General features: G+C 35.2%; 1 protein-coding gene across 1 annotated transcript; it reads left to right on the top strand.

The window, feature by feature from the left end:
- Positions 1-34,838: 34,838 nt before the first annotated feature.
- LOC145675749 (dolichyl-diphosphooligosaccharide--protein glycosyltransferase subunit KCP2) lies at positions 34,839-86,721 on the top strand. Its single transcript, XM_081746398.1, has 5 exons — positions 34,839-34,997; positions 45,251-45,405; positions 71,555-71,618; positions 73,608-73,674; positions 85,904-86,721. Exons 1-5 carry the CDS (start codon positions 34,994-34,996, stop codon positions 86,007-86,009), a joined length of 396 nt encoding a protein of 131 aa, XP_081602524.1. The 5' UTR covers positions 34,839-34,993; the 3' UTR covers positions 86,010-86,721.
- Positions 86,722-144,179: the final 57,458 nt, after the last annotated feature.

Raw genomic sequence — 144,179 nt, 5'->3', positions numbered from 1 at the left:
ATATGAACAAATACTTCTACAAGCAACGCCATCTATTAGCAAAGTGATAAACTAAGTGATATGTAACGCCATCTATTGAGTAGGTGAGTAACTGGTTGAATATGTTCACCTGCCCGGCAAATTTAAAACGAAAAATAAGAAAATTGTGGATATCTTGGTTCCTATAAGAGATAGAGGGTTGATATTTAATTTTTGGCAATTAGTGTTTGGCTGACCCATAAGTGTTGCCAACCTATAAAATTAAAAAATCACTAAGTCTAGTAACAAATTTGGTCCTAAGTTTGCAACACTGCAAAAAATAAAAATTCAGATATTTGAAAATAAAAAATACTAGCATAATCTACACAAAATTCTAAGACTTTTTTAAAAGAATAACATTTTCCCGAAAACTCAAAAATAAACCCGTAAAAAATTCCCGAAATTTTGAATTGGCTATAACATCGTCAAATATTAACCGATTTTCAAAATTCAAACGTCAATCAATAGAGAAATAAATTTAAATTTTTTGAATGTATTGTAGGTTGCATAACTTTAAGGACATTATTTAAAAGCTCAAATAAATCTCTTATTTATGTATGGATATTTAAAATTCGAATGACATTCAAAAGTACTGCTTCTCCTTATGCATTGTGTATGTTAAAGATCTCAGTTTTATGGCTTTATAACCATAAAACACTTAGAATATACTTAAAATTACAAGTTCGGATACTGATAATAGAATCTTCTGCTAACCTCGTTCTCAATAGGAAACAATGACTTCTTAAACTCTGTCCACTGATCGTAATTCAAGCTGAATAGACAACCGTTAATATCAAAAACTACTTGAACTTCGGTTTGCACATTTTTCACAAATACATTAAAATTGTTAGTAAGTATAAACTTCTTTTGGGGATCCATTTCTAACCACTCCATTTTTTACTTCTGACGACATATTTTTGTTCATTTTTGTTCATTTTTTTGGATTTACATACAGAACTCAACAGTTGGATAGTTATCTTTTAGACCAGTGTATTTGATTTTTATTCCATCTTTAACGATCTCATCAATCATTTTATCTGTTAAGTGTTTTGTAAATCTAGGTGAAAGAAAAACCTTGAACTCCTCACACTCAACTAGTATGCTCTTTCCATACTTAGTTTTAATCTTTTCCATTTTCACAATCTTATATTCTGTATTTAATTCTAATTCTCTTAATGCAATAACCTGTTTTTGTTCAAGACTTCCAAGCTTGTTTAAAAAATCAACGTGTTTTGCCATCGTATTTATTATATAGAAAATCAATGAACACTCTTCAATTTTTATCTTCAACAAAAAATATTTAATCATTTTTTATCAATTTCGTTTTATGAAAAAATTTCCATAAAACAATCGTTAATGAAAACAGTTTGAGGATGCAAGGGTATCTTTTCGATACCCTTTAAAGTCGAATACTGTTTTTTGATATTTTTCTCTTACATGGTCGCTTATGGCTAACTGATAAAGGGCCAGTGATACTGGCCCTTAGATCCTTGAATTGTTTTTGATATTTTGTTAACTATCTAAAACTCTTCTACTACTTTCTCATTCTTGGGATCATATGTAAAGTTCTTTTGTCCAATTAAAATCGCATAACATATAGTATTAGCAGCCACAGCTTCTGCAAAGTCTACAACAATCTTTATGTTTGTTCTCTCATTTACCGATACCTTCTTCCTCTTACTACAATTAATCACATACATTGGTCTGTTATCTATAAACTCTTTAGGGTCATAGTACATTTCGGTGTTACCACATGTTATTCTCTTAAATGCAGTATAGTCTTCGTACATCTTAAAATAATCCTTGTTAGCAATATCTAAGTTTCTTGATTCTTTTGGAAATACTTCGTTCCTCCCATTCTTAAGATAGATATTCTTTACCTTACAATGATCAAACCTACTTGCATCTGCTGTTTGTTTGCCACCTCTATCAGTTTGGAACATTACAACTACAAAATCAGGCATATCAAATTGTCTAGAATTAAATTGAGTAGTAACATCAAACTCCAAGAAAGAACCTACAACAGTCTTTTGAACACATTGATAAGTATGGAATGAAAACATGATTTTGGGTTCTTTAAGAATATTCAACTTTAACTTGTTTTCATGATTAGATTCGTATTCAAAAATAGGCATTCTTATCTCCATACTTTTTATTGTTATTTTTCCATCATGAGGAGCTGCTCCTGATCCAGTCCATTTGTACAAGACATCGTTATTGTTGTTAGCTTTTGTAAATGTTATTCTCAATCCACCTTTCCACATAACCTCTTTATAATCACTTAAGAAGCCTGGAATTAATCTTAATGGGTACAAAACACTAAAGTCCTTTCTCAGACCAAGTTTATCATCCGTTTCAAGTCCTGCTTGTTTTAGATATTCAACTTCTGGCTTGGAAATCTTTAATGTTCCGACAGCTGTAGATGTTATTCCTGGTAGTTCAATCTTATCTATAACAACTCCATGCTTTCTAACCTCAATTTGAGAAAAGAAGAATGGTAAGAAGTTATCTACAAGTTTTATAGTATCATTTGCGCCAAATGTTCCTCCAACCGATGCACCAACAACTTCAAAAGTCATATGATAATCTGCTCTGTGTGGATGTATAAAGCCATCGCCAACATCGAAATCAAACTCAATATCTTTGTTAGCTTCATTCAAATTATTAAATGTTCTTGTGTTAGCTTTAAAACTCTGTAACTCGTAACACTCAACACTATCCATTTATTATAAAGAAAATCTTGAAACATCGTTGGTAAAAACTGTTTGAGGATGAACGTTCTGTAAGGGGGGTTAAAACTCCCCCTTGGCGCTTTTATGGGATATACCCATAAAAGATCATACATAATAACAATTAAAAACTTATAACCCCCATCCTAACTTAACCTTAGCATTCATAGCAGTACCAACCCCAAAAGCAACTAATCGTTCACCAGTTGACGCATCACTACTAAATGCTCTTTTCCATGCTTTAGTTTCTAGTTCCTTATCTGCAATATGTCTTGACTCTGTATCTTTATTGTCTCTGTAGTTTATATCGTGTTCTTTACAAGCCTCATCTAATGGGTTAATACCTTCATCACCTCTCTCTAACCTTTCTTGAAGCTTAGTCCCAGGCCCGCAAAATCTAAAACCTGGAATATGTAATTCAACTGGAAGTTTATTAATCAAATCATTTACTAATCCTTTTCCAAGCTTCTCATCATTCCAGAATCGTGGTGGTAATGTATTTAAGATCTTAATCAAATAACCTATACCTTTTGGATCAGTAGGAATAAATTGTGAAAGCTTGTTATTAATCATATTCACTATACCTACTTTCTCATTCTAAAAGTTATTATTACCAGCCTTTTCTTCTCCATCTATAACAATTAGCCTATCTCACTTCTCACAAGCTTTCTCACGTCATCCATCCATACATATTCTTTAGGTATCTCGGTATATTGTTTAATTCCTTCCCCAGATTTTGGTGTTTTCTTTCTTGGTGGTGTTGGAGGTAAAGATGGTTTAATATAATTATCCCAAATAGGCTTGATAATATTAATGTACTTAGAACCTCTACTAGATGCCACTTTTTATCTCGATTATATTTTTGGAAGGCAGCATCTGATTCTATTATTATTTCCTTGTACTGTTCAAAATCATCATCATCATAATCTTCAATGGTTTTATTAGTATTCGCCGTTAACAATTTCCATAGGCCTTCTGTTCCTTTATAAGTTTTACCATTAATTATCAAATCATCACCATTCACTTTAACTTCAGAATTTCCTACCTTATTTATTATTTTTCCATCTTCTTCTACAGTTCTTATTCCAAATACGCTATCATTTCTTTTACTATAATATTTCGTGGCAATCTTACCAAATGACTGTGCTGTTGTTAAAGGTTCTACTCCTTCCACTTTGTCTTTAATTTGTTTTCTCATCTGCTTTATTTCTCCGGTTATAGGCGTATCACTACTACTTGGAGAACTATCATAAGTTATCTTTTTAGGAGTTTCTAGTAGGCTAGGATCAATTGAAGCCGACTTATGTGCAACTGGAACAAGTTCAGTTATTAGATTTTTATTTTGTTCTGCTACTTCTTTGATCTCACTTCCTAAGTTTTGAATAGCATCAATTACAGGTTGCTCTTGTGTTTTAAATTTATCGTATATACCTGCTCTTTCTTTCTTCCAAAATTTGAAGCCCTTTATCAAGAACTCTTTCAACTTAATATTCTTATCAATTTCTTTCTCATCCATTTATTGTATAGAAAACGAACAAACGTCAATAAACGTCAATAAACGTGAAAAAACGTCAATAAACGTCAAACGTTAAAACGTAAAACGTGAAAAACATCAAACGTTGAAGAAGTGTTTTATATTGTTCCTATTCTTACCATTGTTTACCTTCCTTGTCATATCAATTACTATAAAACCATAATCTTCTTGCCAACATTTTGAACATATCTCTTTAAATTTATCATAAGACATATCTCCTCCAACAAACTCATTATACACATGTTTAAGATTAGTGTCATCTTGTCTGAATATGCATAGGAAGTTAACGTTATCTCTTATAAGCTGTTTAGGTACTTTCGAATATGTTTGTGCAAGATAGAAACAATCTAAATGTTTATGCCTACCTCTTGTAAAGTAATTTCTAACAGTATCTTGATTCTCTAAAATGTAATCATCAAACACAACGACAGAGTATTTTTCACATTCATCAATAGGTACAATAGAATCATTACCGCTTAAGAACGTTGCTATATGCTTATTGAACTTTAGTTCTGCCTTCTCAAATCGATCTTTTAACTGCTCATACTTTGGCTGATTCATGCTTTTAGAATATATGTAGAAGTAATTATTGTTTAGCCAACCTGGCTGTAATAAGAGGTTAAATAATAGAAATGTTTTAACACACCCAGATGGGCCCACAATAAGGCATCGAACATCATCAGGTATAAGCTCACCATTTCTTTTCTTAGCTGTTGTTTCTTTTATCATCTCTTTCACATCCCAATTAATAGTTTTCTTACTCATTTATTACAGATAAAATCATCACCTTTTATGATCTTATTTGTCTTAGAGTATTCACAACCCAGAAACGCCATCCAAGATCATGTAGACGAAGAAGATAAGAAATTTTTTTTCAGAAGTTAGGGGGCATTGAATCAATGCCCCACGTTGGGGGCCACCAGCACTGGCCCCCCTTCAAACAGTTTGAGGATGAACTGTAAGGCGAGCGTTTTGCTCACCTTTAAAATCTCTATATGCCTGTTGATGAAGGTTGTGTGACGTTGTTCATTTGGAAGGGTGTCCGGATTACGGACGCCATTTGTAGTTTCCAGGTCTTTAACGTGTATATTTTTGGTAGCACCGATCGGAGCTCCCAAGCTTGTTTGTGCCTTTTGATTTGTTAAAGAACTCTAATCCTTGACCATTCACATGTGAAGGGCCTGAAAGTCTTGTAAACGTTTCAACCCAATCAGATACCTATCCAATCTTGAAACCGCTCAGCCTCTTTCTTTTTTGACTTCATGATTAGAGAGTACAGACCCGGTTCGTTGATGAAGGTTGTGTGAGGGTGTACGGTCGATAATGATGTGTCCGCGTTTTGGACACTTGTAGTTTCCAGGTCTTCAAATCTACTCTTTATGATCTTATATCTTTAAGCTGTTCTCTGATTTTAAGCAACGTACCTTTTATATATTCACTATCCATTTCGCCATTTAATGTTATTATCATCTCTAACTGTTCTTTAAATGAGTTAATACAAGTGACAATGGCTTTATATTCATCCTTTCTTTTGCTTATGTTCAACTTAGAAGACAAACCTGTTATTATAGCACTTCCAGTTGCAAGAGACGTTGTTAATATTGAGTAAATTGTTACAGGTATAAAAATATTAATAAACCCAGTTGTTGCAGAAAGTATAACTGATAACGTGATCAAAGTGTAGTATGCATATTTAACAATTCGTAGTTTTCTCTTTTTCTTCTTTAAACTGTATTCTAACTTTTGAATGACATCTTCTATTAACTTGATTACTTTCTCTCTTGGAATATCTCTAGGTAAATCAAACTCATTCATTTATTATATAATAAATGGCTAAGGTATTTAAGCTAACGAGTGATACTTCTGTTTTAAAGAAGAAACTCCATTACGAATTAGACAACAGGAGCAACTATTTAAGTATAGGACTAGTTGGGTTTTACAGAAAACAGTTTCTCATATGGTGATAGACAAGTTTTTATACCAGAAGGGCAATACAGCTTAAAGAGTCTTAATGAATATTTAAAATCTCAATCCATCAACATAACATTATCAGAAGATCATTTAAGAAATAGAGTTAAAATTGAAACTGATAGTAATGATGTTACAATTGGGAGTATAGGCACTGTCTTCGGGTTTAATGTTTTTGAAGTTTTAGAAAAGAACAAAACACATATTGGAAGTTGCCAAAGTTTCATCCGTTTGATACTATAAATGTTCGCTGTAATATAGCAGATGGCATGTTTGTTAAAGATACAGAATACACACATAGAGAAACAGGGATCATAGCATCATTTAAAACAGATGCCGAGTTTAAACATAGCACCATTTACGAACCTACTTATCCATTATTTTTCCCTATATCCAAAGACAAGGTTGACAATTTTGAGATAAGGATAACAGATGAGAATGATTCCTTAATTGATTTTGGTGGAGCTACAACAACTGTACTTTTACAAACTAAGATTTTCTCTTAAATAAATAGGAAGATGTGTTCTATTAAAGGTTGTATGTTTAGTGTTCCTTACAGTGAACTAAAGGATCTAAATATTGATCATGTATTAACAAAGAAGCAACTTAGTGATAAATCTAAGAAAATTAAAGAAGGTAAAGGAATGAATTTAACTTTAACTACTGCACAAATGAAAAAGATTAAGAAAGAGCATATTGGCGGTTTTATCTTTACAATTCCAGCCATTTTAGCAGCTTTAGGAGCAGTTGGCTCATTAGCAGGTGGTGCAGCAGCGATTACTAAAACTGTACTGGATACTAAGAAGAATAAACAAGAACTTGAAGAACAAAAAGACACAATATGGCTATGGAAGAAAGGCAGGGAGCAGGTAAACCAAAGAAGTCAAAAAACTAAAACCATTGACCAACTTCGATATAGAGAGGTTGGCTAAAGAATTAAAGATAAAACGATTTAGAGGTGTATTTATGAGTGATGAACTTCCACAAAAACCTTATGTAAATGAGTGTGGTATAGTTAACCTTGATAAATCAGAAAACATTGGTACTCATTGGATATGCTATTGGAAAGATAACAACATAAAGTACGTGTTTGATTCTTATGGTGGTGTTCCTCCTAAACAACTGACACAATATCTTGGTACTGAAAACTTATTTTACAATGACGAACGAATACAAGACTTTAATTCAGTTATATGCGGTCATCTTTGTGTTAAGGTTTTAAATCTTCTAAATCAAGGGTATTCTTTTAGTGATGTTATGTATATGATTAAAAATGATTAAGTTTAAGTGCTTTTATGGTTTGTATCCATAAAAGTTTTGTCGTTATCATGATTAAGAGCGACGACTACCGCATATAAGCTGAAAATGAAGCACAGAAACATCCTGAAAGATGTCGATATTTAAGCTTGACGATCAAGAGTTATTAACATTATTAGACGTAGAAGGCAATGTATGGTTCAAAGGTAAAGACGTTGCTACAATTTTAGAGTATACAGATACAAAACAAGCACTGACTAAACACAGACGAAGATGATAAAACACAACTGTCACATATAAAGGGGGTTGTACAGGAAACGCTACCTGTTAATTCACAGCCTCATACAATCTTCAACAATGAGTCTGGTCTGTACTCTTTAGTGTTATCATCAAAGAAGCCCAAAATACACGCGTTTAACGGAGAAGCACAAACAAACTCCCGAACGGAAGATTTTCCGGTTGCAAAATACACCATCATGACACAAAACAAAACAACGGAAGACAAATTTATCTCAGGCACATACTACCAGCTTGACGATCAAGAGTTATTAACATTATTAGACGTAGAAGGCAATGTATGGTTCAAAGGTAAAGACGTCGCCACAATTTTAGAGTATTCACGACCAAGAGATGCTATTCAAGATCATGTAGACGAAGAAGATAAGAAAAAAATTTCAGAAGTTAAGGGCGGCAATTCACCGCCCTTACCAAAAACACATCCTCATACAATCTTCATCAATGAGTGGTCTGTACTCTTTAGTGTTGGAAGCTATAATTAAACTTCAACACACTAACGAAAATGAACCACTTGAGCCTAAACAACCATACGACAACCAGTTATCATATGAGTGTGTTTAAATTTCAAGACCAAGAGCTTCTAACTGTGATCGATGTTAGCGGAGCAATATGGTTCAAAGGTAAGGACGTTGGGGAAATTCTTGGATATCAAAACCCACAAGAAGCAATCAGAGATCACGTAAAAACAAAATATCAACGGGTATATAGAGATTTTAAGGGTGAGCAAAACGCTCACCCCCTTTCAAACAAACAACCTCATACAATTTTCATTAACGAGCCCGGTCTCTACTCATTCTTAACAAGCTCCAAAAAGCCTAAAGCAGAACCGTTTCAAGATTGGGTGTTCGACGAAGTGTTACCAAAGATTAGACAAACCGGCCAATACAAACTAACACAGCCCAACGACATGCTTCAGCTAGTGTTATGTATATGATTAAAAATTATTAGGAGGTTACAGCGTAGCCCCCGGTAGGTTTAAGTGCTTTTATGGTTTGTATCCATAAAAGTTTTGTTTAAGATAAATATGGAAGCTATACACAATAGATTTTTAGATTATTTTGAGAAGCATGAGGATGAACTAGATGCACTGGATAGATATAATTTTTATCAGTATTTTCAGGATGTTAGCGAGATAGACTTAAAAGATAGAAACAACGTATATAATGTTATTGATTTATGGAAAATGCTAATACCAAAATTTTTGTACACAGAAGAAGAGTTGGAAAAGTTACGTCCAATAATTACCTTAAAGGAGTTGTTGACAAATTATAGTTCTAGACCATTACAATGCAGTTATTGTGGTAGTAAGTCATTAACAAAAGGTATAAGTAGATACATTTGTGACGATTGTTCTGTAGAGAGTGGTTGGGTTTACAGTACTTGTGAAGAAACGAAAGCTGCTTGCGTACGAAAACCATGGTATGATACTATAAAAAGATTTAAGTTACAGCTATCTCGTTTGCAAGCTTTACAGGATAGAATTATTCCCGAAGAGGTGCTCAAGGTGTTAAATGATGAGCTTAGAGATATACCAAGAGATTTAATATCAACAAAAGATGTTCTAGAAGTACTAAAGAAAAACAAATACACAAAATATTATGATGATGTTTATTTAATACACTATCACCTTCCCGATCAAAAACCATTAAAATTACAACATATGGAGGAAACACTTATAAATTAGTTCGAAAACTTACACGAGGTCTTTAGGGAGCTGTATCCGGAAAGAGCATTGTTTATTAACTTGAAATGTGTACTGTACTATCTGTTGAGAAAGCATGATGTTCATGTTGATATTGATTTTAAACACTCACCTAGACAAATAGAGATGTTAAAGAAATGTTTTGAAAAACTAGGATGGGCATTTTCTGTATAATAAATGAGTATGGATATATTTGGTAATGTTAAAGATAGAAAAGGTGATGTTGATATTAGTGAAGAAAAATTAAAATTGTTGGAGAATTTAAACGATGTTGTTAGCGTAAGTCAACTTAGGTCAATAGAAGCTCAATTAGAGAACGATAGAAAACGATTTCAAGATGCATTAGAAACGTTACAAGACACATACATAAAGAAAGATTTTCAAAAGGTTAGGATGGATACTACTAAATTGGTTATGCAGAAAGAAACCATGCCTCTACTATATCGATTAAGAGCTAAAAATGTTAAGGAGCCAATCTTTAGAATATTTAATCTTTCTAATGGTTACAAATTTCTCTATAATGGAAAAATAATGCACATGGACTTAAGTTTGGATAAATACTTTCTAGATATATATTTGGGTGATACTTTGATTAAAGAGATACCTTTTGACTTTAAGAAGAACGATATAATTACGATTAAACCAAATAAAAATTCTGCTATGGAAGGACAATTATTGTTTGTTGTAATGTACATAGAAAGAGAGCTTTCCTAAAGACGTTTGCTATATAATAAATATGGATATCTTTGGTAATGTTAAAATGACATCAGGGTTAGATAATGTTGTGAGAAAAGATATTGCTATGTTAAAAGAAGAGCTTAACTTCATCAAACAGAGTTATGTTATAGAGCTTCCAAGTCGATTGATATCGGAAAATGTTGAAAATCCGTTCTTTTTAATACATAATCTATCTACTGCATACAAATTTCTTTATAAAGGTAGGATAATGCATATAGAATCATAATACGTATTATATAGATATATATTTAAATGGTTCTCTAGTTGAAACTTTTCCATTACACTTTAATATAAATGATAAATTAACAGTTAGACCATCTAAAGATTCTGATCTGAAACATAGTAAATTATTATTGCTTAATATGCATGTAGAAAGAGAAGACGAAGATAGTGATGATGATGGTGAGAATGTTGATAGCATAATATTAAACAGCGATAGTTATTGATTTTCTATATAATAAACAGGATGTATTGTGTTAAGTGTAAGAAATCGACAGATACGAAGAAAGATACCATTAGAATTGAACAAACAAAGAATGGAAGATATCTAAAGAAAGGTATTTGTTCTGTATGTGGTGTTACTAAAACTCAATTCGTTAAAAAGCCTGATTGACTAGAAGAAAGTAAAGGTGTTAGAGAAGACATTATAGAAGAAATTCACAAACCATCTAGAAAAAACTTTGACAGATTAAGTGTAGTTATAAAAGGTATCGATGATCTTTGGCAAGCTGATCTTGTTGAAATGGATAGTGGAGTATTAAAAGGTGTTTCCAAATTCAATAAAGGTTATAAGTATTTGCTAACGATTATAGATGTGTTCTCGAAATATGCGTTTGCTGTTCCTGTTAAAGATAAGAGTGGTAAGAATGTTACAAAAGCATTCGAATCCATATTAAGAATGAGAAAACCTAGTAACTTACAAACTGATCAAGGTAAAGAGTTTTACAATAAAGAGTTTAAGAAGTTAATGGAGGAAAATCAGATTAATCATTCCTCAACCTATAGTGGTAAGAAGGCTTCTGTTGTTGAGAGATTTAATCGAACACTTAAGCAGAACATGTGGAAAAGGTTCACAACACAAGGAAATTATAAATGGATAGAGATATTACCAACACTAGTTAAAGAGTATAATCATCAAATTCATAGAACAATTGGTTTAAAGCCTATAGAAGTTAATAAGAAGAATGAGCGATCAATATTGGAGAAAGTGTATCAAAAAGAATATAAGCGTGTTAAGCCCAAATACAAGTTAGGCGATCATCTTCGTATAAGTAAGTCGAAAGGGTTATTTGAGAAAGGATATACACCTAATTGGTCAACAGAAGTATTTGTTATTAGTGAAGTTATTCCATCTAATCCGCCTACATATAGAATTAAAGATTTAGAAGAAGAGGATGTGCAAGGTAGATTTTACGAACCAGAACTATTAAAGACGAGGCATAAAGATGAATACTTGGTAGAAAAGGTGTTGAGAAAGAAAGGTGATAGAGTATATGTTAATGGCTAGGGTTTGATGATTCGCATAATAGTTGGGTAGATAAAAGTAATGTTGTAGTGTACATATAAATGTTTGTCTTTTATGGAATAATAGCCATAAAAGGTTGGTTTAAATGAGATAAGGGGGTAACGAAACGATACCCCCATAACATATATTTCCAGGGTCGGTATTCCGGCTATGGAAATTATCAAAAAATAACCGACCCCCAGAATTCTGGGAGTCGCTCCAAAACAAAGTTACATACAAACAAATCAAGGTCCCGGAAACGGGGACCCGCGTTAATCCACAACAACATACAATCTTCATTAACGAGATAAGCGGTCTAGATATAGACCACTTCAAAGAAGCGGCGTATGCATGTTTGAAAGGAGTCCAGTGCTGGTGGACCTCACGAAAATGAAGTTAAAAATAAAGATTTACTATATAATAAATATGAGTACTATGGATAGTCCTCTTAGTTTAAATGATATTTGCTATGAACAGATCAAAGATAACTATTGGTATGGTATCTTCGGTGATTTTAAATTGATTATAGATAAGAGTACAGGATACTTCAATGCTACTAAGCTGTGTCAGAGTGGTGGTAGAAGATTTAAAAAATGGCTAGAAAATAAAGATTCAAACGAACTATTAGAATATTACAATAACAAACTAAGTGGACCGAATTCGGGCCACTTCAAAAACTCATCTTACACAGTAAAACTAACTGGTAACGAAATATACAATCTAATCTCAGGAACATATGTGTACAAAAGAATTTTCCTAGCTATTGCTTTTTGGACATCACATGACTTTTACGAAAAATGTTCTGTAATCATCGAAGACTATTTCGTTTCTAATTTTAAACAGATTCAAGAAGACCAAGAAGAGTTACAATCAAGAGTAGAAGAGATAGAACAACAAATGGTGCAATTACGATTGTACAATCAAGAACTAGAAAGCAAAGTTGATTATCTTAAAACAGTTGCAGCACCATATACAGAAGATCCAGGAAAGATACATAGGCTATTCATTATCAAGAAAAACCTTACTAAAGAACAACTTGAAAATATACTCTTTTACTATGACGAAGAAGAACGAGATCAAAAAGAAAGAATAGAACGATATAAGTATTGGGTTGGAAGAGTACAAACATGCAATTACGAAAGTAGGATTAAACAACTCAAACTTAAGTATCCAAGTATGAGTATTCTGCTTAACGTCGACGATCCAAACTCTATCAACTTATACAACAGAGCTAAAGAACGCTATGATGTTAAGATAACTTGGCACGGTTCGCATACGAACACAGATTTAAGTGATATAGATCTTGTTAACAAGTTTATTCAGTTAAGAGACATTTAAGTACGAGAAACTAAATATGCTATTGCTTTTATGGTTTAATCCATCAAAGTACAATTTCAAGCGTTAAACAAACCATCTGTTGTAACATCGAATGCTAAATTCAATATACCACCTAAATCAGGATTATTATGATATTTTCTTATTATGGCTCTCCAATCTACGTAATGTCTAAATATATATATAAAATCTACAGAGAGGTCTTGATAAATTGAAATGTTATGCCAATGATCTCTGTCTTTGAACTCTGCAATAAATTCTTCTGTTAAATTTTGAGACATTGAAATCATTTCCCAATCTACTTTGTCAGCGTAATCTCTTATAAGGTTTTCTGATAATTGTTGATTTCCAGATAAGCACCACCAATGAACTCTATCTGCATGTTTTCGTATAAATTCTTCAGAGTTTGTTTTTATAAGATATAGCATGAAAATCAACTTTATCTATAAACTCATTAATAAATTCTTCAGATAGCTTTTGATTATACGATACTTCTTCCCAATAAACTCTATCTGCAAATTCTCTTATAAAGTCTTCTGATAAGTCTTGGCTTCCTGAAATAATCCCCCAATCAACTTTATCAGCTAATTCTCTTATAAACTCTTCTGATAACTTTTTCCATAAACATATTTCACTCAAATTAACTTTCTCCTGATATTTGCGTATGAAGTCTTCTGTAATGTGATCATAGTTATATTCCTCCTCATAATCATCATAACCTATAGATAACCATTGCTCATTAGTTAGTGAATCTAATATCTCATCGGATAAGTCCATAACGTTTGCATAGAGAATGTTTTGTATGAGAAATGAGTTCTTTTCTTTAGTGGCTTTCTTGAACAGATGATCTAACATACCTATTGAGATGCTAAAGTTTATTTTGTCTTCATCATTATAACCACCAATATCTAAATATTTACATACACAATCAAATATAGGTTTGTAAGATAATATTTCCTTAGCACTAGTCATGTTTGTTTTTATTCTTAGATTTTTAAAATTTATTTCATTTTTGTTGGTTTTGTATATAATAAACATGGAGAAAGAATTTGATTTATTACATGATGAACTTAAACTAATTCATGAAGATCTTAAACTTTTAGCAGCACTACTAGAGAAGCAAATACTGTTAAAGGAAAAAGAATTATTAATAACACAGCAAAAAACATCTGATTTGAGTAGTGATGATGAATATAAATATGGTAGTGATGATTATGATGATGATGATGATGATGATGAGTAAGTTTACAAAAATGATTTAATTTTAATATGTGTATATGTGACTTTGATGGGTTATTCCCATGAAAGCCGTGTTCTAATACAACGCGTAATATGTAGACAATGGCAGGAGTGTACAATGTTATGTGTTGTATTAGGATATATGGAAGTAAAAATAGTATGAAAATGAACTGAAATAATCCGGTGAAGATAAAAATTGAAGAGTAATAAAGATTTTCTATATAATAAATAAGATGGGTAATTATAGTAAATTTACTGTAGTAGAGTTAAGACGCCAATGTAAAGAGAGGGGAATCAGAAGATATTCCCGATTAAGAAAAGCAGAACTGATAGACCTTCTTAAACAATATGACGATGAACAAAGCAGAAGGCAGATTAGAGATATATTCCCATTTAAACAAGAAGTAATTGAAGAACCAAGAATCAAAGTTGAATCAGTACCAATCGATGTAAAACTTAAAAGCACAACATTCAAATCAAGACTAGAAACATGGAGATTTATAACAACTTATAAAGAACACGATCCTCTAGAACAATATATCACCTCAACATCGAAAGCTTTAATAAATAGAATAAACATCAGCTTAGAGAAACATAATTCATTGAAAGTTAATCATTTGATAAACTGTGAATATAAGAAAGGAAAAGAAATACAGACCTTCTATTTCAACACCAATAATAGAGAAGTGCACCAATCAACCAACTTAAAAGAATTTACAACTACTGCAAAACAAATATTAAGAACAAGAATGGATGAGTTCCAAGCTAGAGGTTCTGGTTGGGCTCTTATCAATATTAACTTTTTAGAATTAGCACTTAATAAATACACACCATATAAAGGATCATCATACATAGAACTACCAGATACAATTAAAACGAAAAAAGCTGTTATCAATGTAAAGAACATGGATGAAAAATGTTTCTTATATGCGATTTCTTCTGCATTACATCCTGTTGAGAAAGACCCCCAAAGACCATCAAAATATAAGCACGTGTTCATAGATTTAGAATCTAAACTAAAAGATATTCATTTCCCAGTAAAACTAAGTGATATTCCAAAAATTGAAAGAATACTTGATATATCCATTAACGTTTATACCTACAACGAGCAATACATGGTCTACATTTTATATCACACTCAAAACAAAAAAGAAACACATGTTAATTTATTATATGTAAAAGAAGAAAATAAAACACACTACTGTTGGATAAAAGACTTGAGTAGGTTAGTTAGCAGTCAAATGACTAAGTGGAGAGCCCGAAAATATTTATGTGATAGATGTTCGTTATATTTCTACTCACAAGGTGCATTAGATAGACATGAGAAAGATTGTTCTAGTCATGAAGCTGTTAAAATAGAAATGCCACCAAAAAAATACATACGTTGAATTTAAGAACTACCAATATACGATGAAGATGCCATTTGTGATTTATGCTGACTTTGAGTCAGCAAGGTTATGGGTTGTAATGAATGCTATCTACAAAATAAATCATATACTAAGAAATATCAAGAACATAAACCATCTGGATTCTGTTACTATATTGTAAAGAGCGATGGAACTAAAACAAATCCTGTTGTGTATAGAGGTAAAGATGCAGCTAAGAAGTTCATAAGTATGTTAAAGAAAGAAGCGAAAAAGATATCGAATATATATAAACAGAATAACGAAGTACCTTTAACAAGTAAGGAGAGAAAAGAATTCAATAAGTCTACACACTGTTCTTACTGTAAAGTAATGTATACTACAAATAATCATAAAGTTAAACATCACGATCACATAACTGGAAAGTTTGTAGCTGCATTATGTAATAATTGTAATCTAAAAGTGAAAGTACCTAAGTTTGTACCAGTGATTATACATAATCTAACAGGATATGATTCCCATTTGTTTATTAAAGAGCTAGGATGTAATAAAGAGAAAATAGATTTAATTCCTAATAACGAAGAACGATATATATCATTCAGTAAAAATGTTGGAACCATCAAATTAAAATTCATAGACTCATTTAGATTTATGGCTTGCAGTTTAGATAAACTATCGTCAAACCTAACAAGAGAACAAATGATTCATACACAACACTTCTACACTAGCGAAGAACAATTCAGACTTGTAATAAGAAAAGGTGTTTACCCGTATGATTATGTTAGTGACTGGAATAAGTTTAGACAGAGAAAGTTACCATCAAAGGAAGCATTCTTCAACAAGTTAACTAACACACATATTAGTGATGAGGATTATGAGCATGCAAAGAAAGTATGGGAGACATTTAAAATTAATAACCTCGGACAATACCATGATCTATATCTAAAAACTGATGTCCTGTTATTAGCAGATGTGTTTGAAAACTTTAGAGAGACATGTCTTAAGGCTTATGGTCTTGATCCAGCATGGTATATGACAGCACCAGGTTTAGCTTGGGATGCAATGTTAAAGATGACAAATATAAAACTAGAGTTACTAACTGATTATGATATGGTATTGATGATAGAGAAAGGTATAAGAGGTGGTATTAGTCAATGTTCCAAAAGATATGTAAAAGCAAATAATAAATACATGGAAGAATATAATGAGAACAAAAATGATTCTTACCTAATGTACTTAGACGCAAACAATCTATATGGATGGGCTATGAATCAGTATCTACCGTATAAGGAATTTAGATGGTTGAGTGAAGAAGAGATAAATGAAACCGATTTCGCAAGCATACCTGATAATTGTAATACTGGTTACATATTAGAAGTTGATCTTGAATATTCAAAAGAGTTACATGACTATCACAAAGATTATCCGTTAGCTCCTCAAAATATATGTCCACCTGGTTCAAAACAATCAAAGCTATTAACAACTCTATATGATAAAGAGAAATATGTGATTCACTATCGAAAGTTAAAACAGTGTCTATCACTTGGATTAAAACTTAAGAAGATACATCGAGTAATAGAGTTTGAGCAATCAGATTGGTTAAAGAACTATATAGATTTAAACACAGAAATGAGAACAAAAGCAACAAATGACTTTGAGAAAGACTTCTATAAGCTAATGAACAACAGTGTATTCGGGAAGACAATGGAAAATATTAGAAAGAGATGTAAGCCTATAAAAGTAGAATGTGATCCAGCTAGAGTAGAAAAACTAATTGCTCAACCAAACTTTAAAAGTAGAACTATTTACACAGAGAACTTATGTGCGATAGTATTAAATAAAACCAAACTAACCTTTAACAAACCGATATATGTTGGAATGAGTATATTAGATCTTTCAAAGTATTTAATGTATGACTTTCATTATAATGTGATGAAGCCAAAGTATCAAGACAAGATAGAAATATGTTACACAGACACAGATAGTTACATTTACCACATTCAAACAAAAGATGTGTACAAAGATATGAAAGATTATATTGATTATTTCGATACAAGTGATTACCCTCAAAACAATAGATACAACATACCACAGATCAATAAGAAAATACTTGGTAAGATGAAGGATGAGATTAAAGGTACAATCATAGAAGAGTTTGTAGGTTTAAGAAGTAAGATGTATAGTATAAAAGCACCTCAAATAGATTTAACAGATAAAGACTTTAAAGGTAAGTTCGATAAAGAAAAGTGTTGTAAGAAAGCTAAAGGCGTTAAAAAGAGTGTCATGTATAAAGAACTTACCTTTAACGAATATAAGGACTGCTTGATCAGTCAAACGGAGTATTATAAGAAGATGAATTTAATTAGAAGTTATAAACATGATTTGTACAGTATAGAAGTAAATAAGTTAGCTTTAAGTTGTGCAGACGATAAAAGATGTGTTCTAAAAGACGGGATCAATACCCTACCATGGGGTCATTATAAGATAGAAGAGTTGTAGATTTAGATGTAAGTTTTTAGATTGTAAGTTTTTAGATGTAAGTTTTTATGATTTTAAATGTCATAAAAGCATATTCAATCTCACTTTAACATTGTAGTTATGGGGACACTTTGTGCTATCCTTCTGTGTTAAAGTGTAATGGTTAGTGGCGGCTTCATAATTTTTTGGTAGTTAGGGGGTGGAGGGGGAAATGCGCCAGAAGTTAGGTATACATACTACTATTGTCTACTATGAGCTGCTCCCCTATGGTCAAACCATTAACTCGGAACTGTACTGTCAACAATTGGACCGTCTGAAGGCAGCAATCGCCTAGAAGCGGCCAGCTTTGGCCAATAGGAGAGGCATCGTGTTCCACCAGGACAAAACCAGGCCACACACATCGATAGTGACTTGCCAGAAGCTCTGGGAGGTTCTTATGCATCCACCTTATAGTCCGGACCTGGCACCGAGTGATTACCATCTGTTCCTGTCCATGGCGAACACGTTTGCTGGTGAAAAAGTCGCTTCAAGAGAGGCTTGTGAAAATCGACAGTCTCAATATTTTTCCACAAGGGACAAGAGCTTCTATCAGAGAGGCATCATGGTATTACCTTACAAATGGCAACACGTTATCGAACAAAACGACGCATATGTGACCTAAATCGGATCATTCTAACTATGGTAAGTCAAGCCTTCAATGTCATGCCAAAATAATGGATTACTTTTTATTACACCAGATATTTTGACGTATAATATTCTATTCAACTTCCACAAACACAACTATTTTAACATTAGATTTAAGGGCCCACAGCAGCAAAAATGCAAAATAAAAACAAGTTTCATAAAAAGAATGTGAACATTTGTAAGAATCTTTAGTACGTAATCCAACAGGTCTAGTTCAACTTGTTAAAAGAAAAAAAAAGTCCAATGCTTGCTTGTGTTCTCATCAAAATTTAAAAGTTCCGCAAGCTATTTACAAAGATAAAAACGTACTATAAATGAGGTTCTGTCTCTACAAGGAAAAATAGAAGTAAATAATCGAACGGCTACGAACAGTTTACAAAATTTTGAAATATTTCATACCTCAACTACTAACTAGAAAAGATGTTATACTTTTGGTTCGAACGTACCCCTTGTCTCCAAAGGAGGAGGAGCTTTGCTATGATAAAGGTAACCAAGAAAGTTCTATCGCTTTTTCACCCACAACCTTCGAACATTGATATGGCACCTACGACGTACCTGGAAGATCAAAAATAGTCCCATCAGCATCGACAACCTTCTTCCAACGTTCTGGAAGGCCATGGATTCAATCGCGGTAGAATAGGTGATAATCGGATGGTGCAATGTGCGGGGAGTATGGCGGATGCAGTAGTGTTTCCCATCCAAGGCGTAGAATGGTGTACCTGGCCATCATAACCACCCCTAATAGCATGTTGGTTTGCAGCAAGTTTTTCACTATATTTGATTTTAACTTGCTAGACTTTCCGTGCACTGTACACCTGCTGCAGGCGTTTTGAAAGAGTTATCCGTAAATGTCGTAATTTGATTTTCACCTGCTAGATTTTTATTTGCCTCGGAGGCTTGCTGCAACTTTGTAGCAAGTGTGTCAGTTCTAGTTTTTACCAATAGGTGGCACAAAAGTGTAATCTTAGAAATCTCACCGCCAGGTCGCCATTTGTAGTAGGTGCGAAGTGTGTGAAGCATTAAAACAAGTGGATAAGATAATTACGTAAGTATCCAGTATGTAGAGACAATTTATATTTTAAATGTGTATTGTTTGACAAAGTTGTTGAGCAAAATATACTGTGTGATTGTTAGTATACAGTAAATGTTCAGTTTGTAAAAGGCATGCAATGCAATGCAAGTATATACCTGCAGAAGACTTACTACACTCACTTGCTGAAGACCTGCTATAGACTTGCAATGCAAGTATATACCTGCAGAAGACTTACTACAAATTTGCTATAGACTTGCAGTGCAAGTGGTATCCTTGCAGAGACTTGCGTCAAACCTGCATTAACTTGCTGTGCACTTGCAGTAGGCTTGCTGCGCAAGTAAACCCCTTGCAGAAACTTGCTTTGCAAACTTACCATACACTTGCACTGCAAGCATGCTGCAAGTTCGAAGAGCGTCAACTAGGAAGTTTGCATTAAACTTGCATCAAACTTGCAGACTTGCAACACAAGTCTGCTGCAAGTTTTCCAGACTTGAATTGCAAATCTGCTGCAAGTTTGTTGCAACTCATTTTTGCTAACTGGGACGTGGGGTTTTGCGTTGTCCTGTAACAGGAGGACCGGTTTGCGATTCAGATTTGCTGGCTCCAGAGTTTTGAGTTGTTCTTGAACACTGCTCAACTACTGACAGTACACAGTTGCATTAATGCTCTGACAAGCTGGTAGCAGTTCCCGATGCACGATGCCACAAGCATTCCACCAAATACACAGGAGGACCTTCTTTTGGTGCAATGCTGGTTTCGGCTGTTTTGAAACCGGATCATGGGATGCTAACCAATGATGACCGCGCCGTGGAGCTTCGTACAGGACCAGCTTTTCATCATATGGCAACACTCTGTCGAGAAATAACTCCTTCCTCAGACAAGACATCAAAGAAACAGGTATCTGTTGGCGTTGCCTTTTGACCCGGATACAATCATGTGGAACCCATCAACCCAACTTGCAGTGTTTCCCAAGTTGATGGAGGTGTTGCCGAACGGTTCTTTCACTCACACTGAATTGTAGTCTCAGTACCTTACATGCCTGGCCACTGTTCGCCTTAATTGCTGCCTGAAGATCTTCAATTTGTACATGTGTTGATCTTCCAACACGTGGTGCGTCTTCCAATCTTTCGTTACCGTCTTTAAAATTGTTAAACCGCCGCTGCACTGTCTGCGTAGTCACGACACCTCACTAAAGGCCTAGCATATCTTCTCCCTTACTAGAGCGTTGCGTTGTTTGACCCCAATTTGAACTTGTACACCATATCGCCCTTAGGGCTCTCTGTGGAGGTCCCATTTTTACTCTGTCATTACGCAAGTTCACTGTGTAATTGAACTGCCACAATCAGGTAGTATGTTGGTATATCCACACCAACAACTGACCTTCGTCTTATCTCCATTCACATTCAACTCACTGGGTGAGGGCCAATTGAACACAGACCTCCACAAAAAGCAACAGAACTTTCTTGGATACCTTTATAATATTAAAGTTTCAAGAACTTCGCCTAATAACTTTCAAATAGGTTACTGAAATTCGAGCGGAAGACCCGGGTTCGATTCCTGGCGGGAGCTCAAGTGGTTCGGAGTGCACGTTAATCAGTAGATCCACGTTTCATATAGCCTCGCTGCTGAACGGGATGTTAAACTCAAAATCAACTCAACTGAAATTCAAATAAATATGACGCTTACTATACACTGGCTTTTAGCGTTCATGTACAAATATATATTTGAGGTTGATTTTGTTAGACATGTGCCTATCAAAATCACTTGCATGTTATGACCTGGGGGGAAGAATCTTCACATTTTTGCTATCATGCTCCTAAATGGTTAAATAATATTCCATTCGAAAGTGTTTTATATCGGCTATACCTATAGTTCCGGAAAGTCGGAAGTATAATAATAGGAAAGTTTTCCATATTATTTTGGTTAATTTATTTTTATGCTTTGATTATGGAATCTAGCGATCACACAAGAGATAGCCTATATTATTAGTAACTTTTCTACTTGATGTTAATCACAATGAAAACTGTGATACATGGAGAATGCGTAAAGAGTAGTCTACCCTTATAATTACAAATGGAAGGGGTAGATTGGTGCAGAGCAGTGGGGAGAGGGGGTCCGTACCAATCTACCCCACATGCATGTGTACTAATGTGCCCCAACCGAACTTCAGGATCATTAAATCCTATAACTGAAAAATTATTCCATACAGGACAATTGAACATAAATGAAATTATTTGTAAAGAATTACACTTTCATGCAACATACATAAGTTTTCAAAAATCCAGCGCTTATTACAAATATCAGCTTACAAAGACATAAGTGAAAACTTACTTTTGCTCTAAGAAATCAAGTTTTTTTCTGTTCAGAGAAAAGAACACTGTGCCTCACGATGTTCGTTTGTCACCAATGTTGTCAACACCGAACTGTTGTCCATTTACCTTTTCACAGCGGAAAAATATCTACCTTGTACCTATGTGCCCCGTGTACCAAAGTCCCCCTCACCCCTACATAAAATAACGGATTTTTTACCAGGATTGCTTTTACCAGTTTGAATTAGGAACAAAAAGCGATTAATAATTTTCACCATAGTCGTTCTTTATTTATTTACTAAGTTCCTTTAAATATATTTTCTTTATTTTTCTGAGTATAGTATGAACTACCTAAAATAAATAAGAAAAGCTATTTAATAAATTAATCATCGCTTATGTACAATGGATGATTGTGGTTGGTAAATTCCCTCTCTTTTCCTCTCGGATAAATATATGTAATCCTCAAGATGAGAGCGTTTTTTGATACCCATTTGTAAGCAAAGAGAAAAATAAGCTTAGACAAAACGCACCTGTTGTCTGCCATGTTGCCTTTTTGTGACGTCACCTATCCTATGTTACCCAAACTGTTACCACGATTCCAACGATACTTCATTTATTGAAATCGATTGAGGTATTTGCAGGGGCGGATCCAGGACAGACTTCTAGGGGGCGGTGGGTTGTCATACTGCTACTTTTAAGGCTCCAAACTTTTAAAGGGGTTTATATATATATATATATATATATATATATATATATATATATATATATATATATATATATAAAATAAGAGAGTTTCTTCTGGGGGCGATCGCCCCCCGCTGGATCCGTCCCTGGGTATTTGGAATCTACAATGGAACTAATGAACATGAATATATGCATACCCACATACGAACATACGAAACATAATACTCTCCTTTTGACTTCACCGTAGTCGGATAAAAGTGTCAATAGATACAGAATAGTCAACCGTCAAATCGTGTAGGGTAGACCTAAGTTTGGGACGAAAAAATATCACAGGGGTTTCAGCAGTTTCCATCCCCACTTCACATGGAATTTCAAGTACGTTTTGGCACTTTTTCGTGGATATACGGTTGGCGGTATCCTGTATCCCGCTTAGGATACCAATAGAGGCACGCATGATTCACATTCTATCAATAGATCTATGCCTTGTTGCTGAAAATCAATGGTCGAATGAAATCTCATTTGCTTTAGAATCTATCGAATCTAATGTAAATCTTAATTTCAATGTATCATGAAAATATTATCATATTTTACAAGTTAGTAAATATTATAAATATACGGATAAATGAAGTTAGTTAACTTTCAATCATTATTTAGTGTTTGCAGTGGCGGCTCCAGTTCTACAAGAGGGAAGCCACACTATTAATACCGGTAAAAACGGTTTTCAAATATTTTCCCCATAAAATCAACTCCGGCTTTGAAACCGCCAATGATTTTTTTACTTTGAAGACATTCTTTAAATCCTGATGTGAGCAGAGATGTACGCGAGGGGAGAGGACTTTATGGTTTAACCTCTTCTTGAGCAAGATATATAACTCTATTGGCATCTGGAACCCGAAGGATCAATGCCGCATTCACAAAAAGAACTCCATATTGACTTCTGTCCTAAGCATACTGAATCCAGTTTCTACTTTGTATTCCTATTTCTGGGAGATCTATCTCAGTATTGTCCTTGTCTTCCTAATGGCCTTTTTCCAATTGGATTTCAAGTTAAAAGTTTGAAAGCATTTTCCATTTTCTTTAATTCTGACAACATAGCCTGCCCACCTGAACCTCCTTGTAATGTCCATTGCTATATATTACAGTGTTGTAATTTAGAATAAAGTTTGTATCCAAACTTTTTCGTAACTATCAACTACTGTCGTGCTTATATGCAGATAGACGTCTTTAGATGTTACATTGGATCCAATCTCCTTTGCAATACAATGACACCTAAATAGCTGACAGGTTCTAGGTCTTTAGTTATGAGCACAGTTCTGCGATGAGACATCTAAAATTTCCTCACGAGAACTAAGCCAAAGTTTGGCCCGTCACGACGGTTGGGATTTCTTCATCATGTTTCCTACTGTGGACTTCCTTTAGTTTCTCTTTTACAGACTTCCTTTTCATTTCTTCTACGTTTTCTCCCAATTGATAATCTCTTTCTTTATTAATCTCCAAGCTTTTCTTCTCTCTTCTTTTCTATTTGTCCTCAAAATCTCACCTTTTTATTTTTTCTTATCTTCTTCCTTTTTCCCATCTGTTTCATATTTCTTCTCTCTTCTTCTTTCCACTTTTCCACCACTGCTTTCTTCCTTTTCTCAACTTCAATATCAGAATTCGTTTTCTTCCTTTTAGCTACTATATTACTACCTTCTTTCTTCTCACTCTTCTTCTTTTCACCCTCAATATAGCTTTCCGACTTCTTTCTCTTTTTTCTTCTTCAATTTTATCTTCCTGATTGGGTGTTGTTTTCTTACTATTAGTTTCTATACTGCTATTTTCTTTCTTCTCTCACTTATGCTTTCTTTCATCTTCAGTATCACGTTTCGACATCTCTCTTTCTTTTTCTCTTTCTTAGTATCGCTTCTTTTCTTGTTTTCTCTTTTCATCTCTTCTTGAGTATCGCTTTTCTTCCTTCTCTTTTTGTCTTCTCTTCTTCAGTATCGCTTCTTGTTTTCTTACTTTCTCTTCTCGAAATCCCTTTTAGGTTTTTGTTTCGAGTCGTCACGTGAATGTCTTTTCTTTCTTGTCTTAGTATTTTCTTTTTCAGGAATAATTCGAACTTCTTCTTATCTCTTACTTTTCTTCTCACTATTACTCTTGTCAATTTTTCTTGTCTCTCTCTTCCATTTTGTGGAATCATTTCTGATAATTGTCGTTACTTTCTTCTCTTTTCTTTGTCTATGCTTCCACTTTTCATTCTCCTTTGATTCACTCTCACGGTTATCTTTACGTTTTCTTTTAACTGTTTTTATTTCTTCTTTGTCGTAACGTTTGTTTTCTCTTCTTCTTATCTTCTATATCACTCTCACTTTTATTTGATTTATTCTTTTCCTTTACATCTTCTCTTTTACCTTTTATTATGTTCTTCTCTTTTCCCTTTACATCTTTATTACTATCTTTCACCATCTTCTTCCTTTTTCCTCCATATCTTTTGTATTATCTTTTATTCTTTTTCTTTCCTTTATCTTCTCTTCACTTTCATTAACATCTTTTATTTTTCTTCTTTCTTCTTCCATATATATTTTATTATTCTTTAGTTATAGTTCGGAAGAGTCTTATCATCTTCCCTCTTGGCATCTACCACGTTTTTTTTTTTTACATATAGTTTGATGATACTACTTAATTCTCCAAATAACTTCTAGAATTTTTCCAATTATTTATCAATTTTACGCAAACATGAACATATACAAACTATATTCAAGTTTTCCCATGCTACTTTCATGTATTATTACAATCAGTACATTTTCTACCACATTAAAATCCTGACTGGGTCGCCATTTTACTCTAATGCCTTTTGCTCTACTATATTAGTGTTGTAATTTAGAATAAACTTTGTATGCAATTTTTCTCGCAACTATTAACTGCTGTCGTGCTTATATGCAGATAGACGTCTTTAGATGTTACATTATATCCAATCTCCTTTGCAATACAATGACACCTAGACAGCTGACATGTTTTTCCAGGTGGATTGTTTCTTCAGTTATGTGCAAGTCCTGCCATAAGGCATCTAAAATTTCCTCACGAGAACTGAGCCAAAGTTTGGTCCGTGGCAACGGTCGCCACCCTTGCGCATAATGGCTTGGGAAAATGTATATCAGAAGGAAACGAGATTCTTCGTTAGAGAAGAGGTAGCATAAAGAGAGCATATAAAAATTAGCTTAAGGTGAGAATCAAGTAGGAATCGAATTTAGTTTGAACACCAGTATAGGTCAGTGTATCAAATGCTAAAAATAAAATTTGGAATGTACTTATAGTTGAGCATAATATTATTTTGTAATCAACAACAAAATGCTTTGATACAATTTACATAAATTGCTACAGCAATCGATAAGAACAGTAGATTACAATTGATTAACTTTTAATTATTTCTTATTTTTCTATTATTTAAATGCTTTAATATTATTTTGCTCGACATGGAATATAGTAGAAATATAGTAGCATTATCTATCAGGTAGCATTTTAATAGCTCGACATAACTTTGCATAGCCATTATTTGTTGTATGATAGACAAGGTAAACACGTAGAAATAAAAGCTCACACTAATACTCGATAATAGACAAAAAAAAAAACAAAAAAAACTGAACTATACATATATAATCAGAATTACCCAACTAGGTGGGTAATACTGCGCGCGTAATATGGGATAATTCTCTGCGAAGTAAATGTATATGTTTAAATCAAGGAAACATTTTCACAACAAAGAACATACTTAGAAAAATGAAATAAAATCTTTGAGTTTTACGTCCCACGATTATGACGGTTAGGCTAAAGGAGACGGTGATGAATAATGAATGAAATGGTGGAATGAAGAAAGTGGGAGGAAACGGGAGAACCCCGAGAATACCCACGCACACGGTGTTTGTCCATCACAAAGTTCACTTGGCGGGGGCAACATACTTAGATATACATAGAGTGGGCTCAGAAAATGAATGACAAGGTAGGCTACAAGTTTTACTATATACCTTATTCTCTACTTGTTTTATAATTGAAGAAAATGCTTTCCATAAACCAATCCTCTCAATAAGAACATTTCAGGTACTAAAATACATAAAGCAAACATTATTCATAATTTCAGAGATTCCGGCTATGTAATAACAAATTAGGTTAGGTTGTGTTAGGATATGTTATGTTAGAAATCTATCCTACCCTAACCTAATATAACCGAATCTAACCTAACCTAATTTGATTAGGTTAGGTTAAGTTAGGTCAGGTTAGAAATCTAACTTAACCCGTTGTATTTAGTGTGTATTAACCAAATTGTCAGAAATCGTGACTGCAATTTCCTTTACGTTACTAATATTTGTTTATTACTCAATATAACACATTTTACATTATGTATTACAAGTTATAAGTTGCACAGATATCTATAGTGGTATACATACATAAAAGAACCACTTTCACAGGGGAAAATCTGCAGTTACTCGTCCTACACTGCCCTTCGATTTATCGGAATTTAGTTTTTGTGGCTTAGCCTCCTCTATCGGCCAGCCCTTCAATTATAAGAATATGGTAAGAGTGCACTTTGATCAGAACAAATAATTTTCATCAGAACGAATTACTTTGATCAGAACGATGTGACATTCGAGAAGGAATAAAATCAATGGGCCTTATGCAGAATCGTTTTGATGCGTGATTAGTGGCATACTAAAGAGTTCGACTAACATATGTTCCCTGCAGTAGTCAGACTTTTAGTATGACGCTAATCATAACGTCAAAACGACTCCGCATAAGGCGGAATGTGATTTGTACGTAACAGGTACGGTTCGGTTAAACAAGATTAGATTAGGTTAGGTTCGGTTTGTAATAGGTTCCCATGAATGTTCTGCTCCAAGTGCACTTTGAACACTTTGCTAGAATAATGTTTCAGATACTTAACAAAACTTACGGATATCATTTAAACTAAAGAATATATGAGAGTATACATTTATGTTCTTGTTGGTACCCCCTTCCACTTCGCTTTACGTACATCAACTCCTTAAGCTTCAGGCCCTCAGAAACAAACGTCATAAAAGTAAAATTAATTATTGTTGTTACTCACCTGTTTTTCAACTTGACTAGTGTCTAGTTCATTTTTCCCCATACCAGTTTGGTATCAGTAATGAAGGGACAGCGTCAGATCTTAAATACTACTTTTGCAGAAAACTTAGAAGCTCGTTTATATATATATATATATATATATATATATATATATATATATATATATATATATACTCCTCTGGTGAAAAGTGAGCAGAACATATTCGTGTGTTATCCACGTTAAAAGTGTTCTTTCACTACAGTGTTCTTTCAGGAAATCAATCTTCTTCGAAGTTCATCATTTTTAGGGAATCGATGGAACACAATTTAATTTGTATTGCTTCCTATGTTATTAGAATGAGCTACTGCACAAGTAAGATAACTTTTCCCCATCTTGAAACAGTAGTGTTATTGTTCCATTCCATTCCATTCGGCATCTGTAAAATGCCGTGTAGTTTGGCCCAAACATAGATTCAAATGGCCTGTTCTTTATAATTGTCCAAAATAAAATGGTATTAATAGAACTGTATCACATTTGAATGCTAGAGGAAAAAACTGGGAGTTTTAAACGTTGAGTTTTTTTTCTTTCGTTTTGTTGAATTGCGCAAATTAGTTCTTCAATTTTTCATGATCATGCTGTTACAAGTGAATTATAGTGGCAATAGTTATTTCCCAGACTTTCCAAGTATTTAACCTCTTCGGTCCCAGGAATTTTTTTAAAAAAATTAACTCATTTAGTCCCAATGTCTTCTCGAGGCGACATGAGATTTTGAAGTCCTTCAGTCCCAAGGAAAAAAAAGTTTTCAAAAAACTACTTCCTGCATTAAAATTTACATAACTACATTTGTCTTAGTAAGAAAATGGATCTTTTTACTTTTTAGGTCACGTGGTTTGCGGAGAACTTAATGTATCCTGGAGGAGACATTGGGACTCTAAAGTACGAAAGTACACTTAAAATCAATACTAAAGTATTTTTCGATTTTTCACATAGAACTAATGCTGTTTCCTTGTACAACATTTTATTGGTGTCAAAATCAATTTGCTTTTAGTATAAACATGTTACAGTATATGTTATGCACCATTTGTGCTAGAATTTTGCAGTCTGTGTTTAGTGCACTAAGTAAACTCACAATTTTTTACCCTTGTTTAGAGGAAATGATAGAGTTGGAAACAATTTCTTGATTCCTGCAAACAAAGAAATACTTTACACGTAGAACATCTTATTCTAGCTGAGTTTGAAGAGCAACCTGGTAAGCGACATCGGTTCTTTTTAACTAAAGGAGGAAATTCAGGAAGATGAAGAACGCTTTTCCTTCGTACCTCGTCAGATGGATGCGGTACGATGGCTCGTGGATGTCTTGATTCTGAATGAGGAGGAACGTACTCGGGATCAGTAGTATCTTCCTGTCCATCATCTTGAAGAAGCCATTCTTCTATCTTCTGCCTGAAATCTAGGTAATCTAAAATATCTTTCATCGGAGTTTGTAATGCTATTTGGTCTCGCCTATATTCAATCCAGGAAGCTGCGATGGAGAAATCAAGAAAGTGCATCAATACTCGAACCGTCCATTTTTAGTACGTGCAGATATTCTGTACATGTCAATTATTCTATCAAGAAGATCCACACCTCCCATACTTCTGTTATATGATTTAATAACTGCAGGTCGCTGAATTTCTTCATATCGTTTCTCTTTCTTTGACCATCGTTTACACATATCGATTGGATTTGAAGCCTCTTTTGATGATACGAGAGTCACTGGTCTATTATCGTACCATTTTACGACAGCAATTTGACCATCATTTCTCACAACTTGATCGATCGACCCTCTATTTTTCTTCATAACTTGATCTGGTTTCAAAGAACAATTGGTCGGTATTCTTCCTTTCTGAATGGTGCCTGTACCTTGGCATTCCGCATGGGAGTGCAACACGTCAAGAAGTGGAACTGAAGAAAAAAAACGGTCCATGTAAATGGTGACACCTTTAGGTAGAGTTTCACAGAGCTTGATTACCGATTTTCCACCGATATCTAAATAACTGAATTTGTCATCATCAAGAATTTTGTCACCTTTGCCCTGGTATAAGAAAAAGTCCAAAGGAAGGCCATCTGGTGCTGTTGCAACAAAGTTTTTTTATACCACAAGGATTTGGTTTACCTTTCACATATTGGCGAGTAGATATATGCCCCCAAAATGGTATCATTTGTTCATCTATTGATATGTCTCTTGATCTTGGATTTAACCTACAACCTGTTTGCACTGATTGAATTATAGGTTGAACCTTCCAAAACTTATTTGCACATTTTTCCTCCTGTAACACTGAAGAATCGTCTCTGATTTTCAAATTACGCCTCAACTGAAAATATCGGTTTTTTGTAATTTTACTAGCTATAGCTTCTACTCTAGTTTTTCCAGACCAATACATTTTTATTCTGGGATGTTTTAGATAAGACATGATAATGGTTACGCCAATAAATGTTTTCATTTCTTCAACCGTGCATTTTAGTTCCTTACCTGTTTCACTCAAATATCGCTGGTTAGTGTAGGTGCACATATCAATAAAAATTTGCTCAGGTATGTATTTACTGAAATAGTCATAAGGAGAAATATTTACCGGGTTTTGTTCATCTTCAATATGCTCGGGTGCTGGTGGCAGTGGATTGAAGTCCTCAGTTCTCTTCCAAAAATTTCTCCGTTTTGAATCAGGAACACTGAAATATGTTTCACTTTCACTTCCATCTTGATCTTTGCCATCTTCTTCTTCAGAAGCACTTCTACTCTCTATTTCACTATGTGGCTCGACGTAAGTTGGATCATTATATTTATCATCAGTAAGATCATAGTCTGATATATCACCATCAAGCTCATCCATTACCCAGTCAACGAATTTCTTAGAATCTGGAAAGAAATAAAAAGTAATTAATACCATGTAGAGATGTAAAGGCAGTTTATCAAATTTAAAAACAAAACAATAATGATTACAGAGATATATATAGAGAGTGATCACAAACTAACTTTACAGATTGGGCCCTAAATGTAATGCCATATTTGTAATAATGCGAGGACTCAGGTTCGATTTTCGTTTCGGCCATCCCGATCGAGAGTTTTTCTGTTTAAATTCTGTCACACCATTTAAATACTGGGATCATACCTTCAATAAGGCAAGGCTTGATTTCTTCAGATAGACCTACATTTCCTATCCACTATCCCAACCTGTATTTTAAAATATTAAAGACCTTTAATAAAAGTTCAAAATTCCAAAATTAAATAGATGGTGAATTTAAGAGTTCATAAAGAAAAGCGGAATAATACTAGTTCATGATTGAAGTCGTAAACTCCAAAACAATGTTCCGAACATTATTAGTAGTGAATGTAGATAAAATAAATAAGAAAAATGAATTTATTGTTGCCTGAAGTTCCCTAAATGCAAGTGCAAGAATTGAAAGTATAATGTCCTCTTCATTTCGGTGTTTCAAGCTTGGGTCCCAATGTCGCCTATAGAAGACACGAAAACTTGCAACATGATTCTGGATATTTTAGTAATATTTTTGATCTTTTGATTCTTTGTAAATATACTATGAACATTTAACTACAATGTCGTGAGAAAATCATGCAATTGCAGAATTAGTTAAATCTCGAAATAATAGCTTACCCATGTCTGCTTGAGGCAAAACTTCTGTCTTCACCAGGAGTCAACTTCTCACTATGTTTTCTGAGGTAAAAACAAATGCGACGTTGCCAAATCTTTTTTTCTAAATAATTCCAACCATGATCTAAAAATAGAAACAGCCAACAACAATAAGTTTCGTTACAAATTTATAAACTAATTGTTGGAAAATGTAGGGTTTCATGTCGTCGTGAGGAGACGCTGGGACTAAAGGCTTCTTTTTTTTTTATTATTCCTGGGACTGAAGGACTACTAAATTTCATGTCGCCTTGAGGCGACGCAGGGACCGAGGAGGTTAAGTAATTTAGATATATCTATGTAACACCTTATACGTCATGTCATTTTATTTATTTATATTTATAGATTTAAGTTATTATCCTGTATAAACTGTAAGAGTCTTTTTATAAGTATCCAATTTCGTGAGGTGATTATCATTTCAACTGTAATTGGGAACGTGTAGAAGATATTCAATAAATGTATTATAAACTCTTTTCTTTTGTTTTGTAATAGTTCACAGTAGAATATTAAATGATTTAGATTACCAATTTCTTTTCCGCACCAACAAATATTTGTATCTTTTTTCCTTATACAGAACAGTTTTTTTTGGAGTTAAAGCTGTGTTGAATATTATACAGTAAAATAGCACAATTTTCGATCTGGACCACATACTTAATACTTTCCAATTGTTAAATTCCAAATTATTCGCTAAACTCCAGTAGTACTTGCCAGGACCTTCTCTATTTTTCTTTTTCCAGTGTTATTGTTTATGCAGAATTTCACTTATTTTGGTACCATCATTGAATCTAGGACTTGTCAAATTCCTGAGGAATTCCAACATTATTTATATTAATTAATATATTAATTTCTAACAATTATCAGGAAACTTTTTTCATTTTATGGGTTAATTAACTGTAGTTAATTCATAAACGCCCTAATTGGCAGTTTAAAAAGCATAAATCCTAGTAGTTGGCTTCCCTCTAGCATAAAGATATGCCGCCTTATGCAGAGTCGTTTTGTAGAATGATTAGTGTCTTACTAAAGATCTGACTACTGCAGGAAACTTATGTTAGTCGAAGTCTTTAGTATGGCACTAATCATGCGTTATAACGACTCTGCATAATGGGGCGTTTACACTTAGTCGATTTGCGTTCGATTCAGTAGAATTGACGTCACTTTCAACTTAATCGACTGTGTAAACGCGACTTCAACTTAATCGCTTGTTGATCGAAGGCGACTAATCGACTGGCAACTGAATTAAAAGACGTTCTCTTTTCTGTGATTGAAATAATTGAACACATCCATCAATCTGATTCGGCCTAGTTGCTTCGATTTAGTGGCAAATGCAGCGAGTCGATTTAGTCGTGCGACTAAATCGACTAAGTGTAAACGCCCCATAAGGCCCATGATCTGCATAATTTGTATATTCTATTAGGAAAAACAATCTACCACAAATAATTATGCTATGCACTAGAAACACGTTTGTGTATTTCAATAGTCATTACCGCACTTCTATGCCATTACAGCAACAAAAATATATGTCGTGGTAATGACAGAATTATAATAAATCCCTATTGTCATTGTTCATTGATAAATGGAGGCCATGAGGCAAGTTGGACCAATATAATGAATTACGGCACAATGTAACTTCGTAAAAAGGTTTATGATTACAAAAATCCTTTAAACAAAACATACGTTGTGGTAATGACGTTGAATAAAAATACTCACCCAAACATACGTAGAAGTTTGAAGCACAATAAATCTTCACTAATATACATTACATTTGAACTGTCACACATAACTAGGACGACCCGCTCGGGAGAGTAATACTCCCGGAAGTACGTTTTTCCGCGCGCTATTCTAGACAGCTGTTTTACTCGCTATCCTAGCCAGTTGTTTTAAGCTGGTCACAAAATTTATATCATGAAGTACAAGGGGAACAAAACGACCCTATATCATGGAGTACAAGGGCATAAGTACTGCAACTACTTATATGCATAAAAATAAATAAATCACTTTTTTAAGTATTATTTTCATATTATTTTAATTGAATAAGTGTTATAAAAATGTAAAAAAAAACTTCCCTCGGGCGGGGTTTGAACTCGTGCCAAAAGAGGATTTTATTACTAGTATATAGCGATAGTCCACTCGGCCACTGTGGCCGACAACGGTAAGTGTTTGTTGTCTGCTATTTGAATGCAACGTGGCAAGAAGTGTATAACGCCAACCAATCAGAAATGTGTTTCTCGTTTCTACTTCCGGGAGCATTACTCTCCCGAGCTAGTCCTTAACTAGGTTGTCAAATCGTTCTTCAATTGTTATTTCTTCAATGTTGCCACTTCGAAATTCCTAATTCATTCAATTATCAACTTTCTGCGGTAATGACATACTAATCTGGAGACTGTTTTACAAACAATAAAATAAATAGAATTAAAGGTGGAATATTTTATCCAACGGAGTAATGAGGACCAATGTATATTCTCTTGAGTGTGTCGATTATTTAAAAAATAAAATATTGGAAAGTGACAAAAGTTATGTACCTAGGTATATCGACATCTTGTTAGTGAGGACATGTTGCGGTAATGACATTTGCGTAAAAACTTAATTAAAAAATACAAACAAAAGATCCTAATGCAAAAATAATATTGTTACACTCGTAAAAGTTCATCAGGAAGACAAATATAACATGTATTTGTTCAAAGTACAATGAAAGCTCAATTGGACACGTTTTTACCCCTAATCAAATATTCACCCTACACAACATACATCAATAATAAACATGGTTTAATCTTTGTTATATCACACCCTTCATCGATCTCTGTGACGTAGAATAATTATGATAACATCTCGGTGGAATTAAGGAGAACATAAGGCCATATATCTTCTGTATAAATTTAAGAATCGATACAAGAAGCATTTTGAGATGAAACGAGAAAACATTTCTGATAATCGAGACAAGACTAAAATTCAACAAAAATTTGAAACAGAAACCCAATTTTGCGAAAACTGATAGAATGATAGCTTGGAAAAAGAGTAGGATAATCTAAATTGAAAGAGAACCTTATGAGGAGTCGTTTTGACGTATTATTAGGGTCATACTAAAAGCCTGACTACTCAGAAATCATATGTTAGACGAACTCTTTAGTATAACTCTAATCACGCTTCAGAACGTCTCTACATAAGGCCCAGAGTGAGGGATTCGATATTTTACTCTCACTGATGAGAAGAAAGATATAAAGAGCAGAGGCCGTTTGAGACGGTGAGTGATGGTGTATAAAGGAGCAACGTTGGAACACGGGAACTGTAGATTTACGTGGCAGGTTTTGCTAAAACATTTGAGGAAAACTTCCGAAGAAATAGATAAGTACGGTATACCCAAAAGTACATTTTGCCATCAGTATGGGTAAGAATTAAATTTTCCAGAGATTATTTGTTGTCTGTTTCATTTACCTCATAGCACACATATAGAATATACAGTAGCCGGTGTAGTATGTCTGCAAATTGAACGTGCTTAATGTTAATGATAATTTACATAAAACAATAGCGCACAAATGTGAGATGTTTTGAGTTGTCTTCCGTATATTTATCTTTTCACGCCCTGAAGTGAAAGGGCATTGCCCAGTAGTGAAAGAGTATTTTTTTTTTTTTTTTTTTAGAGGGGCGTTGAAGGTAGGTAAAATTTTAAAATTAAATGAAATCTTTGTTTTACGTCCCACGTTTATGCTGGCTAGGCTAAAGGAGAATGTGGTATGATAAATGAATTAAATGATGAATGACCACGCACACGGTGTTTGTCCACCACAGTTAACTTGGCGCGGGCTGGCATCAAACCAAAGACCTTAGGCACCAGAGGTGAACATTTTACCACAGCCATCGTGGCCCTGTTCAGGTAACATTAAAGCGGAAAGCAGTTGAATGAGAAGTATAAAGTTACTGGCAGGATATAAACGTGCAGGTTTACTTCTGGCACACCACTCGAAGTACTTGATGAAAAATCATAACGTTTTGACTAGAGTAATTTAATTCTTACTGTCTCCTAAATGATTTGCACTTGGCGCAATGAAAATATCTCACGTGGCATAGATCAATTCAAAATGATCATCAAAAGTATCTGTCAAAAAATTGTAATTCATTTACGATTTGCATGTAAATACTACGTCCGGACGTATGGCATTAAACTACAGTGCAGACAGCACAAACCAGCTTGCGCTATGAGACTGCGAAAAAACACGAATGGTATATAACCGAGTTAGGACAGGGCGAAGCTGGGTACTCAACCGGAATGTGGACGGAATCGTTGGAAAGGAGCGGACTCGTCAGGGACGGTGGATATACACGTAAGCGAAGGTAGAGAAAAAAGTGGGTTTTGGGAATGATACGTGTTTCAATAGCATTTGCCATGGTTTCATTCTAGTAGCTCTCCACTTGAAGAAATAAAATAGAGCTCCTGTACACTGGACAGAAATACACCGCCGGTGGAAAATAGTATCTAATACAGTCATATTTTATATGCACTCTCTTATCGCCTTACCACACGAAAATCGAAAAAAGTGAAATATCTAATTTTTCTGCAAATGTACTAGGGTGGGGTCTTGGCACGCGTGGGAATGATTATTGTTCGTAATATAGTGTAGACGTATAGCATAAAAACTAGTGCATTAAACAGGAACCGACTTGTATCGAGCCGAGTTAGAACAGGAGCGAGGCCTAAGCAGCAGTAGGGGATGCGTCCGTAGGGAACAGGCGCGTCAGCGGCGGTGGGTATTTGCATAAATGGGTTAGTGAAAAGCATTTTATGTTATAAAATGTATGGCTTTTATGTTTCACAGCTTTGAGGGAGATGCTAAGTGTCATCCAAAAAATTACCAAAACCAAAAGTAAGTTAGGTTAGATTAGATTAGGTTTGGTTAGATGTTCCTCCTCTTTTCCGTAATTTCAATTCGTTTCTGCACTTACGACAAATTGTTCACCTGTTTAGTATACCATGTCTTTCACATAATTTCAACAATTGACACTCCTTATTTCGTACAATCAATAAAACTCAAACACGATATGAGACAATCTTGTTATTTACGCATCATTTCCATACTGTCTTTCGCATAAATCATAAATGTACCTTTCCGCCAAATAGTTCCCTTCACCTCCACATATAGTGCCGCTTATATCATCAAAAATAACTGACAACGACGAGTATTTTTTAACCTTCAGCTATTCCCTTCACCTAACTTTCACTCACTCTTCCTCACAAACCAAAATAAATTATCCAATTCATGTGGTAAATTTTCTAAAATTGATCCGGCGATGCAGCACTTAACCCAGCACTTCTGAACCTAAAATACAGGTGTATCACGTTGTATTTGTGTAGCTTATTATCAAGACGTCTCTTGTCCACTTTTTTTGAAAATCGAGATACCAAAACCAAAAGTAAGTTAGGTTAGATTAGATCGAATAACACGGAATCATCGAATAATTATTTACATCTTTGCACTTTTATTTCTGGTCAAAACGCCCTAGAACGCAGAGAAAAATAGGTTTGAAATATGCACTTTTATTCAAAATGTCTCTTGTGCACTGCAAAATGACGGACACCTTACAGCAATAAAGTTTCGAAGCAAAACGACCTATGTCCATTCACACTTGAACACGATTCTAGCTGTTTTATTTCAAACTGTCTCTTGTCCATGGATTTTCCTCAGCAATTACTTGACACAAAAGTACATTAATTATCGCTTTCTAGATCATTTAATGGATATTTAAGTCCACAATCTAGTTGATTGGTACCTTTGGCTCAACCGAGATAATTGACAAAAGATTTGTGTGATAACTATATTTTATGATGATTACATTGTTGAGATCATATCAGCCATATTCTTTCACTTATTTCTTAGCAAAATTGGTGCTGGAAGTTTGAAAACACTTAGAAAAGTTATTTGTCATGCGTCTGTGGAGTATCGCAGTTCATTTTCATAGATACGAGTGGTAATCAAGAAGAAGAAAATAATTCCAGATTTTGCATCAAATTGTCTCTTGTCTGATAGATTTGCTTTCAAAACGTTCCTTGTCCATTTTTTAGTTTCAAAATGTCTCTTGTCCAAGTTAAATACCTTTATTATTCATTACTTGTGCCTTGAATAATGGAATTTGTTTATAAAATAAGGCAATGTTTTAAAGAATTTCTACACCAAATCTTACAATATTTATTAACCTTTTAAAATAATTAATAGTTTTTTTCGATTTGTCAGAATTTTTGTTAGATGGAAGGGACATTTTGATAATAAGGTCCACATTTATTTCTATCGCCTGCAGAAATTTGTTTTTTATAAATATGTCTTTTCATGCTACGTATTGAATTTTACCTGAAAATCTTCCAAAATGTGGTGTGCTAAAAGTAAACCGGCGCCGACATTAATTCGAAACTCTACACAAAGCCTTCATAAATCTTTGCCGCGTATTGAAAGGAACACGTTTCAATTCATTTTTAATTCGAACCAGGAGTCGAAATTTAATACGGACAGAGACAATTTTGGTAAAGAAAGGAATGTATGTGTAAGCGGCTTTCATTACCATAATCATACAATAGTCATTCACAATAGTTGATTAGTTGTAATTTTGGAATTTGGTGATTCAAGCAGTTTGATATCTGATAACTGATAAAGTTTTAAGTAAAGAAATGCAATAAAGTGTTTAAATAAAAGATGTTTACAGTACAGGATTGAGTTTATCAGATAGGAGCTTTTTTTTAATAAAAATTTACCTTCTGTAACCATTCTTTCTAAAGTGGTCCGAGGAAAGTGGCGAAGTGATTAAAATTACCGAAATTGTAGAGAAAAATCTAGGCTACCGTTGCAGAAGTTACGTTCGATCAGATGGAACGAATGTGGGAAGAAACTAAGTTCCGGTGGGATGTTTGCCGTATCACCAACAGCAGTCATATCGAACTAATATGAGATTTGATGTTAAACTTGAAGTGTTTAGCTATAAATTGACACCTCTCTCGTTCATGTACGTAATCTCAATAAATTTCTATATGCTTTCAAAGTTGTTAAGTCCTTTTTGACTCATCTTGTATTTCGAAATGAAAAATGAAATGAAATCTTTTAGTTTTACGTCCCACGGTTATGCCGGTTAGGCTAAAAGAGACGGTAATGAGAAATGAATGAAATGAGGGAATGAAGAAAGTGGGAGGAAACGGGAGAACCACGAGCAAACCCACGCGGACGGTGTTTGTCCACCACAGAGTCCACTTGGTGCGAGCTGGGATCGAACCAGGGACCCCCGAAATTGTAGAGAATGAAACATTGGTACGAAATACAAGATAAATGAGTTCAGACTATAAACTATCTAAGATGCGGCTGTTCTTTGCCTACGGTAACGTACAATCTATGTCGAACTTACAAACTCTGAAATTCGAAATACAAGATGGGGCCGCGGTGGCTCAGTGGTAGAGCGTTCACCTCTTCTGCTTGGGGTCCCGGGTTCGAGCCCAGCCCCAACCAAGTGAATTTGTGGTGGACAAACACCGTGTGCGTGGGTTTTCTCGTGGTTCTTCCGTTTCCTCCCACTTTCTTCATTCCACCATTTCATTCATTTCTCATCATCACCGTCTCCCTTAGCCTAACCGGCATAACCGTGGGACGTAAAACTAAAAGATTTCATTTCATTTTTCATTTCGAAATACAAGATGAGTCAAAAAGGACTTAACAACTTTGAAAGCATATAGAAATTTATTGAGATTACGTACATGAACGAGAGAGGTGTCAATTTATAGCTAAACACTTCAAGTTTAACATCAAATCTCATATTAGTTCGATATGACTGCTGTTGGTGATACGGCAAACATCCCACCGGAACTTAGTTTCTTCCCACATTCGTTCCATCTGATCGAACGTAACTTCTGCAACGGTAGCCTAGACTCAGGTTTGCAAGATTGCCTGGTAGGGGCGGAACATGCAATCGATCTTGAACAAAACCCCATACTAAGAAATCCACAGGGCAAGTCTGGGGAGCGAGGTGGCGACGAGTTAAGTAAATATCAAGGAAATCTCGAAGTTCCTTGAGGAAAGGAGGCAGTGCGCCGTCTTGCTTATAGTAATAGGTCACGTCTTGTTGTTTGTCTTCGTTTATCTGGGAAATTTAAAAAAGAAAAAATCCAACATGTCAAGATACACGGTATCGGTGACAGTGGTTTTCATGAAGATTAAAGGACCGTACACCTTAAATTTGCTAAGGGCACAGAACACATTTACCTTTGAACTGTCATGGACGTGTTCAAAGGTTTGAGATGGGTTTTCGTTCCCCAGATACTGCAGTTGTGGGTGCTCATCATGCCACTGATATGAAATGTACTGTCGTCGCCGAAGTTAATTTTGTTAAGGAATGTCTCGGCTTCCTCTATCCGATCCAACATTTCCACGAGTAACCTTATCTACTTCAACAATTTGTTGTACAATTGTAAATCTGTATGGCTTCAAGTGTAAGCGTTTACGTAGTACTCGCTAAACTGTCTTTTGTGGAATGCCTGTCTCACGAGACGCACGTTGATTATTTTTGGGACTACGGATAAAGCTTTCCTTTACCTGTTCGACAACAGCAGCAGCAACAGGCGGGCTATTTGGTGATTTGACATGACGAACAGAGTAACCAATGTCAATAAAGTTCTTGTACAAACTGTAAATTGGTTCCTTAAGTTGTTCCGTATGAAATCTACACTGAACAGCTGTTGCAGAGTTCGTTTCATGAAATAACAACACACACCGAGCACGCTCCGCAACAGTGAAAGTCGCTATTTTAAAAATGCACTGCGGTGGCGTTTGCGGTGTCGGAATGTAGTGCTACGGCACTACGTGAGTCAGACTTGAAATGTTTTGCTACAAATTGACACCTATATCGATTCTCTCAATTTCGATTCAACACGTTTTTGTATATTTTCAAAGCTATAAAATTCTTTTTGTCTCATCCTGTATTGATATCAGCCGGTCGTGCACCAGCACTTTAATCTGACTACGCTCGACTTGAGTACATCCTGGTTACTGGTCTGGTGTTTGTCTTTAGTGTGCAATATTGCCTTGTGTGTTGTATAATTGCTATGTGCATTTGCTTGCTTGTGTAACGTAAATATACAATTACTTAATAGGAAAAGGATTATAAAGGTATAAATGCTAAATGTAATATATAATTATCCTTAAAGACACATATCGCAAAGCGTTGCAAAGTAAAAATAATATTAAATAAAAATGAAACTATATCCGTATCCAAAAATATCTTTATTACAAAGATTAAACTTTGTACTAATCATTTGCCTGTCACCGATTGTACGGTACCTAATTAGCCATAGTTGGGAAAATCAAGGTAACATCTGTAAGAAAGGAAACTTACGCCTTAATAAAATATCCGGTACCGAGCATCGTCTCCTTTATGATTTTTCTGGAGTAGTGTGATGTTTTTAAAATATTATATCTATATAGGATTTCTCTCAATTCACAGAGAGTTGACCAAATAGTCTTTCAAGTTCCAAAAGTCTGGCCTGATGGACAACTTACAAAATAACTAACATGATTCATCCCTAACGGACAGTCACAGTACGTGGTTTGATATCCCAATAAGCTCAAGGTGTACGAGCCTCGAGTAACCTCATCACTGTTCTTCAACCAGATTTTAAACCGTAATTGCATTTTGATGCCAATATGCATAATAGTGAATTTTCTTAAAATGTGTCAATTAAGAAATAATGCACTCTGATACATTGCGGAATCAATGTAGAACGTTTTCTACTACATTGTTTCCATCTAGTGGCAGAAATTTGACCAAAAACATCAGTGGGCACGTGGAGAGCAAAGCGTGCATGTTTGTTACCTGTAAAATAGGTCACAAATAAATTTTTCTTCTTGCCAGACGTTAAAAAATAAGCGCTTCACACTTTTCCATGCCATAAAATTATTGCTGGGATTGGTATCAAATTTTGTTTTCATTAGTGTATCACGATCATTCCAAATGACATCAGTGGCCCTGCGTAGCGTGGACGCTGACGCTCTTGCCTTTGGTGCGAGCTATCCGGGTTCAATTTGCGGTAGGAACACACGGTCGAAAGTGTAAAAGTTTTTTCAGGCCAACCATCCCATCTTGAATAAGGTTTTCCTGGGTTTTTCTCTTTCACACTAGGTGAATGCCATAGTGGTACCTAACATAATGGTCCGTGACCGCTTCCTTTCTTTCCTTTCCTCAGGTAATGTGATCGCCGAGGGACATTACCCTCAACGTGACAGGCTAGCATGGTTATAGGTGCCGCAAGCCCGGAAATCTAATTCCTAATCCTAACGACATCAATCCTGTAAATTGACACTACACAAGTAAATATGCAGACTTTCGTAATGCCAAATTTGTTCGTGCATTAAGAGGTTAAAACAACTTTGCAATAACAGTGTAATTAGTTCATTATTCTTTTTTTCCTTTTTATCTAATCTCTTGTAAAGAAATAATTTCCTTTATGATCTTGAAGCTTTGCTGGCGTCTACTATTAATCCAATGTTCTCGGGATTCCTGCCAGAGTGAGTGTTGCTGTGCTAAGCTTTCGTTACCATACAGCGGCAACATCTTCAGAGCTATGTGTTGGAGTGTGCTGGTCGTACAACTTATATTGTGGTCTTTGGGAATTGCTGTGTTTCTATTGGTTGGTTTTGTTGGCCAATGGCGTGCTCTGATTTAGCTGGTGGTAACTGCTCTCTGATTGGCTGATGGTTCTTTTCGTAGTGAGAAGCTGGATCCAGATGTCAGGTAAATGATAACCTTCGTCTCTGTTGAAGGATGGCTTGTATGTACGGATGAATAGAGATTCATGTATTTTCCTGTCCCAGAACTGTTTGCTTTTCTTTAGTACTTCAATTTGGTCCCACATGGCTGTATGATTGTATGCAGTACATGGCTGTATACAATACAATCATACAGCCATGTGGGACCAAATTGAAGTACTAAAGAAAAGCAAACAGTTCTGGGACAGGAAAATACATGAATCTCTATTCATCCGTACATACAAGCCATCCTTCAACAGAGACGAAGGTTATCATTTACCTGACATCTGGATCCAGCTTCTTACTATGAAAAGTACCATCAGCCAATCAGAGAGCAGTTTCCACCAGCTAAATCAGAGCACGCCATTGGCCAACAAAACCAACCAATAGAAACACAGCAATTCCCAAAGACCACAATATAAGTTGTACGACCAGCACACTCCAACACATAGCTCTGAAGATGTTGCCGCTGTATGGTAACGAAAGCTCAGCACAGCAACACTCACTCTGGCAGGAATCCCGAGAACATTGGATTAATAATTTCCTTTATTGAATATTGTTAAGTTTTCTTGAAAGTTCTTTCTTGCCTTCTCATGAGAATTCATGAAATTAAATTTAATTGTTTCAGAATTATTTCCAAGTACCTTTTGTTTTTGGCTTCAGCGCATGTCATATTCAACATTTCAAAATTATTTCAGTCGCACACAGAACACAACAGTAAACACTATAGCCTTTGTTGAACACTGGAATTCGAGAGGGCTAATGAAGGCAGAAAGAAGAGGGGAAACCAAGTAATTCTGGGAAACCATCGGTGTCTTCCTAGAGTTGAAAGGATAGTGATGGGCCTCTAAGACGTATTTGTGCACCAGATAGAGGAGCAATTTCCTGGAAGCTGGTAGTTTTTCTGAATTCTGGAATACTGGTAGAACTTCTGGATATCGATCATATGCTAGGAACAATCTCAGCAAGCTTCATCGTTGAAGACGGTAGCAGTGGTACTCTGGCGGAAAAATAAGAAATATTTCTTGGAAGTGACTTGGTATTAAATTTGGTGTGTGGTGTTATTATTCTAGATTCTGCGACAACTATCTTTTTAGTTTTTTTTCTTTGTATGTAATTTTCTAGTTGTTTTGTTTCATGAGAAATTAGTCTCATTGTAGCTTGTCGTCTCCTCAAGTTTCTTTTTATAAAGAAAAACTGCACTTCACTACATTCCAGTAGTAGAGTCTAAATCAGTAGCTATTTCTCCATGGAACAGACAGAACAGCCTGTTTCTTACCTTGTGTGCATCTCCAAGTAAGATTTACGTTATTTTAAACCCTGCATTTTCTAGTCCTTTCTCTGTCTTACAGCATATAAGCGCCATATCGGTTTGTTCTCGGTTCAACATTGAGTTGTCGATGGTGAGAGTCATGTTTTCTTCCGAATAAACTCGAGCAAACACGATGGGGACACGGTGGCTCAGTGGTAGAGCGCTTACCTCTCGTGCGTGGGGTCCCTGGTTCGATCCCCGGCCAAGTAATTTTGTAGTTGACAACATCGTGTCCGTGAGTTTTCTCGGGGCACTCCCATTTCCTCAGTCCACCAGTTCTTCCATTATCATTCACTTGCTTTAATCATCGTCTCCCTTAGTCTAAAGGGTATAATCGTAGGACGTAAAACTAAAAGATTTCATTTCATTTCGAGCAGACACGAATATAACGAGGAAAGGAGGAAGCAGGGGAAGCTGTATGTTTGACCTATTCCATCCCTATGTTGGGCATAGTGGAAGTTAGCGCGTCATACAGTTCAGTTTGTTTATGTAATTTTAATTTGCTAAGGAATAAAGCGATTTATTCATCCTTTGGCATAACGTTGTGTGTGATATTGTATCGTAGCAACTTTGAATAAATACTGTTACATAGGGGCATCGATTTCTGGGTAACTTTCGCGGGTTCGATTCGCAGTGGGAGCTCCGAACCGTTAAGCTGTAAGTCCACGTTTCATATAACCTCGGTGTTTAAAGGGACGCTAAATTCCAAAGCAAAGCAAATCAAAATCTGGGTAACTTTAAGGGGAATGGAGGCGTAAGACATTTTTGTGTGTTTCCATGTCATATCCAAGCAAAGATCCAAATGACTCCCATGACTTCAAAACGATCAGCTGCAGTATTTGCCGAGCACATGTAAAAAATTAAATGAAATCTTTGACGTCCCGTGATTATGTCTTAGGCTAAAATAGACTGATAAATATGAAGTAATACATGGACTGATAATGTTGGAGGAAACGGGAGAACCTCGAGAAAACTAATGCCATGGAGCTGATGATGCACATGTTAATATCGTGTGCTAATATAACTTTAGTGTGTGTCAATTTCGAAGGGTGTTTTGCCATTTGTGACCTGTTCTGTTCCGCAATGGGAAACAGTACCGCATGCCACTAGTTTTGATGATATAGCTGTTTGCTGTTACATCTCAAATTATTATGTGCGAATGAATGAGTAGATATATGACTGATCAATATATATCTACAAGTTCGCTAATCAAAGAGTAGGCATTCTTAGGTGAAGCGACGAACTGGCTAAAATTAAAAATTAATTGTGTGAGTGTCATTAACATATACTTATTGAGATGAACTCTGTATCGTCCTACGATTATGTAATGTGGTCGGAAAATGGGGATGAGAAATCTACCAAATGGTTGTAAACAAAATGGGAGGAAATAGGACCACCTCGAGAAAACCGATGAACGTGAAAACTCTCGAAGAATGTCCATCAAAAGCTAACGTCCTGTAGGAGCGAAACAGGGATCCAAGGAAACCAGGTAATGTTGTATGTATACATATTTTGATATTCTATTGTCATTTAGTTATGTTTTATTCTTTTTCATTCCAGTAATGGCAAGTGGGACATCATTCGTATTATCATCGATTTTAACGGTGATCCTTTTCTCTGGAATGCAGATGTATAGACAGTGGCTTCAGTCATCGCAGCTTCATACGATACTTGGAGGATATTTGGGATCAGTTCTTTTCATTTTCATTCTTACTGTATCCTTTCAATAACTTAATCGACACTGATTATTATTCACGTAAATTAGTTGTGTAGAATTACGTATTGAACGATGTAATGCATATCTATTAACATTAAGTAAAATTTCTCATGCATTAAAAGATCTAGAAAGTGTTTAGCTACTTGTATTGCTAGAGGCAGCAGAAAACTGTCCGATATTTCAGATACGTGCCCGAGTGTCCTTTTACGAGGAACGAAGATAATTAATGTGTTAAGCAGAAAGTTTATCTGACGTTTGTCAGTATCAGTGGAACACTTAAATAAAAGTTTGTATTATCCGAAGTGTCGTCTGGTTTAATACACCTTTTATTTTTTTATGTGGGGTCTAAACCAGATTATATTGTTTACGGTTAAACTCTGTTATCTGTAAGTGCACTTACAAACCTGATGCCTGTACTTGTTTTGTAGGATACTGATGACACATCGATATTACTGCCAAGGAGATTATTCACATACATTTGGAAAATAAAAATTAATTATTTATTGAGTGTAGTTTTGTAAATTCACTTACAGATAATAAAATTTAACGGGGATAGAAAATAATCTGGTGTAATCCATACGTTAAAAAAAAAAATTAAAAAAAAAATAGTGTATTAAAACAAACAACACTTCAAATAATACGTTGTAGAAATTTTTAAGTATTCCACTGATACTGATAGTACGAGCATGTGAATAATATTCTGCCTAACATGTATTAATCCTCTTTGTTCCTTATAAAAGGATTCTCGAGCACGTATCCGAAATATCGGACGACTTTCTGCTATCTCTATGAATACAATTAGGTGTGTCTAATCTTGAAATGTATATTCCATACGCTCTATTAGTCAATATTGTCAGTTGAGTGTGTGTTAATTTTATTACCCATAAATTTCGAAGAGTAATAAATCGTACAATCGACCTACAGACTTATCACATAATTCCTGTTCTAGAGAATGGAGAACCAGAGAATTTCATACATATCTTTTATGTAGAAACTGGGTTTTCTCGAATTTGCTGAGGAAGACTAGAAAAGCCTCAATACTGTTCCCAGATTTGATATTTGGATGTTTAAAGTATGAGAATTTTTACTTACTGTTTGTTACGTACAAACTAAATACAGCATGTCAACCTAACATTTTAAATTTCTTTTATGTAAGCTCACTTTTTCTTTGAAGAAAAGCGAAATACTATTATTTATAATCATTACAATAATCTGAAGGGTTAACGTTTTCGAGAAACACAGTCGTCCTCATCTGCTTTCTTAAGTCCTAGCAGGCCAGAACGTGTGGAAAGGATTAAAAAAAAAAAAAAAAAAAGTAAACGTACTACATCACGTGAAAGGATCTGGAAAAAAAATGAAAGAAAGAAGTGGAGAGCCGTGTTCTTCGAAAACGTTACTTAATTGGGTTTATTGCGTTGTGCTTCTATTCTTTCAAGTTCATTTAAGGTAGTCATCAGTTCTTGGTACTTTTTTAACAGCAAAGAATTACGGTATCTCCAGTGCTAATTTTCTACGTTTCGCAAAATACCACATACTAAAACAATATGAGCGAAGTTCTGTTGGGTATTGAAATTGGCATTGCTGACTTTATGACGACTTAGATGAATTGAAGACTTGAGAGTGGCAAACATAATCATGTTCTGCTTGTTTCTTGAGTAGCGCGTATGTTTGTAAACAAAAAAGGAACTCAGTTAACTCACAGAAAATGGTTTGTGAAAAGTTCTTGAGACGTAGGGTTACCAAATTTAATTCATCTAGAAAGAGGACATCTATCGAATTTGTCGCAACTAAAAAGAAGACACCTTATTTCAGGTATTGGTGTTTGAAACAAACCACATTAAACAAGTAATTAATGTGAAATGCAAGAACGTTCTTAGCAACAAGTGCAAACAATGTGAAACTGAAAGAGCAACATCAACAGCAACACCAGCCTCAAAACATAAGATCACTAGTCGTTTAAATACGTGGCTGATTCTGTCCGGCACTTGCGCAAGCTCATTTACTAGATTACTTATAATAAATAATCATCCGGACACATTTTCCAGGAAGGGAAAAAACGAGGACATGTCCGGTGAAAAGAAGGGGTTTGGTAACTCTGTTCAGATATTTTGTTGAATTACCTGCGCTACCTTGGTGGGAAAAGGAAAACTGATTGTGATTATGACACGTAAATGCTTTCATTCTTTCTTTGGAAAGTTGGGAGCACTTACTGTAGACACTGTGCGTAAACCTCATAATAATTTTTGGCATGTGTACATGTGTTGGTATTGAAAGGTTTCGTTGTGCAAGCATTGAACAAGATATGAAGGATATGAATTGAAATGAAGTTGGTTTCTGCTTCAGAAAGACTTTAGACGTGTACTACGTGCGGACAGTTTCCAGAGACGCGTTTCTTGTGAACACTTTTTGTTGTTTGTTGTTGTTAAGGCATATAAGTACAATTTAAGAAATAAATGAAATATCTTTTCTTGTACCACTATGTATTTTTTGATGATAGTAGGGAACAGATTGACATGAATAACTATTTTTCACGAAAAATTTTTCGTAATATTAGAAAATTACGCACAGGAATTTGCCGAAACTATTCTTCATGCTTTTAATACTTGAAAGACTGGAAAAGATGAGCAGGGAATTTATGAAACTTGATCTTAAGACTGCAGCTTTTAACATTATATACAAGTTATTGCCTGCTACATCTCTTTTTATGTTTTTTTTTTCTCGCTTATATATTGCGCAGCTAAAGGGTAATATTCTTTTTACTTTAAAGTAAAATTGATTTTTTTTTCTTTTCCGGGGCAAAAGGGTAATAAAATTGATTTTTTTTATTTATTTCGGCGGAGGAGGGTAATTTTACGATTTGGAAATTCAAAGAGCAATAATAAAATTTAGAAAACAATATAGCCTGATATTTTCAAAATACAGTGTGTTTTGAGAAATGAAAGGCAACAGCTGACTTTCCAAAACTTGATTTTTACTATATATGAATTTACATTGTTTGGAAAATAAAAATTTTCGAATTTTATATATATATATATATATATATATATATATATATATATATACGGCTATTCTGGGACAGAACTGGTTAACGCACTGATACAGTATGACTGAGACCCAGACTATATCCTATTACAAAATTTATTTATTTCAAATTCAATGTAATGCGTGCTTTGAGGCATTATTTATTTTTACGAAAATCTTTTTAATTCCAGTCTGTGAAACCATAATTGATGGCAGACAAATTATTCAGAGATGAACAATATCTCGGAGACAGTTAATGTTTTTCTTCATATTTTGTAAGGACCAAATGGATTTATTTTTAAAATTGAGGCTTGCACTAAAAAGGCGGGAGTAATAGCTCCAGTTTACCAAAAATTAGCGAACCTTAAAAATATGAAGAAAAAGATGTTTGCATTTCAATTTGAATTCAGATTTTATATACCACGTATTAACAGATTTTTCTGCACTCTAAGCAAACACCACCACCAAATGTCCTTGCAACATCAGAACGATATTTTAAAGTTTAGTTGCTCTTATTTTTCCATTACTTAGTAAGGTAGATATTTTCTTTCATGGGTAAATAGATTCTGTGAAATAAATAAATAAATTATAATACACGTGTAACACACTAATTAACTTATATTACACCCTAATATTTAATATGATGAACTTTGACGAAATCATACATCTAGTTCTACTCTCTTTGTCGGTTACGAATAAGATGAAAGCAGAGGCTGAACTCGCATTCTTATTTTTTTATATTCAATAGTGAATTTCATTTTTTAGGAGTATCAAGTTAAGTTCCTAAAAGAGACTGCGTAATTGTTCATCAGTAATTGATTTTAAAAAGTATAAACAATTAATTTTTAAATTCCTTTTTGTATGTAATTGTGTAAATATAAATTTATTATTCTTCCTTCTTCTGTACTCTTGCGGGTAAACTTATCCCATTAAACTCTTACCATTTTCAACCTGGTAACATTATCATGTGACTCTTTCTCACGCTATGGGACTCAGTTAGATGTTTCATTATTATTAATACCGGTAAATGAAAACTTACATAGTACACTTGTCATGCAGTGTTGTAAACTAAAGGCGCTACAATATCACAAACATCTAAATTTTAGTGGCCTCTACAACAGTGGGACTGACAGGGTATATGCATATCTTAAGTACTTTAGTATACAGTATTATGATAATGAAATGTCCAATTTCGAAAGAATATGAACAAAGTTATAAGGGATTGAAAGTTGAATTTTTTCAAATGTATTTATTAAAAAAGAATGCTTAGGTATGTACACTTGTGTCCAAAATTGTTGTCGCATGTCTTTAGAAATTACATAAATAGAAATAACTCTCTTTCTTGTGATAGAAAATGTCACATTTCTTCTTTGAAATAAGCAGAAAAACAAAACACATATTTCCAAAAAATTTTTCAATAAAAAATTAAGAAATAAGCAAGTTATAATTAAAAAAAGAAATCTCCGAAACTTTCATCGAAAAATTCTAAGTTCCATTTTCGTAAACGTGGCAAACGCGCAGCGAAATTTACAAAGAGGGAGGGAATTTTATGCTTTGTTAGAAATACAACGTAAATCTGTCATAAGGTTAGTTACTATATATGTGGCACAGCTCTAACAATCATTTTATTAAGCATTTTAAGCATTTTACATTTAAACAAACGACTAAATAGAAATAAGCTACAAAATGTGCGAAGCGATCAGGCATTTTGTGTTAGTGGTTTCGATACATACGTTTACCAAGGTGCCATCCTTACCGTGACTTTGTAGAGTAGTCGGTTAAAGCTTCTTCTTTACATACTTTATTTTTCCACGATCATCACTTCGAATCCCATACTCTATAGTAAGTTTTTTTTTTTTTTTTTTTTTTTTTTTTTTTTTTTAAGATTATGTGAATTCCTTAAGGAACAATGTTTTGTTCTAATAATGCTCCTTAGTATTATCCTCTTCATTCTAGTTTATTTGAATATTTCCAAATAATTTAGAATTATGTCTTTAAAAACATTAAAACTCAAGAATTTTATAAAAAGCGGAAGCTTCATTTATAATCATTTTCATAACCGAAATGAGAAACTTACAAATAGTGGAATTTTAATTAACATATGGCTAAGCTTTCATAAAACAGTAACTAATAATAATAATAAAAAAAACATTTACTCCGCATAGTTTCTGCAAGTAATATGCAGGTAATAGGCAGAAAAATGAACGTAAACTATTAGATGTCGATTAAAAATTAGTAGGGATAGTTCTAAAGCCAAGTAGAAAATTCTCTCTGCTTCATGAAAATAATGAACATTTTACAAAAATAATAGTATTTTTGCTATATCGGAAATTTGTTTAGTAAATAAATAAATAAAATACAATTTCATAATTCAATCACTCTTACTCGATAGCTTGAAGAGAAACTGTTCGGCCGGGATCCTTCGGTTTTCTTCGTAGCACACGAAGGGACACGAAGTTGATCCGAACCAAGGGAAAGGGTTTGGAAAGAAATAGTATCACGCCACAGAACGGCATGATATGTGACAATGGCCACGGCAGTGACACGGATGGATCATGGCAGGGGAATGACATGGGCATGATACACTATGTGTGAATTGATATTTAACTGAAAACTGGCACATTCAGTACACGAGGGAGTCAAGTTCACTTTTGAAATTTTAGACATGATTTATCTTTAATATCTCTACTTGAATCTCCTTTCAGAGCGCGTAAGGTTCAAAGATTCATGTTCAGAAATTGTTAAAAGTGCAAAGTATATCTGTCATAATGTTAGTTACCATACATATGAAATAGCTCTAATAATGATATTAAGCATTTTACACGTAAACAAAGGAATAAATAGAAATAAGCTTTTATGTTAAACGATCATGTATTTTGTGTTAGTGGTTTCCTTATATGCGTCTGCAAGTAGTTCGCTCTTAACTTACCTTTGTAGAGTAGTTACTTAGCACTTGCTCTTTATTCTTTATTTTTCCATAACCATCAGTAAAAAATCACATACCCGATAGTCCTTTTTTTTAAAAACAAACGCTTGCTCTCTCTATTCGTTATAGTGTTTTCCAACAAGTAGTAGGGTGATTTGTTAAAGCATGATTTAGTGCCCTCTTTTTTTTTTGTTTTTTCGATGATCATTAGTTCCAGCTCCGTGCCTACAGTATTTTTAAAAGTTTGTTCGCGAGATTTTGTTATACACCTCTCTTCTATTAATAAAAGGTATTTGATATTATTCTTTTTATGTTAGTAATTTAAGTATGGGCAAACAATTCATTTTTGCCTTTAGACGTGTTTCGGAAGATACTATATTTTTATCACAAATTTGGAGCTGATTTCTTCCTTAGGATACCGATTCTAATGAAAGCAATATGATAAAAAAGAAAACTGATTCGACTATCTTCGAAGTTTAATTCCAAACGATTCAGTCATTATCCGTGATGAAAGTGATGAGTACAAACTATTTCTCCCGAGGGAGAATTTCAATATACAGGGTTAAAGTAGCATTGCAAAAGTACTGGTTTCTTCGGAAGTTTGGACGGGAGTGGTAAGAATTTCATTGGTCCCAGGAGAAAATGTGACCCTCTGGTACCCCCTGAAACCATCAGTACGTGGTGATGAGGCAATCAACATCAACTTAATTTTTACAAATTGCCCTTTCTCTTTTTAGAAGCCAAGCTATCCTAAACGCTAGAATAAGTCTTCACTTACTTCATTGACGAATTTATATAAGTAGATTCAAGTCCCTAATGACGGACTTGCAGGATACACTATTTTATCATGTATTTTGAATCTCCTTCTGCTTTAGGATATATATTTTGGCGACAGTGAGGTGGTGAAATGATTTGGCGTGGTAGACCTGGATTCGATTCCCGGAGGGAGCTCATATGGTTCTGATTCCACATTAATCAGTAGGTCGCGTCTCATATAGCCTCGCTGTTGAAAGGGACTTTAAACTCAAAATCAACTCAACTCTAGCCAAGTGATTCTGATTTTCAAAAATTCGTTTTACATAGTTCAGCGTTTCCCTGTGATGAGGAGACAGAAAACTTCGATTCATATGTTGAGAAAGTATTATATAAATTACCTTTATACCTTTTCCTGTAGATGCTGAATATTCGAAAACTCGATTACACCGAACCATTTATTTTAGTGAGGAGTTTATATATCAAACTTCATCTATATAAAATGAGTGACTTTTGAGATCCTTTATTTATAGGTTAAATTTTAAAATTCCGTTTCCCCCTTAGGATGCAAATTTTAACAAAACATTGACAAGACGACAGTGCTAATTATGTTCAGAAAACCATTTAACTAAACTAAAAAATGAAGCAACCACCCATTTTCGTATAATTCGTTTATATGTGTTATGGAGATGTATTTAATAAACTGGCAATCGTGGAGCAATCAATTAGTGTGCACTCACTAAATGTTCACGTTTGGTGATGATCAGCAGTTCAAATCCTGCATACTAGTTTTTTTTATTTATTATTATGTTCACATTTTGTTAGTGATATTTTTTAAAAAACTCTCTTTTAATCCAGCGTGGGAGGCCCGGGTTCGATTCCCCTTTGGGAGCTCATGTGGTTCGGATTTCACTTTAATCAGTAGGTACACGTCTTATATAGTCTCGCTGCTGAACGGGACGTTAAACTCAACTCAACAATCTCTTTTAATCTAAAAAATATTTCTCAATATTACTAATTTAATGCTATTCAATTTGAATGTGTGCATAAAGTATAATTCAAACTTTTATATTTATCAAATATTACAATTAGCAAGATTTCAATAAAAAGAAGGAACTTAATTGTCACAACCTGAAAATGAAACTTTAATAAAACATTACTTTCCTATTTATTATGCATCATTTAGTGCTAACTATATTTGTTGTATTATTTTGCAAAACAAATTAATTTAAATATTCTAGAAAAAGTAACTACATTTGTTAATTCCTTTTGTACACAATGCTGTGATAAATCGTTACATTATTACATAAACAAGTATCAAAATTATTTTATCGAAAATTTCTTCTAATTGAATGCAGAATATTTTAAAATCATCATTCAATGTTTTGTTGCATAAAAATGACCATAATAGGATTGCTTTTTTTGTTTACTCTACATATGCACTGCAAGTTATACGTAAATGTAGTTGAAATAATTAATATAATATAAAAATATATATATCAATTGGCGATTAAAAAAAGTGTTGGTCAATATGAAGATCTACAAGTATGATTTTATGCGAAGTTGTCTAATATATATGTGAAATTAAAATTAAATATTTTTTTAAACACAGCAGTCCAAGTTAATTTGTTTGATTGTAAATGTAATATTTAAAAAAAAAAACGCTTAATACTCCTTGATGAGGGTGAAAAGGCGACGTAAATAAGTTTTCGGTTTGATGGCTGATCTTGAGTTTGTCGTCTCTTTGAGCACTGAGACTATATGAGACGCAGATCTACAGCTTAATGTGGGTTCCGATACACATGCGCTCTCACCGGGAATCTGAACTGGATCGTTTGCGTCGAAAAGGCGTACGTGAACCTTATAATCACGAAGGAACAGTTTTCACTTCAAGGAGAAATTCCAGTTGGAGGTGACTTGAAAGTGTTTATTTCGGAAGAAAGATTAAATATTTCAGAATGGTTAACTTTTTCAGGTCTAAAAAACCTATTTAGTTGCGTCTGAACTTTTGGAAATGTCATTTTGAAGGTAGATAGAGTCTTGAGTGTGTGTGTTTTATACTATATTTTACAGTGACCTTATTGTTTCTCATAGTCATTCTCTGAAATGAAGTTTTTAAAGTGGCAATTTTAGTCGAAATCTTTTATTTTAAGGTATATGTATGAAATTAAGTTAGAAATCCCCCTTCAGTAGTGTTTGAAGGATTGATCTTAAACGATTCATACTTAACACGTTATCTTTCACCCAGTGCTTCTTCCGGACAAGCTCTGACAGTGCCCCTCGTAATACTGACAAGGAGAAGGCAGAGTTTGGTAAGTGAACTTCGGAGCCATTTTTTGGGGGTGGGAGGTTGTAGTGCACATTTAAGGAGTTAATATTACAAACTGAAGAGCGCCATGGCCAAAAATAACGTAGAAAAACCGTCTTAAAGTTTTCTAGTCGCGAATTGACGGTGTGGCAGAGTGAGTAAAATCTGTAACTCATGTGTAAAGTGTCCCGGGTTCGATTCCTGTTCGAGTCACACATCTCTTTTTTTTTAACCAATAAAGTAAGCATTTGTAACTATAAGTAAAATATTAATTCATAGTATGTTTATAATGAATAAAACAATAGAAACTTTCAAATCACTTGTAAAATCTTTCAATGTTCCATGTTAACTGGCAAACAAAATTTAATCTATTCTGTAAACATGCTGATATCATGAGTTATATTATGGTTACGACCAGTGGTGTATTTGCGATTTTACTTCGGGGAGGGGGGGCTTTGCCAACTTTAGTCCTGGAAATGTGAAAATTCTCGAAGATATTTCATTTACTTTAATATAGTAAATAATATTTCGGGGGGGGGGGCTTAAGCCCGGAAGCGCCCCCAATAAATACGCCACTGGTTACGACAGTCGTTGTGTATTAAATGTTTTTGACGCTTCGTGTCTACATCTGTTGAAAATGTACGAATTACAAAGAAGTTGAGAGGGAACTCCCCTTTGCTAATACTGGATGTTGCTATAACCAAAGGAGATTTCCTCCTCATTTCCCTTGTAATTTGCACACTGTTTACAGATGTAAACACGAAGCGTCAAGAACATTTTTTACACAACGACTGCGGTAACAATAATATTTACGGAATAGATTCAATTTTGTTTCTACCGTAGTTAAAATGGAACATTGAAAGATTTTACAAGTGATTTGAAAATTTCTATTGTTTTATTCATTATAAACATATAATGAATTAATATTTTACTTATAGTTACAAATGGCTACTTTATTGGTTGAAGCAAAAAAAAAAAAAAAAAAGTGTATGACTCGAACAGGAATTAAATCCGGAACCCTTTACGCATGAGTCAAAGATTTTTTTTTTCACTTTGCCACGCCGACACTTGGTAAATGTGGTAAATGTGTCGTACAATTCATGCAGCGAGGAAAAAACTTGAAGACGGTTTTTCTCCGTTATTTTTGGCCATTGCGCTCTCCCAGTTTGCAATGTTAATTCTTTAAATGTGCACTAACAACTCGCAAAAAGTAGCCCAAGGTTTACTTACCAAAGTCTGCCTTCTCCTTGTGAGTGTCCCCCCCCCCCCCCGAACATTAATTCTTAAAGAAACAGTGCTTTCACCGAATACTGATTTTTGTTTCTAATCTTGTAGACATATCTGCTGAGGTGGTAGTCATAATTTACGTTTTAGCGAAATATTTCTGAATAGAATTTCGTTCAGACAAAGGATGACTTCAAATCTATACTTCCTACACATTATGGATTACAGGGGTTACCTAGTACTTTGCCGTACTATGTAAGGTATGCCGAACAAATTGTTCGTAAGGAGAGTGCACAAGAAAGTAAAAAAGCAGTGTCATCTTTAGATTTTTATTCAAAACTTTCAATTGAAATATAATTCGTTGAGCATTGAGACTATTTTAAACAAATTCAAAATACTTTGATGGATTCCTAATTCCAATTCTTAATTCAGAAATCTGAGGACGTCTATATTCTAAGTGACGAAAATACCGAAGTTTCTTGTCTAACGAGTTAATTGGCTTCCTAGCGTAATTCTTTATTTCTTTTCTGTACACGAAAATACATAGATTAATACCTATGATCAGTGGCGTATTTAGGGGGGTGGCTTCCGAGCTTAAGCCCCCCCCCCCCCGAAATCTTACTTAGTATAGTAAAGTAAATGAAATATCTTGCAGAATTTTCACATTTCCAGGCAAAGCCCGCCCCGAAAGTTAGCAAAGCCCCTCCCGAAACAAAATCGTAAATACGCCACTGCCTATGATATTAATCAAAGAAACTTTTTTCTGACGTAACAAGCAATTATTATAACCACTTATTTCTAATTTAATATGATGTGTAACTCTTGTTATAGATGTTATATCAGCTTGAGAGTTTATACTGTAAAAGTTATAGGAAGAGAGTCCTTAGCTATCTAATGATTAGGCTGCTCTAGAGTGTATTAACTGCTAAGGGGTGTGGGATTAAGCATTGTTCTATTGTTAAATTATTATTTATTATTTAACACTATTTTGAAGAGGGAACATAATTAAATTAACTCTCGCAGAAAATAATAAATATTTTACAAAAACAATTGTTTCAAAAACTTTATCACATGAATGGTAACTAATGAATGTAGGTGTGCAGTTAGCACTGGCGCTTGAAAATCAGGAGTCTCCGTGTTTCAATTACATATATGTCTTCTTGGCTAGAGATTCTCCATCCCATTACGCGGAGGCAGGGATACATATTTTTAATATATAGGCCATGGCTGAATTAATAAATATTCTGTTCATTTTTTGTTAATGTTTGAGTGCACCTGGATCTTTTGGGCTATCAACTTTATCTAAAATCTTTTAAATAAATAAAACAAATAACGCAATCACCATAATTTGATCCCACATTGAATACAAGAGTGAAGTCAAAACATACTCTTACAAAACATTATACAGCTCAATGAAGACAGTAAATATAAATTATTTATTCTAAATGAACGTTTAAAATAAATGTGAATACCATATTGTATGTATACTGATAATCAAATAATTTCCCTAATTTCAGAGATTCAGTTATTCAGGTAAGATTGAATATTAGCATGTGCAATCCTTCTAGTTAGTGGCTTTATACAGGGTGTTTCAAAGCAACACCGACAAAATATTTGGGATGTGATTAATGACACCAAGATAGGACAAAAAGTATAGACCAGTCTGGGTGCACAAATGCTTCCTTTCGGAGTTATAGTATGCCAAAAATATGAAAAATGAACTTCAAAGGTCCATAGGTCCAAATCTATGGCACTCACCGTGGTCGAGTCAAGACTTCACTTAGGAACTATATGTGCTCTCTCCAAATATCCAACTTTCACAATCCTGCGGTACTTCCGCAACAATTTTTAGAGAGGTAGTTGGTGAGTACTTCAAATCATATGCCTTTAGCCAAACTCCCTCTATAGAAATTATTGCGTGAGTACCTTAAGATTCTGAAACATGCATTTTTGGATAACTCACGTATTAGTTTCTAAGTGAAGTCTTGACCCGACTACGGTAGGTCCCATAGTTTTGGACCTATGGACCTTTAAAATTCTTTTTTTTTTTTCATGTTTAAGGCAGCCTATAACTCCGAAAGGAAACATTTGTAAATCCAGGTTGGTCCATATTTTTTGTCTTGTTTTGGTTCAGGAATCACCTCCCAAACGTTATCGGTGTTGTTTTGAAACATTCTGTATATTTGATACCAAATAATAGGTATGGTTCAGAAATATAAAAAAGATAATAATCAACATTCAAAAGATAATTATCAAATTTGCTTTGGAAACACGCGAAAATCTAGTTAAGAATTTCAAAAGTACTTTAAGAAATTTATCCTAATTTAGAGATATGAATCCACTTTATTTTAATGGCGTAGAGACTCGGATTCGATTCCCGGTGGGAGCTCATGTGGTTCGGATTCCACGTGAGTTAGTAGGTCCACGTCTAATATAGCCTCGCTGCTGAACGGGACGTTAAACTCAAAATCAACTCAACCCAACTTCATTTCAAGTTTGGTTATGAATAGGAATTTGTTTAAATTACTTGCAAAGAAAATACGATTTTCGACTATTGTATTTTACTTTTCATCAGTCAATAATGAAGCCCTACGTTTTCAATGCAACAGACGTCTTCTTAATAATGCCAAACAATGGTAGTAATTAGGTATCACTCTTGTATATGATTTTTAATTACGAAGGAATATTATGTATAAAATTTTGGCGGCTTGGCAGCAATTCTGCAAGGAATTGGTAGGCGTAGCAGCTAGTGAGAGGCTAGAGTAGAGGTAGCGTTTCGGCTTTAGGTAGTGAGGGTTGCGAGATCGAATCCCACCCAAAGCACATTTTATTTTTTAAAAATATATTTCGATGATTGTCACAATTTTTTCTGCATGCTTAATCACATATTCACATAACATTTTATGGATGAAATGTAGCCCTTAAAAGGGCTGTTTGAAACTAAACACGTTCTTAATATGATGTCCAGTGACCACCTGCTTCAACAACCGCTAACATTCGACGAGGCATTCTTTCTATCATTCGACGGACATAGCCAGTGCCATTCGTAGCAAGATCTTCCCAAACATTAACGATCGAATCCCAGAGCTCATTGGAAGTTCTAGGAACTTCATTAGCCCATTTCTCCCTCAAACATCTCTTTACCTCTGCCCAGACATTTTCTATTGGGTTAAGATCTGCTCCGCGTGGAGGCCAATTGATTACCTCTACATCATTTTGCTCTGCCAGCCACTCTTGGACAACTCGTGACATATGGACAGGTGACCGGTCGTGTTGAAAGTGGATTGCTCCCTCAGGATAACGTTCGCGAACAGATGGCAGCATAATATTCTCCAAGATGAACTTATACTGCGCACCTGTAAGACGCCCATCAATCCTGTGAAGATACCCAAATCCATCTGCAGAGATCCAGCCCCAGACAGCCACTGATATGCGTCCGCTGGAACGCTTGTGCCATATGTATCGAGGATCGAACCTGGAACCTCTCTCACGAAAGACACAGACTGGTCCATCATTTGCAGAAGAAAATATACATTCATCGCTGAAAATGACATTTGTCCAGTTCCGATGCATATTTTCCTCTGCAAATTGACGTCGTCGTCTGATGTGTTCCGCAGAAAGAAATTCCTTAATGGCTGCACGCCGAGCGAATAGATTAGCCTCCCTGAGTCGCCTAATAGCTGTTTGGCGTGATCCAGGAAATTCAGCGGCTTGTCGCAGTTGACGCGAATTTGAATGGGGAGTTTCCTTGGCTTGTTCAACCAGACGACGGTCTTGCTCGTTTGTGGTAACTCGGCGTCTCCCATTACCACGACGACGAATTGTTTCCCCGGTAACACGATATCTATGTGCCCACCGCTGACCAGTTCTAGGGTGAATGCCTACATGCTCCGCGGCTTGCTTAGCGCTGTAACCTTCGTCAAGAAGCGTTATGAAACGAATTCTTGCTTCCTCCATGACGTCTACCACTCAAATGTAAGGGAATGTCTATCTAAAAGAAATCCCATGTATTACGTGGCATTTACTAGACACGAACTCCCTTTTATCGAATTTTGATTGGTTGTCATATCAGATATTTGGTAGTGTGAATTGAGTCCTTACTTAGCCCTACAGTATCACACGAAACACAGCCAGAGGCGTTTTCTTTGAGCTTTACCTTTGAATGTGCATAATGTAACTTGTATTCTCCAGGCGTTTCAATAACCCAACACACTTAGCTTCAGAACTAGTAACAGTATATATGTATATACCTCAGTTTCATTCAATGACATCTAGAATACTTCTTCCAGCACCGAGGTTATATAAGACGTAGACTTACAGACTAGCGTTTAATTTGAACAAATGCACATTCACCGATAATCGAACCAGGCCCGTATCCAGGGGGTCTAGGGGGGCCGGCACCCCTAAATTTTAGCTGCCCCCTAAAAGTTTCACGGCAGGCTTGCAAATGAACTATAATGTGGTGATGAACTATAATATGGTTGGATCGGGCCTCCCCTAACTTCAGCCGGACCCCCTTTACATTTTTGAGCTGGCTACCGGCCTGAATCGAATCCCAAGTGCCCCCATTCCTTTCACAAGGACACCCCTTAGCCGCAAGTGAACGCAACATTCCTTTAAATTATATTTACCTGAACCACTTTAAATCACATATAGACCCGATTTCATTCATTTTTAATTTTCTTCCTAACAATAAATCCTATTTAATGTATGTATACAATTTACCGGTAAAATAAGTACAACTGAAATAGGAAATAGCGATGGCCAATTCCAGAATTTTTACTTCCCGGAATCCAAAAAGTAAAATCGGAAACATTCTAGATTTCGGAAAATTCCGATTTTGGAAAAAAATTTGGAATTCGGAAAAAATCCGGATTTCAGTAAAATTCCGATGTCGGAAAATTTTCGTATTTTTTCCGAAGTCCGGAATATTTCTAAATTCCGGAATTGTTCCGACATCGAAATTTTTCCGAAATCCGGAAAGTAAACTTACCGATTCCGGAAAATAAATTTTCTGGATTCCGGATCGCGAAAAATTTTGGCCATCGCTAGGAAATAGTAGGCTGTAATCTATATATCAAGGGTGCATTCGTGCTTGTGTTTTAACCTGCATCTGATTGCTTCAGAGAAAAACGTAGAATTTCTACATTTATTTCTTTAATAGCAAAGATGTCCGTTGATTGTACGGGAAGAATAGTTTTATTTGAAAAATATTTTGAAGGTTGTTTGGACCTTCTTTCTCCTCTCAGAATGCGTATTTGAATTGAAGTGAACTGATGGAAACTAAGCTCGACTCAAGTGCTTACTATGTGCACAAATTCATTTCAAATGGCTGAGTCGTTTTTCGTGGTGAAACAGAAAATATCGATGCAATTTTATACTGTTTATTGAGAAAACATAGAGGAATAGTTGCGCTTCATCCTAAAAGCGAAATTTTCGAAAACTTTGTATCTTGTGTCCATCGAGTTTTAACAAGGAGTTTATTTACCAGATTCCATATTCCAAATCAGTCCATATTCGTGATATACTATATATATATATATATATATTGCATAATTTTTAAACCGACTATCCCCCCAGAGCATTTTAATGAAATAGACATGACAAAAGCAATGTCGAGTTAACACTTAAGAAATTTTCCTATCATGATGAGACTGTATTGTATTCGAATGCGAAAAAAGTCATGGTAGAAATTGCTCCTTCCTTACGTGAAAACGGAATTGTTGAAAATACTAGAACGAGTGCCTATATATTTTAAATTAGGAATATATACGGTGACTTTCATATCCTTAACTTAAAGATCTCGTAAGATACTCTATTTTTTATGTATACTTTGGATCATGTTTCCCTCCTTAGTATATGTGTCCGTCCTTATTAAAGTAAAATAAATAAATAAATGAATAAAACATTGAAGTGGAAGACAGTGCTAACTATGTCTAGCTATTATCATGTTACTTTCATTAAAATATGTTTGCTAAAAGATGAGAGATATTCAAAATGTATGCCAAAAATATATCTTGGAAATCACTCAAGTTTAACAGATGAAACTCAGTATATAAGTTCCTTATTAAATCTAAGCTGGTATGAATCCCAGCGCTCTTGAACATTTCGATTTATAAGTATGAGGATATCAATTTCCATATTATTCTAGTTTCCCATAGTCTGTTCATAAAATAACCAAATTTTAAAAAGGTTACATCGTTTAAAATGAATTTGTGACTTGCGTCTACCTGAGTTTTTATCATCTCACTTTAATTCATAGGGGCGTCCCAAAGGGGGAAGAGTCCCCAAATATACCTTTCAAATATGTTCCATACATGTAATCTTCCCGTGACAAGAACCGGCATTTCAACTAGTATATTGCGTAAATGAAATCAACCTTGACTATCGAAATCGAAACGAAAAAAAAAAAGAAGAATTTTAGGAATGATCCAAAAAATGAATCAAAAGATTGCGATCTTGGTCAATAATCAGTTTCTTAATCAAGGGCACAAAATTTTTGAATGGTCCCTAAATCAAGTGTTCGTATTTTCGACGGAATAAGCACATTACACTGAGTTATGTGATAGTTTGGGTTTGGCTACACTATATGTAGAACTCCAGATAAAGGTGTAGAAGAAAAATTTTGATTGAATGAAATATATTAGATTTTTTTTTCAGGGGTCACAACATTTATGAAAGGCCCCTAAATCGAGGGTTTTTTTTTTTTTTTTTTTTTTTTTTTTTTTTTTTTTTTTTTTTTTTTTTGCGAAATAAGCAAATGATACTGACAAGTAAACCTTACGTTTGGGTGAATCGAGTTGCTGACTGAGACACACATGAAAAAGTAGTACTAAATGTGATTAGTATTTCAGTGAAGTTTTAGGTGCGAAGCTCCAGGGGTTTAGGAGATACAGCTACCAGAACATCACATGGAAGTACAGAATAGTCTTCATACAGTTGGAGGTAAAAGCTCTGTAAGACCTCTTGTAACGACAAAAGGTGCATAACAAATATATGGGTACATATTAGGACTAGGGGGAAGTCATATAGTAAGGGTATATCTGACGGCGGCCATCTTGAAATCCGCCATTTTGAATCAAGCTTAAGTTTTTAAAATAGGAATAGGGTCATGTGATACATGATTTAAGACTCAAATTTAATCAGAAGAACAATGGTGACGTTAATTTTGATTTACGCGCAATTGGTAAAAAGTTACAGGGAAATTAAATATTGTTGCAGCATATGTATTAGTTCTTTACCCCACCTTGTAAATTTTGTTTTAATGATAATAATTAAATAAAAAGCAGGTGGATAAATATTAGGTCTATGGTAAGAGTTGCATTGATGGCGGCCATGTTCAAATCATCCATTTTGAATCAGACAAAAGTTTTAAACAAAACGCATAACAGTGAGACCTTATTAATAGCAAATTTTACCATAACCATTTTTAACAATTTTTGCTTTATCATTAACCAGCACAAAGTTAAATGGATCGCTTCTTACGACTACTGCTTTGACGGAATTGTTAACGACAAATGTGTCAAGTGTAACTCGATTGCCTGTGTCAGGTGTGCTCACTGTGAGCAGAGCATTTGTGCAAGTCATGCACTCTTTTCTGAATTACATATTGATTGTACTAATTGAGGACTTTTCTGGAAAACACCAAAGACCCAAGTTCAATTATGACTCAGTTCCACTTTGGTCATTTTTATTTAAATTAGCAACTTGTTTATGCGATAACAAATGCTGGTTAATGATAAAGCAAAAATGGTTATACCGTTGGATTTATGGTAAAATTTGCTATTAATAAGGTGTCACTGTTACGCGTTTTGTTTAAAACTTTTGTCTGATTCAAAATGACGGATTTAACAAAGCCGTCAACAAGGCAACTCTTACCATAGACCTAATATTTATCCATCTGCTTTTTATTTAATTATTATCATTAAAAGAAAATTTACAAGGTGGGGTAAAGGACTAATACATATGCAGCAACAATATTTAATTTCCCTGTAACTTTTTACCAATTGCGCGAAAATCAAAATTAACATCACCATTGTTCTTCTGATTAAATTTGAGTCTTAAATCATGTATCACATGACCCTATTCCTATTTTAAAAACTTAACCTTAATTCAAAATGGCGGATTTCAAGATGGCCGCCGTCAGGTATACCCTTACTATATGACTTCCCCCTAGTCCTAATATGTACCCATATATTTGTTATGCACCTTTTGTCGTTACAAGAGGTCTTACAGAGCTTTTACCTCCAACTGTATGAAGACTATTCTGTACTTTCATGTGATGTTCTGGTAGCTGTATCTCCTAAACCCCTGGAGCTTCGCACCTAAAACTTCACTGAAATACTGACCACATTTAGTACTACTTTCTCATATGTGTCTCAGTCAGCAACTCGATTCACCCAAACGTAAGGTTTACTTGTGAGTTAAATGATAGTATGAGTTTGGCTACACTATATGTAGTTCTCCAGGTATAAGGCGTACAAGAAAATTTTGCCTAAAATATATTGAATCTTTTGATCCAATAAAACAAAAATATTAAGATAGGTAATTTTTAACAATGTTCTGTATTTTTTTACTTTAATTAACGCTCGTATATTAAAGGTGATAAAGGATTAAAAAATTATGCCAATAATAAAATACCTCAGAGCCTCTCAAATTACGGCTGTGAAACTCGATACAAATGTCTTATTATAAATAAATAGACATATATCCTAACATTTTCAAAAATTCCAACTTTAAGAAGTAGTAGAGGGGATTTCTTCAATTGTTTTATTCATATTATTTTGTTATCTATTGCATCATCACAAAAACATTCCAACCGTTTCAAATTAGTTTTTAAACATAATTATCAACCTTTTCGAACGAAGGCTTTATTATGTTACTTTCGTCTAAAGTCCATAGAGAAAGAGGGTGGAAAAATTTATGCTTAAAAAACAGTATCTCATAAGACTAATAAGGGGAAAGCAGACTTTGGTAAATGAACTTCGGGTTCATCCTTCGCGAGGTAGTAGTGCATATTTAAGTGTATATATTACAAAATGGGAGAACACAATAGCCAGAAATAGTGGAGAAAACGCGTCTTAAAGATTCCGACTCTCGCATATGATACCACGCGTAAAGTTATCAAGTGACGACGTGGCAGAGTTAGGAGCATCTACGGCCCCGTGCAAATGGTTCCGGGTTGCATCCTCGCTCGATTCAACTTTTTTGTTTTTTGCTTTAACCAATAAAGTAGCCATAAAATATTAATTCACCATATGCTTATAATGCATAAAACAATAGAAATATTCAAATCAGTTGTAAAATCTTTCAATGTTCTGTGTTAACTAGCAATTAATTGTACCCTATTCCGCGTTGTATATTGATATCACGCATTATATTATGGTTAGCACAGTCGTGCAAAAAATGTTCTTGTCGCTTCGTGTCTATATTTGTGAACATTGTGCGAATTACAAGGGTAATGAGGGAGAAATTCCCTTTGGTAATACTGGATGTATGCTGTAATCAGCGGCGTCATTTCAGACTTCAATTGAGGGGGCAAGAGCACCACCGACATAAGGCTTTCACGTTTAGTTCTAATGTATTAGTAGACAATCGATTAAAGGATATTTATTCTTCAAACTCTTGAGGGGTAATTGCCCCTCCTGCTCTCCCTAAATGACGCCCCTGGCTACAACTGTCATACTTTGCCATGCTATTGTCGTCTGAAGTACAATCCATCCTCCCTTGAAATGTCCGGTCAATTCTCACACTGTTTACAGATACGACACGAAGCGTCAAGAACATTTTTTACCCAACGACTCTGCTAACCATAATATAACTCCGGGCCGCGGTGACTCAATGGTTGAGCGTTCACCTCTGGTGCATGGGGTTTCGGGTTCAAACCCTGCTCCCGCCAAGTGAACTTTGTGCTGGACAAACACCATGTGCGTAGATTTCGTCGGAGTTTTCCCGTTTCCTACCACTTTCTTCATTCCATCATTTCATTAATTTCTCATCTTCACCGTCTCCTTTAGCCTAGCCGGCATAAACGTGGGACGTAAAACTCAAAAATTTCATGTTTTTTCATAATACAACTCGTGGCATCAATATACTACGCGGAATAGGTTACATTCTATTGCTAGTTAACATGGAATATTCAAAGATTTTACAACTGATTTGAACAATTCTATTGTTTTATGTATTATAAACATATGATGAATTAATATTTTACTTGTAGTTAAAAATGGATACTTTATTGGTTAAAGCAAAAAACAAAAAATTCACTCGAGCAGGAATCGAACCCAGGACTCTTTGCACGGGAGCCGTGGATAATCCTAACTCTGCCACGCCGTCACTTGAGAACTTTATACGTCGTGTCATACATGCGCTGAGTTAGAATCTTTAGGACACCTTTCCTCCACTATTTTTGACTATTGCGCTCCTCCAGTTTGTAATGTTAACATTTTAAATGTGCACTACTGCCTCGCGAAGGATGGTCCCGAAGTTCATTTACCAAACTTTGGTTTTCCCATGTTAGTTAACTCTGGCCGGGCTTTTCTTATGTTACTTTCATACAATACATGTTGTAAGCGAGGAAAGGAAATATTAAAAATATACTCCAAAAAAAACTTTCTGATGAATGTCTCATCATAGGGAGATGGAACTCGGCATTTAAACTCCTCCTTACAAATCTGTGACCACGTGATCCATCGTTTTTGGAAATTCCAACTCTAGGAAAGAAAGTAAGGCAACTGCTACAATATTTTAATTTCCCATTTTGTGTTCATAAACTGGCCAAAGTGAGTAAGCATTTTAGCTGTTTAAATTAAACCTAGAAGATAGCAGTTGGATTCACTTGGATCTTTTCCATTTCACTTCGCTTGATATGCTATTCTATTGAGGAACAGGTTTGAATATTTCGCAAATAATATTTCCATAAACATATTCTTTTCGTTCGATAAATGGCTATTTCACTAGTTAGTACCTAACCTTTAAAGACTGCTCCAGCCTATATTTTTAAACGAATTGTAAATTCTATTTTTGAGTTTTAGAATACACTAGCATCAATTATCTGTTTCGCTGTTGTAAATTAAGAAAACATAGTTCCGCTAGTCAGTCACTTTTTACTATTACTAAAGCGCTCTTTTATATTGGTCATTTTCGATGGTTTTTATATATCCCCCTTCTCTCCCCATGTTGCGCGGCACGGGATTGAAAGTAACACCGTTCATCTCACCAACCTGGAAATCTATAGATTCGCCACTAATATCGGTCATTTTATATCGTATTTATATATCTCCCCCTCCTCCCTCTCGCAAACTGTGGGGCTGAATTTGGATTTAAACAGCATCGGTAGTGTCACTGTTAATCTCAGCTAGCTCAAAAGCTATAGATGACTAATATCGGTCATTTTCGATCATTTTAAATATCTCCCCTCCTCCTCCCTAAAGTTACACCGTCAAAATGATATGACGAAAACCATCTTAGGTTAGAACTTCATTTAGGTTGGAAACTTTATCGAGATCGGTCCGGTGGTTCAAGTGTTATTAAGTTCTATTTACTTTAGGTATCCCCTCCCCTCCCTTAAGTTCTACTGTCAAAGTGAAATGATAAAAAAAAATCTCTGACCCTAACTTCATCTATATTTAAAAATTCGACCGAGATTGATCGTTTGGTTCAAAAGTTAAGTTTCACTTACTTTTTAACTCCTTCCTTCCCCTCCCCTAATTTTTATCGTCAAAGTAAATAGATACCGGTAAATACCGGCGCAAATCGCATCTATGTTGAAAATTTGATCGATATTGGTTGGGTGGTTCAAGAGTAATAAAGTCACAAAGACAGCCAGTTTTATTTTTATTTTTTTACATATCTCCCCCTCCCCACCTTGCACCGTCAAAATTAGATTATAAAAATTATCGAAGGACCGAACGTCATCTATCTTGAAAATTTGATAGTGATCAGTTGGGTGGTTCAAGAGTTTTTTTTATTCATTTTCATACATCTCTCCCCTCCCTTCCCCCTAACTCTTTGTTCTACCGTCAAATTGATATGATAAAACTACCCCAGGTCTGAACCTCGTCTATGTTGAAAATTTGATTATAATCGGTAGGGTGTTTAAGCGTGATGAAGTCACAAAGACAGTCACTTTTATTTTCATTTTTTAACATATATCTACCCCTGCCCATCCCTTACGTTGCATCGTAAACGTGAAATGGCAATAACATCCCAGGCCCGAACCTAATCTATGTTGAAAGTTTGATCGAGATCTCTCGAGTAGTTCAAGAGTTACTAAGTTTTATTCATTTCCATATATTTCCCCTCCTGCTCTCCCCCTTCCCTAAAATCTACCGTCAAAGCAAAATGATAAAAAAAAAACTACAGGGTGCAATTCTCAGATATGCTCTCAATAGAGTTTTCAGATATACGCTGATGTCAAGGAGGGTCCAAAGTAGGCAGAATATAAGCCTTAACAATAATGGACATCCACTGCTTCGGAGGGAAGTCGGAAGTGTTAAGAACCGGCAGCTCCATGTTTTTTGTGTTTAATGTGTGATTCGATGGATTTCCTCACTGTATATTTCACGTTCTCTTCACTTATAAGCGTGAAAGAAAACATTACAACATGCGTTTTTCCGATACGAGAAACCATGTTGCTGACGATCCTTAACACTTTCGACATCGCGCTAAAGGTTTCTGTGTTCACTGCTATCAGGGCTTATCTTTGCCTACGTTGGACCAATCATAAAGTCAGTCAAATCTCAAAATTCGGTTCATTGAATGTCTGGGAATTTTGCCCTGTATGGAATACTTTGTATACCCACTGAAAATTAATGAAATATGCATTTCTGGATTGCGTATGTGTGACTTCTTTTACCTGATAAGGACCACCATCTACAATTTCTGGAATTCGAAAGAGGACATATTGAAGTTTTGCTTTTTCGCGATTTTGGACAGCCCTAGCTCTGAAACTATGCACTTTTCCCCACAGGTCTATATGAACTTTTTCTCTTATTTTGATGTAAGGAATCACCTCTTAGAGTTTGTCGGTATAGTTCATTAACACCCTGTATAAAACTCTAGTACTACAAGTAATGGCTGTTCCTTTGACGAAAAGAAAAAATGTAAATATTACAAGTAATGGCTGTTTCTTCGGCGAGAAAAAAAATACACACTTCACCACTGGCGTCTCTGGCATGTAAAATTTGGGGGGGGGGGCATCAAGGAAAGTGATTTAAATGGTACTACCAAGCCCAACCTGTTTATTATCTTCGATTCCATTTGTTAGCTTTCTGATTACCTTCACGGACCCCTGAGGTATATCAAGTCTGTTATAATCCTTTCATAGCCAGAATATTATATTCCAAATAGTGTAATTATTATTTATATGTTATTCTGTCGTTAGTAAATAAATTAGAATAAAATATTGAATATTTTGTACTTCAAAATATTGAGGTGGACGCGTCCCCCTCAACCTCCCGCCAAAGACGCCCATGCACTTGACGAAGACTCGAACATGGATCAACTGATTGGTAGATTAGAACGTTATCTACTACGCCACATACTCAGGTGCTTTTTTTTTTTTTTTTTTTTTGCTATACACTTTAAATATCCAGTTTGTGATTTTTGTTTCTGTTGTCTTACCATATAACAGTTTCTCTGCTTTCCCTGCTTCTCACACTATTCGTGTTATTTGTTGTGTAAATTGCATCTGCAAACCTAATATATTTTGTTAATTTACCAGCATCCACACCTTTTAAAAGTTTTAATGGTCAATTACATTAACTGAACCGATTTTCCCGTATTTTCCATCGCGTCAAGAAGCAACAGATACTATCCTGCGGAGAACATGCATTTTCTTATGTGACAGGCAATACCTGTCCTGCCCTGAGTGCCATTACTTCTTTCTACACCCTTTCCCTTGGTTCGGATCAACTTCGTGTTCCTTCGTATGCTACGAAGAAAACCGAAGGGTCGCGGCCGACAGTTTCTCTTGAAGCTATCGAGTAAGAGTGATTGAATTATATAATTGTATTTTATTTATTAATTTATTAAACACATTTTCGATATACCAAAAATACCATTATTTTTATAAAATGTTTATTATTTTCATGAAGCAGAGATAATTTTCTACTTGGCTTTAGAACTATCCCTACTAATTTTTAATCAACATCTAATATTTTACGTTCATTTTTCTGCCTATTACCTGCATATTACTTGCAGAAACTATGTTTTATTTAATTACTGTTTTATGAAAGTTTAGTCATATGTTAATTAAAATTCCACTATTTGTAAGTTTCTCATTTCGGTTATGAAAATGATTATAAATGAAGCTTCCACTTTTTATAAAATTCTTGACAGTTTTAATGTTTTTAAAGACATAATTCTAAATTATTTGGAAATATTCAAATAAACTAGAATGAAGAGAATAATACCAAGGAGCATTATTAGAACAAAACATTGTTCCTTAAGGAATTCACAGAATAAAGCTTTTCTTAAAAAAAAAAAGTTACTATAGGGTATGGGATTCGAAGTGATGATCATGGAAAAATAAAGTATGTAAAGAAGAAGCTTTAACCGACTACTCTACAAAGGCACGGTACGGATGGCACCTTGGTAGACGTATGTATCGAAACCACTAACACAAAATGCCTGATCGCTTCGCACATTTTGTAGCTTATTTCTATTTAGTCGTTTGTTTAAATGTAAAATGCTTAAAATGATTGTTAGAGCTGTACCACATGTATAGTAACTAACCTTATGACAGATTTACGTTGTATTTCTAACAAAGCATAAAATTCCCTCCCTCTTTGTAAATTTCGCTGCGCGTTTGCCACGTTTACGAAAATGGAACTTAGAATTTTTCGATGAAAGTTTCGGAGATTTCTTTTTTTTAATTATAACTTGCTTATTTCTTAATTTTTTATTGAAAAATTTTTTGGAAATATGTGTTTTGTTTTTCTGCTTATTTCAAAGAAGAAATGTGACATTTTCTATCACAAGAAAGAGAGTTATTTCTATTTATGTAATTTCTAAAGACATGCGACAACAATTTTGGACACAAGTGTACCTCATCTAATAACAGAGATGTGTTCCAATAGATGTTAAGATCATAATGCCGTTTATAGCAGTTTGGTGTCTCTAACTGTTTTGGAGATATTACAAACAGCGGTAAACTTTACAACACTGTTCAAAATTATGTAATTCTGAGAACTTGTTATAATTATACCTGCCAAAAGCTATTGTTGGCATGTTATAGAAGCAAAGGAAAGCAATAACGTTGTGAAGTTCCCACGAATACGACATTTCAACTAATATAGGAATTTTTGCCAGTTTGCTTATATCTCAGCAATGATTTGAGGTATCAAATTTTCATGTCTATTCAAATCCATCTGCGTAATTGGATGTGGTGCTTATCTACGCACTTTTTTGAAATAAAGACCTTTGAAGAAAGTCGAATTGTCAGTTCCTGGTACTGTTTATCAATATTCAAAATACGTCATATGTTGACCGTAGTATTCGACACTAAGGTACTTTGGGTAAGTATTGCTCCGTCTCTCTCACTTGCGTTATTACTGTTGTAGAAACCTCTGAAATTTGCTTGGTTTTTAGTTTTTGTGATACTGAGCGTCCTTAGTTTGCAACACTGCATGACAAGTGTGATATTGTAAGTTTTCATTTACTTTGTAGATTTGAAATATGCAATATCTTTACATAGTACCATTTGAAAAAAAAATAAATGTTGGGTTGGCAACACTATTAATCTGATTGTATTGCAATGTATCTCAAACAAGTCCTCCTGTCGATATTTGCATGGTACGAGATTTCAGCGTTTTGTATCTGTTAGTGTAGAAGTTACAAGATCATATCAAATAAATGTCCATCTTATATATGTGAAATGAATTGAGCATGTATTTATCCTTAATTTCAACACAGGCTGTTGGGAACTTGGAAACAGCATTGTTTGGGAAAGGTTTCCAAACCAAACTTTTTCCCGAAGGTAAGTGGTTTCTTTAAAGTATATATTTTTAACATTATTTATTAGATACCTCCCAAAAATGTTCCGTCTGTAAGATCAAGAACGTTAATTGGATTAATAATTATTTCAATTTCTCTTTTGTTTTTATTAAGACGCTCCAATATTTAAGGGTATACTGTGAAGTAAGACTACCTGAAAATCAGAAATAGTCCCTATCAGTAACAATGACCTTTTTCCAACGGTAGAGCGGACTAAATCACACGCTAGCTTAAAACATAAATCAGACAAGTCTTTCAGTGCGTGGATTACTTCATTAAGGATTCGTAATCGTAATGTCCGCAAATGGTCGTGTAACAAATGGGACAAATGGAAATCCGAGGGTGTAATGTTCGAGGAGTATTGAAAATACATTAGCTCTTCTTAGCCAAGTAGGTTAATTGTGTCGCGGATAAACTTATGTGGCTTCACGTTATCGTGAGCAGATTCATAAACATTGGTTGCATGGTTTTCGATTTTTCATGCACACATTTCAATTGCTACGAATAGATAGTTGCAAACCTGACCAGATAGCAGCAGTTCGATCCACAATATCCTCTGAGAAGTCTTTAAACAGTGTTTAACTTTCTATTGATGCAGAAGTAGGTTTGGGTGAGGTTTTTGTGATATCATTCAATAATGGTCTTGTACAGCACTGACTTCTCGTCGCATGTTATTAATTTGTCCAGAAACGGGCTGGACATACAGGCTCTCCTCGTAACGAGACAGAGAAACGTAAGGCTTTTCTCCTATGGCTTTCAGATTCGCAATAGACTCATGTGTGACCCATTGTCCCACCTTATACCGTCTATGGAGCTGGGAGGTGTTAGTGAATGATTTCTGCATTACAGTTGAAAGTGGCTCTTGAGTGTCCCACGTGTTTTTACCGTGTTGATCTCAATAACTACCTTAAGTGCCTCATCTATAGTTTGTGAATAACCCGTATGTGGTTCGTTCATTAGGAACTTATCGTAGTATTTAAATTCGTTAAACTATTGTTGTACTATCCGCTTACGTATCAAATCTGTATCGAATGACGTATATTTTCTTTCCCGTTTCAACAGTATTGTTTCCAGTTTAAACTTATGAAGCGTACAGGCTTGTACAATGCTGAAGCGTACAGTCTTGTACAATGCTATTTGAGTTAACATGTTTGCCATGTTCTCACTGACTACTCGTTCAACTTTAGCGATCACAACTAGAAAGGTACAATAGAAGACTAATGCTTACTCGTTATCCTAACACGTTACCTTTCTACCGTTTCATTCCACTAAATAATAGGTGTAGGAATGCATGCAGTGCAACTATGTGGAAGTACCTAAAGTAGTTATTATGAATGTTTCTATACAACTATTGTTTAACTTAAAATCGACCCTGAACATACATAAATCCAGAATTATGTATTATTAACTTAGCACTAGGGTAAAGAATGGTTTATCTAGACGATTATTGAAAAATAAACATTCAGTAACGAAGTACATGTATTACACAACGCAAAATCTCAGACAAAAAGAATTGTTTTCGAACCTTTCCATATTATGATATACTCAAAATTGAATTTGGACCAAGGTGACCTGAATAAACATTGACACAACATTATATTGAGTTACACGATTACAAATTGCATAATTATCAATCACAAGTTTAGTTTTCGTGTTAGAACGATCTTAAACATTACAGAATAATAATTATACCGTTTGTTTAAATAAACACTTTCTGGCTACATGAGCAGGAAGAAGAATATACAAGTTAGTTATATAACGTTACAAGTTGTGGAAACGTTCTTTTCAAAACTAACTTGAAAATAGGATTTTCACTAATAGAAAGATGAACCTGTTCTCAACTTGGAATTGACAACTTGAAATGGATGACAGGCGAATAGAAGTAGTAGTTTATACTGTAGACCTGTACCTTTATACTAGTTTCACCTTGAATATGTCACTGTTTTATAAATACTTTAACTTTGTTTTTCAGTTATTCTCAGCTTGGCAATTGCAATGATATCTGCGGGAATGGTTCATCGTGTCTGCACAACAACTTGGTACGTAAAAGAGAAATACATTTAATACGTCTAATTTCTTATCAATATTTAATTACGGAGTGTTGATTTATTAAGGTGATTCAACATGTATCTTCGGTTGCGGGTGAACGGTGTACCAGTGAAGGATAGACCGTAATGTTTTACATGGGGTAGTTTCTACATGATAGGTTTGTATCCACAGTGTTTGAATTGCTATCATGTTCTTTCTTGTGTAAACACAAATGCAGTTGCTTCCAGGAGGAGATAATGAACTCTTTATATCCCTCTCATATACCAAATGTATACAGCGATTCTACTAGGATTAAGAACGATAATACTTACTCTGCTCTTTAATATGAGCAAAGTTAACATACATGATTTCATATGAACACTTGGAATGGCTAAAATACTGAGGCGTTATATGAAACTTGTGACACATGTGTATTTTTAAGATTTCTGGATACAAGAGGTTTGAAGTTATGACGTGTGGAGTAAGTGAAAGTATTGAACTGTGTTCACTCCTTCTCAGAAACAGCAGAGAGTTGGTTGCAATCCGAAGTATTGGCCTTCTGTGTAACCAATAAGAACGATTTTTGAGGTAGTCTTGTGACCCTGGTTGAATATTGGGTATATCACCATGATCCAGAGACTAAAGTTTTGAATAAAAAGTGGAAGTATCCCACTTCCCTCACGGAAAAAAAGTGTCCACTTTTTCAAGAAAGTAATGTTTTTAGTTTTCTGAGCATAATCCTCTCACTGATTTCCTAATCTATGATCATAGTGTGACTGGCACATATTACAGGGATCAACTTCAGAAATTCGTGATGATCTAAAGCAGTGATGGTCACTTTACTGCGGGCCAGAGTAAAATTAAGACTATCCTGAGAATCTATCTGTCTTGCACCACTTCTTGAGGTGACGTCCACTGAATGTGGAAAAGTCTACTTCTTGGAATTTTTGTTCTGTTTTATGCATCCTGTTTCTTACTTCATGTATCTAGGTCAATTAGAGCCTAAATTACGAACATTTGAAAGTAACTCGTATAAAATTGCATTTTTCTTAAGTTCGACCCAGCGTTAGCGACTTTACCGTGCAGAAATGTTTGGTAAAGAAAACATTTTACGCAAATTCACGGTCTAGGTATATTATGGTCGTAGCGACACCGCTCCTGTTACGTGGAGAGTTAAGAGAAAAATCATACATTTTTCACTTATTTCCGGGCTGCCATTCGTCATCACTGCTTTAAAGTACCTTGACATACTCAGCAAAGGTGTCCGCCTGTAGTCTACAATGCACCCACCCACAATGTCGAGGAGACATTGAATATTGTACAAAGTGTTGGTTACCAGTCAACTCCCCATTCGTCATATTACTCTGATTTTATGCCATCAGACTTCTTGTTTCCAAAAAATGAAGCAGTCGTTGAAAGGAAAGAGTTTTTCTTTGGACTCTTGTCATTTCCACTGTCGAACGTTGGAGCCATTAGGACACTTTGTACAAAGAACGGCTTTGGAATTCGGAAGACTGGAGAAGTGGGTTATTTGCGTGAAGTATATGAAAAAGAGCAAATAATACTTGTCTGTTTCAAACTTCTAGCCCCACTTTCTCTATCAAAAGTTTATTGATCGCTCCTCGTACCACTGTCTGCAAAAAAGAACTCTGCGTACCCTGTAAATAATGTTCTATCAAAAATGCCCTCTCTTTATATATTCGAAACATTTGAAGGTTTCAATTGGAGGAAACAGTACTAACACATTTAACATTTTTTTTTTTTTTGTTCAATAATATCGTAAAATAATTAAATTAGAAGTAAAAGTCTTAAAACATGCTAACTTTCTTCCACTTATCAACACTGTTACAAGTAAATTTCGTAGAGGGAAAATGGTTCAGCACTGTACCTTATAACTTCATTCTGAAGAGTAAGGCTATTGTGGATTCAGACCTATATACGAAACTTATTATCAAATCCTATTAGGTCTTTTTCAGTCATAAATGTTAACTGCAGTATTAGTATTTGTATCTAAACATTTCTTCCCAGATTTGTGTAGCAGTCTATGAAAATTTTATATCGAAATACGTGAATTGTAAGCGTTTGTAACTGTCTTCTTATATGAACTGCAAATTAGCCATAACATCAAGTGAAAGAAAAAATAAATAAATATAATAAATAAATAAATAAAGTTACCGGTAAGGTGATGAGAAAACGAAATAAATAAAACCAATGATCCGAGGTTTCAATCTACTCTAGGAAAGATATTTTTATAAGTTAAATCATGAATTAAAAAAAAAAAAATCTTTGGACAAGCCTGAAGAGAACAACAGTGATACAGTGCCGTCATGCACATCAAGGAACAACTTGCTTCATGCGAAAACTATGGTATGGACGAAACAATAGTTCTTAGTCTTTGACAGAAGTTAAAATATAGGCAAGAAGACGTAAAGAAGTCCACACTCTTGAATTCACTCCTCGTTCCCTGAAAAAATATGATTTCTTCATTGATGTGCAATTGTAGTATTTAATGTAAAAGCCTTCGATTGGAAGTCTAATGCATTCTTACACAAACCATAACAGTTTCAAGTTAATGATGTCTTTGTGTGTTAATAGGAGCATCTTACATGAATGCTTTTTTTTCTTTCTTTTTTCAAATATTTCTAATTATTCGGAATTAATCACGTGATTTTTTTCTGCCTTTTTGAGCTGCCCAACTTGTAAGGTCGCTAGTTTTTTTTATATCTTGAGAACTTTCGGTGTTTGAGTGCTCATCAGTCGTGCCCCATTTTTCCACATTTTAAAAGTATTCGAAAATAAAAGTTAATCGTATACTTTATCCACGTAATTACTTGTATTTAGTACTTAGAAAATTCCACTAAGTGAAATAGTTTGTGTTGTCGATATGTTCCCTTTTTTTGAAAGGATACATCTTCAATCCAATTATAATTTCATTGGCTTAAATAACAAACGAAGCGAGTACGAAGACTATCTCAAAAAGATCCGTTAGTTTAATAAGTAGTATTTTGTGTTTTCTAGAAAATTAAACAATGAAATTATAATATTCTTTTATTTCTGAACTACATATTTTGAAAAATAGGGATGAGCTCATAAGCACCTAACATTCAAATACACAAGTCACAAGTTGTTACAAAAACGATAATGTCATAAGTTGTTACAACGTTTTATACAAACAAGATTGGTGCGACTGCGCTTGTTATGTCGCAAGTAGGTGTTATCTGCCTTTGCGCTCTCGTATACACTAAATATACTTCGTGTATGGACTTATATTCGCTTGATATCGACACTTAGGTGCCTCGTGGCTGTAGAACTAGTATGCGACTCGGATTCAATTCCCAGTAATAGCTCATGCGGTTCGAATTCCACAGCAAGCTGTAGGCTTCTGCCTTATATAACGTCTGTTGTGAGAAGGACTTTAACTTCAAACCAACTGATCTCGACACGTGAATATCCCATGTAAACGAAATATCAAGCTAACTAAAACATGTAACGAAATGTAGTAACTAAAACATGCGAAAGGGTGTGGGATAGTTTATATGACAGCCGCTAGACAAGGGCGTCAGTGGGACAGAAAGGCAACTGCCCCCATCCCCACCCTGAATTTCAGGTTTTGGGGGCACTAAGGCAGTTTTAGACATTTTTGATAAGCAAAATCCAGCAGAACAAGCTTGAGGTCCTTATACCGAGTAAATACGGAGAAGATTCTGATGATTAAAACTGGTAAGTTGCTTAAGCCCAATTTCCAGAATTTTAAGCAGGTCCGAAACTCGAAAGTAGGTTCATTTTGGTATCCTTTGGTCAATATAGCTCCTTATGGCCAATGGAAATGGGTTACGTTACAACTGATCAAAATCCGCATTTATTCGGTGTAATTCTTTATGTTGGATTTTGCTCAGCAAAAGGTTTCTAAATCTGCATTACGGCCCCCAAAATCTGAAATTTAGGGTAGGGGCGGATGACCTCTAAATGAACGCTCCTCTATAGCGGCAATTATACAAAATTCTAGATTGTATCTTGTCACGTAGTTTCTCTTTCTTTTATCTCGGATTCGTGGTTGTGAAAATGACGTTTTCCGTCGGTGTATTCTTTTGGACACACCCTGCATTTATATAACGTAATTATGCATCATTGACTATGGCATTGGGAGCTTGACTTGTTAACCATTCCCACGCTACAGCGTACACAATATAATGTTAATATCTTAAATTTATGAGCAAGAAAGGGGGAAATTAGCCGTCCTCCCCTCATTCCATCAACGCCCTTGTCTAGCGGTTATCCTATGAAACTCTAGTCCACACCCTTTCACGTGATTTTTGTTTCATTTATTTGTACCCTTAGCTACGAAAATACTACGTTTGCTGAGCAAAAGTGAACCTTTCTGAAAATGTACTGAGATCCCTTGTGCTCTGAATGCGCCATATCTAAAAATATTGTATAAAAACTGATTTGGAGCCAAATTTATCGTGCAACCCAAGTTTGTTCGAAATGCATAAAATTAGTTTGTTTAGTTTAATTGATTATAGTCTTGTATCAGTAGCAAGGCTATATGAGTCGACTTTTTGTTGAAAGAGGGATCCCAACCACTAATTTTGAAATTTTACGCCGGATCGTAGTCAAAATCTATACAGCAAATTCCGACGTCTCGTGCCTCTATCCTCAAAATTTAATGTTAAAAGACCGAAAATTGCGCCCTGTAGCGTAGTGCATACATACATACAGACGAACAAATTGAGATTTAATTGTCCCAGACACTGACGTTCGGCACTGATGTCACAATTGGCACTGATGTTTCAATAAGTATCACGCTTTAATGGTTAGTTACGGGGGTGACTGCCATACATTGCGCTTTCTCGCCTGGTCCCTTTATACAAGCTATGCCAAGGTGTAAGGCTTTTTAAAAAATTTAAAACAGGTGGGAAAGAGGGACGAAATAAATTTTTCATAATATAATGAAAAAAGATATTGTTAATACATAATTAATTCTTACCTGAAGTTTCCAGTTGCATCTCAACCACATTACTGACGTTAGAATCATCAGAAGCAATTTTCGAATCAACACTTCTACCATCTATTTCGGTTTCCAATCTTTTCACAGCATTGCACTTTTCAGAATGATTCTTCATTCTTTGAACTAAACCAACCATTTCTTTCTTACACGTTTTGCAACGAGCTCGTATGGTCGTTTTCTTATCTGATGGAGTTTGATTTACTTTAATAAATTTGCTCCAAATAATGTCCTATTTTCTTCCCGTAAAACCCATGTTAAAAGATTCCAAGTTGTACGGAGACTGAAAACCTACATGTACTGTATGAACGAATGCCTGCGATTTTTTAAATTTCAGAACCGCAATTCAGCAAATAACTTTTTGTTTGTTTTCTGAATACAACACAAAAATTTGTTTCCATGATAATTCTTTTATTTATTTTTTAATACCAGTTCTACAAGTAGTCCAACCTTCGACTACGACACTTTCCTGCAAGTTAACTGAGAAGCATTTAAACGATACAATATACGTTAAAAATAAGGAGAAAAAAAGAGACAAAATAAATTGTAGTTCACCACATTGACCTGCTGTAGCCACGAAAAATCAAAACATTAACATGGGAACAAAATGCACCGAGAAAAAATGTATGTGGCGTACGTAAAATCGTATGTTACATTTGTAAATCCTGTAGTTTTTGGACTTAACGTACAGCAAACATATAACTGAAAACGCATGTTTTATAACACTTTCTGTTTAAGCGTTTCATCTACACGTACTTTCCGTATGAAACAATATAGACGGTCAAGATCTCGAAATGGACGTAGATAACATACAGCTGACTAAGGTAACATACATATATGTATGTAATATAAGTAAGACTGTTAGATATCAGCAACGGCATGATGTAACATCTAAGGGCAGTGTGTATGTAGCATATGGATAACGTACGCTCCGTACTGATTTCTGTAGTAAGCAAGAGGATTCCGTATATTTGTACAATATACCGCTGTCCGGAGAACGGACTTTTCTCAGTGTAGTTTTCTGAATGGCGAGCACTTTTTGACAATTTTCTTTCTCTTTCAGTTTTCTTTTACAAAAATAAAATAAAAATAAACACATGTTTAAAACAAGTCTTAAAAAATACACGTTTTTAAAACAAAATGTTTAAAACATATACAAAATTTGTTTTAAACAAAACAACTCTGGTGTAAAGTAAAAGGAAGGGGAGGAAACAAAAGAAATTTAACTTGAGAGAAAGCCTGAAAAATGAAGGGAGAAATGAATAAAAATAAATTCCAAGGCAGAGAAATTTAAATAAACCATTGAGTAAGAAAAAAAGAATGCATGATGATAAAGGGAATAGAAAGATTTGTGAGGAAAGTCACTAAAGAAACAAGCTTTAGAAAGAATGTTCCTAAAAAGTGTTGTCAAAATACTTTTATACGTAATTCCAGTAGTTATGAAACATGTAATCAATATAGTGCATCATTTTAAGGCTATTATTTTGATTTGACAAAGGGTTGAAGAATAATAATACACTTATCCACAATGACTTCAGTGAGAAGTATGGATGTAAATACTCATGAAATGCAAAGGGTGGACTTTTTGGGGATTTCACCAACAAATCACTATGTACACAGGAGTTGCTTATTTAAAAGATTTATACGTGAGAGCCTTATCATTGTAGTCATTGTCTGAAAATCTTTGACGAAATGCCTGCTCTATTGCAGCTTCTATTGAAGAAGTCTTATCTCCTATAACATTGCACTTATGCAAACAAAATAGAAAATGTACATTTTTTGAGCGACAGCCCAACTACACAATACAGTAACAAATTGTGCCAGAAAAATCTTACACGGATCTACTACGAAAGTGGCCATGGGAAGGGTGCACCAGATGGTGTCGGTGCCACCCTACAGAGAACATCTTATCGCACCGTTACTAAAGGTTAAGATTTGGCTAACTTCATATTGAATGCTTTACTATAAGAAACTGACATTGAGTTTTTTCCTGTTAAGCGTAATAAGATTGAAACTTTTAATTTCAAATCTAAAACAGTTTGTTGAAGTGTCATGAATTGAGATGGGAAAGGTATTCAATGATATTGAATATGCGCAGACTGAGCTGTTTTAAAGGTAGTCCTGACGCTAGATGCTGTCATTTTGATGGGGACATTACAATCGTGTGCCTGCTGTTTCAACGATAAACTGCATTCTTGACATAACAACATAGCTAATATTTATATTTTTTTTTTCAATTCATCTTACTCTAACCTAATCAAGTTAAATATTATAGAGTAAGCTACTTTCTCGTTAGTCAGTGTACATAGTGTTCCATAATATCTTTAACTGTTGCAGGAGTTGCGTTATCAAGACGTCTGCTTCGACAGTGGCAATAAAAGCAATACCGAATCTCTTGTGATATCAGTCAATTACAATGAAAACACTTTCGTTGTGAAATTGTGCACTACAGAAAACACCGTCAGACATCACGTTGGCTTTGTAAAGTCTACTTAACAATGCAGTCTGTAAAATCGTGTTTTTAACAAAATCCGGAGGGAACTTATTTGTGTTCCACGAAATGAAAAGAAAGTCATTATGGATACCAAACACATTGTTGCGATTGGAAGCCAGGAGATAGGGCAATTGTGGATACAAAAGACATCATTGCAGAATTGGAACAGCCAGTTTTCTGAACAATAAGGCGGACCACTACAAGTTTTGTGTAAATTTAGCTGTGTACGAAAGTCTACATTAAGGTTAAACTGTAAAACGTTACATGAAGTTTTGTACTTTCTCGTTTTTAAAACAGTAAGCTTAATAATATTAAGAAAATTCTTCAGTTATCATTTATACATTCCACATACCTTTAGGAAGTCTCCTCTCTCCGTGGCTGGCAAAAATAATAAATTAAATTGCCTTTTTCGAGGGAAAAAAAAAATTTGCGACCTTATCTGCAATTATGTATGTTTGTTTTGTTCTTACATATCTAAAACTGAAATTACACATTTTCTAAATGTTTAATTTTACTATTTTTCCAATGATAAAATATCCCGTAATTTCAGAACGTCCATTATGGAAACCTTTTTCCTACTTCGAAGGGTCTGATGGATGTACTTCTGCATGCTGTTTCGAAGCACTGCACAGTGGTCCAGATACCCCTAAAACCTGGCCAAAACTCATTTCTGTGAGAAGAAGGTGTATATTATATATGTTTTGGTTTTTGATAATTCTGAACAATACAAACGATATGTAAAAAGAAAATTACTTCAGTCTGTAATACACTGAGATGAAGAAACAAAAGAAATATGAAGAACACCAAAATGAACAGCTGAACACAATATGTGCACAGTTAGCATAGTTCATTCTGAGCCGCTTTTAGCTTCCGTTGAGGGTTGTAATGGGGTTTACAGTAAGTCTAGAACGGCAGTCGACAGAGCTTTCCTCACACTCGATTGCAACATCCTCTGACAAAGAGCTAACATGAGCGGGTCTCACGTGACGAGAAGTCGCAGGATCACGTCCATCATAGTGTTCTCTCGTGAACTCGTTCGTGCATGATGTTCCCGATACTGCTTGATATTTTTATGTCTGGCTTTGTGTGCCTCCTTTGACATTTGGCCAATGGGCAAAAGAGCCGATGAAATGATGCTTCGCCCGTGTACCAGAATTTTATGTACCGAAGCGGGCATATAGTATCAAGAGTAGAGATTGAGGTACATATCACGTATTTCAGTTGCCAGCGTCTCAAATTTGTGTTGATCTATGTCCAGGCCATATGAAAGGGTTTGAAGAAGAACAGCACATTTTTCGATTAACTCTCTATTGATTCCGCTTATTGCGGATATTTGTTTGTATTTTGGAAAAAGTGTATGGCTATGTTACCATCGTTGGACGTTCCACTTCCGCCCTGCCTTGGTTCATCTATTCTGAGTCCCTGTTCTGTCCTTAACTTTTCTTGCTTAAATTTCTGCTTTGCATCTGCTAATGGTTTGTTTCCCTTCTGGATCTGCCATTGTTAAAAGTCCAATCTGTATAGTACATGCAACAACCACTCCATAAAACGTATCCATACATGAAGGGTTGACAACCCAAACTGAAATGTTTCTGAATTCTCGTGTTTAACATTGCTGGTATTGTTCATTTCATTAGGTGTGACTCCGCAGACATAGCACTTCTGTGTTGATGTATTACGAGTGAGCGCATTACACACTTTACCAACAACCATAGTTAACTGAAACAAATTCTGGACATGACACTGTTTATTTACTGTTACTGTGGTATTCAAGTTCTGCACTTGTTGTTGAATGTGGTGCACTTCTTGTGTCACTAAGTCTGTTGTTTCTTTTTTGTACTAGATTTTAATTGGTCTACAGAACTTTACAGAAGATGGTCGTAAATTTTGCCACACGATGACCTTCCCCCTCTTGCCTGACACGTAGTAGAGTTGTAGTGGTACAGTCCGCAGTAAAAAAACCTGCAACATGAGCATGTAAGTTTATTGTGAAACTACGCCTAACAGCCCAGGGAATCAACATAACGTCTAAGTGGCACGAATCACGCCAGAAGAAACATCGGCGTCTTCCCCTGCACACTTATTTTGGAGCAAAAGACTTCGTCGTTTTTTAATAAACTTACATGCTCATATTGCAGGTTTTTTGCTGCGGACTGTACCATAGAAGTGAAGATGATGTCCGTATCTTGAAATCCTGCCTCATGAGCTCTCTTTTTATACTGTGCTTGGGCAGTAGCTCCATCACACCCCCACTTCGATACTAACGTCAGGTATTTCCAATGTTTCTTTGACACTTGGTTAAAGACTGGTTCTTGCTCATCGAGAATGCGGCTTGTTGTATGATTTAGATCTTGAAGTGACACCTCGGCAGCCTATTCGGTAATACTAATGTTTCCAGGGTAACGTCATTTCTTTGCCTCTAGAACACGGTTGTAAGAGGGGTATATATTTTGCTGCAGCGTCTTGGCACCGTTTCGTAAAAGCTGGTACTGATGTGGAGTTAGGGCGGCTTCCAGTAATAAGGCCAAAGCATCGTCAGGAGTGTAAGTTGGCGTTGGAGGTTGTTTCTGGGCCATCTTCTAGGCTTGTCGTATATTCTTTCCTCTCGTTGGTATCTTCTTCTCCATTTCCTTCATCAAATATGCCTTGTCATGAACTTCTCGGAATTTCATGACTGTGGCGTAGCTGAGTATTGATCCACTCCACGAAGCACGTAGATCTTCTGTCTTCCTACATTTTGAGCGTGTGCTGCTACTTGCAAATGTTGTCTCCGGTCTTCCGCCTACCGATGTCGAAGGTGTTGACCTAGCTGACATAGGCAAGTCAGTTTGGAAAACAATATCATAATCTAGCTATTCCTGGTTTTCCTCCTCAAACCATTTATAGTCCCAGTTACACTTCGTCGGTGAAATGCCAAAACCGCGAATGTACAAATTTTGCTATTTTCACCTAACTGCAGTTTCATGTTACTTGGGGCACATAGATTCCAACACCAAAGCCTCATTTGTGAAATATGAGTATATTAGAAGTTATCGTCAATTCTTAAAACATATACCTAAGTCTGTATACTGATTTTTCGGGGTAAGTTGAATATTAAAATGCTTATAACTCAGTCAAAGTTAGCACATTCACGGTTTTGGCATTGGATCGAAAATTTGGTGACATACGTGGGCCAGTTGAAGCATCCCTTCTTTCCTTAATGATGCTGACATTTCGTGCTCAACAAATGTAGTCAAACATAGTCTTTTTGCGTCCTTGCTGCGTTTGGTATGCCGAATCACACGAAAAAGGCTTCTCGCAGTTTGATAAGACAACGTCTACAAGAGAAAGAAAATAAACTAATTAAGTGTGCAGCGACACACACTGGTTTACACATAATTCTTACTCAATCAGCAACTTGCCTACCTGTAACAAAATCGGGCAAAATTGGCTTCTTGTTTCCGTAAGAGTACGTATTAACTGCTTGAAGCGCATTAAAACTCTAGTAGAACTGAAATTAACCATCAAAATATATAGAGCTCCAAACCTCTGTGGTTTTACCATCTTCTGTCATGTTTACGCAATTATCAACCACGTCTAACATCATGCTTGGAAAGAACAGTGTACAAAGCTATACAAAATGAAATTTTCCTCAAGAACATAATTCTGGCCCTACATAGCTATGAATATTATGCGTGCTGACCCATATGAAGATAACAACTTATCACCACAGTCAGCAAAAGCTCGCTTCAGACTTCCATCTTGGAATTCCAGGGGTAAAACCCTCCCCACCCCACGTTGTTTCGAGTACAGTGACCTTTATCTTTCAACCTACACCGGTTTCGAGTCTCTGCTACAAACTTCATTTTCGCGGTTTTGGCCAGGTTTTACGGGTATCTGGACCACTGTGCACTGGTAGGAATAAGTTTTTCGTAATAAAAATTCCTTGTGTTTATGTTATTATTATTATTATTATTATTATTATTATTATTATTATTATTATTATTGAAGTCTTCGAATGATTTTAAGAGAAGTAAGCATATTTTGTTTCTGGCATGTGTAGCACAAAGGTTACCAGGGACTAAGAAAGAGATCACCATTTCGCTTTATAATATGGCGAAGTTCTGAAATAGGGCTCTTTAGTAGATGTAGCAGAATTTGGGAAGACTCTTTGAAAAATGCTGTACTAGTGTAATTGCAAAATAGTGATTTTGTTCTCGATTTCTGGTGGAAATAAGAACAATAAGAGTAAGGTTAATTAATAACCGTAATACCTATAGAATATGCTCTTGCCTAGATAGAGCAAATATCATATACTTGTTTCCCGACACACAACTCTTTGATTTGTAAAATACACAGTACATTTTGCAATCCCGCCTTTTCTGTTTGTATTACATAAATCTCGACTCTCAGAACAGACAATACACTTCGCAGTCCCATTCTTCCTGTTTCTGACACATAACTCTCGATCTACAAAATACATAGCACATTTTGGCTATCCCGCTTTTTCTGTTGTATCAGTGTGGATTGAATTAACATCTCATTGCTTTAAACAGAAGTGTGGTTCTCGCATTCTTTGAAATGTATTTCCTATGTCGTCGCAGCTGTTCGATTACGTAGTATAGCACTGTCGAAATATGTATGCCTCCAGTAATTACCTCATAGGCAAGAAATTTGTTTCGAGGATTTATATTTGTCTTGTAGAAAAAATCAACTTGCATCATTTATTTTATATTGCTTACAGTTTTTTTTCCCTTTTCAGTCTGATTTTCTCTATGGTTGCACTGTACTATATTAACAGGATCTCTCAGCAAACTTATACAGTGCCTATTTCGACGCAGCCAGTGCCTGTGAAGAAAAAGAAATGATTTAAAGACCACTTAGTGGATAATGTCGTGGCGTGTGATAAGACTAAGCTAAAACAGTTATAAAATAAATTGCATTCCAGGTGAAAGATTTATCTTTTAATTATCCACTGCCATTCATCTGCGGTTGCTTGTCCATTTTATGTTTTATGGTAACTGCTAAAAAATGATAATTTTCATCTATGGACTGTTTACATTAAGTATGGCTGATTATGTCGAAATATTCCTAGAATGTGAAACTTTTATTTGAAGTGTTTCTGTCGTAGTAAATAATCAATTGTTGACATATATGGGTTGTACGATATCTGATTCTCACGTAAAGTATACATATATTTACATTATTCTGATTTCTTTTATCAGAATCAGGGAAATGACAAATATTGGGTGCCTTGTATGAGTGGATCTATGCATTTCTTTAGTTTTTTTTCTTTCTTGGAAATATTTTTTTCAAGCATGTAATTGTTGTAAATTGATAACTTGGGTATGCAAAATGATGCCGAGCGTTGTTACGGGTAAGGCACTTCTTTAAAACTGGAAATTATTACTTTTACTTTATTGTACTTGTTGTATCTTGATATAGTTTATACTTTTGGTTATTTTTTTTTTCTTTGGGAAATTGCAACAACTTTATTTGAACAAAATGAAACTACGTTAATACCTTTATAATTTCATGTTAACTATGCAACAGATATTTAAAATAAATTGCGAGAAATGACGTTGTGTTTCACTTCCCAAAATTTTATGTTGCTTATATAAAGATTAACTCACTGAATACAAATAGTAATGTCTGTATATTAATAATTTCAAATTAATGGAACATTTTAGTCTTACTGCGTAAGAGATATTTTTGTCGCCTACCATTCACTCACGTAACGTGGGATTTAACATTTGATGCTGATTGTAGAGGAAACTGTGGAAATATTACATAATAATGAAATATACTACACCAGAGTACTATATTACGTAACTGTTTAGAAATCTGCAAGAAATTGTAAAGTGTGTTGGCAACATGTGCATTCATACTTCTGTCATTACTTTCTCCTGCAATGAAATTTGTTTGGCTTGGAAAAAATGACATTTTTTTAAAATCTACCAAGCTAATCCTCCTACTTCCTTTCCCCATATTGATAAGTTTCTTATATTCAAATGAGAAAATAACAGGTATATGCAACCAGGGCCGCCAATATATTTCAAGGCCCCCAGATAAAACAAGAACTTGTACGCTGTTGTCACTCATCAATATTAACTGAATTAATTCAAATGAGCACATCAAGTCAATCTCCCTTACGCTACATGTAAGAGATTATGTGAGCCACCGTGCCTTTGGCACCGCCCAAGTATTAGCTACATCCATATTAAAGATTTTCTTACAAATTCAACAGAACACACAAATATGATATATATATAAGTGACCAGAGATTTCATTATTGTTAATTTTGTGTAGTTTCATTCATGTTAGAAGTTAGGTTTCTGTTACTATGTTCAAGTTTTCTGCAATAACCATCTCTGAAATAGATGAATTCATGTTTTAGATTTAGAGAAAAGTCGACTATAGAAAGATGAATTTTAAGTTATAGATTGTAAAGTATTATTGTGTACATGTGGTTTCGAAGGGTTCTAAACTGACAAGAGATAGTATTTCGCAGGTTCAGTATTCAATGGGCCGTATTCTAACCAACACAGAGATTCTTTTTGTACACGTGAGTAGATGGGGGACACCTGACACCCGGTAGCTGAAAAATCGCCTTTTTTTCCATGGTCTCCTGAGAGCAAGGACTCAATTTTCCACTGTCTCACGATACGCTATGACCCACGCACCGTCAACTCACGGCCTTTTACGACCTCCATGTTAGGGGTGAATTTGTTCCCTTTTATGAGCACTTTTAAGGGGGTGTACTCGTTCCCTTTTATGAGCACATTTTAGGGGGTGTACTCGTTCCCTTTTATGATCATATTTTTCAACCCCTACGAACACAGCGAAGAGAAGATAACACATAACACTACGTAACACACAGCAGAACAGATAACACATAAGAGTACATAACATAACAAGGGTGAACTCGTTTTCAACCCCTATTTTAACATAGGAGATAACACATAAGATTACGAACACATACAAGAGAAGATAACACATAACACTACGTAACACACAGCAGAACAGATAATACATAGCACAGCTAATAAAAGAACATGGCATATTTTCCAACCCTTATTTTAAGATAACAGAAATTACACTGAGACTATGAACACACAGCAGAGCATAAGAGTACGTAACATAACAAGGGTGAACTCGTTCAAACCCCTATTTTAACATAGCAGAAATTACATAGCACAGCTAATAAAAGAACATGGCATATTTTCCAACCCTTATTTTAAGATAACAGAAATTACACTGATACATGAACACACAACAGAGCATAAGAGTACGTAACACACAAGAGAATATGCTCATTCTCTTTTATGAGCATATTTTCCAACCCCTATTTCAACATGACAGAGACTACGAAACATGGCGGACATAGCACAGCTAATAAAAGAACATGGTTTATTTCAGAAATTACACTGAGAGTACGTAACACACAAAAACCTCCATTTTAGGGGTGTATTCATTCTCTTTTATGAGCATATTTTCCAACCCCTATTTCAACATGACAGAGACTACGAAACATGGCGGACATAGCAGAGGGGGTGTATTCATTTTCTCCACCCCTAATTGAACATAGCAGAAATTACACTGAGAGTACGTAACACACAAAAACCTCCATTTTAGGGGTGGACTCGTTCTCTTTTATAATTCCTTTTCCAACCCCTATTTTACCATAGCAGATTTTTCAACCCCTATTTTAAGACAATGAATACCTATGTAACATAGCGATTCGATACGCTCTTTGAACCGATTTGGATGAAACTCAGAATATGTGGGTTTTCGACCATGCTGAGTACGAATATCATACTTATTTTTACCTGGGTCCTTTAGTTTATGTGGCATACGCCCTTTCTATGACAATTTGAACCGATTTGGCTGAAACTCAGCATATGTGGGTTTTCGACCATGCTGAGTACGAATATCATACTTATTTTTACCTGGGTCCTTTAGTTTATGTGGCATACGCCCTTTCTATGACAATTTGAACCGATTTGGCTGAAACTCAGCATATGTGGGTTTTCGACCATGCTGAGTACGAATATCATACTTATTTTTACCTGGGTCCTTTAGTTTATGTGGCATACGCCCTTTCTATGACAATTTTAACCGATTTGGATGAAACTCGGCATATAGGGGTTTTCGAGCATGCTGAGTACGAATATCATACTTATTTTTACCTGGGTCCTTTAGTTTATGTGGGATACGCCCTTTCTATGACAATTTTAACCGATTTGGGTGAAACTCAGAATATAGGGGTTTTCGGACATGCTGATTACGAATATTATATTTATTTCTACCGGGGTCTTATAGTTTATGTGGGATACGCCCTTCCTATGACAATTTTATCCAATTTGGATGAAACTCGGCATATGGGGGTTTTCGGACATGCTGATTACGAATATTATATCTATTTCTACCTGGGTGTTATAGTTTGTGGGATACGCCCTTGGTATGACACTTAAAACCTAATAACTCGGAAACGAAGCAACGTATTGAGGTGGTGTTTCCACATTTAGTAATTGGTCATCAAATACTACAAGTTTCAAAAATAATGGTCATCGAGGTCAAAGGTCAACATACTTAAAACCTAATAATTCGAAAACTGAGACACACATTGAGATGCTGTTTCCACATTTAGTAATTGGTCATCAGGTACTACAAGTTCCAAAATTAGTGGTCATCGAGGTCAAAGGTCAAAATACTTAAAACCCAATCACTCGTAAACTGCGCCACATATTGAGGTCGTGTTTCCACGTTTAGTAATTGGTCATCAGGTACTACATGCCCCAAAATAATGACCATCGAGGTCAAAGGTCAACATACTTAAAACCTAATAACTCGAAAACGAATCCACATATTGAGATGTTGTTTCCACGTTTAGTAATTGGTCATCAGGTACTACAAGATCCAAAACATTGACCATCGAGGTCAAAGGTCAACCTACTTAAAACCTAATAACACGAAAACGGGGCCACATATTGAGGTCGTGTTTCCACGTTTAGTAATTGGTCATCAGGTACTACAAGTTCCAAAATAATGATCATCGAGGTCGAAGGTCAACATACTTAAAACCTAATAACTCGAAAACGAACCAACATATTGAGATGTTGTTTCCACGTTTAGTAATTGGTCATCAGGTACTACATGCCCCAAAATAATGACCATCGAGGTCAAAGGTCAACATACTTAAAACCTAATAACTCGAAAACGAATCCACATATTGAGATGTTGTTTCCACGTTTAGTAATTGGTCATCAGGTACTACAAGATCCAAAACATTGACCATCGATGTCAAAGGTCAACATACTTAATACCTAATCACTCGAAAACGGATCAACATATTGAGGTCGTGTTTCCACGTTTAGTAATTGGTCATCAGGTACTACAAGTTCCAAAATAATGACCATCGAGGTCAAAGGTCAACATACTTAAAACCTAATAACACGAAAACGGCACCACATATTGAGATGGTGTTTCCAAATCTAGTAATTGGTCATCAGGTACTACATGCCCCAAAATAATGACCATCGAGATCAAAGGTCAAAATACTTAAAACCTAATACCTCGAAAATGGATCCACATACTCAGGTGCTGTTTCCACATTTAGTAATCGGCCACCAACTACTACATGTCCTAAAGGTACTTACCACGGAGGTCAAAAATCAGACTAGTAAATGAAGCAACATATTGAGGTGGTGTTTCCACATTTAGTAATTGGTTACCAGGAACTACATGCCCCAAAAAGGTCAAATATTTAAACCAGAATAACTCGTAGATTGAGCGTCGGAAAATTTTTGTACCAAGGAGAAAATGTGAAGGAGGAATAAATTTGAGTGCCCTATTGAATTTTGTACCAACGAGAAATCTCATTTGCAACTAGCTTAGAATTTCTGTACCTGTTTGGGTTATTCAAAATTTGGATAGACTAAGAAAGCAAGATATGCCATTTTAACCAGCTGAGAATTTAAAGAAACAAAGGGAACCTACTCAATTTTCTATCGACGAGAAATGCCATTTCAACTACCTCAGAATTTATGTGCCTTTTTTGTGCTAAGGTCTATTTTAACTCTTCTTGACTAATTAGATAAACGAAGGAATATTGTACCAATGAGAAATGCCATTTTTTCTAGACCATGTTCTAATATTTAAACAAACGAAGGGGTGAACTTGATTGACCTATTCAATTTTGCACCAATGAGAAATAACGTCGTATTTTAAATAAACAAACAATCGGATAAATTTAACCGGCTCAGAAGTGTACTATTTAAACAAACGAAGGTCTCTTGAGTGAGATTTCCAATTTTGTAGCAAGAAGGACTATTTTCTAACTAACTCAGAATTTCATTTCATTTTGAAATACTCAAATTTGGATGGAGTGTTTAGTTTTGTTCGAACCAGAAAAATTTGATTGGATTATTTCCTTATGTACCAACTGGAAAAAGGGAAGGGCCAATAATCAAATAAATGAAGGAATAAATTTGGGTAGAATATTTAGTTTTGTACCTAGCAAAATTAGAAAAAGAAGTGAAGAACGAATAAAATCTGGATGGACTATTTTCTTATGTACCAACAAACAAAATGGAGCACCAGCGACAAAAAGAAACCGAAGAAGGAATAAATTTGGGTGACCTATTCAGTTTGCAGAATCAGCATTCTATACTTTTTTCTGCCATTCATTGGGGGTGTCCTATTTCTTTTCGTGCCGACGAGACCATTTTTAACCGACTTAGAATTTGTACCAAACAGAAAAGAGGAGCTACACGATTAAACAAAGCAATCAATTTTTAACTAGCTCAGAATTTCTAGACCATGTTGTACTATTTAAACAAACGAAGAGATAAATGTGTGTGACCTATTCACTTTTGTACCAAGCAAAATAAGAAAAAGAAGTGAAGAACGAATAAAATTTGGATGGCCTATTTTTTCATGTACCAACAAAAAATGGAGCACCAACGACAAAAAGGAAACCGAAGGAGGAATAAATTTGGGTGACCTAATCAGTTTTGTACTAAACAGAAAAAAGCGAAGAAGGTAAAATTTAAATAGCTCAGTATTTATGTACATTTTTGTACTACTAAAATAAACGAAGGAATAAATTTGGGTGTTCTACAGAAGAAAACGGGGAAGGGCCATTTTATTTAATTTTGTAGTACTCAAAATATACAAAGATATAAATTTGTGTGACCCATTCGGTTTTGTTGGCTTTTTTAGAAAGACTATTTTATCTTTTTGTGCTCTACAAATAAACGGAGGAAAAGCAAAGAGAGACCATTTTATGTGCCTTTTGTAACGAAGAAACAAATTTGAAGGAGGTTCATTTTAACTAATCCTGCTGCGAGTAGATCAATTAGTACATAGTAAAAAAATAAAACAATATGGCATTATTGCGACTTTCATTTTCGAATACATACGGAGTAAGCCACTATGGCAAAAAATACTACTCTCTCCTTATGCTTATTTGGGGCAGACTTAAGAGGACCAAGCATTAGAAACCACTAGTAGGGTGTCGATTCAGTAAACTCTACATCTAGTAAAAGAAAACGAACCGATAATTTTGAGACAGTTCCATATGGGTAAATACAGTATTAGTAGAAACGATAGTTTTTAATTAAGTAGAGATAAGGAGAGAGTGAAAAAAATGGAAAATTAAATTTTAAATCATTATTATTATTATTATTTTAGAGGTCAAAAGAAAGAATAAATGAATTTGAGTGGCATATGTACGGAATTTAGTTTTGTACCGGGCCAAAAAAAATTTGAATTGAATATTTTATTTTGTATCAGCTGGGAATTTAGTGTTGTACCATTGTATCAATTTAAGTATTTTGTACTATTTAGTACCACCGAGAAGGTGTAGAATATTTAGTTTTGTTGGCTTCTTTATTTTGTATTAACGACTAAAACCTTTAACACATACTTGGTTGTGTGCATCACATTGGCCGAAGTTTTTCATTTCCCTGTGGTACAACGTAATGGTCGCCCCGCTTATTCTAGGTCTACAGTTAGATATTTTCGGTTGGATAATGGAATAAAGCCGTGTTTCGTTGAGCACAATGCCCACTATAACGATGTGGTAGACAATTATTTGATGGATAGATATTTGTTTAATAGTCGCTATAACAAATGGTATATGATAGAATTTGTTAAGCATTTATCGCAGGTAGATATTAAGATAGACTTTTTGTCGTTGGTTTCTCGTTTAACCGCACACAGTTCTCTTTTCCAATCAGCTACCTTTTTTGCCATGAAAACTAAGGGTAATAGTTATACTGTGATAGCTTTCTTTCGCTATGGGGGAACGCAGGACACTTTGGATGAGTTATTAAAGTTTTGGAATCATGTGTGCGAGTTCAGGCCAAGTATCCAGATTGCAGATTTACTTGGTTGCTTTACACGATGTGGTAAAACAGGCCTTTTTGCGGTATCTCCTGATACCTATCTGTTGGACCTCGCGGTATTTGGAAACTTGGTGAAAAAGAATAACAAATGGTTTTTCTCACAATAAAGCTATACATACAGAATAATCCATTATGGCAAAAAAAAAAATACTACTTTCTCCTTATGCTTAGTTGGAGTAGACTTCGATACATTGTGTAAGAATTTCCAATTAATAGCGGTATTGCACTGTACTTATAATAGTCTGTAATAGTGCAGTTTATTGTAGTCTACCAGCAATAATGATCTCTAAGAGAGTTATTAGGTAAAGATAACCATTACACAGCCATTCTGCGAACACATTTATACGATCCAATTTCTCAGATTTAAACAAAGAAAGACGATATTCTGCCACTCAAACAAACGAAGGAATAAGCTCAGAATTTCTATACCTTTTTGTGTTATTCAAGTAAACGAAGGAATAAATTTGTGTGACTTATACCATTATAACACGCTCACTATTTTTATACCATTCTGTATTACTCTATTTCATTTTTGTAACAACCAGAAGAAAACAGCTCAGCATTTTATACCTTTGTGGTGTTACATTTTGTAAATTTTTGTGTCATCCAGAGAACAATTTAAATTGCCTCTCCCGTCACTGTATGGGTATTGACGTGTGTTTAGCGAATTACTTACGGTGACGCTAAAGTCCAAAGTTTCCCGGTCACTAACTAAATTGCCTAATAATTGTGTAGAACAGACTACATAGCAATTAGCGTAATATCATGCATGGCCATTTTTGATCACAGTGGTGATAGAGGAAAAAAGCAGAAGGAATCATATCAAAGTAAGAATCAGCTCATCAAGGAAAACAAAAGTTTCATGTTCCACACCATCTATAAAGAGTGCGAAATTATTCATTCTGCTGCTGCAGATATTTAAGCAGCGTTACGAATGCGTTACCTAACAGGTGTACTGCCTATTGCTCAGCGATTCAATTATTTTTTAAACTTTCTTTCCTCGTCTAAGTCCAAAAAGACAAATATATATATTTTTGCATTTATGTATTTTATTATAATGGAATATAAGATTATGGAGTATATTTGGAAATAATAGAACATACATCATGACGTTATATTAACGAATTATTTTGCATTGCCTTGAAACATATTATTAAACACGGAGAATGCATAGAATGCTTGTATTGTAGATATATAAAATTATTTATTTGATTTGTTTTTGCGGAAGAGTAGAAAAATGACTAGCATGGAAATTGCTTATGTTTCACCTAGAGAAAAAGAAATTCAGTGTGAAAACGAGAAACCAATACTGTTAATCCAGCCGTCTGACCCCGATTTGCCAGATGAATTACGTGATAAAGTGAGAATCATATACCCAACACAGGAAATAGAAGAAGTGTATTATTTTAGACGCTATAATAGATATAATGATGAAATACTCCCGGAAAGTGATGATGATAGTGTTTCAAATATTACCTGTTTTGAACTGGAAGCTAATGAGTGCGAGTGTACTAGTGAAAGTATTAGTGATACATGTGTTATACAATTATTTAATGAGTATACACCAAATTCAGTATTATTATGTGAAGCATGTTCTAAACATAATGAAAATGAAAAAGATCACAACTGTTTGTTGCAGTATGATTACGAATTATTGCAAAAGGTGTGTACAATCTTAATTAAACGTGAAATGAGAGAGAAAATCTATAAACTTTATATAAAGAAGCATTTTAAAAGTTGTAATATTAACAACCCTTATACTTTGGAGAAAAAATTTAATCTGGTATATGAATACATTACAGACTGTGATTATTATATCAACAAAATAGTAGAAATGTTTTTAGAAAAAGATAAACAATTATTTAATTCTGTAAATGAACACTGAGCCCACTGTAGCATATGTATTTGATTGTGTAAGAATAGAAGAACTTGAACTGTTAAATGGATCAATTTGTACTATTGTAATATTAAGAATTTAATAGGTTACAAACATTGGACACTGGCAACCGGATTGTCAGGGAGAGGCAATTTGAATTGTTCTCTGGATGACACAAAAATTTACAAAATGTAACACCACAAAGGTATAAAATGCTGAGCTGTTTTCTTCTGGTTGTTACAAAAATGAAATAGAGTAATACAGAATGGTATAAAAATAGTGAGCGTGTTATAATGGTATAAGTCACACAAATTTATTCCTTCGTTTACTTGAATAACACAAAAAGGTATAGAAATTCTGAGCTTATTCCTTCGTTTGTTTGAGTGGCAGAATATCGTCTTTCTTTGTTTAAATCTGAGAAATTGGATCGTATAAATGTGTTCGCAGAATGGCTGTGTAATGGTTATCTTTACCTAATAACTCTCTTAGAGATCATTATTGCTGGTAGACTACAATAAACTGCACTATTACAGACTATTATAAGTACAGTGCAATACCGCTATTAATTGGAAATTCTTACACAATGTATCGAAGTCTACTCCAACTAAGCATAAGGAGAAAGTAGTATTTTTTTTTTGCCATAATGGATTATTCTGTATGTATAGCTTTATTGTGAGAAAAACCATTTGTTATTCTTTTTCACCAAGTTTCCAAATACCGCGAGGTCCAACAGATAGGTATCAGGAGATACCGCAAAAAGGCCTGTTTTACCACATCGTGTAAAGCAACCAAGTAAATCTGCAATCTGGATACTTGGCCTGAACTCGCACACATGATTCCAAAACTTTAATAACTCATCCAAAGTGTCCTGCGTTCCCCCATAGCGAAAGAAAGCTATCACAGTATAACTATTACCCTTAGTTTTCATGGCAAAAAAGGTAGCTGATTGGAAAAGAGAACTGTGTGCGGTTAAACGAGAAACCAACGACAAAAAGTCTATCTTAATATCTACCTGCAATAAATGCTTAACAAATTCTATCATATACCATTTGTTATAGCGACTATTAAACAAATATCTATCCATCAAATAATTGTCTACCACATCGTTATAGTGGGCATTGTGCTCAACAAAACACGGCTTTATTCCATTATCCAACCGAAAATATCTAACTGTAGACCTAGAATAAGCGGGGCGACCATTACGTTGTACCACAGGGAAATGAAAAACTTCGGCCATTGTGATGCACACAACCAAGTATGTGTTAAAGGTTTTAGTCGTTAATACAAAATAAAGAAGCCAACAAAACTAAATATTCTACACCTTCTCGGTGGTACTAAATAGTACAAAATACTTAAATTGATACAATGGTACAACACTAAATTCCCAGCTGATACAAAATAAAATATTCAATTCAAATTTTTTTTGGCCCGGTACAAAACTAAATTCCGTACATATGCCACTCAAATTCATTTATTCTTTCTTTTGACCTCTAAAATAATAATAATAATAATGATTTAAAATTTAATTTTCCATTTTTTTCACTCTCTCCTTATCTCTACTTAATTAAAAACTATCGTTTCTACTAATACTGTATTTACCCATATGGAACTGTCTCAAAATTATCGGTTCGTTTTCTTTTACTAGATGTAGAGTTTACTGAATCGACACCCTACTAGTGGTTTCTAATGCTTGGTCCTCTTAAGTCTGCCCCAAATAAGCATAAGGAGAGAGTAGTATTTTTTGCCATAGTGGCTTACTCCGTATGTATTCGAAAATGAAAGTCGCAATAATGCCATATTGTTTTATTTTTTTACTATGTACTAATTGATCTACTCGCAGCAGGATTAGTTAAAATGAACCTCCTTCAAATTTGTTTCTTCGTTACAAAAGGCACATAAAATGGTCTCTCTTTGCTTTTCCTCCGTTTATTTGTAGAGCACAAAAAGATAAAATAGTCTTTCTAAAAAAGCCAACAAAACCGAATGGGTCACACAAATTTATATCTTTGTATATTTTGAGTACTACAAAATTAAATAAAATGGCCCTTCCCCGTTTTCTTCTGTAGAACACCCAAATTTATTCCTTCGTTTATTTTAGTAGTACAAAAATGTACATAAATACTGAGCTATTTAAATTTTACCTTCTTCGCTTTTTTCTGTTTAGTACAAAACTGATTAGGTCACCCAAATTTATTCCTCCTTCGGTTTCCTTTTTGTCGTTGGTGCTCCATTTTTTGTTGGTACATGAAAAAATAGGCCATCCAAATTTTATTCGTTCTTCACTTCTTTTTCTTATTTTGCTTGGTACAAAAGTGAATAGGTCACACACATTTATCTCTTCGTTTGTTTAAATAGTACAACATGGTCTAGAAATTCTGAGCTAGTTAAAAATTGATTGCTTTGTTTAATCGTGTAGCTCCTCTTTTCTGTTTGGTACAAATTCTAAGTCGGTTAAAAATGGTCTCGTCGGCACGAAAAGAAATAGGACACCCCCAATGAATGGCAGAAAAAAGTATAGAATGCTGATTCTGCAAACTGAATAGGTCACCCAAATTTATTCCTTCTTCGGTTTCTTTTTGTCGCTGGTGCTCCATTTTGTTTGTTGGTACATAAGAAAATAGTCCATCCAGATTTTATTCGTTCTTCACTTCTTTTTCTAATTTTGCTAGGTACAAAACTAAATATTCTACCCAAATTTATTCCTTCATTTATTTGATTATTGGCCCTTCCCTTTTTCCAGTTGGTACATAAGGAAATAATCCAATCAAATTTTTCTGGTTCGAACAAAACTAAACACTCCATCCAAATTTGAGTATTTCAAAATGAAATGAAATTCTGAGTTAGTTAGAAAATAGTCCTTCTTGCTACAAAATTGGAAATCTCACTCAAGAGACCTTCGTTTGTTTAAATAGTACACTTCTGAGCCGGTTAAATTTATCCGATTGTTTGTTTATTTAAAATACGACGTTATTTCTCATTGGTGCAAAATTGAATAGGTCAATCAAGTTCACCCCTTCGTTTGTTTAAATATTAGAACATGGTCTAGAAAAAATGGCATTTCTCATTGGTACAATATTCCTTCGTTTATCTAATTAGTCAAGAAGAGTTAAAATAGACCTTAGCACAAAAAAGGCACATAAATTCTGAGGTAGTTGAAATGGCATTTCTCGTCGATAGAAAATTGAGTAGGTTCCCTTTGTTTCTTTAAATTCTCAGCTGGTTAAAATGGCATATCTTGCTTTCTTAGTCTATCCAAATTTTGAATAACCCAAACAGGTACAGAAATTCTAAGCTAGTTGCAAATGAGATTTCTCGTTGGTACAAAATTCAATAGGGCACTCAAATTTATTCCTCCTTCACATTTTCTCCTTGGTACAAAAATTTTCCGACGCTCAATCTACGAGTTATTCTGGTTTAAATATTTGACCTTTTTGGGGCATGTAGTTCCTGGTAACCAATTACTAAATGTGGAAACACCACCTCAATATGTTGCTTCATTTACTAGTCTGATTTTTGACCTCCGTGGTAAGTACCTTTAGGACATGTAGTAGTTGGTGGCCGATTACTAAATGTGGAAACAGCACCTGAGTATGTGGATCCATTTTCGAGGTATTAGGTTTTAAGTATTTTGACCTTTGATCTCGATGGTCATTATTTTGGGGCATGTAGTACCTGATGACCAATTACTAGATTTGGAAACACCATCTCAATATGTGGTGCCGTTTTCGTGTTATTAGGTTTTAAGTATGTTGACCTTTGACCTCGATGGTCATTATTTTGGAACTTGTAGTACCTGATGACCAATTACTAAACGTGGAAACACGACCTCAATATGTTGATCCGTTTTCGAGTGATTAGGTATTAAGTATGTTGACCTTTGACATCGATGGTCAATGTTTTGGATCTTGTAGTACCTGATGACCAATTACTAAACGTGGAAACAACATCTCAATATGTGGGTTCGTTTTCGAGTTATTAGGTTTTAAGTATGTTGACCTTTGACCTCGATGGTCATTATTTTGGGGCATGTAGTACCTGATGACCAATTACTAAACGTGGAAACAACATCTCAATATGTTGGTTCGTTTTCGAGTTATTAGGTTTTAAGTATGTTGACCTTCGACCTCGATGATCATTATTTTGGAACTTGTAGTACCTGATTACCAATTACTAAACGTGGAAACACGACCTCAATATGTGGCCCCGTTTTCGTGTTATTAGGTTTTAAGTAGGTTGACCTTTGACCTCGATGGTCAATGTTTTGGATCTTGTAGTACCTGATGACCAATTACCAGACTTGGAAACACCATCTCAATATGTGGCCCCGTTTTCGTGTTATTAGGTTTTAAGTAGGTTGACCTTTGACCTCAATGGTCAATGTTTTGGATCTTGTAGTACCTGATGACCAATTACCAGACTTGGAAACACCACCTCAATATGTGGCGCAGTTTACGAGTGATTGGGTTTTAAGTATTTTGACCTTTGACCTCGATGACCACTAATTTTGGAACTTGTAGTACCTGATGATCAATTACTAAATGTGGAAAAAGCATCTCAATGTGTGTCTCAGTTTTCGAATTATTAGGTTTTAAGTATGTTGACCTTTGACCTCGATGACCATTATTTTTGAAACTTGTAGTATTTGATGACCAATTACTAAATGTGGAAACACCACCTCAATACGTTGCTTCGTTTCCGAGTTATTAGGTTTTAAGTGTCATACCAAGGGCGTATCCCACAAACTATAACACCCAGGTAGAAATAGATATAATATTCGTAATCAGCATGTCCGAAAACCCCCATATGCCGAGTTTCATCCAAATTGGATAAAATTGTCATAGGAAGGGCGTATCCCACATAAACTATAAGACCCCGGTAGAAATAAATATAATATTCGTAATCAGCATGTCCGAAAACCCCTATATTCTGAGTTTCACCCAAATCGGTTAAAATTGTCATAGAAAGGGCGTATCCCACATAAACTATAAGACCTAGGTAAAAATAAATATGATATTCGTAATCAGCATGGTTGGAAACCCCCATATGCCGAGTTTCATCCAAATCGGTTAAAATTGTCATAGAAAGGGCGTATGCCACATAAACTAAAGGACCCAGGTAAAAATAAGTATGATATTCGTACTCAGCATGCTCGAAAACCCCTATATGCCGAGTTTCATCCAAATCGGTTCAAATTGTCATAGAAAGGGCGTATGCCACATAAACTAAAGGACCCAGGTAAAAATAAGTATGATATTCGTACTCAGCATGGTCGAAAACCCACATATGCTGAGTTTCAGCCAAATCGGTTCAAAGAGCGTATCGAATCGCTATGTTACATAGGTATTCATTGTCTTAAAATAGGGGTTGGAAAATCTGCTATGGTAAAATAGGGGTTGGAAAAGGAATTATAAAAGAGAACGAGTCCACCCCTAAAATGGAGGTTTTTGTGTGTTACGTACTCTCAGTGTAATTTCTGCTATGTTCAATTAGGGGTGGAGAAAATGAATACACCCCCTCTGCTATGTCCGCCATGTTTCGTAGTCTCTGTCATGTTGAAATAGGGGTTGGAAAATATGCTCATAAAAGAGAATGAATACACCCCTAAAATGGAGGTTTTAGTGTGTTACGTACTCTCAGTGTAATTTCTGAAATAAACCATGTTCTTTTATTAGCTGTGCTATGTCCGCCATGTTTCGTAGTCTCTGTCATGTTGAAATAGGGGTTGGAAAATATGCTCCACCCTTGTTATGTTATGTACTCTTATGCTCTGTTGTGTGTTCATGTATCAGTGTAATTTCTGTTATCTTAAAATAAGGGTTGGAAAATATGCCATGTTCTTTTATTAGCTGTGCTATGTAATTTCTGCTATGTTAAAATAGGGGTTTAAACGAGTTCACCCTTGTTATGTTACGTACTCTTATGCTCTGCTGTGTGTTCATAGTCTCAGTGTAATTTCTGTTATCTTAAAATAAGGGTTGGAAAATATGCCATGTTCTTTTATTAGCTGTGCTATGTATTATCTGTTCTGCTGTGTGTTACGTAGTGTTATGTGTTTTCTTCTCTTGTATGTGTTCGTAATCTTATGTGTTATCTCCTATGTTAAAATAGGGGTTGAAAAATATGCTCATAAAAGGGAACGAGTTCACCCTTTTTATGTTATGTACTCTTATGTGTTATCTGATCTGCTGTGTGTTACGTAGTGTTATGTGTTATCTCTGCTCTTCTATGTGTTCGTAGGGGATGGAAAAGTGATCATAAAAGGGAACGAGTTCACCCCCTAAAATGTGCTCGTAAAAGAGAACGAATACACCCCCTTAAAAGTGCTCATAAAGGGAACAAATTCACCCCTAACATGGAGGTCGTAAAAGATCGTGGGTGGACGGGGCGTGGGTCATAGCGTATCGTGAGACGGTGGAAAATTGAGTCCTTGCTCTCAGGAGACCATGGAAAAAAAGGCGATTTTTCAGCTACCGGGGGTCAGGTATCCCCCACCTACTCACGTGTGACTGCGTTTTGTGTGTAACATGTTTCCCAATAAAAGCTATGAAATAGAACAGACTTAAAGTAATATGCGTAATGCAGACTAGTATGTGTTCTGCTAAAATACTATAACTTAATCAAGTGATTGGACACTTTAGTTGATGTATTCTCTACACAAAAATTATGACTTTGAAGTAAAGTGGTTTGTTTGGTTAGACCATTCTGTTTATGTGTTGAGAATTATCAAGGGTTTATGTTTTCCTGTTTTCTGATCTTAATTTGTAAATTTTTATTCTATGAATCATATAAATAATCAAATTATACAGCAAATATAATACAGAAGAAACTTCCAATATTATCCTAGGAAATGCAAATGACGCCTTTACCAACAAAAGTGTAACTAAATCCGAATCCATCTTTAAATACGGAAGTAGGTACGGAGTTAGTAATTGGCTAATGATACAGGAAACAATCATGAAAATTTACAGCAAGATGATGATAAATATGGAGAATAAAAATAATTGCAAAATATGTTCTAAACAAGTGGAAAAAAATAGTGAGTGAATGCAGTAACCATCATATATATCTCCATTTTTTTATTTATTTATTTCTGAAAGCCAGTTATGATAAGTAAGAAAAAAATCACATTATGTCGATTAGTAGAAAACATTTTATTTTCTAAGCAGAAATTGTTGGAGTAAGTAGATAACAATAATAGGCAGAAATTCGTTTACTTCTGGTAAAGAGAGAGAGAATTTTCTGGATCATTTCATACAAATCAACAAAATTGGTCTTCTTGTATACCCAATCATGCTCTCGATTTAACAGGGGTTATAAAAGATGTGGAAATCATCATCAATCACTAACCTATTAAATGACATTTAAATCGGAAATTCCAATAACATTCGTGAGGAAAATTTTAAGAAAAGGAATAAATAAGGTTAAAATTGCAACCAAATCAGTAATTCTTACGTTCAGTTCTAGACAATTAGTATACTTCTATGTAAAGTTGAACTGTACATACCGGCAGTTAGACAGTTCATTGATGGGTGCCTAAAATCCGAGCATCCACCTCAATGTTACTATTGCAAACAAGGCCATGCAGCAGATTTTCCAAACTGCATCGAAAGAGTTTGGAAAAACACAGTTGTGAAACTTAATGGCAAACTTACGTCTTTCTCTTAATGAAACCAATTCTTTATTGAAAAACAATCGGTAAATACTGGCTGTCACAACTCCAACCAACCACAAAAGAAATAAAAATATTGATCAAAGTAAATAGTAAAAATTATTCAACCGATGTAACAAACAAGGTTCCTCCAGAAAAGAGAAGAGGTATAGACAAGAAGCCTATGTCGCTATTCCAGCCTATGCCAAGTAACAAAAGAAGCTTCTCTCCTCCACTTGTAATTCCTATGACCTCATACTTAATCTAACCCCTTATTAAACAAAAACAGTCAATTATAAATCAAAATGAGGCAATAGAAGCTCTGAGAAAAATAAAGGTAAAAATAGAGGTACGAATATTATGAACCTTCGTGAGCAGATGGAAATCTTTGACAATTCATCTACTGTTAGCAATGAACAAATAAAATTTGACAATCAACAGGGTAGCGACAATCTTTTCTCTGACAATACAATAAATTTAACACATCAAAGTTGGGATAATTCCAATGAAGGTACACTGAACGAAGTAATAAAGTAAAATGAAATTTTAACAAATCAGTTAAAAGGAGTTAAAACATTCCTAACTACTGCAATATCAACTTTTTTCTCTCAACTCCAAATACCAACGTTACTGAAAATTTTCAACAGGTTAACAATATTGGAACTCATTAAAAGTGAGGTGGATCATGACACTAAAGAAAATACATTGTTATTACAGTGGAATATACAAAGTGGAAGAGCGAAAAATTTGGCGTTACAACATTTAATTCACACATTCAGTCCTCACCCATTGGTTTTCCAAGAAACGGTCAAATCTAAATTATGTGTTAAAAATTAAAGGTTACCAAACAATTGAACAAATTAGAAATATGAATACGGAAGTTCAACTATTGCCATCTCTTAGGGTATAAATTTCAAAGAAATTACAAATGAATTTTCATCCTATTAACGTTCAACTTATAGGAGTACAAATCAATAATTATAAAATTTATGAATATTTATGTCGCGTCTTCTACAATAGTAGGTATGACAGTTTGGTATTTTATTTATTTATTTATTTTTTTTTATTTTTAAAAGAGAGAAATAACATATCACTGGCGGTGTCAATATTCAAGGAAAATTATAGAGAAGTTAGAGAGACAATACTGGAGGAAGAACATTAATATACGAGTTAGCATATAATGATTATATTATATACAATGATTATATTATATACAATGATTATATTATACGTAACAATGAGACTCCAACGAGACTTGCGCAATATATAGTGTTCCGGCTATCTCATTAGTCAAAACAAAACACTTTATTTACTATAACTGGTGTGTTTACTTTGATCCGCTCGGCAATGGTCATTTCCCGACAATTACAAAATTTTCAACTTGCAAAATTAATAGAAGTTTAGAATTTCACTGAAATTTTTAAGTCGGGACTTCAGAAAATTACTACACATATTGTATTAGACATTTATACGCAAAATGTAGTTCTAAGATTAGAGTTGGAAAGATAAAGTTGAAGGAAATAGGAATGTTATAAATTCAGTTAGTCCATTTTATTCTATAGGTAAAAAAAAAAAAAAAAGCCATATCTAACTCTAAAATAGGTAACGAGGAAAACTACGTACAAAATATAAAAAGAGTAATAAAAATGCTTGAGCTTTCACGTCGAAAATGGCCTGAAACAAGGAGATGCGTTGTCGCCATTATTATTTAACTTTGTTCTGGAATACGCTATAAGGAAAATCAAAGATAGCAACCAGGGCCTACAGTTGAACGGTATTCACCAGGTTGTGGCATATGCTGATGATGTAAATTTAATAGGGGATGATAGGAGAACAATAGAAAGAAATGCAGAGATCTTATTAAACGCTTCCAGGGACATGGGTTGAGAAGTAAATGCAGAGAAAACTAAATACATGGAAGTGCGTCGGGACCGTAATACGGCAAATTGTGGATGCGTTAAAATATTAAATAATACTTTTGATAAAGTTGATACTTTCAAATATCTAGGATCAATATTAACATAGGAAAATCATATTCACGAAGAAATTAAATGTCGACTAAAAGCAGGGAATTCGTGTTACTATTCAGTTCAAAATCTCTTGTTGTTGCGAATTGTGTCGAGAAATTTGAAACTTAAAATATACAAAACGATAATCATGCCTGTTGTTCTGTATGGTTGCGAAACATGGTCGCTTACTCTGAGGGAAGAACATAGACTGAAAGTATTTGAGAACAAGATCCTTAGATGAATATTCGGACCCAAGAGGAATGGGAATGGGGAATGGCGGAAACTTCATAACGAGGAACCACATAATTTATACGGTTTACTCAACATTGTTAGGGTCGTCAAGTCGAGGAGGCTTAGGTGGGCAGGTCATGTAGCTAGAATGGAAGAAAGTAGAAACGCTTTCAAAGTCTTGACTGGAAGACCCATCGGAAAACGACCATTAGGAAGACCTAGGCGCAGATGGGAGGACAATATTAAGATGGATCTCGCAGAGATAGGAATACAAAGTAGAAACTGATCCAATTGGCTAAGGATAGAAGTCAGAGGAAAGCTTTTGTGAACGCGGCATTGAATCTCCGGGTTCCATAAGACATAGAGTTAGTTGTTAGTTACTGGTGGACTACAATGTTAATTAAGTTTAAGACAGAAAGTATTAAAACAATTTTTAAAAACAAAACTTGAAACTTATTTCATAGTATATCAAAACTAAGTGTAGAAACTAAAAAGATATTGATTTCCACGAAAAGAAAACATTGGCTGAACTTTTGCGGAAATATTTAATTTCAAACCCCTAAATTTAAAGTATGGAAATTTTTCCGGCTACAGAAGATATCTATAAATCAGAAAAATAACCTTGTGATATCAGTGCAAACTGTTTTAAATGGATTGATGAATTTCACAAAAAATAGCCCCTCTGGATGTCAATTAAGATTTAATCGTATTTTCACAAACAAATTCAATTTTAGAATTAAATGTTCCGTTTACTGAAGTCGAATTGAAAAATGAGAAGCAAAAAATAATACATTTCCGATAATAGATGGTATCAGCTGCACACTATATAAATCTTCCTGTTTTAGGAAAATTAGCCGTATTGAAATAATTCAATAACACGTGGAAAGCCTCCCAAACTTCTCCAAATTGAAAAGTCCCTATTTCTCTCTTCGTAAACCTACAAAACCCATACAAGTGGAGGACATTTATAGACCAATTGCGCATTTTTCTTGCTATTTAACAACTCGGAACAGTTAATAGTAAATAGACTTCAGTGGTTTTTGGAACATATTCAATGCTTCCTAAATAATATGACATGAATCCTTAAAAACGTGTCTATATTAGATTCCTTGGGTCCGCTGATCCTAGACATCTGGAATACATTTCAAAAAACAAAATTTCTCATGGCTGTTAGTATTGATTTAAGGGAACACGCAGGCTTAGTGGTAGAGCGCTTAGCTCTGGTGCGTGGGGTCCCTGATGGTTCGATCCACGGCCAAGTAAGTTTGCGGTAGACAAATCGTGTCCGTGGGTTTTCTCGGGGTCCTCCCGTTTCCTTCCACAGTCTCATTCCACCAATTCTTTTTTTCATCATTTACTTGCTTTAATCATCGTCTCCTTTAGTCTTAAGGTCATAATCGTGGCTATGGGACGTTAAACTGAAAGAACGTTAGTACTGATTTAAAACAAGCATACGACTCTATTCAACTGAAAATTCTCGTTCTTTTTTTAAAGAAAGAAAGTATTCAAATACAAAGTTCTTTTATTAGATTTATTTATGATGTATTAATTAATAGACAGATCTACATTAAATGGAACAATAAATATAATTATCTTAGACAAACGTCCTTAAGCCTAATGCGAGGAAGAAACTTAGTCCTACTCTTTTCAACATTTCTGTGATCGACTTAATAAAAAAATCTATAAGGAAATAAATTATTACTGTTCGTGGATGGTCATCTAGTGGTGTATTTAATCATGGGTATTCTCAATGTTGATAAAACTCGAAAAAAAAAACTTGATACAATTACCAACTGGTGTTTTTCTGGTGGTTTGGAAATAAATTGATAAAAAATTTAATTACATAATCTTCACTAGAAAGAAATCCTCATCTTTTCCTTACTTAAAAGTACAAAATCAACAATTAAAAAGCACAAATCACATTAGATACCTAGGATTGATACTCGATAAATTAAATTGTATTAGTCACAAAAATTCACGGAACTAGAAAAAAAAAAAAAGATATAGGGCCTTATGCATAGTCGTTCTGACGCGTAATTAGTGCCATACTAAAGAGTTCGATTAACATATGTTTCCTGCAATAGTCAGGCCTTTGGTATGACGCTAATCATACGTGAAAACGACTCTGCTTAAGGTGGATAATGTTTAGGAAACAAAATACAGGGAATAAATCCACATACTTTGTATCATTTTTATAAACAATGCATGAGGCAAGAATTCTGCATGGAAGTATTCTGTATTTCACGCAAACATAAAAATTATATAACTGTCTCGAACAAATACAAATGTTGCGTTAAAAATGATATCTCAACCCCTGTTCTGTCCTAATAACGCTACCAACACATCATCATACAAATCCATTTACTGACAAATGCATGTAACTTCATATTAAACGTACTGTAACCAGTTCACTAATTATTATGTCATTAAGTATAATGGAAGCAGGAAATAGTAATAATTTGGCGTGTAAAACAAATTACCTTATAGCGTATATACTTAATGACATTATACTTAATATATATACACAGGTTGTTTCAAAACAACACCGAAAACGTTTGGGAGGTGATTCCTAACACTACGATAAAACAAAAAGTATAGATCAACTGTTATGCACAAATGCTTCCTTTCGGAGTTATAGGCTGCCGAAAACATGTAAAAATGAACTTTACAAGTCTATAGCTTCAAACCTATGGGACCTATTGTAGTCGGGTCGACACTTCACTTAGGAACTAGTATGTGCCCTATCCAAATATCCATGTTACAGAACCCTGCGGTACTTCCACAACAATTTTTATAGAGGTAGTTGGTGAGTACTTCATATTATATGCCTGGAGCCAAACTGCTTCTATAAAAATTGTTGCGTTAGTGCCTTTGGATTCTGAAACATGTATTTTTGGATAGCGCACATATTAGTTTCTAAGTGAAGTGTTGACCCGACTACGGTAGGTCCCATAGCTTTGGAGCTATGGACCTTTAAAATTCATTTTTTCATGTTTTCGGCAACCTATAACTCCGAAAGGAAGCATTTGTGCACCCAGGTTGGTCTATACTTTTTGTCTTATTTTGGTGTCAGGAATTATCTCCCAATCGTTGTCGGTGTTGTTTTGAAACACCCTGTGTATATGAAAGCAATAAATGGCAAAATAAAATTTCCTAACTTATCTTGCTGCAACTGTGATTGTAACACAAAGAAAGTGGAAATCAAGCCTATCTATCCGAAATAGTTTTATTTAGAAATGAGAAGTAACGTTAAAAATTTTAAGAAGGGAGTATGGCTGTATAATTTGGAAAATCTGTACACAAATGCAACATTCATATACACAAATGCACCCAAGTATAAAGAAACTTCAATTGGTGTTGCGATTATTATAACTCTCAGTGATAGAGCGCTTACCTCTGGTGCGTGCGGTCCCTTATTCGATCCCCGGCCAAGTAAGTTTGTGGTCAACATCGTGTCAATAGGTTTTCTCGGAGTATTACAGTCTCCTCCCACAATCTCATTCCACCAATTCTGTCATTATTCACTTCTCTTAATCACCCGAAAGCCTAAAGGACATAACCATGGGATTTGAAACTAAAAGATTTCATTTTTTTTTATTATTATAATGAAATATAACTAATATTATACAGCAATTAAAGCTATTTATTAACACTACAATCTTGGAAGGAACGGCTTTTGGGATACCACAAGCGCTATTACTAGTTATAAAAAGGACATGCATTATTCAGACTCTTTCAGTGTAATTCAAGCTTAACACAACTAACTGGAGTAAAAAATAAACTTGGAACACAATAAATATTAAGTCTCACTATAGATATCACAAATTTAGGTTAGGGTGTTTTGAAATTTTTTAAAAAAAGTAACAGAATGAACAAACGAAATTGTATTATGTACATTTGAAAGGTACACTCTTAAGCTATTTTTCTACATAATCGTCATGCAAATTAAGGTACTTATTGTACCGTGGCACAAAGTTTTCAATACCATTGCGGTAGAAATCTGTCGTCTGCGATTTCAACCACTGGCTTACACCGGCATGTAGTTCGACGTCAATATCAAAGCGTTGTGTAGCGTGTCATGTCTTCATAGCTGGAAAGAGTTGAGTTGATTTTTAGTTTAACGTACCTTTCACCAGCGAGACCTACTGATTAACGTGGACGCTCATATAGCTGGGAAGAGATGGTAGGCGCTCGACGCCAAATCCGGGCTGTATGGTGAGTGATCGAACACCTCCCATCCAAGTAGTTCTCGGGTACGCTTGGCCGTGTGTGGACGTGCGTTCTCGTGATAAAACACTTTCGCGCGAAGTTTTCCCTGGCCCTTGTTTGGCGATTGATTTCAATTGGCTTGTGGCCTTTTGCCAACAAAAACCTGATCACAGAACACATCTCACAAGAGGCGTGATTTTCTATTGGAGCGCACGTTGTAACACGTCACAGAAAGCACAGTAAGACGTCGCAGTCCTCACGCTACCACAGCTGGATGCATACTGAGTATGGCAACGTTCTAATACCAAGATGGCGACTCTAACCCCGCCCACTGCCGCGATAGGCCAATACGTCTGGTAGCCTACTTCCTGGACAACCCTCGTAATATTGATTTTATCTACGTGTTTGGTCTCTCATATATATATTTATCAGTGCATTATCTAAAAATGCGAGAGAGACTGGCCAAATAGCAAATCGATGGTACTTTGCAACTACCTCGTATCTCAAAAACGCAACTTTACAGAAAAAGAAAAAAAAAGTTCAAAAAATTGGAGATTAGTTAAACGTTAGCGACTTTCCCGAGGAGAAGTCAATTACGATAACAAATTGACTTCTCCACCAGAAAAAAATGCTGACTTTTAACTAATCTCCAATTTTTTAAAAACTTCTTTTCTTCTGTAGTTTTTTTTTTCTTTTTTGAGATACGAGGTAGCTGCAAAGTACCGTCAAAATATTAAACTTCCACCAAATATCTTCTTGAAATCAACAGAACTTTCATAGATAAATGGCACGAAACAAACAAATTAGGACCGGAACAAGACTATTGGAATATTATCAAAAATCGAGACACTGCATGGAAGGATCTTCAGGCTTGTATATGATGAAAAACATTATGTTAATATATAGGATTAAACTGGTTTTTAATACTGGCCTTACTCCAGTAAAATTGTATCTGATAAAACAAAAAGACTCATTTATGTTGGTGTTCTGAACAAATTGGATCTATTGACTATTTAACGTTTCCTTGTAAAAACCTGAACATAAATAGGGTTAAGTGAATGAACAGTCTTAATAAAAAAATACTTGCATATGGTTCCTACACAGTAAAGTTTATATTAATGAAGGTGATTTGGATACAATTAAATTCTTAATTACAGTTTTTCAAGGTAATGGTTTTATTCGATAAACAACCAGTAATTAAATATTCAAAATATTATTACACACAACTTATTTGACTAACATGTAAGAAAGGAATTTAAATAACATTTTCAATGAAGAAAATAGTAGTTTCACTTGAAACGACAACAAATGAAAGGAATATCATCAACGAAGCGTAACAAAAATAATCTATATTATAAAATTGAAAGTGACTATGTTTGTAACCAAAGGCGTCGTTAAGGGGGTAAGGGGGAGCTTCCCCCCAAAATTACCAATTCCTTGACAAGTTGACAAATAAATACCTAGTTGACAATTTGAAGAATGCCATTTTGTTCAATTAACTTATTTGGTATAACATTTTCTTAGGTAAACTATCTTATCTTATCTTAGGTAAACTAAATTATCTTAGGCAGTTGCTGTAAATTATTATCAGTTCTTTTATAGACTTGGCATAAATTTTGTGTAGTTTCCTATCTTAAAATAAATTGATATATTCGTTTAAAAGCTTCTTTACTTGTTGCAAGTGATCATACTTCGCTTTTGTTCATTTGATATTCCTAAACATTTTAAAGAATTTTTAATGAAAAATCGGGAAATTGTACAACTGACGAAAGCAGAATACAGGTGGCATGCAAAATTTAAACAAATACAGACAGAAGAGGCGTTTCGGTGGCAGATATACAAGACAACAGGCAGATTGTGGAGATTAATAGGAGAAGAATTAATATTAATAAAATAAGAACAAGGCAGTGACTGATTAATATGAACTCTTTACTATGTATAGTATGTAAATTCGACAAATTTAAGAGTTTTTTTTCTAATAATAAAATGCCAAAGGGAAGTAGATTTTAATATCAGAGTGAATATATTGTGTAACCGTGTCTACTTTATGTGTGAATAGACATTTCGCTTAGAAACAAAAGGTGATTATATTAATATAGAGGACCACAATAGCTTATTTTAGTTTTCTTTTGCAGTAAGACTTTCTATTTACAGGGCTTTTCGAGTAGGGAGAACTGAACAAAATGTGTTTTGGAAATTTTATCACAATAGTTTTCTGAGAGTGTTGTTCGGTTGGGGGGAGAGCTACAATGGATGAGTCAAGCAGTGCCGTGCCATGGGGGGGGGGAGCAGGGCGACGGCCCTGGGCACCGATGTAAGGGAGCGCAAAATTCGGTAGGAAAATGCATGTGCACTTGTATAAAATGGAAGGAAAAAAGTAATTAAAAGTGCTCAAAATCAAGGAAAAGCAGGGTTTAATTTTCTTTCTGTCTGTATTTTCTCTGGTCTGGTCTGTCGACCTCACTCAAATGTACACTCATGTCCAAAATGATTGTTGCACGTCTGTAACTGTTTCCTTATAAGAATATAATTAGATAATGATTTTGCAGAGTACTTTTAATATTGATGCTATGTGTATAACCGGGAAATGTATATTTGTGGTAAATTTCATAGGAAAAGAATTATAAATACGAAAATTAGAATGAGTAAAACAAAATGTTGCTAAATGGACAAGAAAGTTTTATTTTCGTTTTGTTGTTTTTATTTACTGTTCTTTTGACATAAAATTTGCCGCATACATGTTTTTGCCCATTATACATATACTAACATTATAAGAAATACCGGGCGAATTCGTTATCAAATTATATTCCTACAACAACATATTTATAGATATGCGACAATAATTTTGGACATGAGTGTACCTATGTACAGGGGCGCCGTCGTATACTCTCACCCTGGGCGCTGAGTTATCGTGACATGGCACTGGAATCAGTCATTTCGTCGCTTCCGTTGTGAACCTAAATGCAAGATTCCAAAAGTCAGATTTTTAGAGCCAAACAACACGTCTGCTGGGTAAAAGCACAGATCGGTGTGTGTTTCACTTCATTTTTATACAAATGTGTTGCCTTTCCTACCTTAATTTTAATTGTGTAGGTGCTTCTTTCGGAAATTTAAACAAAAATTGCAATTCTTCCTTTCTTTATAGTACAAAGTTAAAGTATTACATAACCATTGTATGTTACGTGTGTAGCTCACAGAGCCGCAACTATGCGGAAGCAAGCGAGGCACGTGACCCGGGCGCGTGGTTGGAGGGGCGCCTAAGAGGGAGGTTATATATTCGTATTTTTCCTGCCGGTATTTATACTTTTCATCAGAGTGCGAAATCATGAAATCGAAGTGGAAGGAGACTGGAGGACTGAAGAGTTAAAAATAAAAGCTTTGCACACTTTTACGCTTCAAAGTTTCGATATAGAAAATTCACTTATTTGGGCATCCATAAGTAGCAAACTATACAAAGTTAAGTATTACGAGTATACCGCTGACCACTAGTTCACTTAATAAAACTTCTGACATTATTTCACTGTATTATCCCCCTCAGCAAGGTTTTAGTGGGGAAATTTTGTCAAAAAATATTTAATGGGATGAGTTAATTCCCTTGTTTCCCAACGATTTCGCACCCTGCTTTTCATCATAAATTCTACTATATCAATTCGATAATAAATAATGAATTCAATGTAGAATCAACTTTCATACATTAAAATATGTATTATAATTCATTTTTCTCCCTAACCGCAGACATTATTCATTTTGGTAGAAAGTCATTCTACTAACGAGGAAGGTCCATAAACCGTGAGAGTTGAATTTTGATGAAAATTTGTGACAAGATTCAGTTCGAGTTGCTAAATAACGTAGTAATAGTCACTCGATGCGCAAATGCTTCGTTGAGCTGCTACACCGACGCCATCTTGAAATCTTGTAGGCAATGTCCAAGAATACCCTTTTAGCACGAAAATGAAAAAGCTTTTGATATATCTGACTTCAGTATTGTAAACCAAGGTAAATCATCTATATGTGAGAGTACTTCCAGTGCATGACCACCATCTTGAAAGGCGCCATATTGAATCGCCGTCAAATATGATAAATGGCAAGGGGGTCATGTAGGGTATCAAATAGCACTGGAATTTACTCCTGAATTCATCTCCGTAACCAAAATTTAGATATCTGTTTTCACTTCAGAGTTAAGAGCCCTCTTACCCACAGGAACATATAAAAACTGTGCGAGTTAAACTTGCGTCATGAAACACGGTCATGCGAGCAGTTTCATGATTTTAACTAATGCAGTAGTTAATGCAGTACAATAGCAACTATACCAATCAGATCTTGAGACTAGTAAGACTAGTAAGACTAGAAATTGTTAATTAAATTGAAATTTCTGTAGTGAAAAATGGAATATCAGCATGCTACAAGTTATACCTATTTCAAAGTGAGATGGAATACACTGTTGGTCGATGAAACAACACATGCCTAATAGTACTGACAAGCAGAGAATACCAAAGGGTTGTTCGGATATATATTAGAAAAATTATATAAACTGGTACATATTAGTTGAACGACCAAAATGGTTCGGATTCCACTATAATCAGTAGGTCCACGTCTCCTTTAGCGTAGCAGGCGTGTGGGACGTTGAATTGTATCAAACCAAAAATCTCTTTTAGGCAATTTTACGTGGTCCATTATAGTGTGTTAAGTTTTATTCTCCAATCTAGAAACCTTACGCAAAGACCATCATTGTTGCAGAATATTGCGTTCCTTTTCAATACTCATATTTGACGACCTATAATTTACCGTGCATATTACGAAGTTAAAATACTTTAATGTATTTATTGACAGTTTCTCTAAATACAATCGATTTATTGCTGCCACATTGAACAATGAAAGAGATTTAAATTATCAGTTCACAGCTAATTCTTAGAAGATACACCTGGAAACTTAGAACTCACTTTTCTTGTGTCTGTTCTGCTATTAGTGATAAGAGAATGCATGCACAACTGCTAAGAACATGTGGCAGTAAAGATTATTACAAGATTCAACTCCAAGTTGCAATCCATAAAACAAGCCTCTTTCTTCCTTTTCCCTTCAATATAAAATAATTAAATATCTGCATCTTTCCACCTTTAACGATAAAACACTTGCTTATAATAAGGGCAAGACTAGTTTTCATATCAAAACTGTGATAAATAACTGATTGTAGCAGGTGTTCACTTGTTCGGTGTACAAGTTATATGGCAGAATTTTCATAAAGAAAATGCATTCTGTTGTGTATCATCAATTTTGTACACCAGTCCTAAAGGACATGCTTGCATATGCATGGCAGAAATGAGAGTACGTAACAGGAGCAATAGTTGGTTCATTTATAAATGTTCTGAAGACTAGTAGAAAATAGTGTCTGTGGTCATGAAGATTGTGACGAAAGTGCATTTGTTAAGTGTTTGCACTGCTCCATGATGCTGTGTGCTAATCACTACGTTTTGGATCTCCATCATCACAATTAAAGAGCAAAAGGTTAGTAGGTTAATATTTGCTTATGTGCAATAGTTTATATTATTTTTCTAATTTTTTCTATTAATTTTCTAATAGCTTGAAGACAGATTCTTTAAAACCATATGTGCCGTTCCACCTAACTTATATTACAGCATTTAAATGCTATGCATAATCGCAACACACACAGACTCATATATATATATAGCGTTTTTGAAATAGGTATAATTTGTTACAGTGCTGCTATTCCATTTTCCACTACAGGCATTTCAATTAAATTAACGATATCTCTAACTAGTCTCAAGATCAGATTGGTATAGTGGCTATTGTAGATCAAATAACTACTATTGCATTAGTTAAAATCATGCAAGTGTTTGCACGACCGCATTTCATATCACAAATTTTACTTGCTTAGTTTTTATATGTTCCTGTGAGCGAGAGAGCTCTTAACTCTGAAGTGAAAACAGATATCTAAATTTTGGTTACGGAAATGAATTCAGGAGTAAATTCCAGTGCTATTTGATACCCCACATGACCCCCTTGCCATTTATCATATTTGACGACGATTCAATATGGCGCCATTCAAGATGGCAGTCATGCACTGGAAGTACTCTCACATATAGATAATTTACCTTGGTTTACAATACTGAAGTCAGATATATCAAAAGCTTTTTCATTTTTGTGCTAAAAGGGTATTCTTGGACATTGCCTACAGGATTTCAAGATGGCGTCGGTGTAGCAGCTCAACGAAGCATTTGCGCATCGAGTGACTATTACTACGTTACTTAGCAACTCGAACTGAATCTTGTCACTAATTTTCATCAAAATTCAACTCTCACGGTTTATGGACCTTCCTCGTAAGACATTCTCTCAGGCTTTCTCCCTATTCTCTGCCAGAGCCTTGTTTCACACCCTACACAACAAACTCTGGCGTTTTACCAAACGCCTTTAAAATATGAAGTAGATGAGCTAAAGAAGTATTTGTGTGCAGGTTAGCCTGATCTCTAACTGAATCCGTCCATTGAATGTTTGTGTAAATTAGATATCCCTACATCGCAAGCAGTAAATATAGCCTACCTTATTCTATGTTTTTAAATGCATATCTACAACAGATTATAGCTTTAGAGGTTCTCGTGAGGATTGGCTGGCGGGGATTACCTAACCTAGCCATAAGTTGTTAAACTAGCAGTTGTACATCGTGGTTGATGGTAATGATCCTAAGTTGAGCTGTGAAATTGGACTCGAAAGCAGAACAAGGGCTGTTCGTATTCGTATCTCAGATGGAGCATGGAATGGTAAGAATATGAAAATAAGGTGGTTGTAATAGTTTTTCACAGGGTTGGTAAAAGTGAGACTAAAATTTTCGAAACACTTGGCATTTTTTTAAAAAAATCAAGACTTGGCAATTTCCAGCTTCATCCCCCTTCCAATCTTGTAATGCTCGCTACGCCGCTGTTTGTGACTTTTAATCTCTTGAACCACCCTACCGATCTCGATCAAATTTTCAACATAGGTGAGGTTCAAGCCTGGGATGTTATTTTTTAGCATTTCACTTTGACGGAGCAGCGTTGGGGAGGGAGAAGAGATATACAAAAATCAATATACAAGTACTGAGTTTTACGTCCCACGGTTATGCCGGTTAGGCTAAAGGAGACGGTGATGAATGAAATCGAATGAAATGGTGGAATGAAAGAAGTGGGAGGAAACGGGAGAACCCCGAGAAAACCCACGCACACGGTGTTTGTCCACCACAAAGTTCACTTGGCGGGGGCTGGGAACCCGGGACCCCAAGCACCAGAGGTGAACGCTCTACCAGTGAGCCACCGCGGCCCCTAATATACAAGTATATATAATCAATTAATGTGATCAATTCATATTAGGTGCATTGTGCTGCCACCTACTCTCAGGTACTCATTATCAGCGACCTCAGTAGTCATTAGACATCGTGAGAAAGCAGAATGGGGCGCTCCGCGGAGCTCACGGACTTCGAACGTGGTCAGGTGATTGGGTGTCACTTGTGTCAGCAGTCTGTACGCGAGATTTCCACACTTCTAAACATCCCTAGGTGCACTGTGTCTGATGTGATAGTGAAGTGGAAACGTAAAGGGACACGTACAGCACAAAGCGTACAGGTCGACCTCGTCTGTTGACTGACAGAGACCGCCGACAGTTGAAGAGGGTCGTAAAGTGTAATAGGCAGACATCTATCCAGACCATCACACAGGAATTCAAACTGCATCAGGGTGGACAAACACCGTGCTCGTGGGTTTTCTCGGGGTTCTCCCGTTTCCTCCCACTTTCTTCATTCCACCATTTCACTCATCTCTCATCATCACCGTCTCCTTTAGCCTAACCGGCATAATCGTGGGACGTAAAACTTAAAGATTTCATTTCATTTTCAAACTGCATCAGGATCCACTCCAAGTACTATGACAGTTAGGCGTGGGGTGAGAAAACTTGGATTTCATGGTCGAGCGGCTGCTCATAAGCCACACATCACGCAGGTAAATGCCAAACTACGCCACGCTTGGTGTAAGGAGCGTAAACATTTAAGGATTGAACAGTGGAAAAATGTGTGGAGCGACGAATCACTGTACGCAATGTGGCGATCCGATGACAGGGTGTGGGTATGGCGAATGCCCGGTGAATGTCATCTGTCAGCGTGTGTAGTGCCAACAGTAAAATTTGGAGGTGGTGGTGTTATGGTGTGGTCGTGTTTTTCTTGGAGGGGGCTTGCACCCCTTGTTTTGCGTGGCACTCTCACAGCGCAGGCCTACATTGATGTTTTAAGCACCTTCTTGCTTCCCACTGTTGAAGAGCAATTCGGGGATGGCGATTGCATCTTTCAACACGATCGAGCACCTGTTTATACTGCACGGCCTATGGCGGAGAGGGTACATGATCATAACATCCCTGTAATGGACTGGCCTGCACAGAGTCCTGACTTGAATCCTATAGAACGCCTTTGGGATGTTTCGAAACGCCGACTTCGTGCCAGGCCTCACCGAGCTACATCGATACCTCTCCTCAGTTCAGCACTCCGTGAAGAATGGGCTGCCATTAACCAAGAAACCTTCCAGCACCTGATTGAAAGTATGCCTGTGGAGCATATTATTATTATTATTATTAAAACTATACCTTCTGGCGCAATAAACACATATATATAGTGAGAAGAAAATTACCGAAAATGACCAATATTAATGTGGAATCCATAGTTTTCTGGGTCGCTGAGTTGAACAAGTTTCACTTCTGATGTCGTATAAATCCAAATTCAGCCCCTTAACTTGGAAAAGGTGGAGAGGAAGATACATAAAAATGATAAAAAAATGACCACTATTGTATATAATTATCCACAAATATGAACAAAATCAATTATGAATTATTAGATTCCTCCATGAAGGTTTAGTAATATCGTGCTGCGAGCTTATTGGCTGATGTCACACGCCAATTCGACTGACGCGGACTATAGTGTCAAATCGATAGTTTTCGGGGTCAGTGATATCAACAATGACACTTCCCATGCCGTACCCCACAACATGGGGAGGAGGTATATAAAATCATCGAAAATGACCGATATTAGTGCCAAATCCATAGTTTTCAGGGTCACTGAGATGAACAGTGACACTTCCGATGTTTAAATCCAAATTCAGTCATGCATAATGGGGGTAGAGGAGGAGAAGAAATATAAAAATGGTCGAAAATGACCGATATCACTGATTGCTTTAATCATAGTAAAAATTGACTGACTAATGGAACATATACTATTTTTTCTTAATTTAATCCAGCGAAGCGGGTTATTAATGCTAGTCATTAGATAAATTTTTCTTCATATTGATAATAAAAAATAAAGTAAAAAAATCATAAGAAAAAATGGAGGGGGAAACTAGAAGTGTATTCCATTCAATAATATACTCTATAAACTTAGGACTTGGTGAAAAGAAGGGCAGGTGTTTACCCTGAGTATTTCCATCACTTTTTCTCACCATATGCTTTATAATATACTAAGCAGGTGCGGATCGTGAGAGAAATCACATTAAAGTGTTACCGAGTCTTCAAATTAAGGTAAGAAAAGTTACCTAATGTTCTAATTTTTGTATACATTTAGAGCATTAGAGAACTTTTCTTTCCTTAGTTTAAGGCGTTACAACTTTAATTTTTATCGGTGTGACTTCCCTCAATGAGTCGCTTCTGACTTGAAAATTTATTGACGGTGAGCGATTATGCACAAGTATAGGCGACAAAATAAAACTGAAATTACCATCTTGAAGGGAACAATGCATTGTAATTTCGGTTTTATTCTTAATGTGGTTATTTTATCCCATTTCTTACTTCCAGTAGCCTTTAATTTGTGATCAGCACCTGAACCATGAATACTTGAAAAATTTATGTCCGCTCGAAAGAAAAGCGAAATGACACTTTTGAAATATCTATGTGAAAGTACGCCTTCAAGGGTAGAATCTAATAATCTACTGTACAGTCGGGAGGCAGAATCTGGAAAAGTCTTCAAAATAAGAAGTTGGATTTACCCGAGAGAGTAAAAGCAACCAGTGGTCCTAAATCATCAAGTCCACTATCCTGATCATTTCTAGACCGTCGGTCGCTTGATGCGAGCGGAAGGTATCCCCGTATACCTCCTCCCCATTCTACTGAAGCTAAAAAATGAGCGCTTCAAATAAAAGGTCATATCTCCGAAGCTAATCAAGATATTAATGAATTTCTTTTTCCGGTTTTATTTCTAAGGTGTGCTTTACGATTTTTTCTATTCATGCTTTGAATAGATCCAACGTATTTTCGAAAAGTTTAACTTAAACACTAAAAGCTGACATGTTTTACCCTTAATATTTTCTTTTTTGTTCTGTATTTCCCCAATGAGTTGAAATATGGAAAGAAAATCTCTAATTAAGTTTGTAGAGCATTAAAGTATCTTTCCAATGGTGCTAATATTGTTAAGTTTACTTCCAAAATTAGCCGTACAGCAAGGTAAGTTTGAAGGAAAGTGCACTTTGATTCGAATGCTGATGCTCCGAATGGTACCACTGAATTTCAGCTCACGTCAGTCAATAAAGGTTTTGTTTCTGAGATAAAAGCTAATTTTTCCCCAATATTTGAAGAACAGTTCTCAACTTTCTCCCTTGAGCTCTCCTGGACTGTCATGATCATTTCTAGATCTCCGATCACTTGATACGAAAATGCGTTAAAGACCATAAAATTTTGAGATAAGTAGAGATGTTTTTTATATTTAAAATGATATTGTATATCTATTTTGTAATTTCTTCTATTTTTATATCTTGGTTTTGGGCAACGGTGCTTAAAAGTACACAATCTGTCGTGTAGAAGAAGAAGAAAATAATTTAATTGTAGTTGATTCTAAATATAAAGAAATAATATTTAATCTTCGTAGCTGAAGATATATGTTGAATATATATGTATGATCGATACTCTTAGTTACCGTAACATCAGATAGCTGTTTATTTAAACGTTTCTATGAGAACCGAAAAAAGAAAAGTATAATTAATGGAATTTGGAGAATAAAGGTAATAGTGATATAAGTAGTCGTATCTGATTTAATGTATTTTGACCGTGTTGATGTAACTAAAAATTACACGGACTGTGGGCTGGAATGTAACGTGAAAAATAATAGGTTACAATCGTTACATTTTAAATGATATGATGGTTCCTATATACGTTACATAGTGTTAAATCCATTTACGGTTATATTCACGTGGATTCAGATTTTTCAACTCTACGTGTGTGTAGTATTTCCACCGGTCGTAAAAATAATTCCGTATTTCTTTAACGAAAATGTTTATCTTTCCATAATGAAAAAGAAGAAATTATAAATAAGCTAAGAACATATGTAAAGATGTCTCAAGTGGGGACAAACACCATTTACAGGGCGTGCTCACGAATTGATGATTTATTCGACCATTACAGTCTATGTCCTACTAAAGGAGATACAAGATTTAGGCGAACAGCAAGTATTTACTGACAGATCCGGAGAAATATTGAAGGTCGAGATTGTCCGCTTCCTCAGCATTAGAAATGTTTTATTGATTTGCCTGAAAGCATTTAATTCTTTAGAGTTGATAAGGTCCTGTAGGCAAACATTGAAAGACGAACAGTTAGTTATCACATCAGGTGGATTTACAGACTTACTTCACGTGGACCCAACTTAGGAAGAAGACCTACCATTTCTGAAATATAATCATGAATAGGCTGATACGAGGATAATACTTCACTCATACCACGTTTTCAGCTTCGGTCATAAGCATTTGCTCATTGACTCCAAAGACACCGATGTTCTTGTTCTCCTTATACATTTTTTTTTAAAACAATTAAGGCAGACTATGGATGTCTACTAGAACAGCAATAAAATTACAATTTATTCCAATCCACACAATATTGTGAATGAGCTCAACGATGAAATATGCCATTCCTTGCCAGCGTTCCATGTACTTATTGTACACTCAGTACCACCACTCAGTTCGCAGGAATTGGGAAAAAGAAAGCATGGAATGTATATTGTAAAAAAATCATACTTGCTGAGTCACATAGGATCTGGTGATGTGGATGATGATACGATAGCATGCGCAGAAGAATTTGTGGTGAATCTCTACCCCGACTCACACATATTCTCGATCAATGCTGTCTGTGCTGATTTGGTCTGTCACTAAAACTCAGACTAGTTTCCACCAACGAAGGGTGCTCCAATGCTCCACATCAAGTGAGCACACCTTCAAACATACATTTGGCGGAACGCCAGCTACTCGAATATTGACGTCCTTCAACTCGAACATTTTGGTTGACAAACTACGAATGGAAAATTGGTGCCCAAATGGACCACTCAGGAGCAGGCCCGCAATCAGAGAAGGTCTAGGCGGGCCTGCCCCTAAACAGTTTGTGGCCTCTCCAGACCTCAGTACAAAAAACACATTAAGATATTTGTAATAGAATTTTCAATGACTTGCCCCCCTAACATTTTCGTGTCCCCCGAAACCTCTGTGGATGGTTTCGGGCCTACAGGAGTCTATGGCTAAAAGTTGCCCAGAGTTAGTCTTCTACATGTAAACATACGTGCGACACAAACAATTACAAGTGTGTGCGGGCTTCAGTGGAGTGCATGAAAACCTATAGCTGTAATGATAACAACTGTTATACTTTACTTATAAACATTTATGTACCAGAAAATGATTCATCTTATGAAGATTCAAAAGACTAAAGAAATATGTAATTTTACGCAGATTTGATATGATAATGTAGAATATTATAGTTTTGTTTGTTTCCAGTAATTAGTAAGTATTTAATGAAGTTCGATGTAATATTCTCATAAATTACATAAAAATAGTATTATTGATGTATCTGCAAAGACATTTTTTAAAGTGATCATTGAGAAAATACAGACCATTCTTGATTTTAGAAATACCCTTAGGTGTACAACGATGTTATCAATCACCCTACATGTCACTTGTAAATGATGTTTGCCCCCCCACTTAAGACATCTCTTACCTTATTTATATTTTCTGTTATTTCATAATGGTAAGATAAACATTTTTGTTAAAGAAATAAGGAATTATTGTGTGGAAATACTGCACACACATAAAGTTGACTAATCTGAATCAACCTGAATATCAACTGTAAATGGATTTTAACACTATAAAAAACATCTCTACTTATCTCAAAATTTTGTGGTCCTTAACGCATTGTCGTATCAAGTTATCGGAGATCTAGAAATGGTCATGACAGTGCAGGAGAGCTCAAGGGAGAAGGGTGAGAAGTGTTTCTTCAAATATTGGGGAAAAAATCAGCTTTTATCTTTGAAACAAAACCTTTATTGAATGACGTGAGCTGAAATTCAGTGGTAAGATTCGGAGCATCAGCATTCGAATCAAAGTGCACTTTCCTTCAAACTTACCTTGCTGTACGGCTATTTTTGGAAGTAAACTTAACAATATTTGCACCATTGGAAAGATACTTTAATGCTCTACAAATTTAATTACGAATTTTCTTTCCATATCTCAACTCATTGGGGAAATACAGAGCAAAAAAGAAAATGTTAAGGGTAAAACATGTCAGCTTTTAGTGTTTAAGTTAAATTTTCCGAAAATACGTTGGATCTATTCAAAGCATGAATAGACAAAATCGTAAAGCACACCTTAGAGATAAAACCGGAAAAATAAATTCATTAATATCTTGATTAGCTTCGGAGATATGACCTTTTATTTGAAGCGCTCATTTTTTAGCTTCAGTAGAATGGGGAGGGGGTATACGGGGATACCTTCCGCTCGCATCAAGCGACCGACGGTCTAGAAATGATCAGGATAGTGGACTTGATGATTTAGGACCACTGGTTGCTTTTACTCTCTCGGGTTGAACGAAACTTAATAACCACGTGTTCTGCCTCCCGACTATGTAAAAGGGAAGGAAAACATTCTCTGATTGCTGAAAGTTTTTTCCTGCTATATACTAAGTGGGTTGTGCTTTTAAAGTTAAAAATTCAATTTTCTCAGGAGGGAAAGTGACATTTCCTTTTCTTCGCTATGGTCGTTAATTTACTAATAGATCTTTTTAAACGCATTTTCAATCTTAGTCCTACAAACCTTCTTTCTTGGAGATAAAATAGTGTGGTGGGGAACGATGTATACTGTGAAAATTGATCTTACATTATATTCTGTACATCCAATTGATTTTATATTATGTTCTGTGCATCCAATTGATTTTGCATTATGTTCTGTGCATCCAATTGATCTTACATTATGTCTTGTGCATCCAATTGATTTTACATTATGTTCTGTGCATCAAATTGATCTTACATTATGTTCTGTGCATCCAATTGATCTTATATTATGTCCTGTGTATTCAATTGATCTTATATTATGTTCTGTGCATCCACCAACTCCACGGAATTCAAGCCCCGGTCGCGGTTCCGAGATAACGTTTAGTAAGGACTTTTTCATAACCTTGTTGATGCATAAGGATAAAAAGCAACTGAGATCCCTATACGGCTAGTGTTTGGCCATCTTTTGTTTTAAAATTCCAGCTACCAAGCAAAAAGAAAAAGTGAATTAAGGAAACTGAAAACTGTCTACCTGTCTTTTTTCATTTTTGAAAAATTTTCATTAGATTTCTTCCGAAATTCAGAAAGAATTTGATCATGTTGACTCATCTCTTTCCTTTTAAAGTCCTGATTTCAGAATCAGCCGTTAGTTAATTTGCTCCTTCGATGAACTTCCATATCTTGCTTCTTAAGATGATCCTCTCTCCCAGTGGTGTATGGTGCTTGCAAACCTCTCCCTACCATAACCATAATACCATCCCCCCTGCTTTTAAAACGTAATCCTCTTTTCTATTATTTCACAACTCCCCTCCGTGACGTCACACACACACCGTGTTTCTGATAGCTCCGTTACGTGAGATTGATTACCCTTTAGTCAGAGCTTAATTATCCTCATTAGAAAGTACAATTTCTTCACGGGAGCTGGGCGGAATATGAAAAACAATTTCATTAAGCCTGAGAGGACGATAAAGAACAAGAGGCATCTACGGTCTTCCTTATAGAGAGAGGTCGCTCGCATCGCTCGATAGACTGTATATGTATGTGTATCCTTCGTGGACCACCGAGCGCCAGGTTCATCATCAATATTGAAAACTTCCTTCCGTAGATTATTATTATTATCCTGCCGTTCATCAAGGAAGGTAACTAACTACGATAAACAAGAGTAGCAGCATCATACACTTAACTCAAAGCTAACATAGTTTCAGTAAACAAAATATGCTCCATGTAAAGTTCAACGTCTACGAAGAAATCACACAAGCCACGTAATACAGCGTTTAAAATTACCTTAATTTTCATTACTAAGCATCCATGTAAGGTCATGAGGACTTCTGTAAGTAGGTGGAACATTAGACATGAACTCTGTAGTTTACTCAAAGTTTCCCCAATTAAGAAAAATAAGGGGAAAAAATCTAATTCTAAGATTACAAGTACCTACAGGAGTTTTAAATGAACGGAAGATATCCATAAAGTCAGAGTATTTACAGATGTTACAACATGGGTCATAGCCCTATGGGCCGCAAATTTCTAGGTTCAGTCTATGGAAATTTGAGAAATTTATTAAGCACGCGCACATCAATATAGCACAGTACTTTTACATTCGTTTTATATTTTTAATTCTTTTCAATTTCTATAGTGCTTATTCTCTTCACTGTCTCAAATTTTTTACTCCGGTATTTTCTCATATTATGGGGGCGGCATTTTTTAATAGCCCGGGAACGTAGAAAGTATTAACTACAACAAATTAATCATTCTATTCCATTATACTTTCAACTATGGTCTGCTTCTAAACCAAACACTATTTTTATTCTGCCGTTAAACGAAAAGCATTGAGAGCTTACGAAAAAGAATATTTCTGAGTCAGTGTTACGAAAGAACATGTCATTTACGATAATTTTATACTGACGAGGAAGGTCCATAAACCGTGAGAGTTGAATTTTGATGAAAATTTGTGACAAGATTCAGTTCAAGTTGCTAAGTAACGTAGTAATAGTCACTCGATGCGCAAATGCTTCGTTGAGCTGCTACACCGACACCATCTTGAAATCCAGTAGGCACTGTCCAAGAATACCCTTTTGGTACAAAAATGAAAAAGCTTTTGATAGATCTGACTTCAGTATTGTAATCCAAGGTAGACCACCTATATGTGGGAGTGCTTCCAGTGCATGATCGCCATCTTGAAAGGCGCCATATTGAATCGACGTCAAATGTGATAAATAGCAAGGGGGTCATGTGGGGTATCATATAGCACTGGAATTTACTCCTGAATCCATTTCCGTAACCAAAGTTTACATATCTGTTTCCACTTCAGAGTTACGAGGTCTCTTACCCACAGGAATATATTAAAAATGTGCTAGTTAGACTTGTGTTATGAAACACATTCGTGAGAGCACTTCAAGAATTTTAACTAATGCAGTATAATAGCTACTATAGCAATCAAATCTTGAGACTAGTGAGAGAAATCGTTAATTAAATTGAAATGTCTGTAGTGAAAAAATGGAATAGCAGCATGCTACAAGTTATACCTATTTCAAAGTGCGATGGAATAGACTGCTGGTCGATGAAACACACGCCTAATAGTGCTGACGGCCAGAGAATACCAAAGGGATGTTCGGATACATATTAGAAAAATGATATGGACTGGTGCATATTATTTGAACGACCAAAATGGTTCGGATTTTACTATAATCAGTAGGTCCACGTCTCCTTTAGCGTAGCAGGTATAAGTGTGGGACGTTGAACTGTATCAAACCAAAAATCTATTTTAGGCAATTTTACATGGTCCATTACAGTGTGTTAAATTTTCTTCTCCAATCTTGATATCTTACGCAAAGACCATAATTGTTGCATAATATTGCATTCTTTTCCAATACTCATACTTGACAACCAATAATTTACCGTGTATATTACGAAGTTAAAATACTTTAATGTATTTATTGACAGTTTCTCTAAATACAATCGATTTATTGCTGCCACATTGAACAATGAAAGAGATTTAAATTATCAGTTCACAGCTAATTCTTAGAAGATACACCTGGAAACTTAGAACTCACTTTTCTTGTGTCTGTTCTGCTATTAGTGATAAGAGAATGCATGCACAACTGCTAAGAACATGTGGCAGTAAAGATTATTACAAGATTCAACTCCAAGTTGCAATCCATAAAACAAGCCTCTTTCTTCCTTTTCCCTTCAATATAAAATAATTAAATATCTGCATCTTTCCACCTTTAACGATAAAACACTTGCTTATAATAAGGGCAAGACTAGTTTTCATATCAAAACTGTGATAAATAACTAATTGTAGCAGGTGTTCACTTGTTCGGTATACAAGTTATATGGCAGAATGTCCATAAAGAAAATGCATTCTGTAGTGTATCGTCAATTTTGTGCGCCAGTCCTAAAGGACATGCTTGCAAATGCATGGCAGAAATGTGGGTACGTAACAGGAGCAATAGCTGATTCATTTACAAATGTTCTGGAGACTAGTAAAAAAATAGTGTCTGTGATCATGAAGATTGTGACGAAATTGCATTTGTTAAGTGTTCGCACTGCTCCGTGATGCTGTGTGCTAATCACTTCGTTTTGGATCTCCATCATCACAGATGAAGAGCAAAAGGTTAGTAGGTTAATATTTGCTTATGTGCACCAGTTTATATTATTTTTCTAATAATTTTTCTATAAATTTTCTAATAACTTCAAGACATATTCTTGTAAAGTCATATGTGCCGTTGCAACTAACTGATATTACAACATTTAAATGCTATGCATAATCGCAACACACATATACTCATATATATATAGCGCACTTTGAAATAGGTATAACTTGTAGCATGCTGCTATTCCATTTTTCACTACAGACATTTCAATTTAATTAACGATTTCTCTCACTAGTCTCAAGATTTGATTGCTATAGTAGCTATTATACTGCATTAGTTAAAATCCTTTAAGTGCTCTCACGAATGTGTTTCATAACACAAGTCTAACTAGCACATTTTTTATATATTCCTGTGGGCAAGAGATCTCGTAACTCTGAAGTGAAAACAGATATGTAAACTTTGGTTACGGAAATGGATTCAGGAGTAAATTCCAGTGCTATTTGATACCCCACATGACACCCTTGCTATTTATCACATTTGACGTCAATTCAATATGGCGCCTTTCAAGATGGCGATCATGCACTGGAAGTACTCCCACATATAGGTGGTCTACCTTGGATTACAATACTAAGTCAGATCTATCAATAGCTTTTTCATTTTTGTGTCAAAAGGGTATTCTTGGACATTGCCTACTGGATTTCAAGATGGCGTCGGTGTAGCAGCTCAACGAAGCATTTGCGCATCGAGTGACTATTACTACGTTACTTAGCAACTTGAACTGAATCTTGTCACAAATTTTCATCAAAATTCAACTCTCACGGTTTATGGACCTTCCTCGTGAATGCTCGGAAACTATCTTGTCAAATTGTAAGGGGTAATAGAGGGCACCAAAATGAACATTTATTACCATAGAGTGTGGTTCCGGAAATGCCACATTTAATTGCTGGTAGCGAATACACATGGGAAAAGTGAAATGAAAGACAGGCAACACTGGAACAAACGTTTTATGTCGTCCTGCTTTTATAGATACACTAACTTAGGGTTATCAAATCTTTTCAAACAGAGAGAGAGAGAAAGAGAGAGAGAGAAAAGGATATATATATATATATATATATATATATATATATATATATATATATATATATATATATATTACAATTTTTAAGGAAAAGAGGAATATTTGTCATATTAACAATTTACATATGACAAACACGTATGCGATTTCACATAACGTAGAATCATTTTAATTGGAAAATGGGTCACTTTCATCAAAAATTAGTGCAACACGTAAAGCACAAAAGGTTTATTACAATCACTGTAAGTTCATGTAGTTCGAACTCCATGCTAAGGTGTAGGTGCTCCTCTTATTTGGTCTCGGTGCTCAAAAGGACGTCCCAATCAACCAATCAAGTATATTACAAATCTTTATTGGCTTTTTATTGTATTTTAATAAAGACTTTGCGTCTCTTAACAGTCCTATATCCTTTTTTATACGTTCAAAAAAGAATCCTAGCAGGACATATCGAAATCCACTAGCACCTAGAGTACTGCTTTTATCGGTTCACAGTATATTCAGTTCCTGACACCATTACGAGATCTGACAATTAAGGTCGCGAACTCGCCACTTTGTGTGACTGAAGGCAGGAACATGTTGCGAAAATGTTTGAGCTTGAATTGGAGCAACGAAAAAACGTGAATTTCTTTTTGAGAAGCTGGAAAAGTAGGGCAGTGGAATCAGGAAATGTCAGAGCAGGTATACGGCGAGAATACCATGAAGAAAACAGTAGTGTACAAATGGGTAGAACGATTTTCGGAGGGGAGGGAACAAGTAACTGATAAACGAGAGGATGGGACGGCCTGTAACGAGTCGAACAGACGAAAACTTTTTCCAGAGTACGTCAAGTTGTGTGTGCAAGTCGGGGACTGAGTGTGCAATTCATAGCAGACGAAGTGAACATTGATAGCGAAACAATGCAGAAAATTTTAACTGAAGACGTTAACATGCGTAAAGTGTGTGCCAAAAAGGTCCCAAAAGACCTCACCGATGAACAAAAGCAAAGAAAGGTGGAAGTATGCACATATCTGTTGGAGAGGTGGACGAAGCTTTAGGGTGAATCATATGTGATTAAACCTGAATCTTCGGACATGATCCTGAAACAAAGCGACAAAGTTTCTGATGGGAGACAGCTCACTCCCTACGATCTGAAAAGTTTCGGCAATCAAATTCACAAACCAAAACGATGCTGATAACATATTTTGATATCCGTGGGATCATATACCATGAGTTTACACCATGAGGTCAAACAATCAACCAAATGTACTATTGTCTATAACAGACCTAAAATAAACAACTGTAGTATATTATCCGTCGTACTCACCTGATCTCACTCCCAATGACTTTTTTTCTCTACCCAAGAATGAAAACAATGTTAAAAGGAATGCATATTGATGACATTAAGAGTAATACCACAGCAGTTCTGTAGCCCATTTCAGGAATAAAGTCCCAAAAATGCTTTGAAGGGTGGAGTAGGCGTTGGCATCAGTATATAACTTCTCAAAGGAAGTACTTTGAAAGTGTTCACACCAGTATGCAGCAATAAAATATGTAACACATTTTATGGAACGAGTTTGAAAGATCTCGTATACCACGATCGATCGAAACTGTAATATGTTGTTGAAAGATGAAGACTAAGATGTTAAAACCGAATTATTCTTAAATACATATAAGGTTGGGATGCCGGTTAGATAAGAGATAAAAACGCAACTTGTTGCATTTTCTCTCTGAATATTAAGTTCCATGGTTGGGTTGCGTTGTTAACTATGTGAGAAATCAGTTCATTTTTTAAAAGTACAATTCAATTCCCACTTGAAGATGGGTGGGCCGCAGAAGGTAACGCCTTATCGTGGGCCATGAGTATTTATTTATTTCTAGTTTCATTTGGAGATGAGTAACATGATTTATTTATTTATTGGTGTGTTTGGCTGTGTACAACACAGAATTACAAAACACATAAATACAGAACAACACAAAATAAAACAAGAAAATGCTTCCTGCAACAAGCAAGAAGCGCTGGAGAGCTGAAGTGCTGAAAAGGCTTCTTGACTCTATGGTAATGGAATCCTCGAGTATGGTGAATTTGCTGAACATATCTGGGGCGACTTTCAGCTTTGGCATGTAGGTGCGTAGTGTTTGTATTATGTTGGCCAGGTTTAAATCCTTCAGAAGTTGAAGAAGTCCTTTAATAGTTTGGATGATGTCTTCTGAGGATGACTTATCATCAGGAGACGTCTTCAGTGTTGAAGCTGCAATAGTGCATGATATTGTAGGCTCAGGTCTTGAAGTAGATATAGTAGCGGTGTCTTGAAGAGGTGTTGAATGTGAGATTGTGCTTGCTGGTGTTGTTTCCCTTTTTTTTGCTTGTAGAATTTGTTGTACTCGTGGACATCCGGAATAATTAGCAGAATGAGCGCCTTTACAGTTGACATATTTCACTGGTGTCTCTGCTCTTCCTTTCGCATCGGTACGTCCAATGAGAGCCGGCGCACTTAATGCACCGAGGCAGAGCTTGGCAAATTGCTTGTGAATGTCCAAATCTTTGGCATTTCAAGCATTGCAAGTAATGTTTCCTTGTAATGGTTCTATGCGAACGTTCATGTGTAGCAATAAGTCTTCTTTGAAGATTCTGGTAGATTGTAGAGTCTTCTTCAATGTAATCAAGAATAATGGGACGGGGACTTTCCCGCCTTCACGATTCTGGGTTCGCATTTATGATACGGAAATATTGGGTAATCTTTCTCCTTGAGTGCTGTTGTGATGTCTTCAATGCTGATATCAATTGGAAGGTGGGGAATAACTGCTTTGATGGTCTCAGTTTTCTTCTTGATTTTGGTGGCATATTGTAGTTTGTTGTACAACAAAAGTTTTGCACAGTTTGGTAATCTTCCTGAAACTTTCACACAACTTTTATGTATCCTTTCATGAATAGAAAAGGGACTTGTTTGCTGAAATCTTTAATTATTAATTGTTTTAATTTATAGCCCTGGGTAGGAGGGGAATCATATATGTATATCCAAGTTTTGACCACGTCTGAGGTAGACTTCATATCTATCTATTTTCTCATCCTTTCCAAGTTCAGTATTTAGAGTAGAAGCTTTTTTTGTGTCATCCATAGACTTTGAAAGGACCTCATAGATTGATGTTGTTATAGGCCTAGGAATCTGTGATGACCTCAGATTTCTTCTTGATTAAAAACAAATGTTTTTGGCGATTTTGTAATCTTCCTGAAGTTTCCTTCTTCTTAAAGTTATTTTTATTTACAAATAATAATAATAATAATAATAATAATAATAATAATAATAATAATAATAATAATAATAATAATAATAATAATAATAATAATAATAATGTCTGGTACTCATTTAATTTATTTATTATTATGATAGAAACGGTAATATATGGCAACCCTACTCTTAAGTGGAAAAGATTGATGTTATTATTATTATTAGCATTATTATTATTACTGACTATAGGGGAGCCAGCAAGAGAAGGTCTCTGACAGCTCGCAGTGATGTTGCCACTACTCGCTTGTCAAGGCTTTTTTCAGTGCATCTGTAGTGGTAATTTAATAAATGGTGTAAGACAGAGTGACTGTGGTTGGTAACACTAGTACCAAAGTACTGTGTGCGCAAATAAAGGTGGCTTCTGACACTTGGGTAGAGCACGTGGAGTATTGGAGGCGCTGTTGCCAGAGGCTCTGCAACAGAGACAGCAGCTTTGGCGACAAACTTAAGACATTTAACAAGTCATGTCAACTACCGGCAACAGCGCGGTCAGTGACCCTCGTTGCCTAGCAACAGCGTGAAAAAATACTGCTGTGGTTGGCGAACAATCCTCCCTCTCGTTTTGTTTACAACATGTGCAGCTATCTGTCAGAGACCACCTTTCAGTAACTCGATAATAGAGGCTGCATTGTCCCTTCGCATGTGGTAAGAAACGTCAGAGACCATTTTGTTGGCCCTACTATAACACCTCGAAAATTTGATCAAAAAAGGATTTTCTGGTAATCCTGTGGTTATCGTGTTCGAATACATGGCAACACTTTAGTGAAGTTACCAACGATTAGTCTCGAACGTGACCAGTCATGATTTTTACGCAGGTTTTTTCTTTGTTTTTTTATTTATTCATGTGCCAAAAGATCGTTCTGCTCTCAAACGGGAATTTATTGAATAGCATTAAAAACATCAAAAATTAAAACTATTGATTACAGTTCGCATCTGCACAATTATTATTACCTTAAATTCAAACATCAGTTAGCGTCAGATAAGTAGCTGTACTACTCGCCTATTGCGCGTTTGTTTACGTAAATACTATTTTTCTTATTAAAGCACATAAGAAAAAGCCTTGGCTCGACCATTTAGGCAATATGGCCATGCCGATTACCTCAAACTAAACTCAAATTTTACGTGACTTGCTACGGAATGTGGCCCAAGGTTTTAATTGAATGTCTTGACAATTATATTCGATGAGTATTTCCACTTACGAATAGGGTTACCCACGAAACGGCACGAGACGAGAAATAAGGTTCTCGTCTAGTCCAATCTGGTAAATTTTGAAGAAGAATGTCCTAGGGTATGACACACACACACACAAACAAATCTTTTTCGTTCTACTTGAAACATTCGAAATTTTGACTTTTTTTTTATTGGCGCCACTGTTCAGCCTAAGCTGCGAGAATGTCATTTGAGATTGTTATATTTCCATTAGATGAGTGAAACAAAGAGTTATTATTTTCTGGAATCTTTAAAGATGCACGTAGGTATCAGCCATAAAAAAATCCATTCATTCTGTTTTAGACATTTCAATTATGACTTATTATTGCACTCAGTATCTCAGCGGCGGTAGACATCACTTGTGATAGTTTTTTTAATGATCTGGGTGATTTACAAGCAATATGGTTTTCTGAAATCTTTAAGAGTGTACAATTACCAATACATAATATATATCAATTAAATTTTTTGAAGAAATTGTTCAAATAATTATTAAGTTACAGCATTTCATGGTAGGTTCTTTCTATTGAAGTAGTAAGTTATAATGTTATTTTTGTTGAAAATTCTCACCAAGCGTTCTGCTCTCAACTTTGGACACCCCTAAACAAAAGTCATCATGTTCGAGATTATCGTGATTAACTTTATTGAACACGATAACCGGAGATTGAATATCATAGTCAACGTGGATTACCAATATTCCGTAGCATTACTCCAGGGGTGTAGCCACGGGGGGGCCCATCGGGGCCCGGCCCCCCAAACAATTTCCTGGCCCCCCCAAATGACCAAAATGACCAACTTTTAAAACGTCATTGTAACATTACCTCGCTTCAGTCACTTAAAAATAACAACGTTTACATATAATTAATAATTTACGGTAAAATAATATGTAAAAATACTATTTTACCATACTAATCGAAAAAAAAGGTATGGTATCTGCTCCTTATACCTATCGGAAAACAGTATAGTTTAATTTTTTTTTTTTTTTTTTTTTTACAGCAGATTACACAATTTGTTGCGATTTATATTTGACACTTTGAAGACAAACGTTTCAACAAGGTACTGTAAATACTACCATAAAACGATGGTACTAAACTGATTTGTAAGTAGGTCTGCATCACATTTTTTATATGCTGTAACTAGTATTTTTGTAAAAAAAAAACATATTTATATCAGATGAAAAATTTGGTGAAAAACAGCGTTTTCAGTATTGATTTCAATTAATCGGTAATTTTCAATTATTTTTACATGTCACCATCCCCCTTAGGAGTACTAATGGGGACTGAATTTGGATTTAAACGGCATCGGAAGTGGCACTGTTCATATCAGCCACTCCGAAAACTATGATTCGACATTAATATTGGTCATTTTCTATCATTTTTGTATATCTTCCTCTTCTCTTCAAAGTGCACCTTCAAAGTGAAGCTTTAAAAACCATTCCAGGCCCGAACCTCATCTACGTTGAAAATTTAATCGAAATCAATCGGGTGGCTCAAGAATTGCTACAAATGTAGTCATTTCATTATATATATTCAGGGTGAACGGTAACTACGTGGACAAATTTGGGCGGGTGATAGTACATCTAACAAGAAGCAAAAAAAAAAAAAAAAAAAAAAAAAAAAAAAAAAAAAAATGGGTGAAATTCCGTCTCGTTTAGGAGTGACAAAGTGTCGAAAGCGTGAGAACATGAACTTCAGAGGCCAACAGCTTAAATGCAATACATCATAGAGAGTGCGGTTAAAAACGTCACTTAGAAAGTCATACGTACTCTGTTGAAAAATGCATGTTTGGAAACGCAGCTATGCGTACGCACGGGATTCCCCAAAGGAACGGAGGGATTCCCGAACATACTTTAAAGGAAAGAAGTGTCACACGTTGTTAATCCCGTGCGCACACGTAGCTGCGTTTTCAAATATGCATTTTTCAATAGAGTAGGTATGATTTTTTAAGTGACGTTTTTAACTGCACTCTCCACGATGTATTGTTTTTAAGCTGTTGGCCTCTGAAGTTCATGTCCCCACGCTTTCAACACTCTGTCATTCCTAAATAGGACGGAATTTGCCCCATGTTCACTAGGATTTTTTTTGCTTTTTTTAATATGTACTATCACCCGTCCAAGTTCGTCAACATAGTTACCGTTCACCCTGTATATATAGATATATAGATAGATAGATAAATAAATAATTACATTATTTCGGAAAGTTGCGAACTATAGCCTATATAAATTCAATAATACAGAAGTTATTCGAAGACGCACTAGACATCAGCATGACTGGTGAAGAACCCTGTGTGTATTACAATACAATAAAACTCTGTTTTGCGGGAATCGCAGCATTGCATTTACGTCACACGATTTTCTGTAGTTAGTTGTTAGTGATCGTAACCACCGTTTTAAATTTCCTTCGCGCTCCCACTTGTATCGCTATTTCTGAGAATGTTATTTAAAACTACTGATTCGAATCATTACCCACTCTTTTCTTCGAAGAAGTTTCGCATGTGAAACAGAAAAAACTTTTTTTTTTTTTTTGTGAAATGTTTTCCGAGACGGAACAATGCACGATTTGCAGACCTAAAGATATTAAAAACCTAATTCGTCGGATATTAATGTCGTACTACTTTTTTATTATTTTTTTTGGATTTGAATATTTCTGAAGAAATCGAGTTTATTCGCATTCTCGCACTGATTTAGGAAAAAAAGAATTTGTAAAATGGTAAACTGAAGTCCGAAGTCCAAAGAAGATGCTCGAAAGCTTGTTTACAAACGAGATGTTCCTGTTTCTTCACGTGTGCAGCCACTTTGAATCTATGGTCGACGAGGAACAGAACTCTGCATCGTTAACATTGGCGAACCTCAAATGCACGAAGCATCCTCGATCTCGGAAGAAGAGGTAGATGTTATTCCTGTTTTAACCGCATCTTCCGCAGTACTTTCTCAATGCCAATTACCAGCGACCTAAAATGATGGATGCGATCTCCTTGGGGAAACGACAGTAGTTTTGAAGAATTAGGATTGGTTAATTAAACAACCTTATAGGGATAAAAAGGTTATTACGAGTCTATCATTTTCTAATACTTTGATTTGTTGGCGAAAAACGCTATAAATATATTCACAATAATATAAGCATTTTGTAATAAAAAGTTCTACTATTAAAAATAGTTTTTTATTGTAATAACCCCTAAAATAATCAAAGTAATGAAAAAACAAAGATCAAAAAGTGTTACGTAACAAAGAGGAAAGGTTCGGCCTTGCGTTACGAAATGTGACAAGCAGGAGGGAGGGGGTAAAACTTGGTCAAAAATAGCGTTACGTAATATGTGGACGGCCCCTAGAACAGGAAATGAGACATGGATATTAATAAAATATTTTTTTGTCACAAATAATAAAAAATTATTTTTGTCAGGAAATCTTAAAGAAAATAAGTGAAATTCCAAAGAAAATCAGCCTTATGTAGATAGGTTCTGTGTGCAAGGGCTTACACTAAATTAGTTATGCACAAAGGTATAACGTTTGGTCCGGGACAGTAATTATTGGTTAAACATAATAAAAACTACCTGAAATATAATTTATGGACAAAAAGCAAATAATAATAATAATAATAATAATAATAATAATAATAATAATAATAATAATAATAATAATAATAATAATAATAATAATAATAATAATAAGCTAGAAACCAGTGTTTTTAGTTTCCCGGAAGGAAACAAAAATTTGCCGTTTTCTTTCAGGCCTCAAAAACACTAGCTGCAACATAATTCCTTTTGGCTTTGTAGCTGGCCCCCCCTCAAAAACGACGGGCCCCCCCTACATAAACCTGCTGGCTACACCCCTGCATTACTCCATGCTGTAAACGTCGCCAACACCTAGTGGCCCACTTGCTGGTGAATGTCGATCGTCGATATAGCTATGCGTCGAAGGATTGTCGCTAGTGTGCCACTGGCGGGAGGGTTTCATCGAGTCGAAACACATATTTAGAGTTGAGGTGATGAAGTTACCACCGCGTAGAATGGGGACTTCGGTTTGGCCCGCGCTACTACTTCGATTCATCGCGGAGAATCACGAAGGGACTAACACGAACTATCACTAGTCATGTGCATGCGGTTATTATTATATATTATGTTTTCCTGGCGAATCATCCTAAAGTGAGCTACGGCGATCAAGAGTAACCCCTGCTTCTACATCGTCTTGAGATGAGTGTGTGTAATTGTATGAATTTAGATGGCAACTGTCACCGATCATTAGAAAGTGAACTATGAACTAAAGTAAATAAATTCGCGTCATTTTGTTATAAAATTACATGGCGAACGCATTTTGTCTGATCCCAAACGGTTATCGTCGAATATACACGGTTAAAGGAACACTCTTATTAGCCAAATTAGAAAGACCTCAATGCTTTATTTCTCTACAAGCAAGGACTTGTGCATCGCCTCCGTGGCGAAATCGGTAGAACAGGCGTTTAGTAATCATAAATTTGGTGATTCGCGCCAATCCGTGGATTCATTTTTCTTTTTATATATTTTTCTTAAGACACTTTCATGTATAGAAATCACGCATATGGGTCATTCCATGTCAAATCGCCTAATTTTAAAACATGCCCCTGCGTTAATGTCTCAGATTCTCTTCAAAATTTTTTCATACATTAATACCAATAAAATTATGCTAAATTATTTTTTTTCCGATTTTTTGGATGAGAAATGGGCCGGGGAGAAATTTTTGAAAAATGTGAATTTTGCTTCAATTTCACTTTCCGGCACTCAGCATCATGGAACTAAAATTATCATAACTTCCTTGTTTTTTAAATTATTGGGCTCATCAGCCAAGCTTAATTTTTGTCCTTTCAGCAGATCTTAAGGAATCTTGCAAAAAGTTACACTGTCAAACATTAATGGGCATACAAAGCAAATTTTAGTTTTTTTTTACAAATTGTGCCGTTGCTGGAAAGTTAAAAGTATGAAACTTTTGAAACTTTTTTGTACAACTGTGAGCAAAATAAAAGACGCGTCTCTTTATTTTGAAGTTTTTTGAAAATATCTCCGTTTTCTTTATATGTTCGAAATTTCGGAAGGTTTCCCGAGCAGAACAGGTTAATAACAAACCAGTTTTTAATATTTGTGTTAGATATTAGCTTAAAATAAATAAATTAGAAAAAAAACATTAAATCCACAGAAATTACGAGAATTACCAACTCTGGTAAAGTGGGAAATTTTCAAAAACGCGAGGGAATTCTGCAGTTCAACACGAAGCAGCGACATCTATGTCATTGAGAGAAATGTGGATTAAATCTACAAACGAAAATTTTAAGGAAATATTTTTAATATGTCTTATTACATGCATTATCTGCGAACTCCAAATATATGAATCTATACTAAGTATCAACGTATAGATAGAGCAAAAAGTGGAAATTACCTATGGAAAAGGACAAATTGGCAGCACGATCGTAATGAAAAACAATCTTTACCGTAGAACAGGTTTAGTTGACGTAAGAAAGCAAATAGCTCAGTCAGTTAAAGCAACAAGTCTGTATGCCGGAGCTAGTTAGTTCGAAGCCCATAGAAGTGCAATTGTCGTTTTTATTACTATGGTTATTTTATTTATTTTTTTATGTGGGAAAGAATCAAATTGTAACATATGTGTGTAACTCATGACGATACCAAAAAAAGAAAAAAGTGTCGTTGCATTAGTGACCCTAATTTTTGTTTGCAAATAGTTACGTAATTATTTCCCCTGTGCTCACTGCTCACTACATGCTCACTGGTACATAACGAATATTTTCCAGTAAATGTTAATTCTAATCTGGAGAATTTTATAAAGTTTCACAATGTTTATCACTAGATAGTCTTCTATCTACTTTTTTGGACACTTTGATACCAGATTTCCCTATTAAATGTCTAATTTTCCTTATATATATATATTTAATTACAGAAAAGTTTTACAATGTATTTGTTTTAAATTGAAATTGTTTTGAATTTACCACATGAGGTAAGTAGCCCGAAGGAGGAGAACTGAAGTAACTGATATTCTACGTAAAAGCAACCAATTATAGATTGATGATGCTTCTTACCTTCAGCACATAATCTTTACGTTAGAGAGTGAGACAGAAAAATCCTGTTTTTTCCTCCGCTATGACCAGTCATCTTAAAGCTCTACATGTAATTTTTCGTGTCACATAATTTCGGCTCTTCAAAGACATTCATATTTAATAATAATAATAATAATAATAATAATAATAATAATAATAATAATAATCCTGAATATGTCATTCTTACCTAATGTAGTAACCTTAGACATCTTAGTTTAAAGTGCTTTCTTTAGTAATAATTTGAGCAACCACGTAACAAAATTTAAAATATAGGAGGGGCAGGATGTTTTATTTCCCCAGCACCCTCCCAAAAGAAAGTATTTAATTTCTGACAAGGAGGGCAGACAAAATGAATAAAAAATATATTTAGAGCATCCTTTCCTCCGTGAGTGGAATAAACGTAGCATTTTTTATTCTACCGAAGATGACTCTAGGCGGTTATGGTTAGGTAACTAAAGAAATACGTAATATATTTATAGCGCTCCTTGGTTGTAATATTACCGCTTCTTTATTTGTTCGAGGGCGCCCTACACAACCAAGGGTGACGAAAAGAATGTTAAAAGTGTCTAAAGATTACAAAACACTATATTTTGTCAGAAGCATGGTAGTGTATACACAGCATTGCTTTCGTTAACAAGTGTTTCACCCTTGAGTCGCTTATAAAATTAGCCAGAATAAACTTTTGCCGATCGTTGCTCTAGAGGGATTTGTCCAGGATGGTTTGGTGTCGGGCTAATACCGATGAGTATGTTTATTTACATCACCGTTAAAGAAATAGCAAACTTTCTGAAAGGAACTTCCTTAGAAAACATCAGATCCTCCTTACACTTAGCCAGAGCCCATTCTGAAATATTGCATCTGGTGTTCTGGGTGAAAGTTCTGTGGGACTATTAGAAAAATATATATTCCCGTTTCCACGCTGATGGTAGAATTTCTAAAACAGTTATTGAATTACGTTCGAAGCATTGGCGTAAATAGCGCCCCCACAACCCTGTGGCGTGGTAACCGCACAAGCTGCAAAGCCAAAAAAAATATATAGAAAGTATGCAGGGGCGGACCAGGCCAAATTTTCACCTGGGCAAAGTGACTTTCTGTCGCCCTTCCCCCTAGTACTAGCCTACATTTTACATTTTATAATAGTGTTTTTAATATTTTAAACCCATTTTTTAAAAAGACATTCATTACCTAGGCAAACATCACAAAGAATATGGCCTGCTATAAACAATACGAACACCGCCCCCTGCTTGGTCTAGTGGCTAGAACGCCTGCCTTCTGTGGTCCCGGGTCCAATTCCAGGTGGGTTACTGTTGAACGATAACCGTAGTTCGGATTTCACTATAATCAGTATCCACATCTCCTTTGGCCATTAAGGCATAACCGTGGATTCCTAAACTCAAGCAAACAACAAACAATACTTTCTCCCCATCCACTCTTTATTCTACATGCCATCTCTCCATTTGTCGATACAGTCCCCTTAGTACTATGAAACTCTCTTCTTCCATGATGAAATGGAAAAAGATTATGTAATTGCCGCTACTTTACAAGTCCACTACCATACATAAACCAAAAAAGTCAGTAGGAAACACATTATAAAATTTACTTTTTGAGGCTCGTTTTGGCGCCCCTCTGACTCTGGTGCCCGGCCTTTGGTCCGCCCCTGAAAGTATGGACGCATAACTAAGGGCTGCGGACGTGAGGTTAACCTTCATGTTATGCCACTGGTTTGACATGTTTGAAATGTTCAGTAACTGATCGGTTAGTGAAATAATTTCGACGGTTACTGATATTTAAAGTTTAGCTAAGGCAAAGTTATCTAACCAAATACATTTGATATCGCGATGTCACAATTTGATTTTTCCTCACATAAAAAAGAGAAAAACAATAGTAATAAAAACCCTTACTCGTATTAGGCTCGAACTAACAACCTAATTCGTACAGCCTAGTTGCTCTGACCAACTGAGTTTCGATTTCTTACGTGAAAGAAGTCTGTTATATTACGAGGCATGCTTTTCATTATGATCGTGTTGTTAATTTATTCTTTCGATAGGTAATTTCCACTGTTTGCTTTATCTATATAAATAAATGTATAGATTCATATATTAAGAGTCTTTGGGTAATGTGTGTAATAATTTCGCGACAAATATACTTGCTTAAATGTATTGTAAGCTATGATTTGCCTAGATTGTCTGTTCATATGGTGGTTGGAAAACACACTTCAAAACTGTTCGAAGTAATACGAACACGGCTTAAGAACAGGGACTGAACTGAGTTATCACTTGATTGACCTTGAGGGCAAAAAACACCAAAGGGTAGCTTAGATATAAACGAAAGTTCAGCATGCATTTCTGTAGAGCTCTGTTCAGTATCACAGTTCTCTGGCAAACAGTTTTTGCTTAGGAGTATATTTTCTACCTAACTTTTCGATAGAGTGCAATGGCAGAGAACCAAAGAAAAGGAATTCTTGCCCTTGTTAAGGTTGGGTACCACCATGTGCAATAAAAATGACGCGTCTGCTTGAAGTGATACTTTATCGAAAATAACTCGTTTTCCTTTATATATTCGAAGTTTCTGAGGGTTTCAAAATGAGGAAACATTACTGACAAGCAAGGACGCATTTAGAGGTGGGTTCAAGGGGTCCGGACTACCTCTGATATCCCAACTTTTCTGTAAATTTAACCTAATTTTGGGGGTTATTTTTAAAAATTTTATTATAATTTATCCTAATATTGAAGTCGGACAACCCAGATAGCTTTGGACCCCTCCCGAAATAAATTCCTGCATACGTGCCTGCTGACAAATATATTTTCAATATATTTGTTAAATAATAAAGTAAAATAACTAAATTAGGAGCAAAGAGCTTCAACACGGTCTAACTTTTGTCCACTGCAAATATTGTTAGAAGGGATATTAATAGCAAAAACTCCTAGTCAATGCTGAACCTTGGAACTTCATCCCGAACACAAGCATATTTTCGAAACACACTAAGGCCTAGCCAGAAGGCATTGTAAGCGAGTTACGTTTGGCAACATTGCACGGAAACAAATGAATGCTGAATTGCATTCTAACTCGTTCCTACTACTATTACTACTACTACTACTTTTACTACTAACTTTTGCTATGGATCTGTATAGTACAAGGGCAAACTTATTTTAATGAAAGAAGTTTAATGAAAATTTTAAAAAATAATCGTTAAATCGCTTTTTGAATAATATTTTTAATCCTTTTTAACGAAAGAAGTGTTATAAACTTTTTTAAAAATATGTCCTTAGGAGGGTTTGAACCTACGCCATAACCAATCTTCCTCACTAGCATGTTGCGCTAGCTCACTCAGCTACAAGAGCCGACAGCATCTGGCGTTTACTTTGTGCTATATTTACGTCATACCTCGTGATGTCACCAACAGGATAACGATACAGACGTCATTATTTTTCCTACATTGCAGAGCCCCTCGAGATTTGATCATTGTCTACTCGGACTGGAATTGTCATTATGGAACAAACACTTTAATATGAAGCCAAAAATTCCTTTAAAATAGACGAAAACTTCGAAAGTTTTAAGAACTTTAATATATTTGCCTTTTCCCATAAGGGGGTCATAGCCTCTACACCAAAGAGCCCCCCGAGATTTGATCATTGACCACTCGGACTGAAATTCTCATTTGGAACCAAAACTTTAATATGGAGTAAAAAATTAAACTTTTACATCAATTTGAACTGACTGGGTTCCGGTTAACCACACTATTATGTTTAGTTTAGTTAAGTGGTAATTTGTTACAGCTTCACATCATCAAAAGAATCCTTCAGTTCCCCGCCCCCCAGGAGTCCGTGCTGGATCAGCCTCTAGAATCAATAGACACTATTTTTACTCTTTTTGTCACCCTTGATTGTGTAGGAGCTCCCTCGAACAAATAAAGAAGCGGTAATATTACAATCAAGGGGCGCTATGTATTAGGCATCTCATTAGTTACCTACCCCTAACCGCACAGGACCATCTTCGGTAGAATAAAAATGCTACGTGATATTCCAATCATGAAGGGGGAGAGGATGCTATAAATATATTTCTTATTCATTTTGTCTGCCCTGCTTATCAGAAATTACGTAACGTTGTCCCTGTCTGTCAGTAACGTTGTCCTTGTCTGTTGGGAGGGTATTGAAATGAGAGGGTCAAAAAACATCGTGCTGCCTCCCACATGGTTGCTCAAATTATTACTAAAGAAAGCATTGTAAACTAAGATGTCTAAGGTTATTACATTAGGTAAGGATGGCATATTGAGGATTATTATTATTATTATTATTATTATTATTATTATTATTATTATTATTATTATTATTATTATTATTATATGAATGTATTTGGAGCACCGACATTGTGTAAGACGAACCATGGTATGTAGAGGTTTAAGATGGGTGGTCATAGGGGAGGAAAAACCAAGATTTTTCTCCACCTGACTCTCTACGTAAAGATTATGTGCTGAAGGTAAGAAGCATCATCATTCAACAATAGGTTGCTTTTACGTAGAATATCAGTTACTTCAGTTCTCCTCCTTCGGGCTACTTACCACATGTGGTAAATCAAAACAATTTTAATTTAAAACAAATACATTGTAAAACTTTTCTGTGATTAAACATCTAGGGAAAATTAAACATTTAATAGGGAAATTTGTTATCAAAATGTCCAAACAAGTAGACAGAAGACTATTTAATGATGAACATTGTGGAACTTTATAAAATTCTCCAAATTAGAATTAACGTTTACTGGAAAACATTTGTTATACATCAGCGAGCATATTGTGAGCAGTGAGCACAGGGAAAATAATTACGAAACTTTGCAAACAAAAATTAGGGACACTAATGCAAGTGCGACAACGACATTTTTTCTTTTTTGGTATTGTCATGAGTTTTACACATATGTTACAATTTGATTCTTTCCCACATAAAAAAATAAATAAAATAACCATAGCAATAAAAATGACAATTGCACTTCTATGGGGTTCGAACCAGCTACCGGAAGTTCACAGGCTTGTTGCTTTACCTAACTGAGCTATTCGTTTTCTTACGTCAACTAAACCTGTTCTACGGTAAAGATTGTTTTTCATTACGATCGTGTTACCAATTCGTCCTTTTCCATAGGTAATTTTAACTATTTGCTCTATCTATACGTTAATACTTGGTATAGATTCATATATTTGGAGTTTGCAGATAATGCACGTAATAAGACATATTAGAAATGTTTCGTTTATAGATCTAATCCACATTTCTCTCAATGACATAGATGTCGTTGTTTCGTGTTGAACTGCAGAACTGCCTCGCGTTCTTGAAAATTTCCCACTTTACCAGAGATGGTAATTCTCGTAATTTCTGTGGATTTAATGTTTTTTCTTCTAATTTATTTATTTTAAGCTAACAT

This window comes from Thermobia domestica, chromosome 2, assembly GCF_964235325.1.
Source record: "Thermobia domestica chromosome 2, izTheDome1.hap1.1, whole genome shotgun sequence".
Taxonomy (NCBI): Eukaryota; Metazoa; Arthropoda; class Insecta; order Zygentoma; family Lepismatidae; genus Thermobia; species Thermobia domestica.
The sequence above is the reverse complement of the archived record's forward strand: the minus strand, read 5'-3'. Positions and strand labels throughout refer to the sequence as shown.

Bases quoted from the DNA above. Each gene is read 5' to 3' on its own strand.
- LOC145675749 (XM_081746398.1), top strand. The intron at 45,406-71,554 runs GTATCCTTTCAA...ATTTCAACACAG, and splicing joins TTTTCATTTTCATTCTTACT to GCTGTTGGGAACTTGGAAAC. The intron at 71,619-73,607 runs GTAAGTGGTTTC...TTTGTTTTTCAG, and splicing joins AACCAAACTTTTTCCCGAAG to TTATTCTCAGCTTGGCAATT.